Source organism: Epinephelus lanceolatus, chromosome 23 (genome assembly GCF_041903045.1).
Source record: "Epinephelus lanceolatus isolate andai-2023 chromosome 23, ASM4190304v1, whole genome shotgun sequence".
NCBI classification, from domain to species: Eukaryota; Metazoa; Chordata; class Actinopteri; order Perciformes; family Serranidae; genus Epinephelus; species Epinephelus lanceolatus.
The window spans coordinates 27,172,268-27,310,858 of record NC_135756.1 but is presented as its reverse complement, the minus strand read 5'-3'; the positions used below and the strand labels follow the sequence as shown (position 1 = coordinate 27,310,858).

At 40.5% G+C, this 138,591-nt stretch overlaps 2 protein-coding genes across 2 annotated transcripts; both read right to left on the bottom strand.

The window, feature by feature from the left end:
* Positions 1-17,030: 17,030 nt before the first annotated feature.
* Positions 17,031-29,574, bottom strand: LOC117248915 (uncharacterized). Its single transcript, XM_033614139.2, has 6 exons — positions 29,136-29,574; positions 27,934-27,993; positions 24,709-24,834; positions 24,537-24,605; positions 17,785-17,880; positions 17,031-17,203 (listed from the first exon to the last, which is right to left on the bottom strand). The coding sequence occupies exons 2-6, from the start codon at positions 27,973-27,975 to the stop codon at positions 17,114-17,116; spliced, it is 423 nt and encodes a 140-aa protein (XP_033470030.1). The 5' UTR covers positions 27,976-27,993; positions 29,136-29,574; the 3' UTR covers positions 17,031-17,113.
* Positions 29,575-60,112: 30,538 nt separating this feature from the next.
* Positions 60,113-110,694, bottom strand: ntf3 (neurotrophin 3). Its single transcript, XM_033615064.2, has 2 exons — positions 110,537-110,694; positions 60,113-61,247 (listed from the first exon to the last, which is right to left on the bottom strand). Exons 1-2 carry the CDS (start codon positions 110,552-110,554, stop codon positions 60,360-60,362), a joined length of 906 nt encoding a protein of 301 aa, XP_033470955.2. The 5' UTR covers positions 110,555-110,694; the 3' UTR covers positions 60,113-60,359.
* Between the last annotated feature and the right edge of the window lie 27,897 nt (positions 110,695-138,591).

The following is a 138,591-nucleotide window of genomic DNA, read 5'->3' as shown; positions in this document are numbered from 1 at the left end:
GTTATTCTTGTCCTATTACTTTTACTATTATTTCAGTCACTGTGTCTGTTCACGTGCCAGCCGAAATGTTGTTGTAGTCACCTAAAAAGCGCCAGCAGATGGCAGGAGCTACATTTGAAGCACCGTATGTAAACTATCAAGTTACTGTATCTTCCACAACCAAGTTCTTACAAATGTTTCACAATAAAAGCCTATTTAGAAAAATAGAGGGATTCTCGGCCGTTATAAGGGGCTTTTAATTTGAAGGAAAATCAGGAAGTATTGAGTTTGAAATGACGACGCAATATGTTAACTTTATGAAGACAACGGGAGCGGATAAAAAGTAAATATATAAACACACAGAGGGATTAATAAATAACGGACCGTCTATAATGTAGTCTGTTTCAAATGAAGCTGGTAGCCTCTGCAGTTGTGGTGAGTAAAAGCCCCGCCACTATTTGTTAATGTTATTACTTTATGTCCGGGCATGAGGATGTAACATTGTTTGCTAGCTTGATGCTAATGACAGTAACGTTAACTCAGCGGGTTGACAAAGTGCCTCTGCTGTTTCACACCATCATTTTCCCCTTTTAGTCTGTGTGGTAACATCCCTAGAGGAAATATTAAAAACGCTGGGGTGTTGTTGTCTTACAGTTGTCTATGGCAGCATGTCTACTGGTCAAAGTGACGGCTGTGATGGGAGAATTGGATCTCAGTGAAGGGCAAGTGGTCCATAACTTTAATTTTGGAGACAAAAAATGTAGGCTTAGCGCCCTGTGGTCCATTGCCCAATAGGAAATGTAGAATACTCAAAAGTACTTTAAAAGTGCTTGAGTTACAGGGAGTAACGCAGTAAAGTAACTGGTTACTTTTTTAAAAAAGTAATGCAGTAAAGTACTTTGATTACTCTTATCTGCTGATAAGATAGCAATGCTTTAAGTGAAAAAAAGTAGCAGGATTATGTATCATGACTTTTTTGTCATATGATATACTGTGAAAATCCCTAATCTCTTGAAGTAAATGAGTGTATGTCATATTGTAATGGAGCTGTGTGGTTTTTATGTTTATGCCAGCAATGCATTGAATAAGGTCCAGAGTTTTCTGGGGTCTGCTGGCCACACAGGGGCAAGTTTCCTTAATTTCCCTGAATGCAACATTGACATCATTTCCTGTTTGAAGATACAAATTTTGGAGCTGTCTTCCATTTTGTTTTGGAGGTGGAAATGTTTGCAGAAAAATGTAACTGAATTCATAATATAATGGCTTTCATCAATGACAGTGGAGCCTTTATTTCACAACCTGATTTGCATCAATTTGAACAGGTATGTAGCTAATGGTTGCTGATTAGCAACAGTGGATAATTACTGAATTCTGCATGTTTAGATCAGTAAATATTTCTATGAATTTGAATCATTTTCAGTACACTACAGGTGGTATCCAGTAGATGACAGAACCATTTTTTCATGTTTTCTTCTATTTGGTAATAGTCTTTTAACGGTTTTGGTGTCACAAGAGCTAGCATCTTTGGTACTAACTTTGTTACTGGTGGCAGAGGCTAGATGTTGCAACCAGTTATCCATGACTTTTAGCTAACTGTTTCAAGCGTTTATCTATTAGCCCACTCTTAACTGACTGTTTCAACAGTTTATCCATTACTTTGAGCAAACTATTTCAACCATTTATTCATAAAGTTAGCCTACTTTTGAATGACTACTCTACCGTTTATCCATTACTTTTTGCTATCTGCAGGTATTTCAACCCGTTTATCCATTAGCCTACTTTATAAGTATTTGAATAATTTACCAATTAACATTAGACTGCTGTTAGCTAACTGTTTGAACTGTTTTACTTTTAGTTAGGTTAGGCTACGTTTGGATGAATGTTGTGACTGTTCCTCCATTACTGTACTATTTCAACCATTTATCCATTAACATTATCCCATTTTTAGCCGACTGTTTCAATCATCTCCCCGTTACTTTGAGCTAACGCAGGTAGGTCTATTTCAATCATTTATCCATTAGCCCAATTTTAGCAATATATTTTTACCGTTTATCCATTATTGTTAACTAACTAACTACTACAGGTATTTTAGTTATTTATTCATTGCCTACTTTTAGCTAATTACCTCAGTCATTTAAATGCGTTGCCTACTTTTAGCTAACTACATCAGCTGTTTACTCTTTTCTTTTAGCTGACCATTTCAACCATTCATCCATTGCTTTAGCCAAATAGTTTGACCGTTTGTCCATTAGTTTTAGCTAACCACAGATATTTCAGCCATTTATCTGTTGCCTACTTTTAGTTATCTGTTTCAGCTGTTTATCCTTTACTTTAAGATGACTATTTTAACCATTTATCCATTTCTTACTTTTAACTATTTCAGCGATTTATCCATTGCCTACTTTAACCTAACTATTTAGATTATTTATGCATTGCCTACTTTAAGCTATTTCAACTGTTTAATATCTATTAAGTCTACTTTTAGCTGACTGTTTAAACTATTTTCCATTATTTATTGCTAGGTATTTCAGCTGTTTATCCATTAACCTTCTTTTAACTAAATATTTCTTCCATTTAGCAATTTGTTTCAGCTGACTATTTCAACGAATTCTCCATTAGCCTACTTTTAGCTGTTTCAGCTGTGTATCCATTAGTTTTGGCTAAGTGTTTGAATCATTTATCCATTACTATAATGCTTTTAACTATTTTAAATGTTAAGTCATTACGTTTATCTATTTCAACCATTTACCGGTATTTGTACTTGGCTCTATTTGGATTTCTTTGCTCGCTGCTCACTATACTATTTGAGTCAATTACGACGCATGTTAAAGTGTAGCTGTCTCAGCAGGTCATCCAGTTTTTAGTTTTAATGAAATAATAATTTCTACTTTGTCACGTTCGTTGAGCAAAAATCTTTCCATGTGCCCCCTGGGCTACAAGTATCCCCGGTTGGGAATCACTGATCTACACTACTGTTGGTGACTTTGTGCTTTCATGTGTCTGGCTGTAATGGAACATCAGGTAGCTTTCCTTTCTGTAGTATGAGGCCAAATTGGCATGCAACCACAAGATAATTTAGCTAAACCTCACTGCAAAAAAATGAGCTGTGGTTAGCACCTACACACAGTGGGAGTTGGAGACTGCAGCACATTTGTATATATAAATCTAACAACCTCTTGCAATTGCAAACTCATTTGAGGCCAATTTGTCTGTCCTGTCTTCTGGTATGTGCCCATCCTATCAGAAAACATGTTTACCCATTGTGCTAAAGATAATCAAGCATAGATTGTAAGGTCTGAAACCCAATATTGTCAGAATCCATTGTAAGGCTTCAAGATTCTTCACCCTCTGTCAGCAAGTTGAAACAGCAGCAGTAGATGTACATTTTCAGACTACAGTCAATGGTTAACATGGATGCTGTAAAAAAAAACCCACATGGAATCAGCAGCAACTGTGTCCAATCACAAGCTGCTTACATGATGGTTACATTAAGTTCATGATCAACACCAGCTGTTCAGTTGTGGGTGGTAATGATGGACACATTCATACAGCATCCTGAGTGTAACTTTATGGGATTCACATTCCCAGCATTTAACAGCGATTGAACTAACTGCTCTACAGTTTTTGATAAAATGTGTTGGTCTCAAAGTGGAACCACAAAGCAGCCTTAACGCTGGACCTTTTGAGCTAAATGCATATTGAGAACAGCCCTTAGTCCAGTTAACTGCTCTCCAAGAAACACTGCTGTGTGCTGATGATGATGTCATAACCCGCAACTTAGCCAAATCTGGATGTGCAGCAGATTTGAACCATTCTATATTCATAAATCTGATCTGGCTGTCTGATCTGAGTGTGTGCGTATGACTGTGTACATTTGCAAAGAGGATTATGTAAGTTGAAAGCATAACCATAGTCTATAGTCTGGTCATTTGACAAACCCTGCTCTCAGTGACCAGAAGCACGTAAATATTTGGGTTTTTATAGGCTTAGCTTGAGCATGAGACACAGGCAGAACATAAGCTGATAGCTGGTCACACAGCAGCATGTGTGGAATCACATAAACCTGTTAGATTCTCTTTTTCCTATGAAGGCAAAACCAAGATAACATGTAAGAAAAGTGAATCAATAGAGTGAACTAATGGATATTTTCAGGATGGGACAATCAAGAAGGCCTTAGGTTCAGGGATGAACTGATTACATTTTGGTTTTTGAAGGCCAAAGGTCAAGGTCAATGTGACCTTGTGTCTTTCTCGTTCTCATGAGCACGATTTCTCAAAAATACCTTGAGGACATTTCTTCCAGTTTGGCACAAACATCCACTTGGACACAACAATGAACTGCAGTGGTAGTCATAGGTCAAAGGCCAAGATTACTTTGACCTTGCCCATCATGTGAACGCAATATCTGTAGAACGCCTTGAGGGAATTTACTCAAATTTGGCACAAATATCCACTTGGACTCAGCAATAAATTGACATTTGGTGGTCGTGGGTCAAAGGTTAAGTTCACTGTGACTGCCACCTTGCATCTGTCTCATTCTCGTGATATCTCAAGGACACCTTGAGGGAATTTTCTCAAATTTGGCACAAATGTCCACTTTGACTAAAGGGTGAACTGAGTAGAATTTCGTAGTTGAAAGTCATAGGTCACTGTGGCCTCACGAAATATGTTTTTGGCCACTCAGAAATTCATGTGTTTCAGTCCTAGACTATCATCAGTGCTGACTGGCGGGCACTGATGATAGTCTAGGACTGAAACGTTTGCTTGCTGCCTCTTTTGCACTTTTTTGTTGAGCACTTTTTTGGTTTTTGCATTTATGTATTAATTAAAGTTTTGGACTTTTTTATATTGACCTCAGCCTGTGGACTCTTTATGTGGCTTTTTCCAGCCCAGTTCTTTGGTGTGCGGGTTACTCCTTTGTGGTTCCCAAGACATGGTACATTCTAGATTTTGAAAAAGGCAAATTTCCCTTTATTCCAAAAATAAAAGAAGCAAAAGTGAATACTGATCTGGAATCTAACAGTGGTCAACAGAAATGCTATAGATGTTTTTCAGAGCAGACATTTTGACCACTTCAGTTGATTACTGCATTTATTTTATAGTCTGGAATTAAACAATAACTGCTGATTTTCTTATGCAGTTGATTCTGAGGACTGCGTTTGTGTAGTGTGTACAAGCATACAGAGGGTTATAGGTAGAAACATGTGGGCCGGTGTGTGGGCAGGTGCGCCTGAATGTCCCGGGCTGAATTTGTGTCCCAGTCCGCCCCTGGTCTCGTCTCTTATACAACATATGTGAACTTGTAAAGATACTTTATTTGCACTTAATTATACATTCATACTTTTGTTTTTGTGCAATCTTGTAATTCTGCATGTGACCACCACTAGAGTAAATCTAAAAGAAATCAGATATGAGCATTTGGAAGCTCATTTTTTCACCAAAAAAAGATCAAGGAGCATAACCCCGGGACCACCTAGCAGGTGCGGGGTCTCATATCCTTCGCACCCTTTTCACCCCTGACCCATTTTCATGCCTGTATTAACATCATGACTATGGTGTTCAAACGTCAGCTGTTTATCACCAGTTTTCAAACACGACCTCCCTGTCATACATTCTCGTCTCAGCACAGTGGATGCGGATCCTCCAAGCATTCTTATGAGACAGCGCTGAGCAGTTTTTTTTAATGCAGCAAAGTGAGACGGTCATTGAATAAATGTGACAAAATCGTCACTTCCAGGGAGGCTCAGCTTCCCTGGGACCTAATGGAGCGGTAGGCGGGAGGGGACGCTCGGTGTATGCATGATGATTGGAGGAATTGTCTAAAAGGGTGAACCCCTTTGTGATTGACAGCGCTTCGCATTTCGAGCTCAGTCCCATGCAGATAATTGCAAGTGGAGTTTTCTGACAGAGTGCCGTCCGGAGTTGCATATTTCCATAAGCAATATAGCTCATTTTCACCATTTGAACAGTACAGTTCAGGTGCTTAAACCCATCTGAAAATGTTTGAGGTGTGTTTAGCTGTAGTGTGGTTGAAAAATGGCTTCAATTAAATGTTCCTTTAATAGGTTACTGCCTTGCTACAATATGACAAATTTTATGATGTAAACTTAAAGTGAGCTTTCCCTGTCTGAAAGACCAGCAGCCGCCACTGCTCTGTACCACGGTTAAATGCCTGCAGAGTGGTCTTACAGCTGAATCATCCAACAGTAGAGTCACCTCACAGATGACATCAGACCATGAGTCATATCAGGTGATGGATGTTATGCAGCAAGGTTCAGAGATGAGATCATTGCTGTCACATTTATGTGAACACACACAAGTTTGTTTTGGACCTAGAGGAGCTGATACTTCAGATTTATACTTTGAACTTTTGACAGTTTGTTCTTGCAGTCAATCACTGCAGCATGTCCTTACTTTGGTTTCTTTTCTACAGTTTCCTCTCCCCATGTGGGTGTGTAGGCCTCTAAAAGAACAACAGGACCAGGTATTCATATACATTAATTTTTCCCTTGTAATGAAACATGACCATCAGGTGCTGCTGAGTTATTGCTATATTATTATCAATGAACTTGGGTACAGTAGGACATACACTGAATGCAGCATCACATCTATTCAAAGCACTGCATGTCAGTGAGAAAGTATGTTATTATCCCATCACATGTACTATCACAAGGCATCAGCTTGCTTCAAAACAAAACTGACATAAAAATGATGGAAAGCAAATAATGGAAACAAAGTATTGTGGGTAATTTGGGCTCTTAGTTGATCAAAGGCTTTTGAATGTAGGCTAGGTGGTGTTTACTATGTTCACGAGTAGTCCATATGAAGGCAGCCGCCCTCCAGCTGTTGTATTCACAACCTTGTAAGTGGAAATTTTCTGAGAGCTCCAAGTTCATGTGATTTCCTATGTCATAAACACATGCTCACAACAAGTTCCATTTGAATGCAGCATTTTGCTAGAAATAACATTAAGGAGCAAGCAAGCTAAGTTAGCCAGCTAATTGTAATCAACCAATGCTTCATTTACATGTCATTGGTTGCTTCGTAACGTCAGCTGATAAAGTAATTCGTAAATGGCAAGTTAGCTAATTTAGTAGCCAGGTCAGCTCTGCAGTCTGGATAAACTAAATGGGAATTGGATATGCTAGCTAGCTACCAATTGATCCGTGTTAGCAAGCAAGCTAATGTTAGCTAACACTAGTCAGCTAAACCACATTATCGCAATATATTTCACGTCAGTGCTTCCTTTGCTGCTGACATTAGCGGACTCCATTTCTTAGCTAATGTTAGCTAGTTTTGCAGTTGTTACTGTTGTAGCAGAGCTGAAGAGAGGCAAGGTCATATCCTTTGGACTTTCCGGGAAAAATTGGTCCCGAGTCCGTAGAAGTTGGTCAACAGGTTGTTAAAGGCAACTGAGCAAGGTGAGGAAGGTCTCAGTTTTTCAGTAGCATTACAGCCTGTTCAACTATTGGCAATTAAAAACAGTTAATACATGTATAAAATTACATAGAGTACCTTTGACATTTAAACTTTTTATCCATATAACTTTATTTTAGAGTTGTTTTTATTCATGGATTTCTGAAGGTCCCTGTTTTCTGTAGTTGTCTGCAGCTGAAGCAGATATGCTGTAGGTAGAGCTGTTTCACATGGCGTCATTTGGTGCATTTCTATCCTACATGTCTTTGTGTGTTTGTGTGTGTTACCTGCCTCTGGCTAATTCCTGGCCTGCCCTGATTTGTCTCAACTCATCATTACTTTCCTGTTCCTACTTATTCTGCTCTTCCAGGAAAGTGCACAAACATTTTGAGAAATAGTTTAAATACCCGACCCCACACTGTTACTTATGTCAAAAATGTCATATCAGGTAAAAAAAAAAAAAAGAAAGAAAGAAATTATTTTACCAAGTATGCTACAGCATAGGCAATATTAGATTTCCATTGCAAACATCATTTTTTCCAGATTTTATGTTTATATGCAGACAAAATTACTTAATACTGAAAACAGTTAACCTATTATAAAGCTAAAGAAAATATGAACTCCGTATTTAAGTAAATGTGATGAAATCGGTGTCCATTGTGTTTGCATAGACATGAACACTACAGGGACTAACGCTTACAACACAGTGTCTATACAATCAAACAGTAACATGGCCTGTACACCATGTGCTAATTAAAGGCCCTGCACCAACACAGGTGTTCTCAGTTATCCAGGCTGATTAGACCTCTGCTTAGGTCACTACTGTCACTGCTCAGTGAGAATGTAAGGAAAGGACAGTTTTGGGATTGCCATCCATCATCATCAGGACCAACATTGGGAAATAATATTATACTGAATGATGTCAGATCAATTTGTGTTTTAATGCTTCTTTTCTGTAAAGCTGATTAAGAAACTATTATGAGCAAGGTGCAGCTTGTGAATAATGACTGACTGATACAAGATGGAAAAGAGGCATCAGCTACAGCATTAACTGAGGGTTAACTGTGGGATTTCTAAATTATGCACGTTTTAATGGACTTGATGAACTGCCAAGTGTACAGATTAGGATAAAAGCTCAACACACCTGTTTTTTGATTAAACAGTGAAACAGATTAGGTGTGAAAGCATCCCTTGAGTGAGTCATACCAACAAAACTACCAGGGGTGAGATGTCATTTAAACAGCCTGTACACACCCACACATTCTGAGGGGAGATCTAATCAGACATAGTCAAAACACCTGTCTAGATGAACTATTGAGAGTTATGAGAGATTGAACTGACCAATGAATAACAATTGGGAACAAAAGCAACGATGACACAATCACAGAATGATTACGAACAGCTTCTACTGTATTCGCACATAAGAAAAACGGTGGAGTTGCTTTTTATTTCTGTCACTGGAAACCAATGGATAAACAAATTTATGAAATTATTAAAAAAGTAACAGACATGGCAGGTGATCACATCATCACAAGTAGTGATGCACAATATTATCTGATATGCTGATATGTAACAACTAATTTAGCTGATAATTGATACCGATATCAATATATCCACTTTTTTCACCACCTAATTTTAGTGATCAGCAAGTCTCTTCTGCAGTGGATTTAACATCATATCATGCATGCATACTCTTATCATGATGGCCCACCAGGAGATAGAGACATGAAATACAATACTTTTAAATATGTATGTAATATTCATTCATTGTGCAAAATAAGAAAAAGCATGTTGGCTGAAACTGATAGTTCATTTTAATGAGGATCATAAAACAACAACACAGAGACTCCATAATCTGAACCAGGATGGCAAATTTTATTACTCCTTTCAACCTAAATCAGCGTAATCCAAGCCTTCCACTCATACCTTTCACAATAAAATCCCAAAACAGACCGCCAGAAGCAGCTCGGGGTCAATATGATCTCACTAGCTGTCGCAAATTGGCACTGCTACCAGCAAATCTATTTGTGTTTTAAGTGCTGTCGCTTTGCTTGCTTTTTTTTTTTCTTGTCATGACACTTCATGCGGAGGGTTTATGAAGTCATCTGACCCAGTAAAAATATTTTTTGACCACATCCTGACGGATTCTTATTAATGTGATGAATTATGAATTGAAGTTCAAAGAAATGCAGGTTTTGAAGAAAGTTCATGCAAACAACTCCTGGAATATTCATATCTGTGGTATCCACACTGTTAGAGTATCTGAGAATGGATTGTCCTTAGTTAGTGTCAGCTCTCAAGCCTGTTACTGACAGAAGGCAGCTGACTGCAATGACAGGAAGTGGAACCTTTCAGCATAACAGAAGTTACAGACAGGGTATAAACCTCTTCAAGTTTGATCGGGCAGACATTGAAAACTGGTACCCCTAAGACTTATCCTGTTCTGATACCAAGATCTTTTTAAGGAGCAGACCAAAATATATCACTTATTTATGGATCGTGCATAGCCTAGCTAAGAAAATGCTAAAAAGAAAGTGAGGAGAAAAGCAGGGAAAAATAAGTGCTGATTATGCTACAGAACCCCTTTAATGAAGTGGGGAAAAAAAAAGAAAATTAATGGTAAAACTACAGGGCTAAAATCTAAATTTCACTCGTTTTTTTAAACTAAATTCACACATCAAAAAACAAAAAATAATGAGCCTTTTTATGGGAAAAATATTAATCTGCACTGTTTATTTAAACTTTTCCACATTTTCATTGCTGCAGACACTGCACAGAATGAGCCACTCATGGATGTAAACACTGCAAAGGCAAAGTATCAGAGAGACAGCGGGAAGGAGGGAGAGAGGATGACGCGCTAGAAGAGGTCATGTTCCTGTATGTCTGTGTCCTCCGGCAATACTATACTTTGCATTGTAAGTCATATACTCCTCCTTTTTCTTCCTGTTTTTCTCCATCACACACACTGGAAACTCCTGTTCCTCCTCATCTCACCTTCCTCTCCCTCTACCTCTCTCTCTGTCTCTGTCAACAGCTTTTGTCTTTTTCCTCTTTTAAAAATACGGATGAAAGACTTCTATAGAACTCTGATGTGAATTCTTTCATGTGTCACTCTAGAAAATGCCCCAGGCCACACCTTATATGCACTCACACACATATACACCAGCAGGATCCATGTATTCGCACACACTGCAGGAGTCTACACACACACTGATATGTCTGCACACACACACAACTAAAACATGACTGAAAAAACATACATGTGTAAAACATTGTATGTGCATATTTGCAGATGTGTTCGCGCAGAGCTATGCAGGGACTTAAACACCCACCCACGCACATGCACACAAAACACACACACATCCACAGAGATCGTGGCCAGGACATGCCCTATTCTCTGTCCATCTGTATAAATACATTAACTTTGAAGTGTGAGAAGAGGGTGTGCATGTTTGTGTGTTAATGTGTGTGTGTATGAGTGCATTAAATCTTTCCTGAGTTCCCACTTCACAACTTAAATGGTGTTCTCTTATTACTCATTTGCAATAGCTAATAATAATAACACATTTTTGAGGAAGCGTCACTATGGATTATGTTTTCTTTTTTTGTTTATGTTTTTTGTCATATTGAACATGTCTTTAAAATGTTGACAGCGAATGTTTTTCCTGTCCTTTCATTGTCTTTTTTAAACAACAGAAGCATGATTAGCCATGTTAAGGCCAGTGAAAGCACTAAATTAAAGCTGCATTAAGGGCAGAAGAACTCTAAGCCTGTTTTGGTCTGACTCTTGTTGCCGGATAATTGACTTTAATCAAGGGCTGCCCCCTGAAAGTAGAAGATTCAAATTATCAATCTGGAACCCCTCAGTCACTTAAGATTCCTCAAGTTGGGCAGTTGGGGTTTTTTGTCTTTATTATTTTTTTGTCAGTCAGTGTACAGTGCATTTGTGGGGACCTATTGGTCTCCAAACGTAGCTGCAGAGTGAGTGCTTCTCGCTTTCATGCTGCTCTCCAGTACAGGCAGCTGCAGACCCCGACCCAGGGTGAGTCTGACTGAGACAGAGGCAGCTGTGCGGAGGAAGGGAGGCTTTGCTTGGACGGGCTCCGAAATAACCTTATCTTCTGCCTTTTGCTTAGAAGTGGTGAAATTACAGCACAGCAACTAAATACAATACTGTTACTGTTTTTCGTTTAATAACCTAGTGTCAACAAAAAATGCTTTTGCACATTTCTGATCCATCGTTAGCTTAGTTAGCATGCTTGCAGGGCTACCTTGGCTTATTTTACTGTATTACGGCAACTCCATTCTAAACATCCTGCTGAACCCCATTCTAAACCTCAAACTTTATATGAAAAAAAAAGAAGCAAAAAATAGTTGAATATTCATATTGAACAGCCAAATCCGATTCAACTGACTGAATTCTGAGTCCAGTACAACCCTGCTTTCTTCACCAGCTAATTGCTAACTAGCTGTTTAGTTCCAGGGAGATTATGGGCAGCGGGTTCATTAATGCCTGCTGCCTAAAAAGGGGGGTTGATGAGAGTGGTGAGAACGAACCACAGAGTAAATGTGCTTTGAAACCAAAGCAGTGAGCTAAAAGAGACTTAAAAAACTTCATAGAGCTGCAGGTGCAGTTAAAGCGTTAGTTGGTAAGTGTTTGTGTGAAACAGGGTTGAATAGTAGTTTATTTTCCCAAAGTAATGGTGAAAGATTCACTACAGAGAACTAACAAAAACTTGTGACTGGATGTTGAGTCCTCACTGCTGGACCATCTCTGGACATGTGAGCCTGGTTTCTTGTGTCTACCAGAGTGACCTTGAAGCTTCGGGCTTCATATTTATTAATGTCACCATCTATTTTCTGCTGTTTTCCTCCTCTTCTGCCTCCACATTTACCATACAAGGCCACAGTGAGCTGAAGTCTCAGGGCCTCTTAAATCTTGTTTAGATAGACAGATTTTCCTGCCATATGAATACACACATGCAGTTACATACATGCAAGCGCAAACACACAGCTACAATCACAAAAACAGGCACACACACACACTAACACACTGCCCACAGACGTATCCACTGAACATTTTACCGGAATGCATAAAAAAATGTATCAAAGCTCCCCCTCACACATGCCACACAGATTTATATATGGGTCAGATAAATCACTCAGAACCTGAACCCATAGCATTAAACACTGAGAGCAAAATTCCACAGAAAATGTTGTTTAAATTATGTTTTATGACCCAAAAATGACTTGCAGGCCTCATGATCTTCTCTTTGGTCAGTGCATGAAAACAGATAAAGAGAACTAAGGCTTTAAAATGCAGAAAAGGAATCAATCTTGGAGTGTTTTACTGTCTGATTTATGGGTGATTTTCATCCACCAAGCTGAGATGATCAAGAAACGATATTGGAGAGGATATGTAGCCTTATTTCTTTTTTTTTTGGTGGCTTTATTTTAGATACAGCTCTATTACATTGTGATAGGATCCAATGTTTTGCACAGTACCTTCAGCTGTACTTAGAGTTTCTTATGAGGTAACTAAGAAGTATTTTATGGTGTGTCTCTGGGAATTGGAATCATTTCTGACCTTAGAAACAATATCAAACAGCTTGGGGATATCTCTGCTTTCCATCAGCAATGTTTTCACTAAAGTTTAGGACACTTAGGCGATGTATGACATCACTACAGTTGTCTTTTTGGCTAACTGCTATTTAAGATGAGAGTCAGTGTATAAAACTCATAAAAAAGTTAATCCTCTAAATCAATAAAAACTGCTTTAACCACCCCCATTCTCCGTTTAAGTTTCAGCATCTGTGTGTCACTGTGAAAGTATCTCCAAATGCGAAAGTAGGAAGCAAAAATAGCTTAGTAGTTCCATAATCTCATTCATCTAACTAAAGAATATGTGAACTTGTAATTTTATGTTTAGTTGAGTTTTCACATTGGTCCCTACAAAGGAAATGGTTTCATATTTTGGGGAATATTTGTATTTGCAGATGAGAAGAAGATACAATACTACTACTAGTAATTAAATTAAGGTGACCATATTTTCAAACCTCCAAACTGCGAACCTTAAAAGTTCTGCACATTTGTGCACAGGCACATGTATGTAGATATTAACACACCAGAGGCATTTTCATCATGACTGAGGACATTTGGGCTCGATGTTGGCACCTAGCACACCCACCAAGCGCACGTTTCAACACCATGGACAGTGCCTCAGCAGAAGAGGAAAAACTATGCTTTGTATCCCAAAATTCGCCCTAAACGTAGTGTATTAGAAAACTACATGATAGCACTATAACACATCACCAGCTGTACCTGATTCAAAGCTCTGGTTTTGTTTCACAAGATGTTATGCAAAGGTCCCCCCTTAGCTGCCCATTTCAGATGGCCATCACCTGCATTTGCCCCGCTGAAGTAGGTTGTAATGCTGCCACTTCCTGCGTGTTAGACTCACAAGTCAGTCTTTGGATGCTTTGCTTAACTAAAGACTGATGACTTTCCCCCTGATTTTGTGTTTAGATGGGCGGATACAATTTCAGAGTTTAAAAAAACTCCCTACGTAGCAGAACCAATAGTAAATCCGCAGGGCAGTCCTTCGGTGGCTCGCTGAACTCTTGTGCTCGTAAACATAGTCCGACTAGAAACACGTGTAGCGGTACAAAATGGCTCAAGTCGCTGTAAGTCCTTCATTTCCACAATCTTGTGGACTGAGCACACGTTTGATAAAATGCAGTTAAATCCCTCGGCATCCATTTTCAAGCTCTCTGTGTGTTTGTTTCCTTGTGGACATTTCCAGGAGGGTGTGTCCTTTTCAAAAATGCAAGAGGCGTTGCTTTGTTGCCAGCTGTTTTTGCCGGTGTGTTAAACACACTTTAGAAAGGAGTGTCCCCAGACTATCAGAAGCCGGAGATCTCTGATTGTCTGGTGGCGAGACTACCTGCGTGTAGCCGCTGCTTCTATTTGGATGTCTTAATCTGGGGCCGTATTCACAAAGCTTCCTAGTGCTAAGAGTTGCTCCTAGTGACGAAATTCTAAGAAAATTCTCAGAACTGTGACGTTTTCCCCTTAAGGTTAAGACTAGGTCCTTGTAAAGATTAAAGTTATTCACAAAGCATCTTAGCCCTTAAAAGAGCTCCTAAGGTGAAAAACTTTTAGGAGCAGGGAGGAGGACTTTTAAGAGAAGAGAAGAAGGAGAAAATGGTGGAAACACAAAGAGGTCGACGGAACGGTCTCTAAACACAAAATGACAGTGAGTAATGCTACAGATGAGATTGTGCAGGGATAATGTTTGTGGCCAATGTCATTCTGGATATGCACACATTTCACACCTAACAAAATAATGCTATAATGCCAGAAATAAAAGTATCACAATACTAAGATATTTGAAAAACTGGAAAAATGCAGCAGTGCTGACTTTGGACTGTCTCAACCTTCCATCAGCAGAGTGATCACACTAATAATGACAACACTGTCAAACCCATATTGTGATGCAGTTCATTTAATTTCCACTCGGTGTCCACACCTTGCAGGCTCACAAAAGGGCGTGTCTGTGACAACCAGTTACATCTGTTAAAAGCAAGCATCACACCTAGCAACAGGGTCAACCACACCTCCTCAGTAAGATAAAAGTTTCTGTCCCTTCCTTGCTCAGAGTTGGTCTTAGAACTTTCCTAAATCACTCCTAAGCTAAGACTCCCTACTAAAAGTTTTTAGTCTAAGTTAGGGGGTCTCTTAGAGTACTCTCAGAACGTTTGTGAAAGAAAGCCACATTTTTGACTAAGCCTTTTTCTGGAGCAATGGCTGCTATCTCTATATGGCAGTGTGTGTGAATGCAGAGACAGAGCCAGGAGTAATGGCTTCACTGAAACGGATTTCATCACAAATTTACTATTGACTGCATTAAGCCTTGTTTCCACTAAGCAGTACACATTTTTTCTGTCTCCACTGTGAAAAGTTATGGATGGTAACAGTGGAACCCATCTGTTGGTGTACTCCGCACACTGATCCAGTACTTTTAAAGGATTTATATACATAAGTTAACTGTTACTATGAAATGAAAGAATGATATGCTGCCTCTAGCAGCAGCTGTAGACTGAGAAGAAAATTACTTAATTCACTGGGCTGACTGCTGACAACTTTTAAGGTGGAATGTTTACCCGTAAAGTTACTTAGTACACAAACTGACCACATGAATCCATCAACACCCCTTAATGGTGATGACCCAAGTTCAGTATGACAATTCTGACCATTCTGTTTGTTTTTCTTGTCTCTCATGGATGACATGCACTTTAAGAAATAAGTGGATCTTAAAGCTGCAGTAGGTAGAAAGCCTGAAAACGGTTGATTTTTGAGTCTCATCTGAGTTAGGTTTCATTCATCTCCGCCCTGAGCCCCTCCTACCAGACGAGCACGCGAGTATTTTATCCTACTTGGTTCTATTTCTCCCTCTCTGGGAGCCTCGGCTCTCCCTCACCACGCAGCAGCTCTCCCCATCCCTCCTTAGCGGACCCGCACATACTCCCGAGGCTCGGCTCTCACTCTCCCACGGCCGACCCTCGCGCACTCCGGCCAGGCCTGGCCCCACCTCACCCTTCCCCTCCCTCCAGGGCTCCGGGGATCCGAGTCCTTTCTTCCTTTTTTTGGGTTTAGCCGTGTAGGCAGTTGCAGCCAATGCTGGAATAGTTATTTTACCTGGTGCACTGTTCACCATTGCTGCTTGCTCTCCCCTTCTGCCGGCAGCACGGGAACGCGCATATGCAGTAGTAGTAACAGCCTATAGGAACGCAGTGGTCTGAGCTGACCTTTGATTGGTTGATGCACATCGGCACTATACTGATTCTTTAGAGGCTGAACACAGAGCCATGGTGAGGTGCAGAAACCTATTGTTTGTCTCAGACCACTTGATTTACATTATGCTTAGAGGATATTATAAAATTTTTACTCAGTTATACCAAAACAATGTTGCCTACTGGAGCTTTAAAGTGTTTAAAAAAATATATATTAATCTGGACCGCATTATGTGGACTGAGCTTTGTTCTGGGTGGTCCGGCAAAATTAAACCCATGCTCTTGCCTGACAAGGACTCAGTGCACAAATCAGGTATTTTTAATGATCCCATAGAGAGACACTCTTACTTCAGCCTGTGTTTTGTTCTGAAAATGTAGGTGTGCAACCCCGTTCTGTGGACAATAAACGATGTGCAGACTTCCCTCTGTATCACTGGTGCACAGGAAATACAGTGAGTGCTGGACAGAGCAGTGAGTGACAACAACCCCGCCCACATTTAAGAGTACTGTCCATGAGATTGAAACGCTAAACCAATCTAGAGTCTAGGTACCATGTCTGTAGGGGATACTTTTGGTTCTACAGGTACAATGCCAAAAGTTTTTGGTGGAAACAGGGCTTTAGTTGTCAAGTCTCTTGTGGCAAGACTCAGTTTTTGGTGACCCATCTCCCTGAGAAAGCATGTAGGAGTTGGGTTGTACTGGCTGTCAGCAGGGGCCAAATATCAGACCTGATGTGACCTTAATGTGGAAATTCCTCATGCTGCAACTCCTATAGCTGCTGGCTCCTCAAAAAATCCCACATTCCATCATCATCTCATTCATTTGCATCGAACACGCTAACATCTCAGTTGACACAGTCATCATTTATTGAAGTTAAAGTGCAGCAAACAACCCATTTATCATGAGTCAGTCTCTCGTGCAGTGCATCTACATCCTGTTGAGCAGCTGGTTGACTGTAAGGCTGGCCCCGCCACCCTCCATTCCTGACTCCTCTACCAGCACTTTCCTCTGGAACTCCTGCAGGTGGAGAAAAGCATGAAGAGGAAGAGGGAGGACAATTAAGATAGAAGAGTTTTCATCTGTCATCTTTAGTCCCTCCCACAGTATTTGATTGATGGGAGGTCTCTGTGAAGTCTAATGCCAAATAAAATAGAAAGCATTGATTACTTGGTACCACAGGGGCATGCCAAAAAACTGCGTGATAACAGTGTTGAACTTTTCACTGTGCCAGGCAGCGATTTATTTGAGTAGCTACTGACAAGTCTCTTTACCAGCGCCTGATCAATGACCTTGAACTGCAACCACTCTGTAACTTGATCAACAAGCTCAGGAAGTAGCTGGTTTCAGATCTTTAAAAAAGCTTTTCTGTTCTGCAGGTGCTCTGAAACATTAGAAGTCTTGTGGCTGCTGAAATCAACACTCAGTGGTGTTGACTGTTACAGTAAGCTGCAGCATGTCAAACATCAGCACCTGGTTTGTCAGTTGTGTATTGGACATCAACAGTTGGTCCGCTGCTAAGTTTCAGATTATGGTGTGTGTGTGTGTGTGTGTGTGTGTGTGTGTGTGTGTGTGTGTGTGTGTGTGTGTGAGAATCTCACCCTGAATCTCCTGAGTCTTGCCAGTCTGTCTTGCAGAGTCTTCTCCTGGCTGGAGGTCAGCTTTTCTATATGAGTCCGCCACTGCTGCTCTCTCTCCTGACACACACGGGACACATGCTGTTATGGGCACCTCCATTATACACAACAATACTGAACATCAAGATGTAGTTTTAAAGCTGCTCCAGTCCATAATGTTATTTTAAATATGGATCAAATGACTGTGTAATGTTGATTGAATCACTTTCAGTGATTTATCACCTGACTCTGCAGTTACCCACAAGTCTACACAGTGTTTTAGCACCTTTCAGACCATTGTTTTGATTGCCACAGAATTTAGCTGTTTTGGTTCAGTCTCACCGCTCTTATCAGCTCCATTTCCAGCCAGTGTTCAGCAAGAAAAATCTATAATTAACAAACCTACTTTACACTACATGTCCAGCACCAAGCAGACTTTCAGATAGTTTTCACATTTTAGTTTTTGTGTGTAAAATCACTGCAGTGACTGTCTCGCACACAGAGCACACTGGACACATCGCGCTGGCTGCCAAACACACTCTGCCCTAAATGCTGTGAACATACAAACACTGGTGACTCTTGTTGCCATGATTCACTGTAAAGAACCACTGATTAGCAGGCTCATTTTGATACACCAGTATTCATGAGGTGCTTTATGTTGACCATTTATGGTTGGTTGAGGATGTATAGAGGGTGGGATTTGTAGCTGATTCATGTGCAAACAATTCCAAAATGATTTGGGATTTATAAAGGGTAATAGTGCACTGGCAGCTGTATGCAGAGTTCTACAAATCAGAATATTTTTGAGGCAACCCATTTTCTGCTTTTGTCCGCATGCACACTTTTACTATGGATCCTAGACACTGTTTTATAAATAAGATCCCTGAGCCTGTCAGTGGCCAAAACGAGTATTTTTAATGGACGTACACTGATGATATGAAGATGCCCAGTTTTAAAAATTGTTGTTTCCATCACACAGGATCTAGGTTGAAAAAATACCAAATTTACCCTTGAAGCTAACAGGAAAAGGCAAAGTTTGAGCTGATTGCATTCTAATCATAATGTGTTCTGCGTGCATTTACACCTGGCATTAACATGCCTTTTCACTTACCTGGTTGTGATATCCAGTCACAGATTGATTGTTAATGCCAGGGGTAAATGGTGTAGTTGTACATATCAGAGGGACCCCTGCCTGCATACTGTGTGTCCATGCTCTTAAGTCTTTTTTATCACTTAGATGCAGCTGAAAAGGTGTTAGCAACTTTGTTGCGAGAACTTGCAAATGAGATTGAGAAGTAAGTAAGCAGTTTTAATGTGCTAGGGGGAAAGGCGGTGCTGTGGTGGTGCTTTGGCACATGCTCAGGTCATTTTTGTTTGATGGCAAGAAGATAAAAATCTTGTAGTCTTTCATTATCTTGTAAATTATCTGCAGTGGTTAAGGTTTCTGATGATGAAGAGTAAAGTGTTACAGGGACATTGTGTAACATTTTCAGTTGTTTATTGGCAAAAGTCGATGTCTACATTCATAAATATGTCATCATTGGTGTATTATTACCTCCACCAATAATCTGACTTATTCTCGTAAAAGGAGAATTTCGGATTTGTTTGTACATTGGGTGGGTAAGTCGTTTGGGGGGTTCTATAACATTTCACCATCTTGAAAATGCATCCGCCAGCAAGGGACATATAGCACTACCAGGGAATAGCCCCACCTTCAGCGTTTCCGTTGAGAGCCAGGCCAGCGCTGTGTGACTGAGAAGCCAAAGAAGAGGAGCAAGAGGTGCTTCGCTACTACCCCGGCACTACTGCAGCATAACAAAGTCCCACTCTTTGAGCATAATTCAGGATCATGCATATGTAGCATCACGGGAGACGGAATCCTCGTCGCCAAGAAAGCGCAAAAGGGAACAAAAAGGCAACGTGACCGGTGAATTCAAAAAACAAGGGTCAACATCAGAGTAGCCTTTCCCAGGTGGTAAGAGCTGCTGAAGGAGAAAGGTAATGCAATCACAGGCCATGACATGACGTGATGCTAGGAGAGGGATGAGGTGTGTGAGGTTGAGCCACTTGTCAGTTGTCAAAAGACAAGATGTGATTGGTTTGTTTCGATTTACACCCGCCCCAGCAGTTCTATGTTGTAAACACAGCCAGCGTGGTGAGGAGGGGGTTTGTCAACTTGCGTCATGTGTGTCTGTGTAGGAGCCTGAATGAATACTCCATGAAGTATCGGATGACATGATTTCATCAGTGTTATCATAGCTTTTTGGTACACAGTGGCTACCGTTGTTGCAATATGCCTTTGAAACAGTGAGGCGCTAGAGTGCGCTATCCATTTGAATATATGATTTCAATGTTAGATGGAAGAAATTCCTACACACGGTGGCTTTAATGATGCTTTGGGTAGGTTTAATTTATGATCTTTCCACCAGGCTGTAATGTGAGTGGTCTGTGTCTCAGCTGTACTATCAGCAGTACTATCTTAGATTAGAAAAGTTAGTCCTGAAGGTTCTTGGGTTGAGCTAAATGCTTCATTTACAGCAGGTGTCAATTACAAATCTCATCAAAAAAGTCACTATTTTACCATGTAACAAACTGATATAAAACTTTACTGATGGTGCATTGGATTTAAAGATGTCACAGTTTATAGCACAAATTATAAATTGCTCCATATAAACAAAGAACAAATATATGGACTCAATTTTGCAGCTGCACACCTGCTTTGGGTGGAAAAAAGCAAGCTGACAAAGACAGGAAATTGCAGGAAATCCACTCTAATATCGTAGAAATCTGTAGAAACATTTTGAAGGTCATAAAGGTCCCATGGTACAATGATATAACAGTACATACATTCTGTTAGGGCTGCTCCTCAGAGCCTCAAGTAGGCGTGCTCATGACATGTATGTCTGTGAGAGTGATGAAAAGTGCCTGCTGTGTATCCCTGACCTCAAATTGGGCTCAGTATTACTCTCTTGGATCCAGTTTCCTGCTGTGTGTTTGTATGTATAATTTTCACATATGTGAGAGAGAGAATGATAAATCCTTCAGGCTTGTGTATGTAAGACTTTAAACAGTTCAGATGGGATACATGTGAGATGGCCGAGGCCAGTGGTTCTCAATGGACCACGCCTGTCATCAATTAACATTTCCGTCATGCTGTGTGTGTGTGTGTGTGTGTGTGTGTGCGCGCGTGTGCGTGTGTGTGCGTGTCGGGGGAGCAGAAATGTTCAGAGGAAGTTAATGTGAGCAAGGGAGGCATTAAGTTTAACATCAGTTTAAAGACGAAGACATGCTGACACATATGGAGTGAAGGTGAAAGCAGTTAAGCCGTTACCTCCCCAGTTACATGCGGCACACACACACAGTCATTTCAGGCAAACAACCAGGACATTCTTTCCAAGAAGGCCTTGAGTTGAAAATGAGCATTTGGACATTTGAATGATTACTTCATTCATGTTCTATACACACTTGTTCCGCTTCGTGGTGTGTGAAGAGGGGGTAGCACACTCTGAACAAATTGCCTTAAATTGGCAATCACTGACAAAATGACAAATTGCGTTAATACTCTTTTTCTGATCCAAACACAACATCATGGTGGCAATTTGCCATCTGGCCAGTGGTGTTGGTTGTAGAGTAGAGTGACAGTGTGCAGAGCAGTTGGAAGGGCTTAAGGCCCAAAAGTGCAAACTGTCTGCAGAGTTGTGAAAGCGTCCCTCTGGAGCCCTGCACACAAGATAATATTTGCTCTATGAATTCATTGTTATATATTGGATACATTCTTAAACTTTAAAGGCACCGTATGTAAGAATGTGGCCAAAACGGTTACTGCACTCAAAATCAAAATACTGCCGAGAGTTGTGTCCGCCCCCCTCCCCTACAGATTCGAGGCTGCTGGACAGCGGCATGCTGGAGACTGATTTGTTTGCCCACAGGCGGCTGCCGTGGCAGGGCCGCGTCGCTGCATCCTTGATCTTCGGTTTTCCAGCGGGCCATTCGAGCAAGTCCGGCTTCTCTGCTGCTAACGCTGCTGCTGGGATACAGCTGAGGAGAAGCTGGCTGCTAATGCCATGTACCGGGACACTGCTAATGCTGCTTGACAATTTGTATTTTTGCACAAACTTTATATTTTGAATTTTGTTGACTCAACTCGCTACAAGCCTGCGTTGGTTTGCTGTGCTATTTTAGTGGGAGGAGAGCTTCAGTCTCGTTGCACTACACTGGGCCTGTAGAGAGGCATTCAGAGTCAGAAAATACAGTCTCAAGCAGGAGGCTGGGAAAACTGGTGGAAAAAATGTTAAGAATCAGTGCAGTGCAAAGTGAAGTTAGGACACAATACATATGGAATGAGCCCAAACAAGCAAGTTTTAGTGGCGGTTTACTAGTGCAAAATCTTGGTGTGCCCCTGTAGTAAATATGAAGAAACAATTTAAGAAAGGGCTATCATTTTATCCCACTGTGTGTGCTTATGCAGCATGAGTCCTGTCAGACCAAAACCTCATCTCCAACTTGAACTTTGAGATGCAAGGAAAGCTTCATTTTCAGACTGACATCCGGGCAGTTTGAGGTTTTCAGTGACGAAAACACACACATTTGTTTTCAGAATTCCAAATTTTTCAGAAAATTCTTGTGGATTTCAGCCCACTGCTTTAAACTGGGGTGAATATATATATACAACATGCCAACTGGTCTTTAAATGGAATTACATGTAATTACTGTTACTGAAATTAAACGTACTAAAACTCAAGACAAGAAATTATGCAAAGAATTCAGAGATGCAGTTATGGAGTCTGGTGTAAAAGTATACCCAGAAGGCTTTAAGCATTCTTTGGAGCTCACCTCCAATGCCACTGGGATCCCGCTGGGATTGGAGGCACTAAAGGTATCACTTGTACTGTTATCACGCTGCACTCCCTGAATTTAGCTGGCAGATTAGCAAAGAAAAAAAACCTGGTTGGCTGGAATCCCTCACATATATAAGACTTTAACCATAGTAGTTACGCAAAAATGCTTTTCTTGCCTTCTTTAAAAAAAAAAAAAAATAATAATCATGTTTCAAATTATATAACAAAATTCAACCAGCATGGGGAGGTTAGTTTCAAGACAACATTTTGGGAAACCAACCATGAAATTTAATATATTTTGCCACCCTTGTCTTTCTTCCTAAGAATTACATTTGAAATTGCATTGAAATGTACCCTTGTTAAAAAATAGGTTGTTGTTTTCTGGGTAGTTTGGTCTCATTTATTATAATCTGGGAAAGCAGTTGTTTTTTTACAGTGTATTTATGGAATCCCTTTGGCTTGACTGTGGCATTCCAGCGGCATGCGTGCGTGTGTGTGTGCGTGTGTGTGTGTGTGTGTGTGTGTGTGTGTGTGTGTGTGTGTGCATGTGCGTGCGTGCGTGCATGTGTGTCTGAGGTTAAGTTAGGATTCAGCGGAAAGTACATTCCATACAGAGGTGAGAGTGACTGTCCTCTTTATCAGGGTAAATGTTGTCATCAGCTTCCTGCCTGTGTGTGTGTGTGTGTGTGTGTGTGTGTGTGTGTGTCTGTGTGCACATGAAACGGAAACACTGACGACAACAATAACAGCGCATGTCCCTTGCTGACCTCACACACTCTTGTCAGAAACGGGGCGGCTGCTCAAAGCACCCACAGCTGCTTTGTTTGTGTGTGTGTGTGTGTGTGTGTGTGTGTATGTGTGTGTGCGCAGTCCATGAGGATGTCCGTCTGTTTTGACAACTGTGTGTGGTGTTTTTAAATGAATATACAGTGTGAACTCACTCCAGCTCTTTAAAATGCCAAATATGTGTTGTTGCTGCTGTCAAATATGCTCCAACATGTGTGTGTGTGTGTGTGTGTGTGTGTGTGTGTGTGTGTGTGTGTCTATGTTTAGCGCTGTGAAGTGTGAGTGAGGTTTGAAGCGACTGATAAGCCCGGCAGTCTTGACAGAGGGCCAGAGATGTGTTTCCCGCTCTGACGTTTCCATGGAAGTGAATCTGATTTTGCCTTGAGCAGTGAAGTGAACCTCTGAGGTAAATTAACACTCATCGATCAGGAGTCACACTGCCTCATGGCTGATTGTTCAGACCACCGTTTCCATTAGGCTGATTATAACAGCATGGTCTCATGAAACTTTAAGCACAGCGTCTTTAATGTGAATAACGAGCTCCGTTCACAGAGAGGATTAACCGGAGGAAACACAAACAGAAAGAAAACTGTTTGACAGTGGCTAAGAGAAATTATTCGGGGTGTTGCTGGCTGAGGTTAGGCACCAAATCTTTGGATCACAACAGGCATCAAACAAAAACATAGCAAGGAGAACTTACGGGCTAAAATCCAAAATCTCTTTCATATTATCAGAGGTTGGCTTAGCAATAAATGTTGCTGACAGCCAGGATGATCTGTCATTACATAAGTCAACTCATTTTACTATAGCTTGGCTGCCAGGTGCAACCTGTGTATGTGTGTGTGTGTGTTCGTGTGGTGTGGTGTGTGTGGGTGGGTGAAAATTAAAATGTACAAGCAGGCATTGGCAAGAGTGTATCCTGAGGAGATTAAAGCAGCAGCAGTTGAGGCTGAACCAGTGTCGTTCAGCAGGAAACTTGCAGTGCAAGTGCTGAGAGTAAAGAGACTGTTTGATTTCACAAATGTACAGACTTGTAGAGTGTGTCTTCCGTGTGTGTGTGGGTGTGTGTGTGTGTGTGTGTGTGTGTGTGTGTGTGTGTGTGTGTTTGTTTACCTTCTTGCTCTCCTCTATTTCTTGGAGTCTCTGTTTTTCCAGCTGCTCCCTCTCCAGCCGCCGACGGACCTGAAACACACACACACATACTATGCTTGTTTGTGTTTTAAAGGGAAGTGTTACAATAATGGACTTTGTGGTGTTAAGAAACTAAATTTTCTTTATCTCTTACCCTTTCCTCCTTTTTGTCTCTCCAGTCATCCTCAAAAGCTCCAGCTCCTGCTGCCGTTACTTTTGTCGTCCTCTCTGACACTCCCAGAAAAACATAGTCTTCTTCTTTACACAAACCTCTCATTGACTAGAACCAGAAAAACAGCCATTCGTCAAATGTGAAACTTGTATACTTCCGTCTGGATTCAAATTGCCCTGACTTAGCTTGTTCTCATTCCCAGGTCATCAAATATAGATGTTTTGTCAGGTCCCTCAGCATGTGATATCAACGCCAAAGCTACCATTTTGCGTCTTTCTGAGACGAACAGGGCTTTTAATAACTCCAAAAAAGAGAGAGAAAGTTCGCATCAGGCAGGAGGGAGGGGAGGTGGATGGGTCGAACAAAACAAGACTTTCACCCAGGAGATGACAGCCCACGTCCTGTGTGAAACCAAAAGTCAGCAATGTTTTAATGTTCCGTTATGTAACTAATTTACAATCATTGTGCACTGACGTCAGTCACGTGACCTATTTACGTCACGTTACATTATTCCTACCTCACAAACTTAGTTATTTTAACCAAAAACATGATGTTTTTTTTCAAGACCTAACCAAGTACTTTTGTTGCCTAAACCTAACCGACTGTTTAACAATGTGTAACCATGTGTTACAATGTGTTTCAGCTGTGTGACACGCTAAGGGATGTCCTATGCCTTGCTATGAGATGCCGATGGGCAGGCCAGCCAAGCAAGGGGGGACAACATTTTGAAAAGTGGGGGAATGGCTGAAAAAATGACCAGGAAATGACTATCAAATCAGCAGTGAGCAATTTTTTTTTCTTCATTTCTTCATTCAATCTTGAGGGCTACTTTAATTATTGGTCAAATTGTCTGCATAACTGAAATAGCATAAAGTGTACATGGCTGTGAACTCACAGTTTTCCAGTTATACCCAATTTATCCAATTCAAGACTGCTCAGGTACCCCAGTATGTGGAAATATTTAAATACACTATTTTGAAAAATGGCAAGGTTCCTTTTCCCCTTGCTAAAATGTAGTGTAATTTTGGAGTTATTTGCCCCCCTCTCTCTGACAGAATAGTACAAAATGGTTAGTACTAGTGGATGCCTTAGGTCCTTGAATTTAATATGATACCTATGTCTTCTCTGTAGCTTTAAAAATATGCCCGATACAGAGAGTTTTTTATTGCTAAAAATAACTTGTACTTAATCCAGTACCCATAATATGAATGGGGTGGTATGTTGTAGATTTATACTTTCGAATGTTGTGGTGACATCTCTGCATGCCAAACTGCCAAGTCTGTCAATATATGCTAAACTTCACTACACCATAGACTGCAGCTCCTGCTGAGCTCTGCACCAGGGACAGTTGGTGATTTTTGTGTTAATGTGAGTTTGTTGGGACAGTTTAACGACTCAGTGTTTTCTCAGACATCAGTGCTGTTGCTAGAAGAGAGCAGCTCCAGAGACTGCAGCAACAGAAAGTTGACCCACTGATCTGATGGGTGTCAGGACGGTCCACAATCAAACCCCCAGTGCAAAAAGGATCAAATACAGGTATCGTTTGACTGGAGATGTTTCATTGCTACAGGTGCTTTTTTTATTGATACCTTAAAGGTAGCAAGTTCAGGTACCTAGTCCTAGTTCTAAGCTGCACAGGCTGAGATTGGAGAGACAGTGGCAACAGGTGGCCTGAGGCAAAGAAACAGCCACTCTTAAAAAACATAATAACATCTCAACTAGAGTGTGCCAGAACCCATCTTGGAGACTCTTAAGTAAGGATAGACCGATACATCGGCCGGCCGATATATCGGGCCGATATTTGAGTTTTTTACTTGTATCGGCATCGGCCGATACGCGCGTGGGTTCGCAGATTTATTTTTCCCTGGCACTTTTTTTCATTTGAAAGTATGTGATTAATTTGAACAAAGCTGTTGAATCCTACTGTGTACAGTAGTTGTTGTTTTATTTATGCTTCAGCTTAAATATTTGTTTATTTTTATAAAGACATTACTGGAAGATTTAAGAGCACTGAACTCTTTTTTTTTATTTGAATGTATAATAATAATAATAATAATATTCTACCTGTTCTACCTCAACTTTCCATCTTGTTTTAGTATTTTTTACTGTTCAATAAATGTTTCTTATTTTAAACTTGAGACCTGTAATATTTGTTATCATTGTGTCATTTTTTTTGATGTAAATTGAGGGAGCAAAAGCAGTATTGGCCCCAAATATCGGCTCAAGAAAATCGGCAGTCCATAATCGGTAATCGGCTAAGGGTGATGGAAAAAAATCGGTATCGGCATCGGCCCTAAAAAATCCATATCGGTCTATCCTTACTCTTAAGTCAGCTGGAAGAAACTTCTACTGTCTGATAAGGAAATCGTTCTTTTGTCAATCAGACCAAAGCCGTATTTGGTGCAAGCCAACCACTGAACATCATCATAGACATACTGAAGCATTAGCGTGTTGACAGTATCATGATGTGTGGATGCTTCCATGCAGCGTACCCAGGATGACTTGTGAGGGAGTCCAGATCTCGATCCAATCTAGTATTTGTGGCTGGAAAAGGATTTTAACTCACAATCCCCACACAACCTGACAGAGCCTGCACAAAGAAGAATGAATGAAAACTTGCTGTGTCCAGATGTGCAAAGATGATGGAGACTTATCCACACAGATGTGCAAGATGCATCTGCTTGACAGACTTTTGGAGTGTGACTACTTTTGCAAACAAGTATGCTGTATTTTATCTTTTTAATTTATTTAGACCACTTTGTAGACTTCTGAAAACATCAAAAAACATCTGAGCAGGGTGATTCATTTTTATAGGCTTTATAGACTGTTAAGCAACACCCTCATTTGCAGGTCACAAGAGGTCAGTGAATAGTAGAGTTTGAAAATGATGCAAATTGGGCCTTCAGTCACCAGATATCAACCAAAGTATCAAAATACAAATGTAGAACAAATTTAATGTGGGACTCAAAGTTGTTTACTGCTGGTCTGTTATCAGCTTTTCTCAGGTTTGGTTCCACTGAAATATATTTGCGTAAGAGTCATCTGCCAGGTTGATGTGGGATCGATAAGGAATGAATACATGAGGGAACTTGCTAAACCGCTGCGACTGTATGCTTGAGCGGTTTTAATAACTGCAGTCCTATCCCTGTGTAGCCTATTGTCTATATAATCAAGTTGTTGCCATGGTTCCAACAGTACCTGACGTACCTTGGACATTGGAATACCTTGGAACCTTTTCATGTGAGTCATCTCGATCCAGGACAGGTGCTGCTCATGAGACACAGATAATCATAGTTTAATTTAAGAAATTTAAGGCATTTACATCAAAAGTTCCATAAATATGTCAGTGAGGTATTTACTTTAGCTCTGTTACAGATTATTTTGCAGTGTTTCTGCTACATTCTGCTAAATTATTGCCGTCGCTGCTGCTCCTTCAAAACATTTATTTTGCAAATGCACCACCACCGCTCTGAGACATCTGTGCACTTGCACAGCACAGCAGCCAGTATAGTGAGGAGAGCAGCGGTGAAGGGAGGGGGGAGGGGGGGGTGGGGGAAGGCTCATATTTAGGGATGCACCGATTGGCCGAATATTGCAAAAACCACATATTCGGTATTCGGTGGAATAAGTGAAAAGCAAGGCCAAATAATAGCGGCGTGTTTTGATAACGCAATCAAACAGCATGCGGCGACGAACGGAGTAAAATGTCGGCAGTGTGGCGATATTTTACTCTGTCCGTCACCACACTCGCATTTGCGACTAAAAATAGTTTTGTACGGGCAAAATAAATCATTCAGCACGCTGTGCGAGTACAGATTTCAACCAGCAGCAGAAATGAAACGGCGAATCCCGCCGGTTGTGGGTTGAACAGGGGTCACAGACACGGACAGGATGTATTCCTGTCAAATACGGCGGCGCATGATAACGGCTTACTGGCGATGGAGAAGTCCGGCTCCAGGTGAATAACTTGTTGTCATGACTGCCGAGCCATGGCGGCACACAGTATGTGGCATATCAGAGGAGAAACGAGCCGTTCACATTTCTCTCTCTGTGGCAGGTAACGGTCCACAAACCTCACCGCACTTAGGGACTGTTCTTTACTTATGAAGGGACTTGTCAGGGGAGGAGGGTGGCTGGTTGATTTTTGGTTGATTTTTATTTCATTTATTTATTTTATTTTGATCCCCCCTATGTTAATCACTTATTGATGCTGTTTTTGAAGTATGATTAAGTCAGTAAGTATGGATGGAGGGATGTCTCTCACCCCTCCCCCCGCCACCCCCGCTGCTGAAAAAAATCCTAGAGGAAACACTGTTTTGTTTAAAAAATAGGATCAAATATTAGCAGTTGGGAGGAAATAAGATCAAATAAAGCCAGAGTAGTCATTAAAAAATCAATCAGGCACTCACCTGTGGGTCAACACCAGCTGTGTTCTCTCAAACCAGTCAAACCAGTATCCACTGTGCTGATCAATACCTGTTGTTTCCCTCTGATTATACCCTCTCTCTTTGATGCCTCATAATAACCATAGATCCTTTTTGCTTCCTTCTCTAGCTTGAAGTCCCAACAGGAAGTTTCAGATCAGTTATAAAGGGTTTTATACAGTGACGGCGTGCAGCCTACATGCTAGTTATTTCCACAGTACAGTGACAGAAGTGCCACTGTCCCACTAATAGAATCGAGAAGCCAGAGGAGCATAATGGATAGTTCGGAAGCTTTTCAGGTGAGATCAGTATGAGGCCTCAGGTCAGTGTATCAACCTTTACCAACCAAAAGGCCACATGGGAGTTAACTTACAACTTAAAATAATCAGTGTTAGTGTAAAGTTATATTCTAGAAGCAGTTTTCCATCCAACCAAAGAACAAAACTTACTGGAAAATGAAAAAATAAAAATAATGGTTTCATGTTTTGTGAAACACCTGTACTAGCTTTCTCTCTGAGACCTGGATGAGAGGATTGATGCCGTTCATGTCCTTATACTAAATATGAAGTTACTCCTGCTCATCTTACCTTAGCCTCAATACTGGAAACAGTGGGGGAACACTAGCCTGGCTTTTGTCCAAAGGTAAGAAATTCTACCTAACCTCACCTTTAAGTGCTTGCTAATAAACATGCCATCTTTTGTTTGTTTAATTTGTACAAAAACTAAGTATAAAAAGCACCAAGATGTATTTTAAGGGGGGTTTGGGCCAATGACAACAAGACTCCCAAAAGTCACTGCTGTCAGTTCAATGAGGAGAGACAGGTGAATGAGGTAAAGATAATTGTTAATACAGATTACAGATGATGTATGGTTGAGATTTGGAACTCCAGAGCGAGATTTATAATCGAGGGGCATCTGAGCAGCACACACTGATGGTGGTAGTGGCCGATGAGTCTAAAACTGATGGCTGATGAGGCTGATTAATCTGCAAAGACTAGATGGTGATAAGGAGATGGAGGGTGTGCACAACTATTGCTAGAGCTGTTATTATGCAAATGCAATGAGATATTACATGTTTATTAGTGAACTTTAAAGATGCTGGGTGGTGTAATTTGTTAGCTTTGTTTTATGACACAGCAACAGGCTACAAGTTATAGCCCGTGACATGAACCTACAAACTGACCCCTGACACTTGTTGTTGTGGATGGGTGTGACACGCTACAAATGAAATTCAAATGTTTTTATTTCTAGATGTATTTTCTAGCGTAATTAGCTAGCACTATGCTAGCTTTATGTGCATTGTGGTGCACACGAGGATGCAACAGGGCTACAAAATGTGATGTTAAAATTGAGCTCAGACATTAATCAAAAGCATTGATTTTTTTTTTTTTTTTTTTTAACCAAAAAGTACCTTAAGATTACATTTAGTCGAGGTGCGAAAGTGGCAGACACACAAGCCCATGGTGACATAACTGTTAACAAGAGCTTGAGCAATAATTCAATGGCAACTCAGGAATAACGTAGCCATTGCATTGTCAAGGCATTACAGCTAAGCTAGCTTTTTCCCCGTTTCCAGCTTGTATGCAAATATAAGCTAACCAGCCATTGGTTTTACCTTCATACTTAGCATGAAGACATGAGTGGTATCAGTTTCCACATCAAACTGTCAGCATGTAATGAGGGTAATATACAAAGTTTGGGTTTTGTTTGAAAGCCGTCATTTTATTTGCTGTTGTATCTTTAGCACATGTCAACACAGCTCCCTGAGCAGAGTTGCATCAGTCCTAGTAAGCATTGTGAAAATGCAGCTTCAGTTTTATTTACAGCTAGCTTTCTGCTGCTGTATTTCTCCTCTAGAATCAATATGGTTCATCATGTCCTCTTTTCCTAATTAATAGCCTTTTCAGCAGGCTGCTAATAAGGAGCCTGGCAGACTGTGGTGATGGATACGGTGGATGCTCAGAGTGTTTCCAGTGAACTCACTCTGTCACAGCGTTGACACATTTATGTAAAACACATCTGGGGGCTGTTATAGTGCTGCTGGATCAGATCAGCTTGCCAGGCCTGACTGAGGCATCACAGCAACAAGTATCTTTTGACAGTTTCCTTTCTCTGTCAGATTCTATACAGTCTCACAGCACACTCATGAAGATGAGCAGACCTGTTCAACTTAACTTGATTACATCATAAAAGAATATATACCATGGCAAGCTTGCAGATACACAAAATACAAAATGAATATGAAACATTCAAACATGAACCACAATACAGACATTATGTATAGAATTAATCATTACACAGGATTAAAACTCAGCATTACTTATTTCTATAATAAGAATCATTTAATAAAAAAGATTTGAATTATCTTTATATCAAATGAAGTTTAGTGCACAGTTTAGTGATATCAAGTTATATACTGCAGAGTGCCTGTGCAATGTGCTTTCTTGTACACACGCAGCTATATACAGCATATTGTCTTTAATTAACATTCAGCTTGATATGTTCTAATTAATGGACAAAAAAACTGTAAAATTTCTCATGTTACCTTGGGCGAATTATGAGACAATGTCCCCCTGGGCACAGATATGCAAAGGGCCCCATCACTTCTCCTGCATAGGACCAAGAAATAGACTTTGGTGTGGTTTCGCATCTCTTTGTGGTCGTTTTGTGTCTTTTTTTGGTAATTTCTTGTCACTTCATAGTCATTTTGTGTATGTCTGTAGTTGTTTTGTGTCTCTTTGTTGATGCTTTGAGTTTCTTTGTGGTCTTTCCGAGTCTCTTCTTGGTCAGTGCTAATTTGAGTGGCATTTTGTAGGTGACATTCAGGGTGGCCCCTGACACCTGGGGCCCTGGGCCTGTGCCCAGTAGGCCCATTCAGTAATCCATCCATGCATTTAACAGTTTGCCACAGTTCAATACAACTTTTATTTACATCAGACTGTTACTTACATTTTATCACACTGATAATCATTTTGCAAAAATGTTACCACAGTGTTGCATTAGTCCCTCATGAGAAAGCAATTAAAAAATAACAATAAAAATAAGAAAAAAGTGCATGGATTACAGGTTTGTTTTTTTATTCATAATTCCTGTGGAGCACAATGAAAAACGGTTCATGTTTTTCATAGAATTAATCATAAAAAAATACTGGCATGTAAATGCGGCGTTATGCAACCTGCTGAGACATTATATGAAAAGGAGTTAGTTCATGAGCCACGGAGTTCCAGGAGTTCAGCTCCAGACCTGAGGCAGTGGTGAGGTTAACAACTGTTGTTGTTGTTGTTGTTGTTGTTGCTGGAAGTGAGAGCAGAGTGTGAATGAGAAAACCCAGTGTAAAGTAGAACTGTGAAGGTGCATGTTATGTCCACGTTTTGTTCTTCATAAGGTGCAACATTTTCATCCTCCCACTTTAGAATGATGTATGTTAATCTCACTGAAGCTGTAAATAGGCTTTTATAGGCTGTTAATCTCAGAACAAACTCATAATGAGAGATGATAGAACTCTGGCAGGCCTGGAAACCATATCAATAATGTGTTAAGTGTTGGCAGGTGTGTGAATGTGTGAGCTTTATACACAAGATGCCTAAATTAAAGTCATATTTTGACTTGCAAAAAATTTGGTTAGTAAACCAATAAATGGTGTTGCACTGTCAAACGTGTGATGATCTGAATTAGATTGAACAGCTCATTATTTAGAAATCTACCACTCTCTAAACATTTTGACTGCATGAAGTTTGATCACAATAAGCAGGAAATCATAATTGTTGCAGTACATCTTAGAATGTAGTTTCACTCAAGGTCTAAAACCCCAAAGAGCACTTATGGTGTCCATATGTTCTCAAAAACACAGACAGCAACACACAACCTACAATCCCACATCACTTCACACAACCTCTGCACATTCTGCACCCTCAGAGCGAGTAACAAGCTGTGATCTTTGACCTTTGGTCCCTGAACATCCCTGACGCCTTGACATCACTCATCAGCCTGCTCACAACAGGAAACAGCTCTGGTCTGTAAATACTTTCCCTCAGCAAAATACATGAATTAGTATGTATGTATGCTGTGAGCTTCTTCTCTCCCAGGAAGTTGGCAGTTGGCATGTCCAATAAACGTCTAAAGAAAGTCATCTAAGGAAAGCTCCTTACCCAGTCTCTGAGGGTGATGGCCACCATCCAGCAAAGGATACTCATTTGGGTTGCTTGCATCTGCATACTCATTCTTTGGAGCAATACCCAAAGCTTATGATCATAGCTGAGGGTTGGAACATAGATTGACTGGTAAATCAAAAGCTTAGCCCTCAGGCTCAGCTCCCTCCTCACAAATCTGTTGAATCCAGTCAGACATTTTTTTTCACTGTGGATGACTTAAAAAATGCAAGACAGGACTGTCATTTACTGATGGGTTTGGAAAGACAAATTTAGACATTTACTGTTGCTCCTACCTGTGAGGGCAGGGGATCTCCTGGATTGCTTTGGCAAAAGGCCACAGCCACCAAAATCAACTGTGTTGAAATGAACAGGACTTTGTTCTTAAAGCCAAACTCTGCCTAGGTTCTGATATGTTTTCAACTTGTTCTTTTGTCCAGTATGCTCTTACCCCTCCTGGCTCATCCACATCTTATGATCTAGGCAGGCAAAAGAATAAAGGGCTAAAGAAAGTCAATATGAAGTTATGTCATTTCCTTTGCGATGGCTCTCACAGCTGCAAGCAAACTTTGACAGCTGTGATATAGATCAGACGAAGAGTGCTGCAAAGGCTTACTAAGTGCAGAGTTTGACTAAAGTGACCCAAGAGCAAAGTGCATCACAGCTGTGGCACCGTGCCTGCGTGACAACATATCCTTTTTACACTCCAAATTTCCAATTTTTTTTTTTGCCTGAAATCAGATGTGAGCGGGCTGCTGTGTGGTGACCTGGAGTGACTCTGTGAAAGCTCTTGTCATGAAGGATTCCTAACACGCCTTGTGTCTTAATGCCTGATCCCTTGGCCGCTAAGTCGTACACCCAAAGAGGCTTAACTCCTCCTCAGTACCCATTGTCCAGAACGGTTCCATACCTCGGGGGACTCAGCTCCACCCGCGGGACACTTATTGTAGTGCAAGTGTACATATGTGTTTGGGTGTGTGAGCCTACAGATGGGGACCGTAGGGGTCTGCACCTTCCTTCTTTGTCTTTTTAAGGCATGTGCATGAATGTGTGTGTACACGTGTGTTTGTGAGTTCAGATCCAGTTATATTAATGGAGACAGAGTAGTGTTGTGAATGTTGTTGGCAGTGAAACTGTTTGGACTGTCCCCTGACCTCAATCTCGCTTAAGGCATGAGTGAGTATGCGTATTTGGATGTAGTTGTACGTATGCTGTGTGCACAAGACTGTTTTTAACATCATCCTAATCTCTGCAGAAAAACTGGGTTTGCACCATACATGCATGTGCATGGTCTTATTTTTGGTTCTTGACATTTCATTACATTTAGGGTGTATGATTTTTGAGCCCCAAGAGTCCTTTATGGCTACACAAACTAAAATATTCCAGCTTGAGGTGGAACACAAGACTAAACACACCTGAACATGTCTAATGTGACTGCCAGCTAAATCATTTCCTCAGGTTATGATCTTATATCAGAAGGGCATGGCTTATTTGGCAAAGTTTTATGAGGAATACCTCCAGCAGCAACAACAGTTTAGGTAAATGGAATTCTGTTTATTGTGCTCACAGAATTGATGAATTATATTTTAGTCTAGAGCCATGCTCGCTGCTGTGTGGGGGCTATGCTTAGGCACAGCTGTGACTGGAGCTGTATGCTAACATCAACATGCTAACATCACAATAACAATTCAAATGTGGTAATGTTTAGCAGGAATAATGTTTAGTCAGGGCTCAACAATAAGGATTGCCCGATGGCCCGGGGCAAGTAAAACTCACGGTCGGGCATGTAAACTAACAACTCACTTGCCCGATCAGGCAATTTGCTAAAAATAGTAAAAGTTAATAACTAATTGATAAAATAAATGTATTTTAAAACGTGCTCTTCTGCTCTGATGCAGCGGTCTCTCTGCCTGAAGTCACAGGCACAGCTGTGTAACAATGTCCTGCCCACAGCCCCAATTGATATTATTTTGCACGACGGACGCTTCATATAATAACATAACAATATACTATTTATGGTGTTATGCCATCGTGTCATTTCTGTCTCTGCATGGTCACGCGTTAAGAATTCTCCTCTGCTCTCTGTATCGCGCACGGCGGAGTTCCGCCACACACACAGGTGAGCACGCTAGAGCAGCTCGGGCCGCATTTTCCTGACCAAACCCGACCCCGAGCCCGGTGCAGTTTGTCAACTGACAAAGTTATTGAAATGGACAGTGTGTAAATAACCACCAACAGACTGCTGTTACGCACAGACAGACACGCTGCTCGCACAGTAGCTCAGCATGGCACTCATGCTGAACTTGTGTTGCGTTTAGGTGTTGTCACGTAAATAACAACTTCCAACACTTAAATAGGTCATAGCACAAAACAGCAGCATGTCATGTGACTTTTTACTTTTATTATATTCAATAAAATTGTATGTTCCTAAATCTTGAGACACCTCATATGTAAGCTAGACAGACATTTTACCTGCTCATTACTGTGCACACATGTACTGTATGTACAGTACAGGCCAAAAGTTTGGACACACCTTCTCATTCAATGCGTTTTCTTTATTTTCATGACTATTTACATTGTAGATACTCACTGAAGGCATCAAAACTATGAATGAACACATGTGGAGTTATGTACTTAACAAAAAAAGGTGAAATAACTGAAAACATGTTTTATATTCTAGTTTCTTCAAAATAGCCACCCTTTGCTCTGATTACTGCTTTGCACACTCTTGGCATTCTCTCGATGAGCTTCAAGAGGTAGTCACCTGAAATGGTTTCCACTTCACAGGTGTGCCTTATCAGGGTTAATTAGTGGAATTTCTTGCTTTATCAATGGGATTGGGACCATCAGTTGTGTTGTGCAGAAGTCAGGTTAATACACAGCCGACAGCCCTATTGGACAACTGTTAAAATTCATATTATGGCAAGAACCAATCAGCTAACTAAAGAAAAACGAGTGGCCATCATTACTTTAAGAAATGAAGGTCAGTCAGTCCGGAAAATTGCAAAAACTTTAAATGTGTCCCCAAGTGGAGTCGCAAAAACCATCAAGCACTACAACGAAACTGGCACACATGAGGACCGACCCAGGAAAGGAAGACCAAGAGTCACCTCTGCTTCTGAGGATAAGTTCATCCGAGTCACCAGCCTCAGAAATCGCAAGTTAACAGCAGCTCAGATCAGAGACCAGATGAATGCCACACAGAGTTCTAGCAGCAGACCCATCTCTAGAACAACTGTTAAGAGGAGACTGCGCCAATCAGGCCTTCATGGTCAAATAGCTGCTAGGAAACCACTGCTAAGGAGAGGCAACAAGCAGAAGAGATTTGTTTGGGCCAAGAAACACAAGGAATGGACATTAGACCAGTGGAAATCTGTGCTTTGGTCTGATGAGTCCAAATTTGAGATCTTTGGTTCCAACCGCCGTGTCTTTGTGAGATGCAGAAAAGGTGAACGGATGGATTCCACATGCCTGGTTCCCACTGTGAAGCATGGAGGAGGAGGTGTGATGGTGTGGGGGTGTTTTGCTGGTGACACTGTTGGCGATTTATTCAAAATTGAAGGCACACTGAACCAGCATGGCTACCACAGCATCCTGCAGCGACATGCCATCCCATCCGGTTTGCGTTTAGTTGGACGATCATTTATTTTTCAACAGGGCAATGACCCCAAACACACCTCCAGGCTGTGTAAGGGCTATTTGACCAAGAAGGAGAGTGATGGAGTGCTGCGGCAGATGACCTGGCCTCCACAGTCACCGGACCTGAACCCAATCGAGATGGTTTGGGGTGAGCTGGACCGCAGAGTGAAGGCAAAGGGGCCAACAAGTGCTAAACACCTCTGGGAACTCCTTCAAGACTGTTGGAAAACCATTTCAGGTGACTACCTTTGAAGCTCATCGAGAGAATGCCAAGAGTGTGCAAAGCAGTAATCAGAGCAAAGGGTGGCTATTTTGAAGAAACTAGAATATAAAACATGTTTTCAGTTATTTCACCTTTTTTTGTTAAGTACATAACTCCACATGTGTTCATTCATAGTTTTGATGCCTTCAGTGAGAATCTACAATGTAAATAGTCATGAAAATAAAGAAAACGCATTGAATGAGAAGGTGTGTCCAAACTTTTGGCCTGTACTGTACTTAGTCCTAAAGAGCCCTTCTGGTGCCAGTAGATACATAGAAACATCCCAGCAGGCTGTGCTTTGCAAGCATACAAAAAAGATTCATGCATGTGAAAATTATGTTTCATGCGTGTGCTTCACCTCCGCTGCTACAACTCCATCCTAGGGGAAACACTGCTGTGTGCGTTTTGTGCAACAGGTGGATGTGGTAGTCTACTGGTAGAGTAGAGAGAGAGCTAAGTAGTGTTGAAGTCGAGTAGAGCAGGGCAGAGAGATGGAAGCAAAATATATTAAACCCGGTGTTAATACAGCAGAACTGGAGAGAGGGGTGAAAAATAAATAGAGGTGGGCATGGCTCAAGTAGGGAGCAAAATTATAGACGGAGAATGATTGACAAATTTTTCACTTTAAGCCCTGACACTGTCATTTTTGTGTAGGAATTAAGCTACAATACATGATATATATATATTTGATAGCCGCTTAAATTAAACAATTTTTATAGGGCAAGTAAAAACTGACTTCGGGCAAGTAGATCTCTGACCAACTTGCCCGACCGGGCAAGTGAAAAAAAACCCTTAGCGTTGAACCCTGTTAGTTGTCTCTTGTATATGTCTTGTATTTATAGTATAGCTTTATTACAGTGCTGACAATAGATAGAGAACAGGAAATGATGGGAGTAAGATGGGAAAAGATAAGTAATACAAGTCCAGGGCCAAACTCATACTGTTGAGTTGTTGCAGTTGATAGTTAGTGATAAACCCTAGGTCTTCAGGGCACCCATTTGCTCTGCTCACACTATGAGTGACACAGAAACAGGCTACAATTAATTTACAATGGTAGCTGGTGACATGAAGCTACAAACTGACACCCAACTCTTGACGCTGAAGACGGGTGTGACACGCTACAAACAAAAGTTGAGCTGTCCTCACTTATTTTTCAGTGCTCCATTGACGCAGTGAAATGTCATCTAATCGGATGTTTTTGTTTCTAGCTGTGGTTCTGTGTTATTTAGCTTAGTTAGCTGATGCTGTGATAGCTGTCTGTGTACTGCAGTGTACAAAGGGATACAGTGGGTTACCGAAATATGATAAACTAGGGCACACAAGCCTGTGCCCACATAACAATGTTAACAAGCACTTGAGCAGCACTTCAATAGTGACTTAGCATTACTGGAGCTGGTCATCCCGTTGTGTTGTTGCTCGTAGTGTGAACAAAGCATTAGTGTAGTGTGTACTCATGCTAAGATGTGCCAATTAGCACTAAACACAAACTTACAAAGAGGCTGACGGTAGCTTTTGGGGACGCATAATGCATTTACTTTTTCTGAATTTACAAAATTATTATGTCAGGATTTTGAAAAAAATGTTCATGAATAAAAAAAAAAGAGTCCCCACCTTGCTCACTATTTTCACACCTTTCTCACTCCTTTCCTGTTGTTGCTATAAACATTTTTCAGCTTTCATCTCTCTCTCTCAAAACCACAAATGTCAACCTCATGGTGGTGCTAAAGGAAAAGTAAGGGGATCATCATAGTCGATAGGATGTATCCTATTGACTGTGATGATAGGATGTATCCTCTGGTAACCATGAATGTCTGTACCAAATTTCATTCCAATCCATCTGATAATTGATGAGATATTTCAGTCATGACCAGGACCTGCAACCGATATCACCATTCCTTGAGCCACGCCACTGGCATGGATACAAATTAAACTGTGACGTGTTTTCCAACAGTGCCCTGGTCACCCTGGCTAATCCTCAGACCTTACCATAAACAGGTTTTACTGGAGCTACTTTCTTCAAAGAAATAGTCCCCATAAAAACTGACAATATGTTCCATGGAATATCAAGAGTTACAGGGACTGTAAAAACATCTTGTTGATAAGATGTAGCTTAACCAATGTAGTTAGTGTGTTTATGTCTTCCAGAAAACTGTTTGACCAAAATACAAATCTTGCACTTGTATGTGAGAGGAAGAATATACATTTTCAGTCAGATTTGTCTGGTAGCCAGACTCGGTGATTAATGACACCATCCCTCTGTGAACCACAGTAAAATTAATGATATTTCTTGTGGTCATCCATCAGCTTTAGAGACCCCGGTTGCCATTTTTTGTTACTTAGAAAGATAAACATGAGGTTTTATGACCAAAACTGGGGCACTCAAGCTGTGAGAGAAACAGGCGAGGTATTATTTAGAGTGACCGGGTTATGACTGTACTTTAAAAGGGACTAAAATAACATTATGTCAGAGAGTTATGGGAACAGGAGTGCTGTGGAGAGGATCTCTGTCTCTCCGTTGAAGCTGTGAACTCACATTTCCGTCTTACACCCTTGTCTTCTCTTAGACATGGGAAACGGACCGGTCATGTAGGACACACTGCAAAAATACTTCAAAGTTTTTATTTTTAAAATCCTTATACCAAGCTGTAAAGATTTTAAAAATAACAAGCACACAATAGAACTGTTCCGTAGGGGGCAGAATTTGTCATAACAAGCTTAAGAAATGGAGGAAAGATTCCTGTAAAAACAATTTACAGTATTTAATGCAATTTTTCAAGGCAATCTGAGACATTGGAGTAGTCAGTGCTTTGGCTTTTACACATATTACGAAAAAGAATGTTAGCTGTTGAATTCCCTAAGCACAGTAAAGTAGCAGCTATCACGGAAGTCCACCTTGATGTATTAGCCTGCAATAGTGCTGTTAAAAGTCTGTGAGACGGTCCTCTCATTTAAGGGGGACAGTTCACCCCAAATTCAAAAATGCTTATTTTTTCCTGTTAACAGTAGTGCTGTTTATTAGCTTAGATTGTTTTGGATTGAGTTACTGAATGTTTAAGATATCAGCCAATTAGAAGGAAAAGTGCATCTACTCATGTTGCCATGTCAGCCTCAGCCTGTTATATGCATAGTGTGTTTTTAGAATACATTTCGGTTTTGACTGGAAATGTACAATTTGTATATAGTCTCTTTTAAAACAAATGCCTTACGTCGGTACAACACCGCAAATAGACCTTTTTTTCCTTCAACAACAAATGCATATGTTTGTTTGGCTAACAAACACACTTGGTTGGGTTAAGGTAACAAAAGGACATGGTTAGGTTAGGAAAAAAGAACGGGGTTTGGCTTTACAATTATATGGGAAGTGAACACTGGCCTCCTGGGTAAAAGTTGGTGGTTGATGGACCCAGCCACCACCCCTCCTACCCAGGCTTCTCAGACTCTTGCCCCCTTAACATGCGTTGTTGTCCCACAGTGTCTCCCCCTGGCGCTGCCAGGCACCGTTACACAATAGAGGTGACTTGGAATGACGGCTTTTTTTGTTGGTGTCTGACACCAGAACTCACTGCCCAAGCGCTCATATTTGACGATTTCGGAGTGAGACCAGGTTGAATGTAAACATTAATGGTGTCCTCCTCGAATGAGCTGTAACATTAGGTAGCTCAGTGGTGCTAGCTACCAGTACTGTAGACGCATGCTTCCTTCTTCCCGGTGATGTGGTTGGTGGGTGTCGTTCGGTAGAAAGACAATAGTTCTGACATGAAACTGCTCACAACAAGGTCTGTGGATTATCTTGAGTAACTGGGTCATGATTTCTGGAAAGAGACATTGCTGTTAAGTTTTTCAATTTATTTGATTATTTATTTTTTCAGCACTTTGAGCACCACAAGCTGAGTGCCATCTAGTTCCATTATATTTGAGACAAGGTAGACATCTTTACGGCTGATATCGCCAACACTCAGCAACTCATACCAAAACAATTGAGATTGATTAATAGCACTGCAGGTAAGAGGGAAAAATATGCATTTTTGATTTTAGAGTGAACTTTCCCTTTAAAATTATTGCTTTACTTAAATGTGGTCAGAAAACTTGCCCACATGGCTCAAAGTTAATATCATTTGCTGTCATGCAGTTTGCCAGCAGCCTCATTTTCACTCAGGCAAAGTATCAACATTGTCTTGTTAGATATCATCAAATCTTTTTTTTCCACACATGGTCCTGTTCTGAAGGAGTTTGTACAGTGGGCAAGGACTCTCACATAATCTACACACTAGCAACGGTAGCAAAACAAAAGAAATGCAGTAGTACAAAGTACAACTGATGCCGATGTGAATGGCATTGGTTTTCTATTGGGATTTTATATTTGGTCATTTGGATTAAAATTTGATTAGATTAAAATTTTGACCTGATGATGGTGCCAGATGAAAAGTATTGTCTCTGCTGTATTTATGCTGATTAGTTTTTCTATCTATCGTACTTGTATGAGCACTCCTGGTTGGTGTAGCATAATATTGCAGTTTCTGTGTTATCTTCAGTACATGCGGTGTGGTATCATGTGAGCTGTCACCACTACTTAGTCATGTGTGGACTAATATCTGTGACTTGTTTTTATTTTTTGTTTATCTTTGTGAATGATAAACTCAGTCAACTTCGATTATGACAATATCGGAAGTGGTTATTTTTCTCCATCAAAAGAGAAAATTGCCTTGAATCTAGAAATGATTGAGTGTCCTTGTACATCAACTCCTTCTAAATTAATAAAATGGCAGAATAGTTGCATGCAATAAAAACTTATGGTAACACTTCATTTAGTTCGTCCGCCTGCAGATACTTTATAAAGTACTTGTAACATTTCTGCAGCTTATTAGTTGAGATTCAACAATTCAACAGTTTTATTTTGTCAGTAGATGTTTAGACTATTTAATTAAATTTAAATTACTCACTCAACCTTTGCTGCAAATATTAGATTAATAGTTCAAGTTCAACAAAATTATTCTGAGAATATGTAGTTACATTAATGAATTGTCATATATGAATGCTCAATAGATAATATGTTAAACATCTGAAGACAAGGCAAAACAGTTGGATTGTTGAATTTCAATTGATAAGCTGTTGAAATGTTACAAACATGAATGAACAGTAGATGAACTGTCCAGACTGTTATGAAACTTATAACTGCGTCACTGAAACCTGTGATTAAGTTACAATAACAATCAAAAGTTTTGAAAAACGTTTATGGAGATAATAACAAAATGTATAAGGGATGGGGAAAAATTAATTCACAAAAGAATCTCAGTTTTTTGATATTCTGAACTGGTAATAAAAATCAATTTTTAAGGTATAGCATGCAGTGTGGCTACTGGTTAGTGTGTGTCTGCTTTGAGGGAAAATGAGTTGATTGCTGCTGGAGAGAAGCGTTATTTTAAGTTTCAGTTGTTGCGTGATTCACCAGAAAAAGGACATTCTACTCCGAAAACTTTGCGGCTGCATGTTTGTATTCAGAATGGGGATTTTACTGGCATCCATTCTCTGTATTCCTCCTGTGGAGTTTAGAGTAATGGATATAATAAATCAAAGCTCGGTATTGCACGCACGTACTCCATCAGACATGGGTCACTTTACATTGGGTCACTTTACATTTTAAAATGTTGATTCAACCATTATATCGTGGTCCAGCCCAGCAGTTTGAACTCACCCCACATTGAAGTCTTTGCCAGAGGAAAACAAAAGCGCACAATCTGTATGCTCAGAGGATTTCAAACCATAACATGACCCTGGACATTCAACACAAACAAGGATTTGGATAGGTGTGAATTACCAGCTAACAGAGTAGTCTAGCAGACTAGGGTCAGCTTCACTGAACAACATCTTTTATTAAAATAGAAATCTGTCACATCAATTTCATACGCGGGAAACTGTAAATGTCTTGGGGGGTGAGAGGAGAGTGGTGAGGAGAGGAGAACACAAAGACTCTTTTGATTAGTTTTTTACTTTTGGCACATTCCTCTGATACTGAGTGTCGGAGAGACACGTTTGGTTAGATGAGGCAGTAGACATCCATTCATTGCTCTGGAGTCAGATCTGGTGGCGTGACTGATCACTTGTTTATAGGCGCACAACAGTGCTGGGGTAACTGTTTAGCTGCAGGGCATAACGAAACGTCCAGTGGCTGAGCAGGGGGGTGGCTTTTTGGGCCCCAGCTCGGAATGTTTTCTCAAAAGCTCTGAATGCTTTGGGTTTTTCAGATACCTTCCATTTTTTGGTCATTTCCCCTACGTCTCTCTGAATGAACTGGCAAATGGGTGGAGCAAAAGTTCTATTACTTCTTTATTAGTAATGTTGTTTATGCCAAACTCCTACCCTACCTATGTTATGTAACTTTATTGAATTTCTCCTCGGGGATTAATAAAGTATATAAAATAAAATAAAAAAAATAAAAAAATTAACTTGACAACAGAAACATCAGACAATTCTGACCCTTTTTTATGTGTAGTTTCTACAGGATGATCTTTCCCCCTGGGAACAGTCTTTCCCCCTGGGAACAGTCATGTTTTTTAAGACGTTCTATTATTGCAAATGGCAACTTGGTCTCACTCTGAAGTCATCAAAATCTGGCGTTTGGGCAATCTAAAAAAAAAGACATCCTTTAACATTTGCATGATAAATGGCCGGTCGCTGTTATAGTTTAATAGCGCCAAAAAGTTAAGGCAGCATAAGTCTGAGTGGGCCGGGTGGGAGGGGTGTTGGATGGGTCCAAGAACCACAGACTTTCACTCAAGAGAGCAGTGTTAGCGTCACATAAGATTCTAAAGCTAAACCTGTTCTTTTTTCCTAAACCTAACCTTGTACTTTTGTTGCCTAAACCCAGCCACATGCATTTGTTGATCAATTCGCAGTGTTCTACCAACGTAGTGCGTTTATTTTGACGGAGACTGTAAAGAAGCCAGTGAATGTAACAGGCCGAACTTGACACCGTTTCCCAGAATGTCAACAACCAACGCACCCAGGGTACCTTGCACATCATATCTGGATGCAGAAAGTCCATGATCAAATGTCAGTATGTGACAAGGTTGGAGTGAGAATGTGTTGGCTTGAAAAATAGTGTCCTCAGTGGGAAAAAAAATCACCACGGGGGAACATGCTCTAAGACCCTCCCTTGGTTTGGGTTGAGCCCTGAATGGTTAAACCCTTGGAAATGATCAACAATTGTGGTGACCTTGGTGACCTTGTGCATTAACCTGTCATTGAGAACTGGTAGTAAGTGGTTCATTTAAGTCCACTGAATGGATTCTCTGGGGGGAAAAAAGAATTGTAAAAGAATTAAGAATTAAAAAGCAGCACAGTGCAGGCAAGAGGCAAAGCTTAGGCTCCCCATTCACACAGAATCTGGCAAACAAAAGAGGCTTTGTGGGTTCTGATCAGTGATGATAATTTTGATAAAATCAAATTGGGGTTCTTTGAATATACTGTAGCTGTTGGGTCAAAGGAAACTATCCAAATTGCTATAATTTGAGAAATGTTTGTAGTCTGACCACCACCCTTCCTTTCTTTTTTTTAAAGGGCTTTCATTATGAGAAGAGTGTTAGTAAACACACAATAATTCTTTGGTCAAGTAAACACAGGAAAATCCCACCCCAGTTATTTTTTTTATCACAGTTACAGTCACTCAGGGGGTTATAGTTGATAAATGTGTTTGCACCTTGCATTTACCATCCGACTGATTCCATTGTCCCGTTGTGTTGTTTTACTGTTAAGCTTTTGATTGCTGGTCTGTAAATTTAAATTAGACTTGACAGTTTAAAATTACAACATATAGGCGTACATTGTGAAGGAGACCTCAGGGGCTGCTTATGTGTCCGTGTGTTCTCCCCTCCTTTAATGAGAGACCATAACAGAGGGAAAAAAATACTCCTTATGGATTCCGTGCTCTAAAAGAGCCCTATACATCGCTGTACAAAGCAATGCTTATCGCCCCCGTGGTCTCTGTCTCTGTCTCTGTCTCTCTCTGTCTCTCTCTCACACACACACACACACACACACACATGGACGCAGTGGGTGGTCAATACAGCGTTTAACACCAGATGTTCACACTGAAGGCCAGCTTAGAGATGGCCTCACATCTTGAAGTTTTACCTGTCAGTCATCTCACAAAAAAGCACTGTCTCATTTCCTCCATTTCCTCTTTTATAATCCCCTGATGTGTGTGTGTGTGTGTGTGTGTGCATGCACTCACCAATATGGACTCACCCTCTGCAGTGTACACAGGCCTCCCATTGTCACCCAATTAAATGTCTCCATGTGGGACAGTTTCTCTCAACTTTTGCCAGTGTCAACACTAAATGTACTGTAGCTTAAAAATCCCTTAAGACTTTGACAGTTTTTTTCCCTTTTTGATCAAGCATTTGGCAACGCCTCTGTTTTTCTTTTGCCTTCCAATGTCAAGGACCTCTGCCAGCACAAACGCTGTGTGACATGCTGATCGAGAGAAAAGCACATTACAGGATCATTACTGTGTACAATTCAGTTTCAGTAACAAGTTTTGTTTGACACTATAAACACTACTGTGTGGTAGCTTCAGTTTTCTGATCCAGGGATGACAATAGATATCAATCACTGACTAATTCTTGGTTTAATAGGTCAAAATAAACCGTTCTAAGCATGGAGGGAAAATAAATCAGAGGCAGGACCGGTAACTCCCACAGGAAATGTCACTGAAAACCTGTTGCTGTACAGTACAGCTCTATAAACTCAATTTGTAAATTAAATTGTATCCTGGACTTTAAACATGTCTGCAGCCTTCAAATGACCTTAAACCAAATTTAATAAACTTGCTCCTGTTTTGCAGCATGATGGGTGACTTCTCTCAGCATTAACAGGCATTTGAAGAATGGCTAAGCATACATAGATTTAAAATGTATTGCAGAGCATACCTATTTAAGGCAATACTGTGAGTTGGCCCCCCTAAGGACCATATTAGGACTTGTGTCTTGCAATACTAGGAGTTTAAAAACGTGGTATTAGTGGATCCCTCAAAGCCGTGTTTTGGAATGTCTGATGTTGAACGAAGCACTTGTTCTGGGTACGACCTGGTCCTGTAAAGTCCCGTTTAATCCTCTGATATTCAGAGCTTCTGGCATGAGAGGTAGGCGAAATATATGTTTGACAGGGCTCCCACACGCAATGAAAATCCTTGAGTGTTTGAAGGTTTGAAAACTGTGCAATGCAAGTGTTTGATAAATAGATGGCCTATTTTATTATCCTGAGACCCAAATTCATTCACTGTGTAAACCATCATGTCTTATCCATGGCCAGAACAAACTACAATGGAAATATATAGTATATACCATCTTTGACACAGGGCCAGTCTACAAGACAGGCAATAACGCAAAAGTTGACAGCCGTGCAAGAATCTCTGTGAGGCTGAGCGTATGCAAAGTTGTGAGGTAAATGTTCCCATGAGTGAGCCAACATGCTCACACAGCCTGGTCTCATAGAAATACATAACAAACAACAACCTCTTAACACAGCATTACGTGGTGGGGATGTTAAAGTAACATGCTTACACAATGAAAACAATGCCAGTCCAGTCAATTAATTCAATTCAATTCAATTCAATTTTATTTATAAAGCCCAATATCACAAATCACAATTTACCTCACAGGGCTTTACAGCATACGACATCCCTCTGTCCTTAAGACCCTCACAGCGGATAAGGAAAAACTCCCCCAAAAAAAAACCCCTTTAACGGGGAAAAAAAACGGTAGAAACCTCAGGAAGAGCAACTGAGGAGGGATCCCTCTTCCAGGACGGACAGACGTGCAATAGATGTCGTACAGAACAGATCAGCATAATAAATTAACAGTAATCCATATGACACAATGAGACAGAGAGAGAGAGAGAGAGAGAGAGAGAGAGAGAGAGAGAGAGAGAGAGAGAGATGCAGGTAATGACAGTAGCTTACAACAACATTAATGAAAGTAATAATATTATAGTTATAGTTCTGGCTACTGTGGTACAATATGTTGAAAGTATGTATTAATATCTGACAGTATACTTGTGTGACAATAGTCATATGTGTATAATAACAGTAGAAATATGACTAATGACTAATGATGGCAGCAGCAGCAGGAGGCATCTGGCAGGACCACGGCAGCAGCACAACCACACACGTCACACTGTCCAGGCACCGCTGCGGTATGAGTTAACCTGAGAGACAGTGGAGCACAAAGGCTCCGGAGAAGAAGCCGAGTTAGTGACATCCAGAATGGCCGAGTTAGCAAGATGCAGTAATAGGATGAGAGTGAGAGAGAGAGAGAGAGAGAGAGAGGGAGGGAGAGAGGGAGGGAGAGAGAGGGAGCCCGGTGTATTATAGGGGGTCCTCCGGCAGACTAGGCCTAAGTCAGCCTAACTAGGGGCTGGTACAGGGCAAGCCTGAGCCAGCCCTAACTATAAGCTTTATCAAAGAGGAAAGTCTTAAGTCTAGTCTTAAATGTGGAGACGGTGTCTGCCTCCCGGACCGTAACAGGAAGATGATTCCACAGGAGAGGAGCCTGATAGCTGAAGGCTCTGGCTCCTGATCTGCTTTTGGAGATTTTAGGGACCACGAGTAACCCTGCGTTCTCAGAGTGCAGTGTTCTGGTGGGATAATATGGCACTATGAGCTCTCTAAGATATGACGGAGCTTGACCATTTAGAGCTTTATAAGTTAACAGTAGGATTTTAAATTCAATTCTGGATTTTACAGGGAGCCAGTGCAGAGAAGCTAAAACAGGAGAAATATGATCTCGTTTCTTAGTTCCTGTTAGTACACGAGCTGCTGCATTCTGAATTAGCTGGAGAGTTTTTAAGGACTTACTAGAGCTACCTGATAATAGAGAGTTACAGTAATCCAGCCTTGAGGTAACAAAAGCGTGGACCAATTTTTCTGCATCTTTTCGGGTCAGGATAGGCCTAATTTTCGCAATATTACGCAGATGAAAAAATGCAGTCCGTGAGGTTTGCTTTAAATGAGAATTAAAAGACAAATCTTGATCAAATATTACTCCGAGGTTTCTTACGGTAGTGCTAGAGGCCAGAGCAATGCCATCTGGAGAAACTATGTCATCAGATAAAGAGTCTCTGAGTTGTTTGGGGCCAAGAACAATAACTTCAGTTTTGTCTGAATTTAACATCAGGAAATTGGTGCTCATCCAATTTTTTATGTCTTTAAGGCAGTTATGGAGTTTAGTTAATTGATTACTTTCTTCTGGCTTCATCGATAAATACAACTGTGTATCATCCGTATAACAACGGAAATTTATAGAGTGATTTCTAATGATGTTACCTAAAGGAAGCATATATAGAGTAAATAGGATTGGTCCGAGCACAGAACCTTGCGGAACTCCAAAACAAACTTTGGTACGTAAGGATGATTCATTACGAACGTCAACAAATTGAAAACGATCAGATAAATAAGATTTAAACCAGCTTAGCGCTGAACCTTTTAGGCCAATTAAGTGATCCAGTCTCTGCAGTAGAATTTGATGGTCAATTGTGTCAAACGCCGCACTAAGATCTAATAAAACAAGAACAGAGACGAGTCCTTTGTCTGAAGCAATCAGAAGGTCATTTGTAATTTTAACTAGAGCTGTCTCAGTGCTATGATGCACTCTAAATCCTGACTGAAATTCCTCAAATAAATTATTATCCTGGAGAAAATCACACAGCTGGTCTGCGACTACTTTCTCAAGGATCTTTGACATAAAGGGAAGATTAGATATTGGTCTATAGTTGGCTAACACCTCTGGATCCAGGGTGGGCTTTTTTAGGAGAGGTTTAATTACAGCTACCTTAAAAGACTGTGGTACATAGCCTGTTAATAGGGATATATTGATCATATCTAATATATGAGTGTTAACTAAAGGAAAGACCTCCTTAAGTAGCCTAGTTGGGATGGGGTCTAAGAGACACGTTGATGAATTAGATGAAGAAATCACTGCGGTCAATTCTTGAAGAGAAATTGGGGAGAAGCAATCTAAATATATATTAGATTCTACAGCTGTGTTTGAGGTTAGATAGGTAGGCCTACCATCTGAGGGCAGGAGGTCATGAATTTTGCCTCTAATAGTTAGAATTTTGTCATTAAAAAAGCTCATAAAATCATTACTGCTAAGGGCTAAAGGAATACAAGGCTCAATAGAGCTTTGACTCTCAGTCAGCCTGGCTACAGTGCTGAAAAGAAACCTGGGGTTGTTCTTGTTTTCTTCTATTAATGCTGAGTAATAGTTTGCTCTGGCATTGCGGAGGCCCCTCTTATAAGTTTTGAGACTGTCTGTCCAGATTAAACGAGATTCTTCCAGTTTGGTTAATCGCCAATTCCTTTCAAATTTTCGCGATATTTGTTTTAACCTACGGGTTTGAGAGTTATACCAAGGAGCAAACTTTCTTTGCTTTGTTAACTTCTTTTTAAGAGGAGCTACAGAGTCGAGCGTTGTTCGCAGCGAGCCTACGGCGCTATCAACAAAATGATCAATTTGGGAGAGGTTAAAGTCGGCACGGGAAACCTCTGTTACTGAAGGTATTGGTATTGAATTTAACGACGAAGTAATCTTTTCCTTAAATTTTGTGACAGCACTATCTGATAAACATCTAGTATAGTAACTGTTGCTGAGTGGCGTGTAATCGAGTAAAAAGAAATCAAAAGTAATTAGGATCCCATTTCATATTAGACACACAAATTTCCTGGACAATTCTGCAATAGGTAGTTTAAACTGACTCGAGCAGCGCGTAGAAGGGATGCGGTGTGAATGCTCAAACCTTATAACATGCTCTCCGAAATGAAAACACGAGTAAACAGTGACCATTCGCAAGCGCTATGCGAACACATTGCTTGCAGTGTAAATGAGGCCTGAGTCTGTGTAGCGTGTGAGGGTGGGGCAGTCTCGGAACCTATTTATTGTTTAACAACAATAAAGCCTTTTAGGGCAACAGCCAATATTTTGGGAGATCTGGAGTAGCCAGCATTATCCAGGTCAAGACTTCCTCATCCATGCACCGGTCATTATTAACAATTTGATTAGCAACTCAAGACAGGTCCAGACACCATTTTGGCTTTGCTCTATAAACAGATAAACAGATATCTGAACATGTATACAGATATTGTTTCTGTGGTGCCGGCAGGTAATTTTAACACTGCAAGTGGCACCACCATGTAATACGGTGCAAAGAGGTTATGGTCATTTTGCATATTTCTGTGAGATGGGGTTGGCTCAAAATATTAATGTTAGAATGTTGATGTTATAAAGATTTCATTTTAAGCATTGTTGTCAGGCGTGTTAGCATGCTAACATTTGCTTATTAGCATTAACGACAATCCACAGCTGAAGCTGATGGGAAGGTCATTAGTTTTGTAGGTATTTGGTCATAAACCAAAGACATTTCTTGTATTTACTCTCTATATAAATCATTAAGCCTCGTCAGAGACTCCCCAAATCCACTATCCCTTCTTATGCACAGTCATTAATCTTTAAAATGAGCCTGAAACTTTTCGTAACTCAGTTATACTCAGGAGAGCACAAATGTCCTCCTTTGTTGAAAAGTTCTGACAGACCTTAAGTTTTCATAGTGGTTCATGTTTGTTTGTTAATCTTTGATTTTTCTGATAAAATAACCCAACAATCAACACTTGGTTTGCAACAATCACATCACCACAAAACTTAATAATGCAGCCAGGAAGAAATATGTGTTTTGTTTTGGATATCACCAACATCTTATCACCAATGCACCAAATTCCATCCATATCACTTCAGATGTTTTTCAGATCTTTAGAACAAACAGATAAATATGAGTGAGAACAGCAACTTCTTTTGAACTTTGTTGGCAGAGTTCTTCAAAGCTTTAAGATTGTTGGCTTAGAAGCCGTTTACTATTCTTTAGACCTAGTGGACTGCAGTCAGAAATACACTACCAGCAATGAGCTTGATTGACAGTTTCCAAATCTTGTCTACACCTCTTATCCTTGTTGTGATCCTGCCATCTGTAAACACTTGTGACCTGTGACCTCCTGGCTGTCAGCAGGCTCTAGGACTGCATGAAAACACCCAAATGGCTTTCAGTGCCTTAGTTTAAGACAGGGATCTCACGCAGTGCTCCGCACGAACAGCCCGATCCAGGACACAGAATTCCCTTCTCTACAAATCCCCCCTACAGGTACCAACACAGGATTGAGAGGAAAAACCCTCTTGAAGTTCAGCAAGCTCTTTTTACGGCTATGTCTGTCAAGTTGGTTTTGTCATGTACTTAAAAAATCCTTTTTCCCAATCATAATAACATGCAACAGGGATATAGGTTAAGGCCCTTATACCCAGGCCAAGCAACATTTTGTACGCATATTAGTAATAGCTGGGGGAAATGCGTACAAAAGCTTCAAATCTACTGTACTTGCAACAGATCTTTTCCTTGTAAGGTCTGATGACTTAGCTGTTTTTTGTTGGGAAGGAATGCCACTAAATGCAAGAAAATGTTGGCGAATTAATTAATAAATTACTTCTTTTAAAGGTAGAAAACCATTAAAGGGCTCCTATCAGGCCCATTTTCAGGTTCATACTTGTATTTTAGGTTCCTACTAGAGCATGTTTCCATTTTAATGTTAACATAACACTTAATTTTTTACATTCTTTTATACATTCTCTGCTAAAACACCTGTACTCTGGCTCTGTCTGACATATTTCATTTTATCACCTTTTAAACCCCCTCCTGAAAAAGAGCAGTCTGCTCTAGTTGGCCATTTTTTTATGGGTCTTCCGTATCTCGGCGTCTCCAAATGACTGTAACAGAGAATTGCAGCATTTTTCCATGACTAATCAGCAATTAAAGCTTCTAAAGTCCTCACAATCTTACATGTTCTTGCAGGAATATGACCTTAAATCAGGGAGAAATTAATAACATCAGCAACCAAGATTTTACCTTTCCCAATCTCGGAACCTATCAATTATTTTCAGATAAAGATAAAGCCTCTGGGGCTGTGGACCAATATTTCGGGCTGATCCGGTTTAGCCAAGAGATTTCCGGGGCATAGACTTCCTCTTCCATGCACTGGCAATTTCGGCTTTTATACATGTATAAAAGCAATTTTAAAAAGGCTAATATAAAGCTTCCATCAGAAGATAGCCAGTGAGTTCCAATATAGCATTTTAGTCAAAGTGTTTCACCTCTTCACACGGACTGTTTACCTGCTGCTCAAACATGATTGCAGAATCTGTATATAGAGATAGCACGTTTCTCTGATGTTAGCATATGGCTACATGTAGCAGTGTAGGCTATATAGGCTCTACAGTATTCCGAATGGTCTGAAGCCTGTGAGTTTTACTTACAAGGATTACTTTTACATATGGTTACCTCATTTTTTGGAATTTTGGCCATGTTTAATATGAATATCCAACATTGTAAAATTATGTATTCAAAATACAGGAAAAGGCATTATAGGTTCCCTTTAAGAGAGCTAGTCTAGGATGTTTATTTAAGCTTTTACCCTCAAATGATCCTCATATTAAAAAAGATTCTTTCAATCAGAACATGTAACAAAAAGGTAACAAAGTGATTCTCTCAGGTTTTTTGAGATATTCTTTCAGCTATGTCTCCCCTTGCAACTACGTAATCATTCTGGCTGCTCTTACAATCACCTTTGCCATGTTCCCCCACTAATACTGTCTGGAGCTGTACGTTGGTGTGACATCACAGATTAGACGAGTTGGCCATGTGTGCGCCTTCAGTCCTGGCTGTAAGAGAGCTGAAAGAGCCAACTGGAGACACGAGGGCATAGGAAGAAATGCAGATTTTTAGAGGGTATTGATGAATGACATCAAGTTTGCCTACTTGAACAGTAATATTTGCTAGCTTAAACTCTCTCAGCTGCTTCATCCTCAAATAGTCATAGACCATGTGGATAATTAAAATTTATGAAGGGCAAAATTAATAATGACATCTAAACTGTGTTCTTCAGTACTTTCTGTTAGTAATTACAGAGATGTTTACTGCTGCTCAGCCCTACCCCAAGAGCACCAATCTACCCAAGGATTAAGTTTCTTTCACTCACTGAAATTTGCCCTTTACACCTAAAGCACTTTAAATATGAGTGCACATTCAGTCAGCACATTGAAGGCATTGCTGATCTGCTCTCCTCTGCAGCCTGACAAGTGGTAAGCTTCTCTTAGAATAGGAGATTACTGCCTCAAATCCCAGCTCTGCATGTATGTACATCTCCTTAAGTCAGCTTTACCCTTCTGTAAAACCCCTGGGTCATTAGAGACGGCACATTCTGCTGTTCCCCTCCTACCGCTTTCTTCACCAGCCTCAAATTAATAACAAATCAAACACCCCTGTAGGTTCGCATGAATAGGCTTCAGAAGGGGTGCATGTCTGATCACACCTCCAGGTGGGGGGAAAACAATGGGGAGAAACTGTCTCTTGCCTGAGGACATTGGGGTTAGTGGGAGGCAGAGAGGGGTGATGGATAATCATGGGAGGTCTAATTGATGTTGTCACATTTTGTGACAAGCTCTGGTGAGAGATAATTAGCAGCGGATGACCTCATGACATGGCTGACATCACTGCCAAGCTTTGTGCCTGTTATCATTCCCATCAAAGTCAGTTGGCAACAAAATATGCCACAGTAAGAACTTCAAAAGGCGATAATCTTGTGTGCGAACACAACTGTCTCATCTGCGTAAAGCATTAACGGAAGTATAAGAGAAACTGTTGGGTTCTGATGGGTTGTGTACAGCATCCTCTGGTATGTTGTACTGTGGTACCAAAAAGATGTAGTTCTAGTGTCAGTCAGGGTACAACATCTACTTTTGAGTTCATCAGCATGAAAAAGTAAAGCAAGGGTAGTCACATTTTTTTCCACATCCTTAACAGCTCTTAAAGCATTGAACTACATAACACCTGACACACTTTGCCTTCATATCATGACAAACTTTAGGTGGAGATTGAGAGAAAAGTCATACTTTTTTTCTGTTCTAGAAGTTTTGCACAACATGTAAGAATCAACCCTATCACCAAGCCAGAGTGTCAATATTGAATGATTCTTTAGAATTCTGGATTACTTTCAGTTGTGTGTGTACAGTATGTTTTTTTTTTTAATATCAAATGCCAATGTTTTCAAATTTCTTCATTCTAACACCTGCACATGACAACTATGAAATGTTTCAGGAAAAATGTGTTTGTGGCAGATAAGCTATGGTTAAGGTGTCAGTAATAAGATAAGACTTAATAAGAACTGCTTGCTGGCTGGTCAGATTGCTTCAGAAACCTCCTCCCTCCACACTTTTCTGGTGTTAGAATAAGGGAGGCTTTGTGCTTCATGGCTACCCACCACCACAAACTCAATACCCTCACTTTCTACCTTGCTACTTAAGGAGCACGCTATGCATTGGCACTGAACATTTGCTTTGGGCATGAGATGCAAAATCATCCAATATAGACACACTTCCTAGGGATACTGGACTTGTAGAAACTGACACTTTGCAGTACACAATAACTACTGAAGCAGTAATGTCTGGTCAAAACATTCACACTTGTTCACAACTCAGCCCTGAATGTCCAAAAAAGAGATGTCACACTCTCATTCAGTGTTTTTAATCAATAAATATGGAAAATCAGTGCTTTGAAATGACTGAAACCAGTGCTCTAGTCTGTTTCACAACCAGCTGCAGAAAATATGTCTATCTACTTTCAGTTCACAAAGTTCTGTGTCATAATAACCAAAGGCCTAGAGCCTTATAGAACTTAATTAAAATTGCATAAGGCCTTTATATAGACTGTACAGAATCTGTATGTTATGGCACAGACTTTCATAGTCCAACTGAGAGATGCAACTGTCCGGCCAATGACAGAAGCTGTTGTGGGTGGGTGTAATGGAATAGAATAATGTGGGTTAGGAAGGTGAAGTAAGGCACTTAAAGGAAAATTAACTTTCAGATGTTAAGTGTGTTGTTCACTCCATTAAGGGCTTCTTTGTCATTCTCCCATCACTTTCAAAATCCATCAGTAGGTTCTCTCAAATATTTAATGTCATCAGTTCTGTCATTCATCCATTTTCTGTTAGCATTACCCCTCAATTGCTTATGCGCTGCTACTAGCCACCGGTTATTTAACTTTTAGTGGATCAACAGAATGTTTGGCAGCAATACTAGCTCACAGTCACTTGCCAGCAAACATTTGGACAAAAGTTCTATAGTGTTAATTTTTAGTTAAAAGACTGACGAGGGCGGCTATCATGAGTAGTAGTGTGTCATTGTTGAGATAACAATGGTGATGGTAATGTTTTGTTGTTTTTCATTGAGATAACGTATTATTTTTGATACAAATTCAAAGAAAAGGCCTTATTAAAATTACCTGGATATATTGATCACCACAGCCTCAGTATGTGAGTCAGTTCCCTCTGGTAAGTAGTGATGCAGTGTATATATCCAGGGCTTTTATTTTGAAAGGAAAAGAATTGGAAGCAGTGTAGCTGTAATGCGCTGCTCCGGACAAGGAAATAAAAGGTTTGCTGTCTTGGTTCAGACTATGGAGCCTCTATGTTATTATTTTATTGCTGTCATAAGTATGGGTGCAACACATAACCATATATTAAGATTAACAGCAACGTACTTTAACAAAAGTGTAATAATTCGCTCAATAATAACTGTCAAGGTTCATTGACAAAATAATTGCTTTTTGCTAGTTGCCTATTATTAGCTTAAGCAGGGTGAACGTGACATTGTATAAATTAGCCTAGCAGTTAGTAGAATTTTCCTTTAGTCATAGCTTAAGAAATTACATGTCTTATTTATATTGTTTCTTACTCACCATTGGTTTAAGTCACTGCACCTCCCAACAGAACAGCACAGTTGCACAGCTTGCATGCACTTTTTTTTAGCCTAACTTTCTTGGAACAGAGCAGTTAATTTTACTGTCATGATAAGCTAGCAGAGTGAGATGCAAGGCCAGGCAGGTACAGGATGTGCCTATCTTACCTGTATTTGCTGCGTGGTATGTGTTTATTTCAGATTCTGTCCCAGTGTGATTGATTGTTAACTACTGATGCATGTTGGCAGCTTTAGAAAGAAGCCCTTAATTTTAGATTTTGTTTGTTAGACACCAAAACTTCATTGCAGTGCATTGAAATATCTTAACATGATGACATATATTTGTCTAATGGTCTAATGGTTTCGGTGTGTTTAAGGGTGGATTTTTCCTTTAAAACCCAAAGATACATTGACAAAGATCACATGCATGCCTTGCTAATCCTCCCAAGGTAATAGTATGAATGCAAACGTGTGCAGTATTCCCTCTTCAACCCAGCAGCAGTCCCCTGACCCTTCAAGGAATTGTTTGATACCACAAACACCATATATCCATTTTAAAAAACTTTATTCCTGAAAATCCATCCATTTTTAAACAACACAGTGGAATATGTTCTTAAAAGTGATACTTATTGCTTTGACTGACACTCATACCTCATGGTAACCCAGGACATGTGTTTATATCACGCTAGCAGTCATCTCCTTCTTGGTATCCTCTTATTGGCTAAGTCCTCCTGTCTCTTCACATACCATCTAATGCATAACATACCTTTTACTCTTAAAACACACAGTCTGTGATCTGCAGCAACCTCTGAGGAATTCGATAATGACTGAGTCATATCTCTGTCAATCACATTGCCTCTGGTCTGTTTCTGTCTCACTGCACTTTTAGGGATTTGCTTAATTCGATCTTTCAGTTTCTGTTTTTTTTTTTTCTCAGCTGTTCTTTCTGATGTGTCTCTTTACATTTATGTCGTTCTGTCTTTTTTGATCTCCTGCTTTGCTCTCAGATGGTTGTACCGTTTCATCTCAGATATGAGGACGTTTTTATGGAGACCGCAGGTTGTTGGCATGAAATCAGATTTGTTTCTCAGCTTTGCAAAATGTCACATAAATTGCCCTATTTTTACAGGTTCTTTTTCACTCCTTAGGATGTGTCTGAAACTATTTCTGAGGCAAGACGTGTTCTTTTTTCTATGACTTGGTCTTGATTGGGACCTATTTTTATATATTAGCAAATAAACAATAAGGAACATTATGACTCTGGCTGCTTTGCTCTTGGCATCTGGGTTTTCAAAACTGTAAGTACTGTGACTAATATCAGATAACAAGGATGCCGCGATGATAACCATCACTGAAGTTTGACTTTGAGTTCATTCTGCATATACTGTGGGTTAGCACCACACACAATGGGAGCCATTGTAGAAGTCCCTCTAGAGCAATACTTTATGCAATGTGAGTGAAATGATGTGAGGCAGCTTGCAATTTCTGACTCTTAAGCATCACTGTTTTGGACACGTATACACACACCGAAACACACTTTTCCATCATTTTCTACATCATCAGCTGCGCGTCTTTTAACCACTGACCCCATGCCATAAAGTTCCATCTGTATGTCTGTTCTCTCTCTATGCTATGACTGGTGAAAAAAAGTGTTAAACATCTGATGGTATAAATGACTACTGATCACACCTCTGATCAACAAACACTGATTATGTTGACATGCACACTAATATTCCACTATTATTCCATATATGATAATAGTCTGTATTTGATATGAGTCATGTAAAAAGCAAATTTTGAATAGGTGGCAGTTGGGGTTTTTACAACAGTTTGGGACATATGGCTCTTGTCTGCTTACGGTCAGTTCTGCGCATATCCATGATGTAATATACACAAACCAACTAACATGCACAGCTGCATGTAAACAGAAGTATTAGTGGAACATTAATTTTCATTAGCAGTGTAAACAGCTTAGTAGTAAAAATGTCTTTTTTGAATAAGGGCAAAAAACAGAATATTTTGTGCATGTAAACGTAGTCACTCTTTCTCCCTGGCTGAACTCCTTGGAAGTCCCTAAACACACAACTTGGGGACACCACCAGTCAATAGTTGGGTTTCCATCCAAATGCTGCACAAATTTTGAACTGAATTTTCAGAAAATCAGCAAAAGAAAATGAAAATTCATGCACTTTTCCATCAACTACTGTACTATATTGACAGTTCGTTCATTTAAATAAGCAGTAGGTGGCGCTAATTCTCCAGTCAGCAAGATGACATAATTAAAAGACTTGACGTAAAATGTAGAAGCCATCAAACTAAAAACAATAGCAAAGCTTTTCCTCAGAAGTGGCAATTTGAGAGATTTAACTACACACACTTGCAGCATAAACCCAACTCCATTTTATAACAGGACAGTAACAGAGTGAGGGACTTCTGTAATGGCTGCTGCTTTACAATAACTAATAACTGACCTTGTTAGGAATTTGCCAGCTTTTACCCCATGTACTCCATCTTGGAGTTGGTAACAAGTAGAGGTGAGACCAAGTCATTGATTTGCAAGTCACAAGTCAGTCTCAGCTCTTTGCAATCAAGTGCCCAGTCAGGTCCAAAGTCAACACAGACAAGTCTCACATAAAGTCCAAAGTTAAGACAAGTCCCAGGTCAGGTACTAAGTCCTAACCTTTGAGTTTTGAGTCCTAAACAAGCCATAATGTGCTCTTCACCAAATGTGGCATTTAACAAAGAGTAACACATTTACAAAAATCACGACTGCTTTTTAAAATTTGTACCTGTTTGTTACAACACGTTTATTGGAAGTTGTTGCATCTTCATCTTAATTCTTTGTTGACCACCACATAGATTTTGTAAAAGAACAAAGTTATCTTTGGTATCCAATCGGCATTCAGTAATGTGACATAAGTTCTGTATGACAGCATCTGGTCAACTTGACTGGATGCTGTTGGATTGGGTCAAATAAATAGGATCATCTGGGGAATTACATGTCGACTTGCTGGGAATGAATAGTGTTAATGTTAGTTGATTCAGGAATTGATTCGTGGCACACTTTTGAAATAACATACTTTTGAAGTCCTTGGGATTGGGGAAAGGTATAAAATATTTTCAAGTCAAAAGGCTAAGGTCCAAGTGGAGTCATGAGTTGCCGGTGTTTAAGTCCAGGTGCAGTTGCAAGTCTTTTTTCATTTTGTTAACTCAAGTCTGAAGTCATCAAATAATGTCATGTGACTCAAGTTCACACCTCTGATCATAAGTAAAGCAGGTGGTCAAAATATAACTTTAAGGAGGATTGTATTATTTGTCTTAATATAATAAAGTATCACTGAAGTAATGTACTATTTGTCACAATTTTTCAAAATTTGTAAAGGAAATTTGTTAATGAGATGTTTCCAACTGTAAGAAATATAGCTTTTTTATTAATGGAAAGAAACAAAAACAGCTTATGATTATCAGTTGAGAGTAAAACATGGTGAACAGAGTCAAGGTGGTTTGATGACTGTCAGTCACTGCCAGCAGATTCCACAAGAGGAATTCCTATTTTTTATTTGGTCAAAACTGTCTCCCAGAGGAATGAATGGATGTAAGTGGTGTATTACAACATACATTAAGAATATGGTCAGTTGTGGGCGCAGTGTAAAATCTGAAATCAGTGTTTCGGTCATAAGATTCTTAGCGTTACCTCATTACGGGGCAACGCTAAGAATTTGGGCTGTAGGACAGAACAGGCCCCAGTCACTTTTTAGGTTTGCCCGCAGAACATATGCAGCAACCGCTGCCTGTGAGTTACCATGTCCTATCTCTCTGCTCTGCAGCCACACTGGTCAAGGCACATGTAAAGTCTTACTGTGGAGCACCTTTGCAGCCCAGCTTTGTATTATAGTCTCAAAATGAGTTGTTTCATTCCTTTTTTTATAGACATTTTCTTCCTTTTGAAGAAGACTTCTTTCAATAAATAACACAATATATTCATACATCATATATAGATAGATAAACATGTATAAACTACATGCATTTTATATAATTTAAATAATTTATATGTACAGTTCCCCCTCCCTCCCCAGCCCCTCTCAAACGAGTTCTTCTGTAACAGCAGCACTGCACCGGCTTGTGGATTTGCAGCACAACAATGTGAAATATCATTTAAGTGGACCCAAGATTTCTTCAGTAGAAGCATCATTTTATTTTATAGCAGAGTGTTGCTCTTCACCACCATGACGCATACTCCTGTGGTGGAGAGCACTGTCATCAGGAAATAAAATCCTATACAGGAAGTAGAATTCCAAACATGTAGTCCCCAGCAGGGCTGGTATTGTTTTGTTTACGTCCTATGACGTTTCCTTGACAAAGCGCAGACACAGGAAGTGTCTATACGTATCCACCTCCAGCTCACTAAATTGCGAACCTGCGTCAGTGCTCGAACATAAGTCTGGGTAGTCTTGCACTGCGAGTTCCAGTTCTTGTCATCGATGCCCCTGCAGCCACCTTTGAAAGGCCTGGGGGTCCGACAGCGTGTCTCATAAAAGTACTGTTTGATGTCCTTTGTGGCACTGGTTCTAATTTTGCCCAGAACAGTGACGGGCTCCCCCCTGGTGTCCACTGCTTGGGTTTTATCCGTCACCCACTGACTCTCGCTGTCACACACAGAATATTCCCCACGATAGCTCCTGTGTTCAGCATGACGCTTCTTTCTTGTCTTGTTTCCAGCTGCCCCGCCATCCAGTCCATCGGTCACGTAATCATCTGAGAGGTACAGTGGCGGCGGCTGCAGTGGTGGCCGATCGCTCAGCAACACCCGAGGTGAGTTGTACCGCTTATGCTGCCTTAGAAGGTCTGAGTTTAGCAGCATCACCTGCCGGTCAACCACACCGTCGCTGCTCCCGCCGCTGCGACCCCCCGTCCCCCACTGCTCTGCATCACCCTCCTCCTCTAAAGGAAAGTTTGCACTGAGGAGAGGAGGCAGCGTGTCCTGGGGCTCAGTGTCCCTGCTTTTCCCCTGTTGGCTCTGGTTCCCCCGGGTCTTCCCCCTCGTCAGGTCAGCCTGAAGCAGCTGGATGATAAGGGAGTTTAAGGGGTCGGGACTTGGCTGCTGCTGCTGCTGCTGTTGTCCCTGGCGACTGCTGTCCATGTTGGTTGCCTGGATACCATAGAGGTACACGAGGACCATCACATACAACAGGATGGACATCACTAGATTCACCTGTAAGATCTGCAGAAAGAAAGAGAAAAAAAATTAAGAGATGTGCTTTACAGGAGTTAGAACATTAGTCCCTTTCCTCCAATCGAATCTGTGAGGTGCACTCTCCCAAGTGGGCACAGGAGTGTTACAGGGTGGAGGGAGAGAGGTGAGGCAAAGATAAAGTATGAGGTAAAATTCGAAAGGTTGCATGCCGTTTTTCTGAAAACCCCAGGAAGTTGATTACTGTATTTTGGCCCACTGATTTGGCCCACTTGTCAACACGGTCAGCAGTTGCAACAGCAGCAGCAACTGTAATAAATTCAGTATAACTTACTTCCTAATGATATAATGATCTCAAAAGTCATAACTTAAGAATTTGCTTGAGAATCCTCACTTTCAAAGTTTTTATTGGCATCAAAGTAATCCACTGACAGCGATCTGTACATCTATGTTTACATTGCACTCACAAACCTCTAAGAGCTAGTTCAGCATATACATTTGTGGCTTTGTGGAAATGTTTGGCTTGAACTCAGTTACCACACTGTAAATAACAGCAGCAGTGTGTGTGTGTGTGTGTGTGTGTGTCTTGGTAGAACACACCGTTATGGGAACTAACATGCTGCAACATGTACAACATACCATGTGGCCATAAAACACCCATAATTCTGTTCAGAGTATTCCAGGAAAACGCCTGGCACAAGCATCTTAAAGGCACACACGCACTTTGTCGCATTGTCATAGCGTGTCTGTCTCTTTTTAAAAGCATTAGTTACCTATAGTGATTGTTTTTAAAATGTATTTGTAGTTTACTTTTTGGAGCAGCAGTTTTATGATGGAAAGGTTGCTGGTTGAAATCCTCGGACCAGCAGGATGATTCTGAAAGGTTACGCCCTGCTTCATATTGAACAGCGATACCAGTACCAATACCTGTATCCTTAAAATGATACAGATACCTATAGAGTACTTCATGTAATACCCATAATGTGAATGAGGTGGGAAACACTTTGATGGCATCTTGGCAGGCCGAACTGCCAACCCTGTCAGTCATACCATGCTCGACTTCACCACACCTCAGTATAGGTGTAGGAGTGTGAGCTCTGCACGAAATTTGGCCGATACCTTAAAGGTATCCGGCATCATATTCAGCCCTGTCTTTTAGCAAAAAAAAACAGAAAATGTACATTGTAATTTTTCTATTGTTAAGATATGAAACACTGAACACTCATCATTCTTAGTCTAAACAAATTCATATAGCCTACTTATAACACTTAGCTTGTCATACCTTGACAGTTTTGATGACTGCATCTGTCATCATCATCAGAAGCGTCACATGATGTTGCGGTGACGTGTCCTGTAGATGTTTTATCCAGGTTGTCGGACACGTCACCACATCACGTGACGTTTCTGATGATTACAACAGGCACAGTCATCGAAACTGTCAAGGTATGACAAAACAACACTCAAGCCTGTAATAAGAACCATATCAAGCTAACTCATCATAGAAAAATATGAAAAATACACTTTTTTCTGTAGTAGTTTTGGAAATGTTGATCGGAGATTGCATTACCCCAAGCCATGGCTCTTTTCTTACTTCCTCCAGCCAAAACCAAAAATGTTACCGAAACAAGCCCTACCTGAAGTGTCGATTCTTACTACAGTACATCTTGGCTCAGGTTATGCTCTCAGCCTCGGCGCCCTGAATGGTGACATATACTCAGTAATCTGCTCAAACCTGAATGAGTTCCAGCTTTCTCAGTTTGTTTGTCTCTTTCACAGAATTTCACTCCCAGGAGAGTTAAAAAACCCCAGTGGTGATCAGTAGGAGATCTGCAAGCATTTCTCTAATGTTTGTGTATGTCAGGTGCACAAAAGCAGATGTTTCAGCACCACATGCTTGTTTCCAATCAGCATGGGTCAGGATATACATGTGGTGTGAACCTCAGGGAAGATACATGGTCACTCCTCAGGTCTCGGAAAAGCTGTTTGTTGCTGTTGCTGTTGCTTTGTTTTTCACTAAAGCTCATTCATAAACTTCCACATATAAGCACCCCCAAGTGCAGGCACTGTCTTCTACTGTCGGCCATCAGATAGTTTGATAGAAAGACACTTGTTAATCCCACTATTAAACCTGCAATTACTGATATTTCAGCCACTTGGGGCAGCAGAAACAAACTGTACACATAGCTCTGATATATAATCACCTTAAAGGTCAGCAAGTTCCCTCACTTGCACATCAGGCAGACACAGAGCAACATTAGCAGTGTTTATGGCCACCTGATAAATATAAATCCAGTATTCTCTCTAACTTTAGCTCTGTTTTGGTCTCCACCATTTCCTGAGGGAAATATCAGGTTCTTTAGCTGCTAAATGCTTCACCAGCGAGGTACTTACTTCATGTGACTGCCATTTGGTGCTGGACAGGGCAGCATACAATAAGTTTAACGGAGCTTTTTAACTGAAAACCTCTGTCTGCTGTGGATGAAAATGATACTGATAGGAGCTGTGAGACTGAACCGATGCAGTAAAGCTGTGGACCAGAAACAAAAAGCTAAAAGATGATGTTGTGGATTTGTCACTTTGAGCAACCCCCGTTGAAAGCAAGTAGTTTGCACATTTTCCATTGTTAAGATAAAAATATCGATCACAGCTGCATGAAAAAGATACTGCCTGCTGCAATACTAAGGAACAATAAACACGTTTGGTAACTTTCAGACGTCACCCTAGTGTTTGTGGTTTGTGAGAACTATTTCGGTCATGTTGAATGAAGTGAAGCACACTTGCCTATGTGCAATATATTGACAGCTGTTGTACGTCAACCTGGTCTCACTTCCAGGGCGTCAAAAAATGCCACATGGGCAGTGGTCCCTCATGTCAGATACTGTACAGACACACAATGCACCCTTTAGTGTCTGTAATGTAAACTCCTCTGTCATTATTAGATGTTTAGAGCAATGGACACAGTATAAAGGGTAAGAAAGTCTGCTTAAGGTGGGCGGTAGGGGAGGTGAATGGTCCAACGTGCACAGGGCATTGACCCAGGAGACTAGGAGACCACTGTCCTGTGTGGAACTACAAGTCAAAGTTGAGTTTTTTTGTAATTTTGAGTCATTAGTCAGTCGTTAGTTCCGTTATGTTTTTCTAACCCTTACCAATTAGGCTAGGTTTGTTGCCTAAACCTCACCGTCAATCACCTGTGTCAAGGTACAACACATCAGGCTGCCCTCTGGTGTCACTGTATGCTGGGGGCAGCCTTTTGCATTGTATCTTGATTTCAACCCAAGCGTCAAAATATGATGAGTAGGGATGAGATCATGTTCAGATACAAGTAAAGTATTTCTCAACTTCTCTGCTGCTCTTCTTTCAACTCTTCTATCCATTTTCCAGCTGCTTTACGATCCTCAAAGATGAGTCGTTCTCATGTTGTATTGTGGCCAAAATGACTAGCTGGGTTGACGCACTACATGGTTCTGTAACCACAGAGGTTTCCCACAGCTGTTTAGAGCAGGAGTGGGCCACCTCTGCTAAATTAACAACTGCCTCAAACTTTTTCACTTCTTTTTAACGTTAACTACCACGAAAAGGACAGAGGCTTCTTTGTGCTCACAGGTCATGTGAGGCAGTCATGTGGGAAAAAAGTGATCACAAAAGATAAAACTTTAACCACCTCTGCTAATCCTAATTCACAAACAACAAGGTGTGCTCAGTGATTGTCTAATGGAACTGTGTAGTGAATGTAGTAAATGTGTTTGTGTAAATATCAGTATAATTATTGAGTATAATTCTGGAAAAACAAGGATAATAAAAGGATACCGTATTAGCTTGAATACAAGTTTACATGACATATCTCTTATCAGTATGTTTTAATATAGTTCTTTTGTTATAGGCTGTCAATCCTAGCTGATGTTTCCCAGCATCCTGACTAAGTAACACTAGTATTCCCTTGAAGAAAAATGTATACAATCCATGACAAAGTCAAAGAACAAAATGACGTATCGGCATACTTTTCCCCGGTGTCATATGTAATTATAGTATTCCTATAAATAAGCATGCTTTATGTTTTGGGGAAGTTGTCGCCTATGTTGCAATCTAGTGCACATAAACATGTTCACTAAACCCTCTCTGGACAAGTTAAGGTTCAAATGTCTTTCAGACAGAGGACAAACAGACGGCTGCAAACAAAAAGAGGTGATTTGTTCCCATCAGCGATGTTATAGCTGGATGGTACAGCTGTTGGACAGAGGGAGAAAGGGAGGGGCATCTGTTCAGCAGCAATGTCACCTTACAATCAATGGCTCAGAAAAGGCACAAACACACAAACATAAGCGCACACACACAGATACGCAGCACATTTCTCTCTGTTTCTGTCCAAAGAGAAGTTTTAATGGAATTAATTGGAAACTCTGCACAAAGTCATGCACTTGCACAAACACACTTGTCCTTTTGCACTCTCAGGATTCTCACTGACATAATGCATGCATGCACACATACTTTAACCTTGACAGTAAGTCTTAACCTTAAAACAATCCCTTCTCCTCAGTGTCATAAAGCAGTCACATATGAACACACAGGCATAACACGCACACTGCTGGAATGTTCATCAGTTCAACGCCCATAAATGTACTCTCTGACTCACAATGGAAAACAACAAGGATATATAGGATATATATATATATATGTGTGTGTGTATATATTTATGTATTATTTATTTATTTTTTTTCATTGTCAAAAGCTGGCACCTACATTACCCACAATGCAACATGACTGCCAACTGAACATATTAAGGATAAATTCATTATTAGTGAGCTATTAATTTATTCGTAGATGGCAGTGAACAAACACATAAAACTGTGCAGCCCAGACACAGACACTGGCACAAAAGCATTACCTACATGCTAAATCAACAGAGTTTTCATTAGTTTATAAAATGTGAATTTAACAAAAAAAAAATAATAAAAAAAAGCATCTGCATCTAAAGGAACACTTCCCAACAAAATGACAATTTGCAAATCAATTTTGAACGAAGAATCCAAAAAAAAAGAGAGAAAATCCTTGATTAATTGAAAGAAAAGGGGGTTGTATTTAACATCAGCAAAACTATATTAAAACAGCTGTTTACAAACTCTCAAACAACTTGTGCAGTAAAATGATGTTTTGATCTAGATTTTCTGTTGTAAAACGCGGCTCCCTTTTACTCCAATTCACATTGAATTTTCTCTGTTTTTGGATTCTTCGTTCACTATGCACCCATGTGAGAAAAACAGTTTTCTTCACAAATTCAAAGTAACACCGGGTGAGTACAAATGGTCATTTTATGGGTGAAACATTCCTTTAAAAACTCATCTTGATGCTGTGAACTTTATTAATATTTGGTGTGCTTTATGTTTGTCCCTTGCAACTCTGCTCCTCAGCCTGAAGCAACCTGCAGCTAAGAGAAGCAGATGTGACATTTGCCACTTAATGTGACATGGACACAACATTTGAGTTTTCACTTAATTTCTTTGCCTTTGCTTTGGTGATTAAATCCAAATGTATGAATAAAGATCTCTTTGTAAATCAGGCGCCTGCCCCGTGAAAACTGCATCCAGTGAGACAAATTAATTTTTCTTCCTGCTGCCATAATCACTGCCATAAAAACCCTGACTGTAGTTTATGATGTTGACATTCAGGCTTCTGAAGGCTAACGGAGCACAGACAGTGGGTGAGCGATAACTGCCTCAGTGGGCAGGGTGACAATGACACTGTGTGTGTGCGTGTGTGCTGTGTGCATTTCTATGCTTATTGTAGGAACAAATATCAGCACAAGGACAGGGAAATAAGGAAACACCCTCCCAGTGAGGACACTTTGCCCGTCCTCACCTCTGCAAGAAGTTATTTTAGGACAAGGACTAGAGTTTAGGGTTGGGCTTATAATTAGGTGTTAGTTTGAGGTAAATGAAAGTCAAACTGTATGTATGAGAGAGATAAAGGAAGAAAGAAAAAGGCTGACAGATGGTTATGCTCCCGAAAGATAAAATGCAATAAAATATATTGGTGTGCAGCCACGGATTGTCAGGATATTATGAGTCCACCTGTTTCAAAGGCATCAAGGTGAAACTCAGTTTAGTTTTGTCCCTTTCTTTCAGATGACCTTTGCATGAAACTCAGATCTGGAGGCAGCATGAATATGGAGACACGTCGATGGAAATACAAACAAGGTATGTGTATGTACAGTAAAGGAATCCGTATGCTTCATATGCTTTCATACTCACTGTAACTGTTGACCCTGCTGTCAGTTGAAACTGATATGTGATGAGGTTACAACTTGGCTGACAACTTTGTGACTCTAAAATGTCACATTCCCTGGAATTACTAAAAGCAGTGGTGCCTCAAGCTTGAGGTTTGAGCAAGTTCAAGATTTTCTGGTGGGTTGAAATTGTTCCAAAAAGGTCAGAACCTTTTCTCAGCCCACAGATGTCCACGTCACTCAAAGCTGTGGCAATCACCAAAACATTGCTTCCGCTGAATCTGATTCAGTGCGTGTTGGTCTGTGTGCAAACTGTAAATGACGACAGGAGCAGGTTTAGGCAAGAAGCATCCAAAGCCTCGGGTATCTCAGGATTCCTCACATTCATCTACAAGTCATCTGAGATTCTGTGTTTCAGGGTTTGGGACAGGAAATTCATAACCCATGACAAACCTGTTTTAGGAAGAGGTAACCATCAACAATCTCTTTTCCTTAAACTGACTTTTCTCCTCGAACAAGAGGGGAGTCATCACAGTAAGCGTGTTTAAAAGAAAAAAAATCACTGCGTGCCTCTGAGCATTGTGCTTCGCACTTAAATGGGTAATTGCTCAAGGAAAATATATTTTTCATGTGACATTCAGATGGTACTGTAGCCTGAAAATAGTCACAGATCTGGGTGAAACTGGAATGCAGGGTTTTGGATCTTTGTCGCCTTGCACCACCACAGCGCCCCATGTGACTCCTGTTAATTTAACTTGAATATTGCCTAAATGCTCTGGCTTATTCTGTTGCCAGTAAACCAGACCACTAATTTTAACCTAACCACTTCTTTTAGAATATGAGAACTCTAGGGCAGCTCTCCAGCCAGAAATCTGTCATAATGATAAATGGCACAATAAGAAGACAAGAGGACAAGAGGAGAGAATTTTTCCTCTACTAGATTTGTTCCTACATGACATGACTTGTGACATAGAGGTGGGTGATATGGCCAAAATCTTGGTATATGTTTTATATCAGGGTAACAGTATTTATAATGATACAGTAATTGCTCTGCAAATTCAATTGATATATTGTTAAAATGAACCATACCATACTTCATTATATTTGACTATTTTTACTGGCTGTGACAACGTCACCACAGCTGGTATTGTTTTCAGTCTCTGTGTGTGTGTCATTATGGGAAATGTGGTCCTGGTGGCACCAATTGCAGCCGGAGCTGCCACAGACGGCAGTAGAATACACAGTATTTGCTTGGTGTTTATATGTCTGTCTGTCTGTGGACAGATTTTAACAATGCAATAACTGCATCCATGCAAAATGCAGTCATGAAACTTTACAGGTGAATAGTTGAGATCAAAATAAAGGTTGAGTTTGATGATGGGTGTGGTCCGAGCAAAAGGTTAGGAAGTACAGGGGGTAGGAGGTAGAGTAGGCCATTGGACCCCCACTTTATGCCCCTGCCTGACATTCGTTTTAAGGCGTGGATCGCTGTATTGTGGCTGAAGTGATCCAACCGCAAGATGGTCTCCAGCCTTCTTTTATTTATAACTTTCATACAAACAAAAACAACTGCTCACACGAGACAACAAAGACTCACCAAAGACTCAAAACAGTTCAACTAAAATTCTTTCAAAGCGGAAGTTTTAAGTTTCATGAGAAAGATAATTCCATGTGTTACAGGTTTCTATATACAAATTCACGCTCACCCTCTATGTCTGCCCAAGTCACGTTACTTTGTGAGGCAGCTGAATTCAAGAGATCACAAAGTATAACAAGAATTACATGATCACGTGAGAATCCAGCCCGAATTTGCAACATAGCCTGCCAGGAACAGCTTTTATGTTGTCATGTTGACCTGATGCCCTAAACCAAAATGTTGAACATGATAAACATTACCTGTAAAACATCAGAGTGTTAGCATTGTTATTCTGAGCGCATTATGTTAGCATGCGGGTGTTAGCATTTAGCCCAAAGCACCTAATGCTTCACAGCTAGTGTGGCTGTAGGCTCTGAGGCTGTGTCTACACAGGCAAATTTTTCAGTCGGCCATCTCATGCATGTCTGGCAGAATAGATCTGCATCTCTTTTAACCAGTCCAGCTGTCTGCAGAGGTCATATAAAGGCTAACACGTCACTAGTGCTGTAAGCTTTTCACTATAATCATGTATCATGTACATGTATCCTGATAGCCAGTGATAATGTATCATTTTCAGTCATGGCTGTCTTTGCATCACATGCCACCCAAAACCTGCATGTGAGAGCACTTGTAACACATTTTTATTTCATAAAAAATTCAACCCCAATCACATTCAAGTTAACTGCACCTTGGGAGTTCAAGTTAAGTGGCCTTGGCAGACAAAACAGAAAGAAAAAAAGCAACTTTCAAATATATCAATAGCTAAACATGGAAAAGAGGACACGAAGATAACTTCTTTCAGGCACTTGTATCTGCTATCTCATTCTCTCAGTGACTACTCAGAGCTCTTGAACATAGATGAGGGTTTGAACGTAATTGACCAGCAAATTGAAAGATTAGCCTTAAGTCTCAGCTTAGTCTTCAACATAACAGTCCGAATAAGGCTGAAACACTGTGGTAGCTGTAGCACCCCACCTCACCCTACATTACCCCTACAGTGCCTTACCACCTTACCCTCACCATGACACTTGCCCTAATATTTGGACCCGTATCTCAGCCACCATGAGACAGAGATGCATACCCGAAACTTTCATGTTGTGACAGCTCATTAGCTACCACGTGACTAAGGATGAAGTGTTTGTTCTGCTTGGGTGACTGTCGCTGACACACGAGACAGACATCTGAGGACAGGTCAGAGCATGTACCTGTACTTAGAATGTCAGCTTCATCATCCTATATTATACAAAGAGGGGGCTTTTATCTTTATTCAAATGTCAGAATCATTTGGATCATTGTTCACCTCAGGTGGTGGCAAGGGACAGAGAAGATGATTGGTTGGTAGTTGGGACAAAAGAGGAAGGGAAGTAAGGTGTGAAGAAATGGATGAAAGGAGGGGAAGAAACCATGATGAGGATAAAAGGGAGAGGTCTGAATGATGCATCATGAGGACAATTATTCGGTTCGCTGGTTTGTCATTAGGTGTGACTAGTTGTTCTTTGTTCTTTTGTTCTTTCTACAAATGAGTCAAATCAAAGTGAGTCATGTCCTGCAAGCACACGTCCAACTTTCACAAAATCCCAACTTCCAGCCCCTCTAACGCTTACCAATTAACACATTTGTTTGATGAGATACAATGTGTGTATGTAGGTTTTGTGCCTAACTACTTCTTGGCTTCAACGAGTACCCTCATGGAGTCTCAGCTGGTTGACTGGCAACTGCTTCGAGAACCTTTGGTAAAATGGCACTCGTTTTTGTACGTGTTAAATAAACAAGATGTAACACAGGGCTAGGTAATAAAACATAATGATAATTACAGCATAATTATCTACAATAGAAATACACACTACACACTAGTTGCTACCTACCGTTAAACAGAAAAATAACTCAACGACGAGACCAACCACCAAGCTAACGTGTACGGTACCGTTAAAATGTTACAACATTCAACCAATGGTTGTCTGTCTCTATGTGTTAGCCCTGTGATAGCCTGGCGACCTGTCCAGGGTGTACTGTACCTTGCATCTCGCCCAATGTTAGCTGGGAAAATGAGTGAACAGCTGTTATCACTTTTTCAGTCTTTATGCTTCACTAAGCTAACTGACTGCTTACAGTGGCTTCAATGCAGACGTAAGTGCAATCAATCTTACCACCTAACTGTGTGTGAGAAAGTGAATAAGTGCATCTCACAAAATGCTGATAATTTCCTTTGAATTAAAAGGAAATTTGTTGTCATTGATGCCTTGCGAGATCCAAAGATGCACATTGTATTGGTAAGTATTAGTTGCTATACTGTACTGAGTACTAAACACCTGAAAGGCTGCAGATCCATATCGATGATCTTGGCATACAAAATGTTACACAAAACGAGAATTTAATTGTCCATATTAAACATAGTGGCTTTTTTGGGTTTGTTTTTCATAAAACAACAAGATGTAAATAAATTAAAAGCAGCCACTATTAACAAAGGAAAGAGTTGCCGTGGCTAATTCCACTGAGTAGAAATCGCTATAGGACTATGTAATGCCACAATGATCTGATGTAACTGCACTCTTTGCATTTTAGGATGAGCACTTCCTAGAAACCAGACTTGGACAAAAGAGGATACACCCCAAGCTAAAGCCCTGCTGCCAAGGTTACCAGAACTTACTTTGTTCACTTAGTTAATATAGTACACTAACAGATGTTGTGTATGTGCAACGTAAAAAGTGCAGACTGGGCAAATACTTTTCCTGCCAGTGCACACACCTGGAGCGGGAAGGGTGATTGTCAGCTGTCACAAATTACTGTATGACAAGTACAACACCAGACATGAACTGTGTGTGTACTGTTCTTTTTCAGCCTGTTTCCTCTCTACTTTTTCCTTTATTACTCTAATCATTACATCCTCATGTCTCTTTTTTACTACAATATCTAAATTCTGTCAAGTTTTTCCCCCTATCAGTCACCATTATTCAGTAACCTCAGTCAGACATGCAGAAACGACCTGCTACATACACAAAGAAAACTCAAATTTGTGTTGTATTTAACGGATTCATCAGAAGCTTTTCAGAAAGATCACATCTGTTGGGACTTTATGTTCAAATGAAGCCTCAGTGCTAAAATTGAAATACGAATGTTCATGGTGAAAACCAGATTTTATTTTTTTCAAAGTTAGCAGTGTTGTCTCACCCCCTTTTGCTCCCTTCATACTGTATGTTCAGCTTAGGAGGCTCAAGTCCCATTAGGTCAGTGTCCAGCCCCCCCCCCCCCGAGCTAACATTATCCCTTCCTCATCTGCTCATCATCTCACATGTGTATCTGTCCATATTCATCCTCACTTCACCTCTTTTCTTTCTCTATCCGCTCGTCCTTTCATCCTCCTTGTCTTATTCATAAACAAGAAGCATGTTATGTAATTCAGAACCCCCCCCCCCCCCCCCCCCCTAATAACGTCCTTGTTTTTGCAGAATCAATACATTGCTCAGCACTGAAAGCCCCCAAATCATTAGTCCAGTGTGCACAGAGTTTATAAAGGTACAAGTGTGCATGTTTGTAACTTCCTAAGCTCTTACTCCATCAGTCTTTTTTCCCATTTCCCTCTCGTGTCCAAAATACCTGCGCTAATCACTCCCAAGCAAACAGAGCTGGGTAAATTGCCAAGATCCTTGGCTCACCTGCTCTCCACGCTCACTGAAGCTGTTAATCTGGTGCAAGCCTGTGCTGAAGCTTAGAGCTGCAGCACAGAAAAATGCACATCATGTAAATATACAGTGAGTAGACACAAATGTGAGAGGACAGCAGGTCCATGAGGTTGCATTTGCAAAATGGCATCTCTTGCATGCGGTTAGAGCTGCAGGTAGAAGCCGCAGGCTCACGTCCTCTGAGCTTTTAACTCCTGACAGATTGATGCAGATAATCAGCCTCAGTGTGGCTGCGTCTTAGCAGCGGCACAGACGGGTTTCCTCAGCATTGACGTACTGGACGGCGGCACACACTCTGTCTTTTTCAGTGGGTATTTTGTCTCCGCATGTTAACGTGGCTAGCCAGCTGGCTAACAGCAAAGCCAGCAGAAAATAAAATAAAAGGGAAGACGCTTACATTATTGAAGATTAAAAATTCACCACCTCTAAATTAATAGCGCTTTGAAATATGATGCTAAAGCTCAGGCCTCTTGTATTTTCTTTATTTTTTACTTCCACAGTTAGGTACCGGTTACTGGGTGTTGAGCTAGCGGAAGCAAATTTAATTAAAATCTGACAATCCTTATACAGAAGTAATCCCTCTCAATTATCACTTACGACCCACTAGAAGTGTGTGGTGCTGTATTTAGCAAACAGGTAAGCAGCATGCATCCAAGAGGAAGCTACAAAATTTGCTGACACAGCACCAAAAATATGCATGTTTAGCAACACAAAACACTAAGCAAACAAAGCTCCTTCCAAAACGAGTTAATCACTTTCACTTTCACTGGTGGTACTGTTTACAAACATTAGCCTACAATTCCTGCATAATGTGCCTTTAAACAGTGGAATTGTGTAGATGCAGGTATACAGGGTATACCCAACTTTTTTGTCTTGCTGTTTACACTATACCCACCTATCAGAGGTCGTGCAATATGTGTACAGTGCACATAAAGAGGTGGCGGATCTGTGCTTTGAGTGGACCATGCGGATCACTTAACAGTTTCAGATGCTGTGTGGACGGTTTTTGACTTTACACAACTATTTCTGTCAAAGCTATGTCTTTTGAAGTCAGGTTGACTTAGATATTTTGGCCCCTTTCCACTTCCTAAGATTTACTTGATCATCCAGTATTGCCCAATACTGTATTTGCTCTTAACCCCATCTTCAAGCTTACTTTCGTTATCCAATGTAGTTCTATCGTCTGCCTCCTTCAGTATTTCACCATCAGCTGCCTTGTCCTACCAATCCACCCTCCTGCTCTCTGCTCTCTCTTTCCTTATTCTCTCTCTCCATCATCAAGATGTTTTGCAGGAACCTTTTTCCTCTGTTTTAATCTTTCACTTGGGCTTATTTCAAATTTGAATATACAGAGGTAACAGTGCAGTAGCAGTGCAGGCAGCATGGCTTTACCACATGTTTGTATTCCAGTTTGTTGTGATGTTTTGTAAATGAAACATCTTAGCATAAACCAAGAAAAACTAGAATTACCACCTTGTGGATGTACGCCTCCGGGAACCAGTCAAGTTGCAAGTACCGTTTCTGTCCATATCTGTCTAGACTCATATGAAGCCATGAAAGAATACAAGGCTTCAAATATGGATGTTGCTGCAAAGAAGATACAAATTCTAAAATATGGATGCTCCACACACATCGTAAACCTGGCATCACAGAGGATTTATACAGTCAGCGCAGTTTCAAGGTGGACAACCAAGATTAGTGTCACCAATTCAGTATCTGACCAAATGTCTCCCCGTCTGCTCCTGAGACATAATATTTAGTAATGGCAGATCATTATGATGTCACATTAAAGCTGACCTTTGACCTTTTGGATATGAAATGTCATCACTTGATCATTTTATTCTTTTAGACATTTGTGCTAAATTTTGTCATAATTAGTGAATGAATTCGTGATGTTGGCCAGAAATATGTTTTGTGAGGTCACAATAACCTTTGACCATAAAAATCTAATCAGTGCATCTTTCAATAAGTGGACATCTGTGCCAAATTTGAGAAAATTCCCTCAAGGCCTTCTTGAAATATCACGTTCATCACATTAAGAGGGACGCAAGGTCACAGTGACCTTGACCACCAAAATCTAATCAGTTCATCGTTGAGTCCAAGTGGACGTTTGTGCCAAATTTTAAGATTTTTAGATATGGCATTCCAAGAATGGGATGTACAGACCTATGGACGTGCAATAACGAAACATAACGCGTTCAGTCACAGTTATCACATCACTTAAACAACCTCCTACAACAACACACCATTACATGCAGTGAGAAAGAAAAAGTGTGTGTTGCATGTGTTATTGTCAGTGACGCCTGTGGCAATGTAAGCCAGATCATGTCGGCGTATGTTAAGTCTGTGTGTGTATCTGAACATTTGAGTGATGTGACCCACCACAAGGAATGTAAACCTGACGACATGAAAGAGCAGCCATAACGCGTGTAACTCTTTTGAGCAAGTGCATGCACATCATCTCTCTGGATCCACTGTTTATCAGACCTGGAGCCAAGATCACCATAGCATATGGTGCAATAAATGAATCAGAACAGCAGGTGTATGTGTGTGTGTGCACCTCCCAGTGAACCTAAAAAAAACCAACACTCCAGGCTGTGTGCGTATATCTGACTATCCGTTCTTGTGTTAGTCTATGTGTGTTTGTTTTTTGTGTGCATGGTGGATCATGATAGACACAGACAGTACAGAACTGCAGGCCAATTCAAACAAACACCATACCAGCCTTATTGCTTTAAGACAAATACAGACATTTGATATTTCTGCAATCAGATCACTGAAAATATTTAGAATATGACTAATTAGAGTTTACATGTTAATACCAGGAACATCCTGAGTCGGTTTTTGAACGTTTACTGTAGTAAGGCAGTGCCATTAATCCTCCTTTATTTTAAACACTTCAGTGTAGTACATTTTAAAGGTACTCCACCCCATCTCTGCTTTGAATACACATAACTTATAAAGAAGATGTTTGTGTAACATTTAAAGTTCCCATATTATGCTCTTTTTAAGGTTCATACTTATGCTTTGAGTTTCTACTGGAACATGTTTACATGCTTTAATATTAAAAAAACACATTTTTTCTCATACTGTCTGCCTGAATATACCTGTATTTACCCTCTGTCTAAAATGCTCTGTTTTCGCACCTGTCACTTAAGTTCAGTCAGCAGGTCTTCCACATCTGTGCTGAGGAAAATTACTATAATAGCACTGTAGCAGTAGCTTTTTATTGTAAAGCCCAGTTCAGACCAAAGATTCCTGGTGGTAAGAATTGAAATAGGCAACTACTTGCAATGCACCATTCTGCAGTGTTCTAAAAACCCGCCAGTTCACACTAGTGCAACTAGATGAGACGGTATATCATCTCTATGCAACAACTCTGCCCTTCTGATCTGATTTCCAGGCTGATTTTGTGTTTGAAATAAATTGGAGCTTATTAAAACATGAATGACATAGAGGGCTCGGTGGGGAGGAGCATCTGACGCAGCAAGCGAACAAACTGTCTGCGGTCATTTTGACTTGACCAGCAGACTTCACTACAAGCCGATTCGCTGTAGGAACAGGTGACATGCTTCATGTTCTAAAGCCAGCTGCCGGCGATTTGACCAGCAGAGTTGCAGGTGACACCATGAGCTGGTTTGAGTCAAGCTCAGACTCAGTGTTGTTGTTGTATGCTACTATATTATGTGTTAACAATACTGACTAGATATTAGTGCCTGCAAAGTGCTGATAGGATGTTTTCCCCCCACTTTTCCTGGATCATTTTGCAGGTAGGAGGTTTTTGTGCTTTGGCCATGTGACTGTGTGTGTGTGTGACTGACAGTTTATAGTGCAGATGTTAACATCACTGGGGTGTGGTGGTGATAACATGCCCTTGATTGGCGAAAGTCATTGAGCACACCCCCCTTAGCTACATCCTGGTGTAAAGGGCATAAAAGGATAAGTGGTGGTTACCGGCAGTAGAGGAGTAGCATGTTAGAGCAAGACAGACACCATCCCATCTGTCTGATTAATGGGAAGTAGAAGCAGCCCGGTTGATGTCTGGCAGCGAGGCAGCAGACAGGCAGCCAACCAGTGGAGATATGCCAAGATGGAGAGTAGAAGGATAAGAGGGAAGAAAAGGAGGGAAAAAATACAGCTGCATTTTAGCATCTTTTAGTTCATTGTTTTGTTTTGTTTTTCCAGTTCCCAAACTCAGCTTTCATCAACCTCAGTCTAAGCAGTAGCAGGTAAAGATGGCTGTAGCTGTAAACCTACTACCTGATCATCACCAAAGAGCAGACAGACACAGTTAGAAAGCCTTGGAACACAGTGGAGCATTTAGCCCAGGTATACACAAACTTATCCATATATCAACTTCACATGAGGTCCAAGACAATGTCTTCAAAATGCACCAATCTAAATATTAAGGTTAAAGTTAACTTGTAACTGGTGTTTTGTCCCTCAGAAAAGAGATTTCCATCTCAAGGGACCTCCAGGTTAATTAAAATAAATACAATAAATAACATGCAGGATTTTTTTTTTCAGAAACAAAGTAAAGACATTACACATGACACACTAGAACTGTGAGGTGGTGTATTTACCTGTAGAGACTCTGCCCTCTGCATTTTTTTCCTAATTTTTCTATTGTTTTGCTGTGTTGATTATCATAACAGCATTCATGTGAGGGGGGGAATTGCCAGTAATAAAAAGGGGAAGCTACAAAAATCTTGGACACGGCGCCAAAAAAAAAAAAACAAGAAAGAAAAAAAAAACAAATGTAGCAAGACAAAACTTGCTCCAAAATGAGAGAGAAACTGTGGTTGACTTTCACTTTTGCTGGCGAGCACTGAAGGAGAGGATGGGGATGAAGAACGATGCAGTGTTGGCCTGTTTTCTGTTTGACGTGTCGGTGCCAATGGTTAGCTTAGTTAGCTTGCTGAAGTATCTGCTTTTATAAAACAACACGTTATGTTTCTACAACAGTAGCTTGCAGTGTACGTACAAGCGGTGTATGGGGGAGGGGCCAAGTTTAAACGTGTTTAAAAACAGTAACCAACAATTCCTGTATAGTATACCTTTACCTAGGACTGGGTATTGGCACTGATTTCCTGAGTAGAGTCGATTCCAATTAACAAGGTCTCTATTCGTTTCCAATTCAATTCTATCCTCTGCAAAAATCGTTTTGATTACGGAAATTCCAGTTGCAATGCCAGTTTTGCTTGAATATGAAAGAGATTCTCAGAGATCAAATGCATAAATGCAGAACAGGATTAGCATTGAATATTTTAAATATAACTAAATGTTGTTAGAGCAGCAACAATAATGTTTATAACAGCAAGTCACTATATAAACGTAGTATCTCACTGGAAACAATCTCTCCCCAATACATAAATAAAAATTATCTATCTATAAACAATGGTTACACTATGACAAGCAACCACGCACCACCATCCAAAATAAAGCAAACGTAATCACCATTATAAATAAACTGTATAAATTGCCATTACTGTATCAAATGCCATAAATGGTAAATTTGGCTGTTAAGTTTCAAAAACTTTCCATTGGAGGGAATCTCCCTCAGACCACGCTGGAGGGTTGGATCTCAGAAGGTATAGATTGAAAACCGTCCCCACCAACATTAAATAGGTGACTACGGCCCTGCAAAAAGTACTGTAATATGTGTGCTGTGAAGCATCCAGAGAATAGGGAGGAATAACAGGGAGAAAATAATGATGAGAATAAGAAACATGAAGAAGAGGAAGAAAAGAAAGCACCTCACGGTTCATGAACATACTGGAATTTACTAGGACAATCAGGAGAGGTGGTAGGAAGAGGAGACATTTGAATTTTAAATATGGTAAAGAGGCACAATGAGGCTGAGGGGGAAATAAAGGTGAGAGCAGATTAAAGTATTTTAAGAAGTTGGGATGAAAATAACAGTGACCAGCAAATCACTGTCTAGCGTCTGGACTGATTGTAACTGGGACGCCAGCCTGGTAATCTACTGGCAGTAATGCTTAATAAGGCAAGCCAACTGCTGCCAAATACCACAGAAGGAAAGGAAGAAAATACACTCAGATTTGTGTACATCTGACCTTCTATTTTAGTCTCTCAGACAACAATCTTAAAGTCCAGAAGGAAATAAATAAGGAGCCATAAAGACAGACATGAGCGGTCAAATTACATCCATTTATCTTGGCACCAAATTAGTATCTTGTGATATCGTACAGCAGTGCAGAGATCTCCCAAATCCCAACAGTGGAAACAAACATTGAATTCTGCATGACTTAACTTTTTGCTTGTCCTGCTTTGATACAAAATACCTCCCAAGCCTGTGTTCACTGCATGTTTTCAGGTGGATTTTGATGGCTCTCAGTGTCTTCAGGTGTTCTATTGACTCAGTTACACAACAGACACTTTCAGCAACGCAATCGGATTAGTCAAACAGGTTCCCACTAATTGAAGCACAGCTATATGTGTTTCACAGTGGCTCTGCCAACTGCTGTGGTACTTGCTAGAATATCACTGCCTGTTTATTTTTATGGACGCTATCCTGGGGCTGATTTTGCATCCCGTGCACGATGCTATTTCTTTTTTGTATTAAATATTACACCGTACACCTGTAGCTGCTTATAGTCAGCTGCTTGTAACAAACAAGTAGCAACCGTAAACATTTAACTGTATGAGCAGCGGTAAAAACATTATATATTATCAACCTATGTCCCTTCAATAAAGGTTTAACAATCATACCTGTCATGTTAACGCTGTGGAGAGGGGGTGCACGTACCATTTGCACTTCCGAATACTTACTGTGTTACAAGTGTGTTTAAGAAGGGCAAAGTGGTTCAAATTGGTATGGATTCATGTCAAATATGCAAAAAGTAAATGAAAGTGTAAATTTTAGGCTAGATGAAGCAAAGCTAAAAACAAACAAACATAGAGCTCCCGTAAAAACCACAGAAACAAAAAACGATCAAATCAAAGCAGCAGTGTGATTGAGGAAATTCACACTTAGTCCCATCTGCGTTTATGCACAGATCGGCCTCAACCACCATAAGAAAACAGCTCCACTGTAAAAACATTATTCTTTAGCATAAAATATTTGCAACAAATAGTTGTTCAGTTGAGAAATACAAATTATCAGCATCTAAAGTTTTTACTCTAAGTGCTGAGTGTCTCACTTTAGCAAAAGTAAATGACTGTCCTCTTCTGACTGCTCCCCACACTCCTTCATAAAATAACAGATTTCAAACCATGATCCACTTATCCATGTTTAGCTTGGGCTGATGAGGCAGTGTGGTGCATGGTGGAGTCAAAAAACTGCTTAAACGCCAAAACACACCAGTACAGACTACCACAGAAGGCCCACCTCTCAGTTCATTTGATCGTAAAAGGGGGAAAAAGCCTTAATGATGTTGGGTGCTTTTCCACTCTGAGTTGATTTCCTTTCAGCTCAAGGCGTTTAAGGGTGCTTTCACACCTGCCCTGTTTGGTTCGGTTCAATCGAACTCAAGTTTGTTTGCCCCCAAAGTGTGGTTCTTTTGGGCAGGTGTGAACACAGCAATCACGCTCAAGTGTGCACCAAAACAACTGGACCAAGACCTTCTCGAAGAGGTGGTCTGGGTCCTGTTACGAACTAACTCTGGTGCAGTTTGTTTGTTGTGAGAACATGTTCCAACCTCGATCCGAACCAGCTGCAGACGCATTATGCATTGTTAGGGTTAAACAAGCATGAGCATGTTACAGTCCTGGAGGATTATTAATGTGCACCTCCTCCTGTACTGCCTTAATATGTGCATTTAGCACATCCAATGCATCAAAACATTGTTTTCTAGTTGGAGCTGTGCCTCGTTTTCAAACTGTTTGGTTTGACTAAAATGAACAATGACAGCAATATAGTACACGATGACCAGCGCTAAAATCAACCTGCGTAGTTCTCCCTCCATTGTTACATTAGAAAGTATGGAAATTCTGACCAAGGCATTTGATCTGGTCCCCTTGTAAATGCTGCCGTGAGAACACGAACCAATTCTAGGAAATTATGCAACTTTTTAACAAATTAGTCCCTGATTGGGACCAAAGCAAGAAAACTCTAGGTCTGAAAGCACCCTGAAGCGCTCCTGCAAAAATTTGAGGCGCATAGAGCCAAAGAAAGCGAGGCAGTCAGCAACACGACAGCAGCAAACAAACCGCCTCAGTTTCACCTGGAACAAATACATCAAGCCACGTCAGGATGCTAAAACATTCTCTGTCTGTTCAGGGTCTTACTGGTGAAAAATAAAAAATATCTAGAAATCTAGCCTCACAACTCTTGGTCATACAATTGAATAGTTGTTGGCGCAACTTAATTTCTTAAGTTTGTCTACTACAAAAATTTTGACACTACTAAGATTAAGTTTAATGACCCCAACATAGAACACTATATCTTCTTAAAGTAAACAGTAAATAACTGGTTGTCTTATTTCTTTGAGTTTTCTCCACTTCTATATTTTTACAATGTACAGTCAATAAAACACAAGTCAGCAGCCATCTTTCATTTTGCATACTGAGCCAGCAAATAGTCAGGGTGTTTGAACAGCAGAGAATGCTGAGGATAAACAACAACAACTAAACTCTCACTACAATCACTGCTGATGAAGTCTTGACAACAACTTGAATACAAAAACACATACAAAAACGAGACAGAAGCCAAAATGCAGCAAACACAAGGGTTAGTAAAGAAAAAATAAGAGGAGAATAAGGACTGTAGAAAGAATATTATGTGATTATCTGTCAAAAAGTGAATACATTAAATACTAATTATAGCTAAGTTTTAGGAGATCACAAAATAAAGCTATCATTAAAAAATGCCCCGTGTCTTCTTTATAAATATTGATTCTGACCCCAATGACATGCGTCACTGCCCGAGGTTCCCTTAACCCGACTTTGATAAACACATACTGGAGCTAAAAGACAAAACTGTTGTCCAGTCTGGACCACCAGCAGTGTGTGGCCTGTTTCCCTGAAAGGCTGTAAACTGCTTTAGTCCAAACATAGTGGGGCTTCAGTTACAATAATGTGGCAATAGGGATTAAAGGGTCTTTCATATCCGTATTACATCAGGTAATATACGTCAAACCCTGACTCAAAACCTACCAGCTGCACTAATAATCAATATCACGCAAGATTATCTAAAACTAAGAATACACCCCTGACGTATTTGTTAAGACCTTCTGGTTCCAACCTGGAACCTGCCGGCTTAGGAAACCACAACTGTGTCAAATTTGAGAAGGTGGCAATGGACGGTGTGTGCCATAGTTACCGTGGAGACCCCGGTGATGATGCAGTCAGGGCGCTTAGTGATGGGGCTTAGCGAGCAGTGTGCCAAACCAGCAAATCCTCCAGAGGGATTTTCACCCGACGATGTCTGAGCCCTAATACTGTCCAATTGACTCCAGATGTTACGGCACGGACAGGGAGAGAGTGAAAATGACGGATAGTGAGATCCGGTCTGCGGCTCAGTTTCCAGGCAAGAATTTGTACTGGAAATTCTAATTCATCAACACAGAAAAACTGAACAGATATGTCAACACTTAAGAGGATATCATGAGTGGCCAAAGAGATTTGCAGGAGGTGTCAACACAAACAGAAATAACGTGAGTAACACTGCTAGGCACATCTGTTGGATCGGTGTAGATATGCTTGGAATCAATGGTATGCTGTTTGGTTCCTTTTAATTAAACAACTATTTACAATTGGCTTCTGTGGTCCTGAACTGACTGCTAAATGGTGGAAGGCCAAGGTGTCTTTATGCAGCTCAAGTCAAAGTGATGTTTATGCATCATTTACAAAACTCATGTAAAATTAACTCATTAAGAGTTGAATGAAAACATTTCTAATGTTCAGCATGTGTAAACGAGACAATACAATAGGAATAGGCAGTTGATTGCAACTGATCCATCTGGATATTTAATCTCAGCTCCCTACCATCTGGTCCCAGAGAGGGAGCGAGGGAATCAGGAAAAAACAGATGAGTTAGGTTTTCCACTGATCATGGAATTCCTAAAACACCCAGGAATTTTCACACATTGGATTCCACACAAGGGAAACTTGTGGTGCAAGTCAAGAGATTATCAAGGAGTTTAAAAAATGACACACTATTTTGTTACGTTAGACACCTGAATGGAAAATAATATTCAGAAAGCCAATACATATACAGCTCAAACTAATGGAAGGCTTTTAATGTGCTATAAATAATGGAAAGGTGTGGCAAGGTCATGGTGTGGAACTCTTTCAGCATGACAGTTTTACATTTTAAAAGACTGACTTTTGGATATACACCCGCTGTCTGCAATTAAATCTCTTATTACTTCTCCTACTGTCTTTCTCCTGGGTACCATGCCATTGTTTCGACAGCCCAAAATTCTCAAGCCCCATTTGTATGAAAAATGTCTCACTAAACCAAAACCCCATTTCTCTAATGGCCCTTGTCCCATACACAAATGCGCAATGCTCCGAGGTCCTGTTTTGGAGAAAATGGGACCTTCGTGGTGTTTGCAAGTGTCATTCGAGCCACCCAACTTGGTTGTTCTTCACGGACCCATCCCTGCCTCTCTGGTGGGTTTTATGCAACCAAATGTGATGTTATAAGCCAAAACATGATCTTTTGCCAACCTTAAAAAAGTAGGGGTTTTTTGGCTAAACCTAACCACACGCTAACACAGTGTTGTCAAGAAATGAAAAGTTTTCATGTATCGGCTATGAAATTTATGCTGCGTTCAAATGGAACTTCTGAGCTTGTTTTTATATGGCAAGTTGTGTATGTGGATTCGTGAACTCAGAGCGCTCAAAAAATTTCCACTTATTAGATCATGACTGCCACAATGGGGAGGCATTCATGTGGACTCCTCTCGTGAACATGAACATGACTGCACTACAGTTGTTTGAAGGCAGGGAGTATTTTTTTTAGAGAAACAGGATTTTGGAGTATTGACCGATTAACGGGTGTTTGGTTTAAGGGGCCATTGGAATAATGGGCTTTCGGTTCAGTGGGACATCTTTTGGACCAGTGGGGTTTCTGAATTTTTGGCCGTCAAAACAATGGGCAGTCCCCTTCTCTTGTAGCCTACCTCTCATTAACCCCATCATCATCTTGCTAAACATTACAGTTCCCTTTTCTACAGTGTCAAACTAATGCTTCAGCATTTTAGGAATTATGGTCATAACCTTTCTTGCCGAGAGCTGGATTTGGAAATTGACATGACTTTCATACAAAGCTATACCCAGAAGCCTCTTAGCTTAGCTTAGCATTTAAACTGTGCAAAAAACATATTATAAAAGCACGATGTTATGGTTTTATGGTGAGTTATGTGCCTATCTCTTGGCCAGTCACTTCTACTGGTTGCCTGGCAACCATTATAACCATTATAACAAGACTCCAGGAAGGTATTGCTCCTAGCTAAGAAGTAACCACCTGTAAAACCACAACACATCAATTTTACACATGAGTTTTTGTACAAACTAAACATACAAGATGTAACATGTTAATTACAGGTGCTGGTTTGGTTAAACGTTTCCCTTTGTTTCCTGTCTTTGTGCTAAGTTAAGCTAACTGGCTGCTGGCTGTAGCTTCATATTTAGGGACTGTACAGACATGAGAGAAGTATTGATCTCATCTGACCCTCTGCAAGAGGACAAGTGTTTTTCCTAAAATGCTAACTGGTACTGCTAACACTTTTTTGAACAGAGTAAATTTGAAACCCCACTTTGTGATTAAGTCTGTAAAGACAGGCGGCTTATCCTCCTTGTCTTCCTCAACCTCCCACCTTGCTCTCTTTTCAGCCCCGGGGTGTAAAGGTAAGTGAAGGGAAGGGCAGAATTCCAATCATAACACTGAATTACCCTCTAAATGTTTTGCTGTCTCCAGCCAGGTGAGTCATCAGCATTATCCCTCCAGCAAACTAGTTTGTGTACATGTGTGGTTGCAAAAGCAAGCGTCTTTGGTGTGGTGTGCGTTTGTGAGTATGTTTTAAGAGAATGAAAGTGGTGTTAAAGTGTTGAGCTGTGTGGGTTAAAAGCTGGCGTTGGAAGGGAAAGATGACATGTTAACATCAAAGCGCACATGCGTGTGTGTGTGTGTGTGTGTGTGTGTGTGTGTGTGTGTGTGTGTGTGTGTGTGTACACACAGTACAGGCGTTAAGTTCTAACACAGAGTACATGTACATACATATGTACATACCTACAGGTACACATTCCTTTACCTGACATAGAAACAAACAAGAACACACACCTTGCTGCGAGTCTGACTGCATAACCATGGAGAGAGATGAAAGAGAGAATATTCCTGTTGGTTCTCTAAAGATATGATCACTATTACTAGTGCACATATCAAATCAGAGGGTTTTTAGTGCTTGCAGAATTTTTTTTTCCAATAGGTGTCTATACTTGTGACTGCAACAGATGTTGAAAAGTTAAAGAGTTAGTGTTTACAAATGTGATCCCCCTTTGATCCGTAAAGTTGAATGTGACTGGGTGCAGTAATGGGCAATTGCATGGAGTGGAGCAAATGAAATGTATCATCAATCATGGGTATCACTTTCTGTTGTGAAATTAAAGTTCTGTTCCTTATTGTCTTGGTGAGCCAACAAGAGGTCCCGGCAGGACAAGAGGCTTGCTGGTTCAGTCTGTCAGCGAGTCCATCCGTTAGCTAAAACCCACAATAACAAGTATCAAACAAACTTGATTTGTCCTGCAGGACTGGCCCCCTCATAAATCATGCTTTCACCCATGATAGGTCTCAAATGAACCAAGGTAAAACAGTGGTACAATACAAGACTAACATTTTAGAATTGCCAGTCAAATTCATTTGTGAGATTTCGCCTCACAACTCAGGGAAAATAAACCTAGTTGCTCCAAATGGCAACAATTTGTAACTGAGAGATTTGAACTTACACACTTGAACTTTAGCACCAGTAAACTGAGCACAAAACCTGCTGGTCCGTGAGGGGAGAAACATCTGAAGTCCACCACAGAGGTAACTTAAAGGCACCCTGGAGAGTTTTTTACCTCTAGTAGCGCCATGGAGCAATGTTTTTACCTGTTTGATCTTGTGCATGGGGGCCCACATGCACACCGATGCATTAACATTACTTAACTGATCTACAACATGCCAAGAGATGCAATGACAGGAAGGACAGGCAGGAAAGAAGAAGACTGCAGGCAAATAAACATTGACACAGGTTTCAAAATTCAGATGAAATTTGGGAGCGCCACTGAGACATCGCCTGCAAACCGCAGTCTCCAGTCTGAGTCAAGTCATTCCCTCTCTCCCTCTCATTTGTCGTCAGCTCAGATAAAGCTATAAAAATGAAGGCCAAAAAAATTTTAAAATGCCTTTGCAAATGTTTAATGAGGAAGGAAATTAATTCAACACGTGTCAGGCCTGAGGATGCACACAGTGTGTTTTCGTGAGTAATACTGAATGTGATTGAGAAACTCCACGAGGCATCTTCAATTCTGTTTGAAAGAATTGAATTTCCTCTTAGCTATGGTTTATTTAGCTTTTTCTGTGGAAAGAAAAGTGACACAACACAGACTGAAAATGAGTGCAAAGTAGGGATGTTGTGATCCACTCTATTGCAATCCTAATTTATGTTTTAGGTCAGAGGTCCAATGTGTAGGATTTAGGAGCTTCTATTGGCAGAATAGAATACAATATTCTTAACTGTGTTTTCATTAGTGTAAATTACCTGAAAATAAGAATTGTGCTTTCATTACCTTAGAATGAGCCGTTTATATCTACATACACAGTGGGTTCTCTCACACAGAGTCCAACATGTTGCCTCTACAGTAGCCCAGAACAGACAGTTCAAACACTGGCTCTGGATAGGGCCATCCACATTTTGGCATTTTCGTGTCACCCACCATAGTTGGTGGCACACGTTAGAAGTTTCAGGTCTGCAACCTCACCACTAGATGCCACTAAATCCTACACACTGGACCTGGACCAGCAGGGGCCAAGATATCCTGACCTTTAGTCCCAGTCTTAAACCTACATTTCCCATAATGCAACTAAATACTGGGCAGCAGTAGCTCAATCTGTATGGACTTGGCTTGGGAACCAGAGGGTTACTGGTTCAAGTCCCCAAATGGACCAAGTAGCTGGAGACATGCCAGTTTACTCTCATGGGCACTACCGCGGTGCCCTTGAGCAGTGACCAGTGGAGTCATACTATGGCCAACCCTGGGCTACCCCCCTTAATTGCATGTGTGTGGCGTGGAAAAAAAGAGGCTGCATTTCAACTGCCAGTCTGAGAATTGTTGGGCTTTACAAATAAAGAATCAGGTTAAAAAATAAATGAACAAAATTATAATTCTGTGAGACTATGTTTGACAGGTGAACACAAACTCTAGTCTTTCGTCACTTGACAAATCCATTCATAGTCTGAATAGTGTAGTGTTTGTGAGCTGTACATTGACTTTAACATGTAAACTTAGTGGAGTATCCCTTTAAGGTTTTGCCAAGTGTAGCTTTAAGTCTGGATTAAATGTACAGATAAAGTGCAATGCTGATCCATGGCTGGGTTGCCATGTCCCACTGAGAGGCAACAGTATGCAGGTAACATCATACCGAGCACCATGTCACTGAAACACACCTTTGTTTATTCTAGCCTTTCACGCTTCAAACACAGCAGATGAGTTAAACCAGCTGCTGAAGTGTTTGGGTGGTAAGGCAAACCTGCAGACTCCTCACTCTCGGTGGCACATGTTTGTCCCTGCCCGGTCTATTGGATAAATGAGTGCGGCAGTGCTGACACGCTTGTTTAGCCCTCATGTGAAAGAGAGAGGAAGAAATAGAGCAAAGAAGCCTCTATCAATGTCCTTCTTAAAAACAGGTCAGACAGACACAGCAGGACTGACCGCAGTGATAGATTTCAGCGATTTGCTCAGAGGGTGAAGGAAAAAAAATGCTTTATTTCTTAGATGTGGTTTTCATTATGCCCTACATCTGAAAAGGTCCACTCTGGCAAACACAAACACACACTCACATGGAGCAGAGTGTTTGTGCTCTTTCATCCAATTCCTGCATCTTTTGTTGCACTTTTGTTTCAACATTTGTGTGTTGAAATCACTTTGAAGTTACACACAAATATAGCATCATATCACACCAACACTGAAATCCACAACTTCTCCACAGAGCGCGAACAAAGGCGGGACACAGCAGCAGGTTGACAAATGAGAAGTGTGTGATCCGAACACTGTGTGAGAGATGTGCTAGATGTGTGTAAGAGTAAGAGAGACAGAGCAGTAATGGGTCATAATAACCAACCCAAATGAGCCGCAGAGATCAGGGAAGCTAATCCGGTGCCTAGCCTAATAGAATCACAGACACAGGAATAGACTGTAGGGCTCAACAGTGGCTTTGACCTTGCTTCAGTGTGTGTGTGTAAGCGTGTGTATGTGTGTGTGTATGATGGTAGTACTTCCTGGATTAATGATCCAAGGGTCTGGGCTGGATTACCAGACGGGCAAAGTGGGCAATTGCCGCTGAGCTCCAGAGCTTCAAAGACCCCCAAAAAGCTCCTGGCTGAATGTATTTTAGCATATTGCAGAGAACAGTATGGTACATAAACTCAGAGACACTTTAACTATGAAGAAGGTGCAAAATAATTTATCAGGGAAGGTTCTGACAGACTCTGTGGACCCTTGTGGGCTAAGACTGGAGCAGATCTTGATAGTTTGCATGATAGGTCTTCATGGGTACAAAATGACGGACCTGAACCCTAATGGACACGGGAAGTTTGATTTGAGATCCAATTGATGACTAATAATTGATAGAAAATATATATACCCAACCTGTTTTTGCCAGATAGACCCAACCCTGTGCATGTTTGAGAGGAGAGATTTCCGAGTCTCGGGTCTATAAAATAGACCGGACAAACCTCTGAATTTAAACTGCTGCTAAAAATGCTGTTCAACTGATCAACACATTTATCATGTTGGATGTAACATACTGTTACTACCAATTTTGCTATATATAATTATTACTAAAATTTAATAATTTTTCAAATGTCTATTTTTATTTTATTCTGTTGTCATTTATTTGTTTTTGTTTTGCTGTGAGCCGCTGTAACGTCTTATTTGCCAAGGAAACTATCCATCTTTTCTCCGTTCTGCCTCCTACTTGCTGGCGCTGCTGCTCAACGTTTTTGTATTTTTCCACTTCTCTTTTGCCCTTGAAATGTACTCCTAAATTAGCCTAATCATCACACAAATTACACGCACTGCACTTAAGCGTTTTCTCGTGATCATCACGAGTCGTCACAGATCCACTCGGGTATTACACATAATGACAAACAGACCCAGAAACCAAGCTAATGGAATGGGACCCGACCTGGACCTGACCGAACATAAAAAAAAACGTGGACCTAGGGTCTGGGTAGACTTGTGAAGATCTCTAATGTGCATTGCCAGAGGCTATCTCAGCCCGACAAAGCTTCCGGACTTAACCATTGTAAGCCCTGCATTTAGCTGGGTTGTACTGCCATTTGTTCAGATGCACATGTCTGTAGGTCTAGTTTAGGTGCAAATTTCAAGTTGCATTCTGCTTTATTGCCGGATCTTGCAGAATGTCCCTATGCCAGAAATAATGTTTTTAACTATATTAACACTGTAATGCAATTCTAGTGAAACAGTCTATTTTTGCATTTTTTTCGGTGTGGTGTCAGTCATTTTTGTAGTTTCACCTCAGATGCGTTCTGCTTGTAGTCTGGCACCTGGTCACTACCTTTTTATAAAGTCTTGACCTCACTTGCATGTTTTGCCCAGGAATGTCCCAAAAATACGTAGAAAATAAGAAAAAACAGGCAGAGGGCAAGGTCTCTGCAGATTAATATACCGCCACACAATTTTAGCGGTTCATAAATGACGAGGCGCATTTCCTTTGTACGAGTCTATACATTGTTTTTCAGGGAAACAGCACACTTTTAAACTCTTGACATCAGTGTTTGCGTTAGCACAGAGCATGATGTTCTTGATAACGAGGGAGAAAGCCAAATTAAATCTGCATATCTCCATCTTGTTATTACCATTAATTAGCTCTCAAAGCATGGTAGATTAGATGCGGATCACGAGTCATTAACACATTGTGTCACATGCAGCGCTCATGACCAAAAATCGCCTGAGTAAGTTCCTACGAGGGTGTAAACAACAACAACAGCAGACAATTACTGAGCTTCCGGAGCAAATGTCATGATGAATTTCTTTACGATAGGATCTGTTCAGCTGTTTTGTTCTCCCAGGCACAATTTGTCATCTGACAAAAGTCCTAAAAGGTTTTATCGCCCGAGTTTCTCATGGTTAGCAAAGTTGGTCAGATGGCAGAAATTAAGTGATTACCATGTTTCACACTTTGTGTTCTGTTTGTTTGAGAGAATGTAAAGGTTTGGGTGAAGATGCTGCTACTGTAGGTCGTCATAAGTCGCTCAAACATATGTACATGTGTTCCATCGGGGCTGCTAGTTCTAAAAACACCTGCACTAACTGTGCTGTCGGGCACTTTGGATAAAAGCGTTCCTGAGTTAATATGTTATATGTCCCCATACATGTATGTGTTTACAGTGTAAAACATTTACTGCCTGAAATTCATCAATATTTCAAGATGTTTCAGGTTCCCAAAACGGCTATTTCAGAGTCAAAGGTCTTCCAATGAATCATAACTTTAATGGTAGCATCTACTTTGTTTTACCTTCTTGCCAGTATAGAAAGCAGTATGAGCTCACATGTTGGGCCTTCTGTCCCACTCCATGTGTCATTCCTGATTGCTCAAGTAAGATTTCAGCATTTTGGCTCCTGTTTAAAAAAAAAAACTTTTTCACACAATGAGATGCAGAGTGTTCATTCAGCAGGGACCGCCCATTGTTCCGACAGTCCACAAGTCCAAAATCTCATTAGTCCCATCTTGAGCCTCCTACAGACTGTGAGATTTTAGCAATCTTATGTTTAGTGCAGCTGCAATATGCCTAAACTTTGGTACAGCATCAAATTTGATGTATGCAGACTGCACAATGACAGCACCTACTGTAGGCTATCATTTACATCCATCATCATCAAAATGCAAGAACAAAAGGTCATCAGTATGCATCATGCATCTACACCACTGTAGTGGTAAGAGAAAAATTTAAACAAACCTGAATGGAGCCCTTGATATAGTGGCATTTATGGGTGTCGTAAAAGTGAGAAGGAGAATGTGGAGGTGGTCATGGCATAGGAAAAGAGGCCAACTTGGCATGCCAATTTTTCACCAAGAGCTCTAAGTGTATAAATTAGCATCTACTAGCATTTAGCAATATGGCGCTGATCAGTTCGTCATTTCATGCTGCATTTCTATTGGTTTTTTTGTAGATGTAGATCCATACAACTGTCACACAGTGAGATGGCCATCCCAAATTTCTGACACTGTCAGAATTTTATCCCAGGCTGTCTTTAATCGCAAGACCACAACAACGGCCATCCTTGAACCTCTTTCACTGTGTAATAGAGGACCCCCGTTTTAGTGCCACGACCACAGATGTCGCAACTTTTCTTTCACGTTGGTCAACTTTTGTCTGGGACAGCCCAAAATCACAGTGTATACCAGGTTTTAGTTAGTCCTGTTAGTCCTAAAAATGTCCCATTGGACTGGAAGCCAATTTCTCCAACAGTTTGTTATCCCAAAAACAACAACCATTGCTCTGAGGTCCCATTTCTTTGAGAACACACTCCCTGTGGTTAGATTACCTAGTCACCAGAAAAACTACTTGCATTTACCGTTCCTATAAATCACGGATACGTTACATTTGACAACAGTGTTATAGTGAATGCGTGGTTAGGTTTAGGCACAAAAACCACTTGGCTATGGTTAGGAAAAGATCGTGTTTTTGGATTAAAACACCCACGTTTGGTGGCACAAAATTTGCTGGAAAAGCAGGGACAGGGTGGTGAAACATACCTGGGATCAGTGTGTCAAACGTCACTGACAAACACCACAGAGTATCTGTAAAAACAGCAGGGATGGGTGGCTTTAACGCCACTGGAAAACTCAAACTAATGGGAGGGACTGTGCATTTTTGGAGAAATGAGATTTCAGAGTAATGTACATTTGTATTTCAGATAACAGGCTGTTGGAGAAAAATGGGCTTTGGCTCCAGTGGAACATATTTTGGAATTTTGGGCTGTCGGAACAATGGCATGGCACCCAAACAGAACCAGGTGAAAACTTAGTGTATGATGAAAGGCTATAAAACCTTTGATCTCTTATTAATCCAGGAGACAAATCCTGATCTAAATCTCATCATACAATGAGTCAGTGCCTGAGAATACCCATTACCCTTTCAAGACAATATGTTTCAGCCTTGTTTATTCCATCACTGTCAGAGTAAACTTTTGCTAAACAACAGGCACTTTCAGCTTTTTGATCTCTGAGGGCAGAGAGCATCACAAGCTCGATGACTGATGGCCTATCAATGTTTTGGCTGTAGATTATATTGGTTTGGCAAATGGAAGGTTTTCTAAAGTTTTTCTTTGTACCACAAATTGCTGTGTGCTGGCAAGGTGTTTAAAGACATGAAGGGTTGCCTGTATGACTTTAAATAACACTACCTGACACTGTTTTCAGTATGTCAGATCAGATGTTTTACTATTCAAAAATAAAACTATGAAAAGGTGTTTAAAATAAACCTGTCTTCACTTACAAGATACCTAAGATGCAGGATTTATGAATGTTTTGGCAGCAAGACGACTGCCCACAGCGGAAAATGATGTCTTCTTCAACTCCGATCTTCTAGCACCTATTTTCCCTGATGTTAAAGTGAATTATCGCTTCACAAGAGCTGATATCTGTTTTCAGATGGATCCAAACTGTCTTGGAATGTTTTTTTTTTCCATACATACATACATACATAATACATAACATACATAAAATACTGCAAACGTTCTTAGTCCAAACCAGCACTTCGGCACTTTCAAAATAAAACTATCACACGGACTGGCTTTTATCATCTGTCCACCTCCCGTCAAAGCAGTTTGAATAATGGCAAGATTAAGTTCAGAGAAATTTGAGAACCCACATCCATTTCTGTTTAGAACCACTGTGTTTACAATACACCCATTCAGACTGAAGTGAGGAGTCTGTCCAAAAACAAGCTGTTATTTGACTTTTTATTACTCTGTCCTCTCCTCTGTGCTAACACTGGCCATTCAAGCTGCTAAAACTATGACACATCTGCTCAGTTGAATTGAAGTTCACTTAGTTCAGGTTTCACTTTATCCGACTAGCATTTTGCTTTGTCACGCAGTCACATACAGCCACGATGTCCTAAGTGAAATACAAAGTACAGTTTCATTTCTGTTCACACCAAGCTCTGAGTCACATGCAGGGCAGAGTGAACATGGACCAAAGTGAACTGTCTGCATGTGCAAACTTTTTTTTGAAGCCATGCTAGTGGCATATCTAGAGGGATGGAAATGTCTGTTTGTTAGTCCACCACTACGGTCCAAACTTAAATACCTCAACAATTATTGGATGCATTGCCATGAACATTTGTACAGACTTGCATGGTACCCATTGGAGGAATCCTACTTGGATGATCCTCTGACTTGTGTCTAGTGCCACCATGAGGTTGACATTTGTGGTTTACTGTGAAATACTTAACAACCGTTGGATGGACTGCCATGGATTTTTTACAAACATTCATGCCTCCCTCGTAGTGAATCTTTTGACCTTGGTGATCCCTAGACTCTTACTGTAGTTGCACCATAACATATTTTCTGATTAAAATATCTTGAGATCTATGAGACGGATTGTTAGAAACTTTACTCCCCTGACCTTTCGTGGAGCGCCATCAGGTCAAACTTTAAATTTATCTTACTATTTTACAATGGTGTAGTGGTTAGCAATGTCACCTCACAGCTTGAGGGTACCTGGTTCAGACCCAGGGTTGGGGGTTCGAACCAAGGGTGGGGGAGCCCTTCTGTGCGGAGTTTGCATGTTCTCCCCTTGTCAGCGTGGATTTTCTGCGGGTACTCCGGCTTCCTCCCACAACCCAAAGACAAGCAAGTTAGGTTTATTGGTAACTCTAAATTGGCCATACGTGTGAATGTGAGCGTGAATGGTCATCTGCCTCTATGTGTCAGCCCTGCGATAGTCTGGCGACCTGTCCAGGGTGTACCCCGACTCTTGCCCAATGTCAGCTGGGATAGGCTCCAGCACACCTGCAAGCCTCAACAGAATAAGCGGTTATGGAAAATGAAAGAATGAATGAGTGTTTTACGACTAAATTTTGCAAAACTAACAACATTTCCATCAGCTTCTGCTGTGCATTGTATTTAGTGCCAATTAGCACATGATAGCATGCTAACAGGCTAAACTAAGATGGTAAACATTATACCTGCTAAGCAGTGTTTAGCATGTTGGTTTTCAAGAAACATCAACATGCTAGCATTATCATTGTGAGTGGCTTCCATGACTGGAGACTCTGATGTCCACCATTTACTAAAAGATTTTGTAAAGAGTTTTAAAAGACTAAAGTCTGACACTTTCTCACATCTAAAGAACATGTGAGTTTGTAGTCACACTCTGTAAGATTATGCAAAGACTGGGGATCTTGAAGGGTCACTGCAAAAATGTTTGCAAGACTACAACTAGATTCCTTTAGAATTTTTTTTCCGCCTTCTGCTCCTGGTGGAAAATATTACACCACACTCCATTTAAGAAATTTTACATATTAACAATTCCATACATGTTTGCAAAAACACATAACTCTAGAAACACAAGATAAAATTGGTAATATGTCAACAGTCAATTCAGCTTTAATATCATCCATAGATAAACTGTATTTGTGTACGAACTTTACATTTTGAATTTTGTCGCCTAGACTTGCTACCAGCCTCTTTACTGTCTACCCAGTTTGCTGCCATCTGTTTGGTGCTGGAAAGAGCACAGCTATTGGTTGTTGACTATGTTCACATCATTAAACCTCAGTATTTGCATGAGCCAAGATTAAAAACTTATGATAATATTAAGTATCATTATAATATTAAACATGTTTGATCTTGTTGAGATGTCAAGATGAGAAGTAGGCTGACTTAAGACAGCTCAGACTGAGTCTGATGACGACGTTACACCAAATAAGCAAGATCATGAGAGCCTAGACCAACTAAGGGTAAATCTCTCACGGTTTTATCCCAACATTAGAAATTTTTCTGCAACAGCGAAATCACTTGAAATATTGTTCGGTGTAAGGCCGCCATCACTGTGCTTTAATTCTCCAGTTTGAACATGTGTTCGGAAATTATTGGGAAACACAAAGGCAGATGACAAAAGAGGACAAAAGCTGACACCTAACAGCCAAACATAAATGAATGCCGTAGACTGAGTGTGTAAGTGTACACATACAAAAAAATATTGTCATTGTTTATCAGATACTGTCTCCACCATCAGAAATACATTTTTGCATCCTACCAAGTTAGACATGTTCTATCACAGAAGTTATCACATTTCATGCAAATAACAGAAACCAGTAGGTGCGCCCGTAGGCCGAGGGACTGAAATGTGCTCCACGTCAGCACAAATACATTAGTAATAATATTAGAGTATCATCAGGGAATGTTTGATGCCAAGTAGCACTCATTTACCCCAATCATTTTCCTGCTGAAAAAACTCTTTCCAAAATAAAAGCTATCTCTTTAATCATTTGACTGCTATAAATCTGTATCTTAAGGATCATAAATAGAAAAGTGCATATTTTTAAGAATCATTCAAGTGTAACACTCAGATGTTTTAAAATCCAGTGGTTATTAGCTACACTACTCATGAGTTCTTTTATCGTGGAGGCAATAAAAAGAGCTCATAAGCTTATCTTTTTTTTTTACATTGACCTACTGTGAGTTTTAATTATTTTTACTTGTACATATTATCTTAAGAGCATGACAGAATTTGAAAAATGTAGTATGGTTTCTTTCAATATAAAAATATACCTGACAAAAACATTATTCTAATACTGTCATGTTGTAATTTTAACAGTATTGTTTTTATTTTTTTATTTGTATTACAGTTTTCCCTTGTTTAAACCACAGTAATCCAATAAATTCTACCAACAAATATTTTTTATGTCATGATATTACAGCTTATCACTGACAATTTTACGGATATTTTTCATGGGAAAGCACCGACACGCACCGGAAGGAGCTAACTAATCAGGCTGTTTCATTGGACACCTACCGTCCATGACACTGTTTACCGTACATTACCTACATACCCTACATTTGAATAAATGCTGCTATTTGAATTTACAGTGAAGGCTTCATTTGCATCCACATAATGTTACAGTAACAGCTCTGTTAAGCTCTATGTGCCGCATGCAATGAACTTTTAGTACAAAGGAAGTCGTGCTTTTCCCACATCTAATCCCTTTTTTTCCCTTTGTGTTTTGCAATGCTTATTAGATGTAAACCAGCTAACCAATTTGTCCTGCCACATGCACTGTGGTCAAGAGTCGTGCCATTCAATATCACGGCGATATTATGCGGTTTTCTTTCCCTCTGGTTTCACTAATTGTTTTAACATAAGGTTCTTGTCAGTTTAGCGCCACGTTGCGACAGTAAAGTCCAACTAGTTCTAAAATTAGTCTCCATTTCGGCATTTATTGCTCATTGTTTGAGTTAACAAGAAACAAAATAATACTTGAAAATCTGGTTTATATTGTGGTTCCGAATAAAATGATCTGTACTTAAGTAGAGGAGCTTGTAAAACCACAAATGGCCATATTAAGATGAAAGGAAGATTGCTGAAACAGACACGTCAAACACAGTGAAAGAAGTAAAAATGCACAAAAATAGCTCTCGAGTCAAGCCCCATTAGCACTTCTGTGGTAAGGAGTTGCACCATACTTACAATGGCTACATGCATAGGCTCTGAATACACCTTAAACTACCTATCAAGGTTATGGCAGCGACTGAGATACCTCAAGATGGACTACTTGTGTTTCTTCTGATGCCAGTGGAGCGTGTTGAGAGTACAGATAATGTTAAGGAAATATATATACTCAGTAGGAACATCATGCAGGCACAGCATTGCAGCATTTCAACTTTTGACTTGATGAAGATCCATGAAAGATCGAAACATCTCCATAAAACTTGTGGCATGGAGTACATGTGCAGCCGTTGCTGTTCCTTCATGTATGCTGGATTTTGAAAGCTTTGCACCTACATGATGTGTGTATAATTTTTCTCCCTCAACCTGTGTTGCCTTAACAATAAAGAGAGATAAGATTTGTTTTTTTGGAAATCAACTTACATACCTCTGTGGCCCATCCACCGCCCCACAAACTCTCACAACTTGTAGTCTCAGATTTCACAGCCTCCAGCCAGCACATGAACGCACTGCACAGCACACTTTGCTTTCAAGTGCATCATTAACAAGCATTTTTTCCAGTTACATAAAGGTCTGAAGGCAACACGATGTGATACTGTGACACATTAATAATGTAATTATGTATACACTGCCTGTCAGGACTGTATCTGATGGTTAAGCAATTTGCAAGCTCAACAATGTGACTTATCACACCAGAGTTCCCTGCACATTCATTTATTTGTGGCGGCCCACTACGATTAAAACACCTGCCGCCACGTTTTGATTTTCTAGTTTTGGAACTGGACCGTTAATTAGTTATGCTATTTCATATTTGGTTATTAATTCCCCCACACTCTTGGAGCTCAGAGTGTGTGGGCACAGATGGATCAGCAGAGTGTAAGTGAAAGTGAAACTTAACGTTTTGTGGCGCGGGGTTTAAAAGTTTGCTTTCTTTCACAAACAGCTGCCTCTCTTATCCATCAATCTGATCTGATCAGCTCTGATCGGATTGACTGAATGTTTATCCACCTGTTGCATTCACGGACCCACAAAAACCCTGTGCATGTAGAGAGGGGACACAGACTGAAACACAAGGACATAGGGGCAAGAAAATAACAAAACAAAGCAATTGAAAACTAAGCAAGCAAACTAAAGGATTAAGTGTCCCTTTATGTTTTAGAAAATACTCATACTCGAGCAAAAGACCCCATTTAAAACCGATACATGTTTTTTATAGGTATATGTGTTTTGGGATGCCTGAGGATATCTTTCAACTGCAATCCTCATTTCCTCAAGGGCCACGTTTAGGGTTAGAATTTTGGTTTAAGGGTAGAGATTAAAGTTAGGATTAGTCTCATGTTAGGGTTAAAGTTTAACCAAATGATGGGACAAGTTGAGATTGGGTTTGTGTGTGTTGTTTAAACTCTAAGGAGCAAGTTTCACCCTCAGGCAGTCTGAACATCTGTCAGCTCAAATATCAAAGGTGGCCACTAGCCTGACACATCAGTCCACACAGGTGTCACCTATAGGCATCTTTTTCTATAAGGGGAACATGAAGATGGCCGCTCTTGAATATTCGAGCTGTGATTATACAACAGGTGGTTGCAGATGAGCCATGTGGGACACAGTAAGTCATTACAGACTGTTATCAAAGAGGGGATCCACGCTCTCTGCCTCTGTGGTATTACAACTGTGAAGGAATCATCAGTGTGAGATAAGAAGGAAACAAGAGTCATTTAAGAACAAGCTGGGTTTCCCCTCTTTTTCATGGAAGTGATGTAAGAGAAGTGGAAGACAGTAAAAATAGTTGGTCAAAACAGAATAAATCCACGTCTCAGCCAATTATGCAATGGTCTTTTATTTTGCAGATTTGGAAAGCATTGCAGATTAACAGGACATCAATCAGATTTAGTAAATCTCGGCTGAAACTGACAAATCTTAAATAAATCTGACTTGACTTTTGTCATAGTTTCATAGTTATAAGTACAAAATGGTAATCGCCTTACTGGCATAAAGGCCCAGATCTAAATCTGATATAATCCAGTAGCACTTTGGATAGACTGACTCAGCTAACTTGTTTAGACATCCATCTGACAGACAGACTTATCAACAGGAGCACAAGTAGCCAAAGCACATTTACTAAAGTACTGTATTACAGTTAAATTTTACTTCACTTTATTAGTTTTCCTGTTTTATGTTGATTTACACTTCTATATACCTCCACTTCATTTCAATGGAAAAAAAACACTTTTTATTGCATTGCATTTATCTGACATCTGTAGTCATAAGTTACTTTTCAGATTAAGAATGTATAACAGTGTATTTGCAACTTTTACACTGCCTGCTCAAGACAGGAATATCGCACCGTTATACTGCCTCACTATTCTGTCTACAAGGTATGATCGCGGAGAGGGGGAAAGACTTGTCTCGCCTCTGAGCCAGGAATGGAGGTAGTAAAAGCCCCGAAACAAGGTGTGTGTAAAACGTAATGCTGCAAAGATGTGACCATAGATGGAACAGGTTCGTTTGATTACGAATTATGTTGGCGACCCACTGTGAGAGATTTAAGAAGCAGCTGCTAGCAGTTAGAAGCTAACTCAAAGAAGAAGTATGCCGGCCGTAAATGTCCACAAATCAGGAAAACTGTGAAATTCAGGAGCTCCTTGCCCTTCCGAGCAGGGGATGAGATCAGCCGCCATATAACAGAAGGTAAATGACTGTAATCGACATGTTATGCCCTTGTTGTTGTCTCGAAAGTGCTCCCAACGCATATGTCACACGAGAGGCCCATGCTCTTGTATTACAAGTCATGCCCATCACGCCTTTTTTGACTGGGGGATGCTGGGATGTAGTAAATTACAACACACTGGAGTGGAATGATGGCACTGTTGTGTGGCTCTGTGTAAAAATGCAAAGGAGGCATAATGAAGGGACTCTGTAGCTCCCATATAGCATGATCTCTGTGTAAAAGGGCCATTGTAAACATTTGGGGCTCAGCCCACATCTAGGGGGGGGTCCAGGGTTATGCTCCCCTAGGGAGATTTTTTCCTGTTAACTGCAGATACAGTATGTTCTATTTCACAATAACAGACTTACTTTAAATCTATACCACATTTGAGAAAAACACGATACTTGCCAAGAAAAAACCTCATCTTGTAGAGTCTGTATTTTGTATCTGTTCTCCAGCTGTTCATCATTCTGAAACCATGACACAACAAATATTTAGGATGACTAATTTTCACTCCTGCCACCTACAGAAGCAAAACGTGTACATTTGCCGTCATATAACATATACCCTCAACAAATTTAAGGAAGGTATGAAATAATAGATACTGCTCAATCAATCTTTCTATCACTAAATTGTAAACTACATAAATATATGTAAATATATGAAGATTTAGATGATAGATACCAAATCTATAGAGGCATATACGTAAACGACTGACAGGCTGGTACGGTAATTAATCCCAGTTGTCACTATCAGTCATCAGCTGTATCAGAAGGTCACTGAGTCTACCTCTTAGAAGAAGACCACACTGGGAGGGGGGGTCAGGGATACGATGTAAAGACAGAGGAGAAAACTGAGGGACATAAAGATCCAGACAGTGAATGTGAGGGAGATAAAGAAAATCGTTGAGACAGAGAGGCAGATTACCGTGTCAGATCGGAGAGAAAGAGGAGGGCTGAACTGTCATATGACTGAACTGCTGGGAAGGCCCAGCCTCACCTTGAAAGCCACATGATCTCTTATCTGCTGTGTCTCAGGGAATTGTGGGAAAGACAACATGGGACATGTTTGTTTCTGTGCTAGATTTTCAGTTAAGATTTAAACTTGTTTACATCACGGTTAAGTGTTTAGGTTACAGGTTAAAGGAATGAATTCCCTTAATTAATGCCCTGTCATGTGTAAGTGTGTTTCTGCACAGAGCTGCTCTGCACTGTGCTGTTTCTGTTTCCACAGAGCACTGAGTGCCGTCTAATCCAAATCCTTACGGTGTGTTTTGCTCTAACTAGCCATAAGAATGTGCAGTGTATAAACACTCAGCTAAATGTGTAAACCATCCCGGAGCAGGCAGGCCTGTGAAAGTGCGACCATATAGAATGGAGGGAACAGCTTGACCCGCACAGAAGAGTGAAAGAAGTACAAAAAGAAATCCAAACTTTCTTCCTAAACACAAGCTGAATATCTTTAGCCTCTCTCATCCTTTTGGAATGAAGCCTCACAGACGTGCAGTTTACTCACAGAACATCTTCATGTTTAGCTTTTAAATTCACATTTAAAGGCCTTCAGTGCCCAGAATTTTTGTAAATGTTACTTATGTTCACTATCCTGCTGGAAGAAAGGCCATACGATACAAACCCTTAAGGTGCTTGACCCCAGTAGTCTTGCAAACACCACATTTGACACAAATCTATTCGAAAAGTACTTGAGCTCCACTTGACTTTAATTACAAAACCCTTCAGTGTCTTGAAAGGCAGAAACAACCTGCAATAAATGTTTGGAGTTGCGGAGTGATGGGCGGAAATGGGTGGACCGCAGGGATGTAAAAAAGTTACTGTCAAGGTGTCATAGGTTTAACTGTACAAAACATCTGTGGCAGTTTGAGGTAATTTCATAATCCCAGTGTTTTATTCACTCTCAACCACCAAGGTTTTCCCCTGCCAGTGTTTCTATTTAAAATGCTTTGTAGAAACATCTGATCCAGAGCTCATGACCAGATGATTTGGGCTTGTCAGATTTTCTCAACCCAGCACGGCTGTTACATGGCTAGAAGATAAAATTGCCTAATAATCAATGTGGATCTGGATCAATCCATCAGATGAACCTAGGGTCACGGGAGTGTGGTTATAGAATTCTGCTAAATGTTCACAATTTCCTTCATTTTCTGTCTTAGTCAAGTGCAGTTTTGCTTGCTGTAATTATTCATGTTCATAATGTACTGGCCATTAAGATATCTTTTTCCAGTGTGCTTCTAAAGTAAGTGGTGCGGGACAAAAATCACAGCTCTCTTTGAGTGCATTGTAAAGTTTATCTGAAGTTAATGTGAGGTTTCAGAAGCCTAAGTTATACAAACCAGGTAATTATCTTCCAAAGTTACTGTCATGTCAGAACTCCCTCGCTCTGTTGCCATCCCTTGCACTAAAACACTATCTAGTGTAAAATAGGGAGAAAATTCTGTACCAAAGAGACTATTTTTGTGAGATATCCACTTCATTTGATTCTCTCAGACTGCTAAAACATTAGCCTGGTAAAACCATCCTGATCTCGCGAGCTCATTCTATTCCGCTCCGCAGATCAGTCTGGCCATGGAATCATAAACGCACATTCTGGCATCAGTTTTGGCTTACCGGGCCAATCACAACCATTTATTACTTTGGGGCAGGTTATTTGAAATCACGTCATCAGAATAGGAGGGACAAGGAGCAAAGTGAGTTTGTACACCTTTTACTAACATATTTTTTTTGGCAAAGACAGCAACACTCTTTCGCAGACATCATCACGGCTCATCTCCACTGCACTTGCTTGCTGGTCCGTTTAAAGTGGCATTGTGCTAGCCTACGTCACACGTTTCGTTTACTCTGATTGGTTTTCCGTCTTTCTAATTGCATGAAGGGGCACTTTGAGTGACAGCCATTGATACCGCCCCTCTGGAATAGAGGAAATGTACATGATGTACAATGTAGATTGTACATCATGTACAGACATAAAGACAAACAGATAGGCAGACAGGCAGACAAACTGATGGATAAACAGAGAAACAAAATTCATTGATGTATTATTAAATTAGACAGGGATAGAATGGTGCATGGATGATGTTTTTTTGTGGGCCAACATTGAAGTAAGCATCACACTGGTTCCCTCGTCAAAAAGCCTACGGGATTTTTCCATTGGATTTTGGATTAGTGCAAAAAATAAGCTCAAACGTTTATGATACTTTCATGTTTTGTTCAGCAAGGTAATCTTAAAAAAACTTTTAAGATTTTTTTTTTTTAGGTGTAAATGCAATCACTAGAAGTAACATGACAACATTAACCTATAAATAAACTAGACTATGGTCACATGACTTCAACATCACCACCATAACAACGTAGCCATAAAGCCACGTTCAGCGTGATGACATTCTGTAGTCTCATTTAGTAACTTGTAAGCAACGGGCTTTTGAAAGACACATAAGAGCTTTAAAATTTACGCGTAGGATATTTAAACACATATTTTATGTTGTAAAACAAAACGTTGAAGTCTCTTCAGCTTGTGTGAACCACAGACCTTATTTCAGGCATCTCACCAAAAGACCATTCAAAAAAAAAAAAAAACACTGACTTTAAGACGGGGGGAACAGTGAGTGCTAAAATGCTAACTCAGCTCCGGGTTTTAGGACTTCTTTCTGCACCACTCTATTGATATACTATATATATGGAGAAAAGTAAAGAAAGAAAAATAAAGGGAGTTGAGGTTGTAGTTCACTGGCCAATTGAGAGCTTTGAGAATGTGGGCTCAATGTCATAAAAATTAGCTGTTTGGTTTTTGTTGAATGCTGTGATTTGTTCCGTTGACGGGTCCATGTCATTGGTCCGACATCCCATTGGTCCGACGGTCTGCAGTGCTGAACGGCTCCCGGCGGGCATATTTCTACTTTGATGGTGCGCCGCGACCGGCTCTGGGTCAGCTAGGAAAGGCTTGAGGCGGAGCAGGCTCACAGCTTATGTGTTTGTCACTTTCTTTTTCATTTTAACCCACACCATGATCTTTTCCTGACCCTAACCAAGTGGTTTTTGTGCCTAAACCTAACCAGACCTTAACCACAGGGCATCATGATGATTTCAGAACAACGGGACTTCGGAACAATGGGTTTAATGTGGTCGGAACAATGGGCTGTCGGACCAATGGGCAGTTCCCCCGTTGCACTGAACAGCACCTGACTCAGAATGATGTCAGCCGAATCAGATTTGGCTGTTCAGTATGAATATGTAATGTTTAATTTTTTACCATATACATTTTTTTAACGTGCTTAGCGGGATGTTTAATGTGATGGAGGCATTTGCGTGATATAGTCAACTAGCTAACTGTGCTAACAATGGATCAGAAATGTGTAACATTTTTTGCCGACACTAGATGTCAAACAAAAGCCAGAGAAGGTGTCGTATTTAGTCACTGTGAGCTGTAAATTCACAACTTCTAAGCAGAAGAGCGAAGAGCACTCACTCTGCAGCAAAATCTGGGGATCAAAATGCCCCCTGGGGAAAAAAAACAAAAAACAAAAAAAAACATGTGTTGCTTCTTCATCGCTTAACATTAGGGTTCTGTGGGAAAGTACAAAAACAAGAGTCAAAAAAAAAAAAAGGGTTAACATGCGAATTAATTGCTTGAGAAAAAGATAAATAAAAACACCTTCAATAAGTAAAGGTCTTTAGTTTGTGGTCATCTGATTAAACGCAACTTTATTTAGTAATATGCACCATGTTAGCACAATATAAACAAAAGTAATGCATGTATTGTCATAAATAAAAAAAAAATACTCAGCCACTCAAATGCTTTTGTTATGTTGACATGGTTTTTTGTTGTTGTTTTTTTGTTAATTGGTCCAGCCGGTTCAGATTCCAACTCATTCTGCAGCACACTTTTCAAATATTAACCGTCTTCTCCTGGCCAAACTGTCGCATTGTGTTTTCAGTGACATTATCAAACTGGATTTACTGTTTTAGGGAAGATTTAATTGTAAAAAAAATAATTACTCAGAATGAGCAAATGTCAAGTGTAAATTGAATTACACGTAATGATACAGCATGAGGAGAGGTGAGGAGATGTAAAACATCACATGTTGAGTGAACAGATTTCTGAAACAGGGAGGTTCAAAGACACTACAAGTTCCAGTCAGCACCTCTGAAGGTGTCATGAACCCAAATTAATGAAAGACCACAGTTTCCTCAGAAAGTGTTCTTCATACGCGCCACGATTGTAATTTTAGGTGCAAGGACACTTGGCCTGTGTGTGTAGCAATTTTTTGGGGAATCAAGGCCATAAGTTAAAAAAAAACCCAAAAAAAAACATGATTTTGATTTCACCTAAACAGACCAACTAAATAGACCATTTCTAAACGCATCAATGTCTTTTTAATAAACTCTAACACTTCTAGAGAAAGAAGTTTTAACATCTTCTGGACGCCGTCTGATGAGTTATATAAGTATATATGGTGACTTCTATTTACAAAACATCTATAAGCATGTATGTGTGACAAAGACATATGGTTTCTACCTTTTTTTTTCCTGTTCGAGTTTTTCCTTATCCACTGTGAGGGTCCAAGGATAGAGGGATGTCGTTTGCTGTATTGTGATTTGTGATATTGGGCTTTTTAACTAAAATTGAATTGAATAAACACTGTATGTAGTTTACATATTTTGTCATATACAGTACAGGCCAAAAGTTTGGACACACCTTCTCATTCAATGCGTTTTCTTTATTTTCATGACTATTTACATTGTAGATTCTCACTGAAGGCATCAAAACTATGAATGAACACATGTGGAGTTATGTACTTAACAAAAAAAGGTGAAATAACTGAAAACATGTTTTATATTCTAGTTTCTTCAAAATAGCCACCCTTTGCTCTGATTACTGCTTTGCACACTCTTGGCATTCTCTCCATGAGCTTCAAGAGGTAGTCACCTGAAATGGTTTCCACTTCACAGGTGTGCCTTATCAGGGTTAATTAGTGGAATTTCTTGCTTTATCAATGGGGTTGGGACCATCAGTTGTGTTGTGCAGAAGTCAGGTTAATACACAGCCGACAGCCCTATTGGACAACTGTTAAAATTCATATTATGGCAAGAACCAATCAGCTAACTAAAGAAAAACGAGTGGCCATCATTACTTTAAGAAATGAAGGTCAGTCAGTCCGGAAAATTGCAAAAACTTTAAATGTGTCCCCAAGTGGAGTCGCAAAAACCATCAAGCGCTACAACGAAACTGGCACACATGAGGACCGACCCAGGAAAGGAAGACCAAGAGTCACCTCTGCTTCTGAGGATAAGTTCATCCGAGTCACCAGCCTCAGAAATCGCAAGTTAACAGCAGCTCAGATCAGAGACCAGATGAATGCCACACAGAGTTCTAGCAGCAGACCCATCTCTAGAACAACTGTTAAGAGGAGACTGCGCCAATCAGGCCTTCATGGTCAAATAGCTTCTAGGAAACCACTGCTAGGGAGAGGCAACAAGCAGAAGAGATTTGTTTGGGCCAAGAAACACAAGGAATGGACATTAGACCAGTGGAAATCTGTGCTTTGGTCTGATGAGTCCAAATTTGAGATCTTTGGTTCCAACCGCCATGTCTTTGTGAGACGCAGAAAAGGTGAACGGATGGATTCCACATGCCTGGTTCCCACTGTGAAGCATGGAGGAGGAGGTGTGATGGTGTGGGGGTGTTTTGCTGGTGACACTGTTGGGGATTTATTCAAAATTGAAGGCACACTGAACCAGCATGGCTACCACAGCATCCTGCAGCGACATGCCATCCCATCCGGTTTGCGTTTAGTTGGACCATCATTTATTTTTCAACAGGACAATGACCCCAAACACACCTCCAGGCTGTGTAAGAGCTATTTGACCAAGAAGGAGAGTGATGGAGTGCTGCGGCAGATGACCTGGCCTCCACAGTCACCGGACCTGAACCCAATCGAGATGGTTTGGGGTGAGCTGGACCGCAGAGTGAAGGCAAAGGGGCCAACAAGTGCTAAACACCTCTGGGAACTCCTTCAAGACTGTTGGAAAACCATTTCAGGTGACTACCTCTTGAAGCTCATGGAGAGAATGCCAAGAGTGTGCAAAGCAGTAATCAGAGCAAAGGGTGGCTATTTTGAAGAAACTAGAATATAAAACATGTTTTCAGTTATTTCACCTTTTTTTGTTAAGTACATAACTCCACATGTGTTCATTCATAGTTTTGATGCCTTCAGTGAGAATCTACAATGTAAATAGTCATGAAAATAAAGAAAACGCATTGAATGAGAAGGTGTGTCCAAACTTTTGGCCTGTACTGTGTATATATATATATATATATATATATATATAGATGATAGATGATAGATGTATATGTATATATAGATATATATATATATATGTATGTATATGTATGTGTATATATATATATATATATATATACTTTCTGAGCAGCAGTGCTCACTCTGTTCACGCTGTCTCAGGAGACGCAACGTTTGGTGCTCTGCTGCTCTGTCTCCTGAGACAGCGTGAACAGAGTGAGCACTGCTGCTCAGAAAGTACGGTGCTCTGAATAACGGGGTGGCTGTAGATCAGAGGTAGAGCGGGACAACCCGGCTCCTCCTGTCCGCATGTTGTATCCTTGGGCAAGATATTGAACCCCAAATTGCTCCTGATGGCTGTACCATTGGTGTGTGAGTGTATGTGAATGCTTACTGAGTAGCACGTGGCACCATGTATGGTAGCCTTGGTCACCAGTGTGTGAATGTGTATTGGAATGGGTGAATGTGACATAGCGTGAAAGCGCTTTGACTGGTCGAAAGACCAGAAACGGAAACTAGTACCATCCATTTACCATAACCATTGGTATATTCCAGGCATGTCCAAAGTTTGGCCCGGGGGCCAATTGTGGCCAGCAGGCCAGCAATTTTAATCGGCTCTCAGCTTGACTTTCAGAATATACCATATGTGGCCCTTTACACAATAATGGTTAATCGAGCAAGATCACTTCACATTTTTACCCTTCACCTCACAATAATAGGATTATCATACAATTTGTAGACAGGCATCAAGTAGCATTTGTCTCACTTTTTTTTTTTTAATCCCACTTGATGCGAGAATCAGTTGGCCCCCAGGTATTTTCATGATGTTTTATATGGCCCCCGTTCAAAAAAGTTTGGACACCCCTGGTATATTCCAACAGCACTCTGGATTTACAAACGGTCCAGTTTGTGTCAGAGTGTGTTCTGGTGCGTGGAGTGACTGAACATTACCCTACTGTTGATTAATTGAGTACACATTTGGCCGATTTGAGAGGAAGGGCTGGGGGGGACAGGCAGAGAGCATGGCACCAAGGTCACAGTGGCTGATAGCATTCGTCTTTCAGAAGGGCATCGAGGCCAGATCGAGGGGCAACAACAGCCGGTGAAGTTCCTTTCGTGGCCTGGTTGATGCTCTAACCAGTGACCAACATTACAAGTTAAACAGGACAAAGAAAAAGGAAACATAACCTCACACACTGTAAGAAGAAACAATTTGTTTTAATTTAAAAAAGTTAGTGTCCGGGCTGCCTTAAAGTTTTAAGTTGACTGGATTTGAGAAGACAAGTTGAGGTAATTTTGCAATGATTCAACATGTCTTTTTAAATTCATTCAACTCAAAGATTTAAGGCAGCCCATGCACTTTTTTTTTTTTTTTACGTTAAAACAAGTTGTTTCTTTTTACAATGCATCATTCTATCTGTTTGTTTCTTTAAACCTCTGGGAAAGTGTATTTTCCCACAATCCCCTCATGACAGGTCCACATTTTTACACCACCAGGCTTCCACACAATCACAGTCAGTTTTAACACCAAAAACCGTAGCGTTCAATCGCCAGACAGAGTGAACATTAACCAGATTCCTTATTTGTTTCCCAAGATACAGGGTGTATCATTTAATACATATTTTAGTCTCTGACTTGTCTCTGACTTTTGGCAATTCTCACAACTTCAATAGTTACTTGTTTGTCTTTTCCGCACACATTTCCCCTTTTTGTCTGGGAATTTAAACCAGCAACCATAGTTCTAAACTGCTTTGTAAACCTTGAGGCTAAGATTGATGTTGTTTATTTCTGTAATCTGGTGTTGCCAGACAAGTCCAGCAATATGAGTAAAATAAATTTGAGCAACAAATGAAACAGGTATGAAACAGGTATACAGAGAAAGTGCAAAGCAGATAGAGGTGGGGAGAGTTGGATGCACACAAAGGCACGAAAAAGGTTGGAATGCCGGGCCGAAAGGGACTACAGGAACTCTCCATAGTAACATTATCAGTTTATTGAACCACCTGGGAGCTGTTTTGGCCCCTTTTGACGCTTATCTGCTTTATGTTCTTCCCACGAGCTCGGCCCCTAATCTGTTCACACCCCTCGCTCCTAATTTTCCTCTTCTCTCCTGCAGTAAAACACAAAATGAACTCTAACAAACCGAGTCCTTGCAGCTGCACTGCACTGAGAGCACTAACATGCACGCAACAGCCCACAGCTGTAGAAGAAAGCTTTTCTCAGGGTGCCTGGGAGGCCATTTTTGACTCAAGTGCCCATAAAGGGAGTTGCAGAATGGAACTCTCCTCTCTCGTCTCCTTCCTTGCGTCCTAATTTCCTTGTGCTGCATGTCAGGAGGGGCTCTGCGTCAAATCCACCGCTGCAACAGCTGCTCCAGCGGCTTCTGCGCGCATGCACATGCTCCAACTCACGCACACGCACACACATAAGCGGACTCCCACAGCAGCAGGAAAGCATCCACCAAAGGCTCAAGACGCCCACTGATGCGCGCCATTACGCAAAGCTGCAAAGACCACATGTCATGTCAGACAGCCAACTGCACCGCAGCACTTTTAAGGCCATTACGCAGAATTGACTAAGTGTTATGTTATCAGACTGAACACACACGGGCGGGCACGCACGCACGCACGCACGCACGCAGCATGAGTATTTTGGGTTACTGGGCTATTTGGCTCTAATCCCATTACCAGCTCCAAACATTCAAATTCTGGTGTCTGGCGTGGAGACTTAACCCTGCGCGTTTTGGGGTTTCCACACATGCACTCAGCTTAATGCAAAACACACTTTAACCCAAAGTCCCCACAGAAAATTTCAGCCCCATAAAGTGAAGATTCTTCACATCTTATTTGGCATAACCTTAAAAGTTTGCCCAAGCGGATAAGTATTTAACTTGAGCCTACATTCCCGTGACACTCACTTATCCCAAACCATGATAATGTACTTAATTACATTTGTCCAAAAAGACAGCATAGGACTGCAAGAGAGGTTGAATAGGACCACTGCGCGCACAGGGGCCGTTCACTCTCTCCACCTCATGCGCATGCAGGCTATAGCTTACATGCATACACAAACAAATGTGCACGCATGCACACGGGGCAAGGAGAAGGGGGGGGGAAGAAGGCCGATTTAATGCATAGTCCGCCTTTGTGTTCGGAGTCAACTGTGACATATCAGCTTTCACTCCCACTAACAGCGAGCCGAGGCTCAATTAGCGCATCGGTAATCCAAAGATACAAGCTGAACCACATCTGAACCGTTCCCGTGCGCATTGAGCCAGTTCCGCTCCCTCCAACGCGCCGCACACGCCTTTGAAAAGCGCAAGGCTCCCGGGTGCATGTGAAAACAGCAGGAGTCTTTAATGTTTGTGTGCGTAAACGAGCTTGGGAGAGACCCAACCCTTTTGTCTACCTGTGCACAGAGGGAGAGAGACGGGTAGGAGAAGTGAGTTTGTCCGCGCTGGTTTGCCTTGAGACAGCGCACGGCGCGTTGCGTCTCACATTCTACTTATGTTTTACCTGACAAAGCTCAAGCTTAGAGGAAGAAATAAGTCCCTGAACACGTCATGCAACTCCTCGGTTGTACGAAAAGTGTACATTTAATTTGGATCACTTAATTCAGACGCGTCTGTGGTGCCAAATTTAGTTATTTCCAAAACTTCTGAAAGCGGTTTATGCAAGTTGTAACTCCAGCAGCTCCTGTTCATCGCACAGTTCGATGCATTTAAAGTACAACTTTGTGAGTCCCTGTCATCTTTTAAAGTCAATTGAACATACTGAACACTTTGGGTCAGTCATTGTCACTCCACTTGTGTCAGATTCGTCAAGAACCACAGAGTTCTTAAGCGACAAAAATGCTTCACGAAGTACCAAATAAAAATGAATAGAACAGTTCCTACCGTAATAAAGGTAACCATAGCATCGGCGGGTTAGTATCCAACAGAGTCGACATGAAGGTGATTAATTTTTTGACAGAATCCTTTGGCGAAAACTTCTCACTTTGTGAGGGCTGCCGCCTGTCTGTGCGCCACACTGGTTCTGTGTGGAGAGGATCGGGGTGTGCGTAATGCGCTATCCCTCTCTCTCTCTCTCGCTCTCTCTCTAACACACACACACGTAGACACACACACACAGACACACACACACACACACACACAGACACACACACACACACACACCCTCTCTCACACTCTGTCTCCCTCTCTCTCTCTCTCTCTCTCTCTCTCTCTGGACAACATAATCTACGCCGCTCTTTCTGTAACAGGACAGATGGCTCTTGGCGCATGTTGCTGCAGACCTGCATGCATGCTGCCACTGTCTGTCAGCGGAGCGAGCCTGCTGACATGAATTAGGACACCGAATTAGAAGCGTGTGCGTGTGTGTGCGTGACCAAAGCAACCTTTATATCTTTATGTAGTGCTGGCTGACATTTTACAGGTTCCACAAGACTCAAAGTTTCATGTCAAACACAGCTATATGCCTGTAAGAATAATAAGAAAAAATCCTCAAGAACTACAGAAGCACTAAAGTAAAATTAAAAAATAAACAATTTGCTCCATTGGAATATGGACAGAAATTAGTTTATACTTACTACTGATTAAACATGTGCACTAAATTTCATGTATATTTAGGTTATCATTGGCAAAGCAAAGCAAAAGCTGCACAGTAAAGTCGCTATAAAATTTAGGTTAACTGTTAAGTGGTTAACCACTGAGAATTTCTTTTTCCAGTTGGGCATGTCAAATTAATTTCGCTACTCTTCAGGTTAGTGCTCTGTGCACCACCTGGGTCAGGTGCGAGCTAGCTAGCAGCACTGTTCATCCAGCAATTACTGCCAGTTACGGCCATAGACTGTATAAATACCAGACATGGCCACCGTGATGTCACCAACTGGGCTGTTGACTCCTGGTTTTTCAACCAGGTCTCACTCCGAAGTTGTCGAAATCAGGCACTTGGGCAGTGACTTGCGGTGTCACACACAGACGAAAAAAGCCGTCCTTTAACATCGACATGATATGCAGCCGGTCGCCTGCAGTGTCAGGGGGATGCGCAGCAGGAAGAGAACAAAAGTTAAAGCGGTGAAAGTCCGAGGAGGGTGGGTGGAGGGGGTGGTGGATCGGTCCAACAACACTGACTTTGACCTGGAGAGAGCAGGGTTCATGTCCCGCAAGATTATAAAGCCAAAAATGTGTTTTTGTCGTCAAATGTAATCACATGCATTTTTTTGTCAAAGGGAGAGTTGTACAGACATAGTGAGTCTATTTTGAAAGAGACTGTAGGTAAACGCTAAATTTCCTGTGAAAACAGAAGTATATTTTGAAAGAAGACAATCCATGTAACAGGCAGAATTTGACACTGTGCCCCAGAACATCAACAACCAACTCTCCAAAGGTACCTTGCACGTCATCTCTGGATGTGGAAAGTCCATGACCAAACGTCGATATGTGACAATGTTGGTGGGAAAATGTGTTGGGTTTTTGGCCTTGAGTTCGGCCCTTTGGATGTTGCCATTTTGTTTTTTGGAGCCACAAGTGACCATATTTGGATTAGAGGCTGGTGCTGTCAAGGAGTGAGGGGTAGATCTGACTGACAAGCCAAGGGCACTATCGGTAGATGGCCTGTCACTCAAAGCAGCCCGCCTTTAAATATGTGTAACTTCAAGCCTTAATGAAATGTGAACAGGTGAGTTATAGACAAAAGTTCACCCCTGTACAGTTGTCACGAAGACATAATTAACTACAGAGACCAAAACTTCTATTTATTTTTATTCTTTTTGTACCAGGCTGTAAACATGTTTATTTCTGCTGTAAAGTTAAGCATTTTAACATGACGGTCTTCTGGAGCCAGTCTCAAGTGGTCAGTGTCTTCTTTATAGTTTTACTGCAGCAGCTGGAGGCTCAGCTTGCTCAAATGCACTTAGTATCTTGAGGACCTGTAATTTTATTCACACCTATCCATGGCATAAATATACACTAAAAAGTGTCATGTTTCCAACTGAACTGATCATTTCATCACTGACCAGAATAACAGCATCAAACAAAGAGGCAGACTTTGACACTGAGTACCGTGGTCTCCCATCTCATACCAACACACAACACTGGTTTATAAACCATGACCATGAACTTTCTCTAACCTTAACCAAACAGTTTTCGTTGTCTAACTTTAACCAAAGCTCGACCACAGAGATGGCAGATAAGAAAACACTAATGTGACTAATTTATTTGTAACAGTCAATACTATAAAGCACTAACAAATGACCGATTCTGTCTTTAGTGTATCTGCTCACTGGACGTCACTGTGTTGTGAACACAGCGGATTCTCCAGTAGACACACATGGTTTAATTCCATAGATGCGTATTTGTGCATTCAGCTTATGAATCCTTTTGGACAAACTCTCGTCTTTCTGTGTCTGAGCGGATTTTAAAACCCAAGACATCAAAACACACTTGGCAACGTTCTGTTAGCTGCACATCTGGTCTTCCTCCTCCATCTCCTGTCAATCTCAATGGCACATCTGGTATAACTATGAATGCTTTCTTATTGGCCAGCACACACAGGCAAGCTCTGACCTGACTGATAATTGGACAGGTGGGCAGTGGATGGCGGGTGGACTGATACTATTAAACTTGAACAAAAGCAGTAGATTAAATGGCGGTGGGCACACCCTCATCTCAGGCTGTGTACTAATGCTCTGCAAATCAAATAGTTGTGGTTGGATTTAGTCTATGTTGGCGGAGATTATAGTTTTTACTATAATGGGGTTTGAGCCTGCCAAACCGCAACCACGAAGGCAGATTTGTACTGTACCCAGTTTGAGGGAAGATTTGTGTGAAAGGCTAAACCGAGGGCAGGAAAAGCCTCCCTGACAAATTAAAAAAAAAAAAAAAGTTAAAGAGACCCTGTGAAGGTTTTGACCACTGGGAGCACTATGGAGCCAAAAATCGTAATAATAATGAAATAATGTTTTGGCTCATGCAATATGTATTTTGGGGCATTCTGCTTCAGATGTGCAAAATATGGGAGAAGGGAATGGAAATGAAAACAAATAGCAGCTGATATATCCCCACAGACTGACCACTGCAGCAGAGCGCTATTTTATTGGACACATCTGGAGGATGACAGAGTAGAAACAGCAAACAGAAACACAAAGAGAGAGGCACCAATTAAAAGATGGATCTTAACGTTATTTGCCAGAGCTCTCAGCCGAGTGGCAATAAGAAAATGTAGGTATTTTACATTTTTGGAACCACAAATACGTCACATTTGTATATTTTATATGTTTCATAACCACATTTGTAAAGTGACATAATATATAAGCTGATATTCTCATCAAGAGGATGGTCAATGGTGTGTCACCTAGGCGAGATGCCTGCCAAGCTGCAGACCTCTGTAGATCACTGCTCAGGACCAACAACAAAAAAAACGAACAGTTGTGATTCAGCAAGTTATTGTTGTGTTTTCATTGGCTTTTTAGGCATCAAATGTGGACATTTTGTAGCAATCCTTCACTGTTTTTCCAACAGCTTTAAGGCATGAATTACAGACATTACTGCTTTGCCTCCCGGGAGAGTGGCCCAAAAGGATTTGTTTATGACAGAGATATGGCTGCTTTTCCTCCTGGGATAGTGGCCCAAAAAATGATTATTTTTTTACAGAGAGATCGCTGCTTTCTTGTCAGAATTGCACCCCCCAAATGGGGTATTTTAAGCAAAAACATTAACTTGGTTTTAGTGCCTAAAGTTCAATGAAATAATCAAGTCAAAGACACTAAGGTAATTTTTCATGACTCATTCAATCAATGATGTTTTTTAGCTGACAATGTTGGGCTAACAAACTATTATTTCCTCACACATACTGCAGCCTTGCTCTAGCAAGATAAATACATGCTTCTATTCTTGCTTCAAACATCACCTTGCAGCAAATCTAGCATCTCTTTGGACAGACCTTGAAACTCTATGTTGCAAAGAGTTGCTATTAAAATATAAAAATATTATGATATTTTTCAGTGAATGTGCTCTCATGTGGCTCTGGCTCTCTGGCCCTGACTGTGTTTACTAAGTGGAAGAGAGCAGCAGCATGTTGAGACAGACAACTGTGAATGTATGAGAACTAAACTGATTCCCATTGTTTGTTCGAGGGAACTCTTTGTTTCTGTTTTGAATGATTTAACTTGTGTGATTTTTTTAAATCTCAAAATACAGTTTACAAGGATGAGTTTATTCCAGTGGCTGGAACCTCTCTAAAAATATTTTTCACATTTCTGCAATTTCAACAGACTTGGAAGAGGATGTGTTGTGGAACTTCCAGGTAATGCATGTGGTGTACCTGAATACTATTGTTTCAGTCAAAAACAACTGCATCCGTCCTTCTATTTAGTTCCGAGGGACCTATAACTTCAAAGAATACATCATCCAAGTCTCGAGGAAAACTTGTTTCTTCTTGCATACCTCCAGGGTGAACGGAGAATCCAAAAAAGGTGGATCCTCTTCATGTATTAAAGTCATTGGAGGGGATTTTTATCAACAGCGAAGCAGTATAATCCAGGTCTCATTTATCCAGTCGTACGCTCAAAAGCATGCCCTGAGCATGCATGTGCGTATGAGCTCCGCTTTAGCAGAGTTCAAACACACCTGTGCCCAAGCATGCTACCCGGCCTACATGACGTGCTGTGTTTTAAATCAAGATGTTTGTACTGAGTATACAACTGGATAATGAGACTTGGATTATACTGACAAGTTATGTGAGAGTTTGTAAACTGATGTTTTGATATACGTAGTTTTGCTGCTGTTAAGTGCGGCCTTCATGTACTTTAATTCATGAAGAATGTCTGTCTTTTTCAGATTCTCCGTTCACTGTGGAGGCATGCAAGAAAAAGTTTTCTTCACAATTTCAAGGTAACACACGGTAAGTAATATATGATATACAAAGGGTCATTTTGTGGTTGAAATATTCCTTTAAAAAGACGGGTGCAGGCGGTTATACGTGACAAAGGAATGTGTTTTAGGGTTCAAAGATGCAGCACCAACATGTGCAGTCACCAAGGAGTATGTTGAGCCACAGAGCATCTCAAACATGAAGTGGTCCCAAGCCATTTGCATTTTGCAGCATCATAGAACAGGGAGAGTGTATGAAAGGGTGAATGAGCATCTAGATATGTAAGCAGTTTCCCTCTTGGCATCTGGTAGCACTTTTTGCAATAAAGCTTTGCATTTTACATTTTATGTTTGTTGTTAAACAGAAGAAAAACATGGTAGTTGGCAAAGAGAAAAAAAAAGTACAGCCAATAATCCTTGATGATGATGCTTCCAAAACTAAATCATGTTCAGAGTAATCCTTAAAGGCAGTTCTGCATCACTTTATGGTATGACGAATGCTGAAACACTCAAACATTTGGTTTGAAACAGGAGACGTCAGTGCATCTGTGGCTTCAGGTGACTCATAACTTTAATAATTACCTGTTTAACTTTCATGCCTGTAATCTGCTCTGCACAGTGGCACCAACACAGGCGTCTGCAAGTTTAACAATAGTCAGTTTACCAACTTATGGTGAAATTCATGCTTTCTTTTTCACTTTTCATTTTTAAAGGAATACTTCACCCACAAAATGATCACTTGTAAAGCAATTACTCACGCCATGTTACGTTTAATCCCTGCTGAAAACTTCAGGTTTTTTTGCATGTCTTCACAGTGAACGAAGAATCCAAAAACTGTGAAAGTTCTTGATGAACATCAAAACTATATTGAAAAATCCATCCACATATTATCACACAACTCTTGCAGTATAATGAAAGTCTCATTTATTCAACTGTATGCTCAGTACTTCCCCAACACATGCATTTTCGCTAAACGTTTACTATTTAAAACACTACAGGGTTCAACACTAAGGTTTTTTTTCACTTGCCTGGTCGGGCAAGTTGGTCAGAGATCTACTTGCCCGAAGTCAGTTTTTACTTGCCCTATAAAAATTGTTTAATTTAAGCGGCTATCAAATAACAAAGACTGCAGTTATTTTTATGTTATGTAATCTTTATTCACACTGTATTTATTAATTAAAACAACATATGTCATGTATTGTAGCTTAATTCCTACACAAAAATGACAGTGTCAGGGCTTAAAGTGAAAAATTTGTCAATCGTTCTCCGTCTATAATTTTGCGCCCTACTTGAGCCATGCCCACCTCTATTTATTTTTCACCCCTCTCTCCAGTTCTGCTGTATTAACACCGGGTTTAATATATTTTGCTTCCATCTCTCTGCCCTGCTCTACTCGACTTCAACACTACTTAGCTCTCTCTCTACTCTACCAGTAGACGCACAGCAGTGTTTCCCCTAGGATGGAGTTGTAGCAGTGGAGGTGAAGCACACGCATGAAAAATAATTTTCACATGCGTGAAACTTTTTTGTATGCTTGCAAAGCACAGCCTGCTGGGATGTTTCTATTATCTACTGGCACCAGAAGGGCTCTTTAGGACTAAGTACATACAGTACATGTGTGCACAGTAATGAGCAGGTGAAATGTCTGTCTAGCTTACATATGAGGTGTCTCAAGATTTAGGAACATACACTTTTATTGAATATAATAAAAGTAAAAAGTCACTTGACATGCTGCTGTTTTGTGCTATGACCTATTTAAGTGTTGGAAGTTGTTATTTACGTGACAACGCCTGAACGCAACACAAGCTCAGCACGAATGCCGTGCTGCGCTGCTGTGCGAGCAGCTGTTTGTCTGTGCGTAACAGCAGTCTGTTGGTTATTTACACAGTGTCCATAACAATAACTTTGTCAGCTGACAAACTGCACCGGGCTCGGGGTCAGGTTTGGTCAGGAAAATGCGTCCCGAGCCGCTCTAGTGTGCTCACCTGTGTGTGTGGCGGAACTCCGCCGTGCGCGATACAGAGAGCAGACAAGAATTGTTAACGCGTGACCATGTAGAGACAGAAATGACACGATGACATAACATCATAAATAGTGTATTGTTATGTTATTATATGAAGCGTCCGTCGCACAAAATAATATCAATGGGGGCTGTGGGCAGGACATTGTTACACAGCTGTGCCTGTGACTTCAGGCAGAGAGACCGCTGCATCAGAGCAGAAGAGCACGTTTTAAAATACATTTATTTTATCAATGAGTTATTAACTTTTACTATTTTTAGCAACTTGCCCGATCGGGCAAGTGAGTTGTTAGTTTACATGCCCAACCTTGAGTTTTACTTGCCAATTGCCTTGGCAATCGGACAATCGTTATTGTTGAGCCCTGCACTATTACATAAATAGTCTCACGCACATTCAAGTACGCTTGGGCATGCGTCTGGTTTGAACCTTGCTCATGCATTCCAAGCTTGCCCAGGCATACTACTCTACCATGGAAATGTTTGGATCATACTGTGTGAGTTGTGTGAGAGTTTGGAAACGATTGTTTCTTTACTGCTGTTTAACGTGGCCCCCTTTTTACTCCAATTTATTCCATTCATTTCCCTGTTTTTGGATTCTTCGTTCACCATTGAAGCATATGAGAACGACAAAGTTTTCTTCACGAATTTGATGTAACATGGGGTTAGTAATTGCTACACAGATGATCATTTTGTGGGTGATGTATTCCTTTAAGTTCCCATGTGAACTTGATTTGAGTAACTGACGTTAGCTTGGAAATGTGAACTTTCAAACTGTTACGGTACCTGTAAGATATTTCGTTTGGAGTTATCTCCTGAACAGGCAGCAAAATGTGAATTTTTAGAACAAATTCCGACAGAGCTCAAGCAAAGACACATTTGCACTGCACGTTGTTTTTCTCTTACCTTTATATGTTATAAAATGAAGAACATACTGTATATTGTTTTATAAGTTGTTTCCCCTCAGTGACTAAGCATTAGTCATACATCATAAGAGGTCCCTTAATACCAACCTTTGGTTCAGCATCATCACTGTAAAGGACGTGTTCAATTTTTAACGAGCACAATGGCAACGCACATCTCCAGCAGGTCCCTCGGGCTCCCCACGTGATCATGACAACTGTGTAATTATTATCCTGGACGGCAGTGAAATCATCAAATATGAAAGGAGCGGGGGAGGGGGGGGGGGGGGTTTAGTGGAGAAAGCGGGGATGAAGATGCAGAGGACGAGAAAATAAGAGAACCTGAGAGAGGGGAAGATAACTAAGAAGAGTAGCTTAGAAAGATGGAGAAGACAAAGATGATTATAGGATGAAAAAAAGGAGAGACTGAAAAGGATTTTAGTTACAATAAGAATACGTACAGTATACTACTTTCATTTTCAACCTTTTTGTTTTTTGGTCACTAATTGTGGTTCGTCAGTGATATCTGTTCTGATTGGCAGTAAGAAAAAAAGAGAGGACAGGAACACACAAAGTCACTGAAAGAGAAATCCAGCAGAATTTCTGAGTAGGCAAAAGAAAAAAGTTCCATCACTATGCACACATCTCAACTGAATGCCAGTGAATTAGGCTGCAAGTGAGAGCAGGAGTATCTATACAGTATCAACTTACTCAACATGTGTTTATTAACCACTAAGCCATTGGGAATACATGATGCTAACTGCTTATCTAGGCTGATAGTTAAATGTATGTAGCAACTGCTAGCACTAGTTTCTTGAAGTTGGCTTTTGTGACTAGCACCAGTGTACTGCAACTTGGACAATATATGAGATGCCTGTGAGAAAAAAGAAAACTCCCAACCCCTTGATCACATTATTTTCCAGATCAGTGCTGCCATGGCTCCCTCTCGTGCACCAGCCAAATATTAGGAATGCTCCAAAAGACATTGGCAAACCACAAAACCATTCCACAGATACACAGCACACGTGTATCAATTATTCATTGTCCAAAGAAAGTAGATAAACCATTTTAAAAATGGAAATACTGTTAACAAGCACTGTGAAGTCACTTTACTTGTACTACGTGTTCAACAGTGGTACTACCTGGTTTACTTTTTTAAACATACATATATATATATATATATATATATATATATATATATAAAGGGGTATCCTTAAATTGCATGTAGTAGAATGTTCTTTAAACTGTAGAGGCAATGGGAGTAACTGATAAAGCCAGACGAATGATTTCTGAGATGTAATGTTGGAGGATACATATAAAAATACTGAAAACGCTGTGGCTTTGTTCTTTTAAAATGATGTCCATTCGGTTCCAGGGAGGTTTGCAGGACTTGCAGAACGACAATTAATTCCAAAAGCTTTATTCGTCTGCTTGGCATCCATGTCGAGTTTTGTACTACTCTGTCAGGAAAAGACGTTTGAATCATTAAACCTACAGTAAATCAACAGGGAAGTAATAACACACTTACCTTTTACTATTAGCTGGATTCTCAGCATGCCATTTCCTTTATTAGCTGTGTTTTTTCTTGGGCCTCCGGTGTATTTCCACTGACTGCAGGAATCTGGTCCTCAGCTGTCAGAGCTGCTTGAATCTGATTGACTCCCCATCAATGGTCCTGGAGCCCTTGGCATGACAGGCTGTGAGGCACTTCATATGTGGGTCCTTTTTGGCAATTTCCCAATCAGTTGGGCTTGTTTGTCCACTGATTGCAAACCTGGCCATACCTCCTTCTCCTTTATAATACTAAAAGAGAGAATACTTGCCTGTTAGGGTTATCTGTTATCCCAACTACATTTAAGAAAGCTGCCTCCAGCTACCTGCGGCTTTATAGACACAGAACCAGTGAAGCAGGTAAATGAGCCAGAGGACTGTCATATCAGTGACATCTTTGTTGTGTTTCGGTTGTCAAGAAAGTAAAGTATAAAATAGTGATTTGATAGTAATGCATGTCCTCTTAACCAAGATAAACAATAAATCTTTAAGTGTTTTACTGAAACTATCAGTCAGTTGGAACAAAGGCTGCAAGCTAGTTCGGGGATATAACTCAAGTTTACTGCTACTCTTACCTGGCATACTTCTCTTGTTGCAACACATATCCAGCGCACCCTTTTTTAGTATGGCAGTATTCTGTTTGCTCTTTTGCTGTGGCCATGTCTGCTGCCACACTCTTCACCTCATCACTTAAATTAATCCCATGTCACCCCCCCCCAGTACTGTTGAATCCATTTGGGGAGTGACCGAGTCATTCAAAAATTGTATGTTGTGCAGAATTTCTTTATTTATAAAGACATGTCACCAAAAACAGCCTGCCAGTGGCAAAATAAATATAGAGCATAGGGGGGTATTGTGGGATTATGGGGTACCGGGATCGTTGAGATGAGCCATTCGGTCCCTTTGTGACGAAAGTGAGAATTGCGTCCGCATACTCGGCGTAAAGTCAAACACGTTCTCAGTGGGTCCCATGATGTGGTTCTGTTGGCTTCATCACACCATACAGACATCTGAAGGGAGTAGAGCTGCTGCTCCTTCACATCCAAAGGGGTCAGTTGAGGTCGTTCTGGCATCTGATTAGGATGGCCCCTACGTGCCTCCTGTTAGAGGTGTTCTGGGCACGTCTTACTGGTCGGAGGTCCCAGGGCAAACCCAGAACATGCTGGAGGGATTACATATCTCGTCTGGCCTGGGAATGCTTTGGGGTCCCCCAGGAGGAGCTGGAAAGCACCGCTGGGGAGGGGGACATTTGGGGGGGCTTTGCTTGGTCTGCCGCCCCTGCAAACTGGTCCTGGATAAGTGGATAAAGATGGATGGATGGAACATTGTTTTGGAAATAAAAACAATGGTTTCATTGATTTATAAGGGAGCGTGTCATGATACTGCAGCCCCGACCGCATTTCAGAGAGAAAGAGAGATGAAGCCCATCTTATGCTCAATGTTAAATTTGCTGCTAAAGCAGTCCACTGTAAAATGCCTTGTCTGTAATCTGTCACAGATACCACTTTACTCAGGTGAATAAATTCAAGTGTGCTGCGATGGCCTGTAACCACAGTATTTTGGGGGAACTGAAGGCACCCTGACAAAGCATGCTGTTGTTAGCTAGCTAACTTAATCATAGCTTTGTGCTGCTAAAAGTTGCAGACTGATTGATGGCTGGATGTTGTGATATTATTGGTTGAAACTGGTTGGTGCTAGTTTACGTTAGCAAATGTCATATTTTGTCTTACAGAAAGAAAACATGATTGGATTTTGCTATAGGAATATTTTTGGGCATATATTCTTAAATATATAAATAAAGATGCACAAAATGTCTGAAAAGGTTAAAGAGGCATTTTTCATTTCATTTAGGTTACACTTGTCCAGACTGACTGTAATAAAAGCAGCATGTTCACAGAGTAGCAGCAATTTTGTCCATCACTGGATGTGTTAAGACAGTACTTATTGCAGGTCACTTGCGTTTTCTGAACGCTTGGAAATTTTGCGTGTGACACATGAGCCATTACACGGCCTGTATAGACAGCTGTATTGATTAAAATAAAGACGCCCATGAGAAGGTTGAGACGACTGAAATGCTTCCTGTGTAGGCAAGCCTTAAGGCAAGAAAATCACTTGTTTAAGGTGAGGAAAAGTTTGTGGTTACAGTTAATTGCAGGTGCATTAAAGTCTAAAAATGTTACACATCCATCCTGGTGCATTTTTAGGTTAACACTGAAATCGCTTAGGAGACAAACTAGCTTCCCGTGGGAATTACTCGCCTACTCTGCTCTTCCTGCTGTTGTTGATCTTATTTTGTGTCCTTTTGCTTATATTTTGTCTGTCCTCATGTTTGTTTAAACCTCCTCATAAGTAAATATGACTCCTATTAACTTGACTGAATCCCAGATTTATAGTGTGGAGTTGGGCCATAGAGCCTGAAACATGATGCCATGTTGTAATACCCCAGATAACCTTAAACAAGGAGACAGAGTCTTTTCTGACAGACTAAATCCTGGCAAGATCACAAGCAACATGCTAAATTACATGAACCGGATTAGATTTGTTTGCACAGTAAATTCCATGTGATTCATACTGAGATCCGAGCACAGCTGTTCAAAAGCGCCACGTGCTTGTGTCTTTGTTTGCACCATGATAGGCATCAGCGAACAATCCCAACCACCAACAGCAAACACTGTTCCTGTTGCAAATATCAACACGGAGTAATTGATGGGACAGTGTTTTTATCACGGCATCTGCATATCGTGCGACTCTGTTCCATGGAAAATTAAACAGCAGTGCTGATGGACACATGCATATTAAAAAGAGATGAATGCGGCACACGCATGGTTATTCAAACGCCAATGGGAACACAAATGCAAACACACACACATAGTCATAATTAATAGAGACAGATGTGTGCTGGCACACAAAACAAACACACCTGAAAGAGAAATGAAAATGAGTGAGGGGGTGAGAGGAGGGAATGTTAAACAGAAGTGAAAATAAAGAGGAAGACATGATGGAAAGCAGGTTGTGGAGAAAGAGGGCAGGCAAAAGGAGCAAAGAGCAGGGTAGAGAAGGTGAAGAGGGCTTTGACACTCTGCTCTACTGCCTCCCAGACATTTAGACAAATAAACAGAGGAAAAAGAGAGTGGGGCCGGTGAATTACACACAGCGGATGTGTGTGTGTGTGTGTGTGTGTGTGTGTGTGTATGTGTGCTAATTAATCCTGCAACCTGTAGCTTTGATGGAGTGGAAGCCTCCCTACACGCTGGTGAACACCTCCGAACAAACATAGACCTCACAGGGAGAGCATGTACTTGTGTTGACACAGGCACGACGTCGGTGCTGATTATAGACTAGCCTACTGCTCCTGAGGGACTAGTGTGACGATAGTATGTGTTTAGTGTGTGAGAAATTATGTGTGTACGTGTGTGTACATGTCTGTGTTACAACATTTTTTCTTGTTAGAATGTGTGCCTTTTTCACCAGTGTGTGTGCTGGTGTGTACGCTTAGGATTTAGTGGTCGGAGTTTGTGCATAAATGTAAGACTCTGTATTTGTATTACATGAATGCACAGTCATACAAATATGTGAATGTGTTTACAGCATGTGTCTTACATTTAAGATAGATATATAGTATACATGTCAATATATGTCTGTCACCAATATAGCTGATATGTTTTATATGTATAGACCCTCTTCATATCAGGTTAGGAAGAAAGTATTTACTGTTGTAGGGATGAGTCACGTTACGTGTATTAAGGGTTATCATGTCTATCTAATTAGAAATTGGGGAGGTATTAAGAGAAATATTGGACTTCTCTGTAACGCTAACTTTTTAATGTATTAGCTAACATTAGCTTCAATAGCAAAAAGGAACTGGAGGAAACCGTTCAAGTGTCGTCCTCCTTTGTAAGATTGGCATAGTAATCGAACACAAAGCCGGCCATCCCACCTTCAGCAAACCCATCATATCATCCATCCACAGAGTGAGAGCATACAGGTTGTAAATCCTGGTAGTAAAACAAGTCATTTTGCGAGGGTTGTGACACTCATCCATCATCCAAAAGTCCATACACTGATTTACAGATGCCTCTTTCACAAAGTAAGTCTATGGGAAAGAGTCTTTTTGAGCCCAATGGCATCACGTGATGGACCTGAAATTTGTATTTCACAGTTTGGCCTCTATTAAATTTGGCTTCAAAGCCCGGTGCTGTTCCTGGGGGCTTGGTATCTATCCAATCAGATGGTTTTGGCTTTATTTCTAAATGTCACTTTGATTTTTAAACATAAAAGACTAAATCTAAACTTGAGGAATCTAAACTAAGAATGAATAATCCCAACTCACAGCCCTTGCCTTCACCTTTACAGCATCAAGACACAACACCATCTCTCTCTTTTGGCAACTTTAGACTGAATTAGTTTCACATTTATTTACTTTGCCAGAAAGTCACAACCGTCTCTAGTGGCTATACAGTATGTACATCTGCAACATATGACATGTTCCCTGACCTCCAATACAGACAGGAAATAAACTGGAGAAACAAGGAGATTTATTACGGTATTTTATGATTGATTTGACATAAGCAAAGCTGTGCTCGTCAGAAGTCTTTTTTTGTTGACGAGCAGGGTCAAAGGGAGAAAGAAAGAGAAGAAGAAAGAAAAAAGAGCAATCAGAGGAAAGACCAATGATGATGATGATGATTATCAGAGCAGAACACTGCATTATTCATCCCGCTCTCTGGGAAGAGACAGGAACAGGAGTGATGGAGTGAGAGAAGGTAGAAAAGTAGGTGAGAGAGGAAAGGAGGAGAAATGAGCAAAGAGCACGAAGAGGAGAGCGGAAGGGGGGAAGAAGTGGAGAGAGGATAACAGGAGATGAGACGGGGGGAGGTTTAAAGAAAAGAGGGGTACTGGAGAACAGAGGAGGAAGGACGAACACAAGTTGAGGAGGTGAATGAAGATGGAGAGGAGGCTAAAATGGTGGGAGAAAGAGTTGCATCGATTCAAAGACACGGGAAATCCCTACAGGCATCCTGTCTCTTAGCTACAGTTAATGTTGGTTCCTTTCAACCTTATAGTTCTGATAGAGCCCTATTTAAACTGCTCTGGCCTGCCTACTGTTGCTGCTTCCTCTGCAAGCTACTTTGCAACCTGCCTCCACCCCAGCTCCTCCTTTTTTATGCTACGTCTGACTTATCAATGTCACCTCTGTTTGTCATTGATGCTGGCTCTGTTCTGTTCCGGGGAGTCTTTGCTACTGCTTTCCCTGCTGTAAGCTTTCCATGCAGGCGCATGGAAGGGCTGGGGGGTTTGCTCTCTCTGCATCAGAGCACCCATTTTTTATAGCATCAAATAACAAATTAAAACCAAACTTATCTGAAAAATAAACATTTGAACATACAGCAGTGTGGTAAGAACTATACAAAATGACAGAAACCATATCTGAGAAAAAATGTATTTGATGTGTACTTTGAGTTTTTATTTGGATCTATGTCACCAAGGGGCAATCAAAATGTTTTGGCTCCACTTTTGGCTCCACTTTCTGTCAAGTCATCTATATTTTTATACAGTCTGTGGTCAGCACTGTCAAGACAATTTGCCATTGATGTAAATTTTGGGGTAGTAGCCTAGTCAATTAAACTTTACCCCCATGAGTAAATGTGCCACCTGCAGCAAGTTCATTGGAGTTACACTTGCAATTACTGAAATCCATCCTGACTTTATCACCTGATGTTCAGATTTCAGATTTATTTATTTTCAAAAAATGGGACAATATATATTAATAAACAATTACTTGTAAATACATGAGATTATAGCCAGGCGGCTAATTTCCATCTCCAGTCCCATGGCAGGTTGATGTTAAACACATAAAAGGCAACAATGCCAACAAAAAGAAAAAAAGATAAATGAAACAGAGTAAGACAAGCAAAACAACATACACAGAAACATAGTAGGCAAGAGCTGGGAGACCATAGGAATTTTTAGATATCAAGTTATAAAGTGCTTGAGTGCTAGTTAAAGTGCTAAAGTGTCGAGTACAAAAGTGCCAAGTGCTAAAGTGTCTGCTTGTTTAAGTACTTGTTATATTGCACATTGCTCAAAATTGCACCAAATAGTAAAGTGCTAGATTGAATTGCATGATGCCCATAGCACACGCATGCAGGTGTGCGTCTAAATATTGCACAAAACTAGCATACATAGTGTAAAGTTTCACCTGTAACAAAAAAAAGGCGTTTCTCAATCAGTGTTCTTGCCTGTACTTGTGTTCTTGGGGATTTGTGAAACGTCATCAGTCGCAGCCCAAGTGCTGTTCCAATTCAAAGTCTGCATCCAGCCAAGTACAGTCCAAATGCCTATATGTGAACTTGCTCTACCCGTTCCATCTGGGATGCATCGGGGGGTGACTTGTGTGGACTTTTGACAGCCAGGTATCCCAGGATGCATTTCTCACAGACCAGCGGCAATGGCAGCCGTCCTTGGGAGTTTGTACTCCCGAGTGGAACTTGTCAACTCCGAACTCTGAAGTGCACATGTCCGAACTTGGCGTACTTGGTAGTGAGAAACACCTTTAGAGTTCAAGATGGACTACATTACAGCAGGAAAGCTTTCTCTTAAAGAAAACACAGCAGGTTAACCTTTATCAGTCATCATGGAGGCTCTTTGGAGGTGTATACAAAGAATGGGTCTGTACTTTTGTGCAGTACAAGTCGGTACAGGAATAACTGGAGGTGTGATAGGTATGACAGTTGTCTTATTATAAAGTGATGTTTGAAAGACAGTGAAGAGGGGGGAAAGCAGTGTAACGACTGATTGAATGTTACTGTCTTTTAAGTAAAGTTCATCCCTGAGTTTCTGCTTATTTCCGAGATTCCCGCATTGTTTTAATCCATTGCAGATGGTTCTCAAGCTTTTCATCACACATGGAGATACTTATCATCTTTATTTTGTTTCATTTTGCAAAAAACATCTACTAAATAGGCTATTTCAAGAATACTCTAAGTGGATAACCATGTGTTTCAAGCAGTGTTTAGGTAACATACTTACGTAACAACAGAGCTATTTTAACTGAAAACACAATCTTTTTTAAAGCCTAACTAAGTCCTTTTGGTGCCTAAACCCAACTGTGCCACCACCACATAATACAACATATTACATGTAATGCAATGTTACAGGTTTCACATATTTCTGTGAGATCACATTGGCAAAAAAATGGCACAATTTATTGAGAGATGGGATTCCAAAAATACTTGTTGGACATAAATTACAATGTCTGGTGACAGTTTTGGGAATTGCATGTTCATTATGTCTCTTCATTTTGCAATTTGAAGAATGTAGGCCTACCTAAAGCACCTTCAAGTAAAGTGCCATAGGGATGACTATGGTGTGGACTTACTCTGTCCTTATTTAGACATCAGGAATTCTAGTATCCAGAGGCAGAGATGGTGTTAAATATTTTTTGCACTCTCCTAAAAGCTCTACTCTCTGATCAAGATTGTTAAAAGAGATCCCACACATTTTAAGAATTTCCCATCTTATCTTACGACCTTAGGCAGCAACTGGTAGGGGATTGTAAGTAACTGTGGCAGAGACAAGAGAGTTAATGTTTAAGTTTTATATCCAAGCTTTTCCAGGGATTTTTTCTCATGTAATTGATTTAAGATGTAGTATTATCATTTTGAAGAGTAATAAAAGTATTTTCAGATCTATGAGTTTTTCCTAGAGATGTCCTGAGCCAATGCTAAGGATTGTATTAGAGCCTATCTGAAAATATCTTAATGGATCATATCAGCTAAAACACAGCCAGTCAAATCTGGATCGTTTCTTTACTGTACTCTGCTGTGCTTATTCCACCTCACTCCTCAGCCTGCGGGTTTGCACTGACTGCTTACCACTTCACAAACGTTGCCAGCAGCACGTCATATCAGCTTCCGCTAATTAACTTTTATTCTGTGAGTAACTAAATTGCAGGCCTGGTTCAAGTACTCTCTGCAGCCAGTGTCTGTACTCAGCCAAAGATCGTTTGTAAAAGAGAAAGCTGTATACCACTGTACAAGTAGATGTTCTGTTCTAACAATTCCAAGTATTTCACATTCTCCCAGATAAAGGTATACTATGCAGGCATTGTCGGCTGCTGTTTGGAAACTTCTAGTGGGTCATAAGTGATGATTGCTCCCACTTCTGTATGAGTCTATGTATATTATATATTTTTTTTTTTTTTTAAGAAAATCCTGCATGTTTTACCTTTAAACTTTCTCTCTCAGCATACCGATAATTTAATCTTGTTAACTTAATTGTACTTCAGTGTCTTATGAAGAGTAAGAAATTTAGTGGCTACAGCTGTTATTGAAGTGTGTCACATACATTTTTTTATCATATATGTATCAAATCGGAGCTGGTGTCAGCAGATACTCAATATTGAAGACCTTGGATCAGGATTGTGGCCAAAAAACCTGATCAGGACATCGCCAGTAGGTGATTTAAAAAAATAATGCCAGTAGATTGAGCCAAGATTAATTTCCTTTAAAAAAAAAAAAAAAAAAACCCTTCCTGACATCCTGTAGACACTACACAGACACAATCCTCAGCCAGCCTTAGTTAGAAACAAAGTTAAAGACCTGTTTCTGCCCAAAACATTCTGAAGACTATGCTTTTATATTTTAGGCCTCAGCTGCTGAGATCTTCCAGATACTATGCTATACACTGCAATAGATTTGCATATAGGGGCAGCCTGTTTGTTGACTCACTGAAAGCCATTTGTCAGACTTTGACTGTAATGACAGTTTCAATGGACGGCAGAGAAAACATCACAGAGAAGGAACGTACAGTGACTACAGGGAGGAAGAGTAATGATGTGACAAAACCGATGTTTAAGTGCTACATGGAGCTCCCTCCAAAGGGAATTTCTTCTTTTGAAATATGAGTATTTATGAACATGTCTCTCGTTTCTTTTTCTTTTTTTTTTTAACTTGACAAAGTCATATCAATTGAAACCAGCTAGTAAGCTAACAGGCAAAACTCCAAGTAAATAGAATACTTGTGTGCAGAAATGCACCTTTTGGGATGAATGAGCTGCTGAGTCTAGCAGTCTATTTGCCCTAATGTGAATGCTCCCGCACTAATCGCACTCAGATCACTGAGAACATACAGATGTAGATGTGAGCTTTCACTTTGTATTGCAATTCTATTGAACTGTGCTGATTCATTTCTAAGCAGACCTTTTCTGTGTAATCAAGTGTGGTAGCAGTATATAATAAGGGTTCATATGTATTTGAACAGAATCTTTAGTATTTTTCAACCTGGACCATATTTTCACATGTTTTTGTGTCTACGTGACTAATGGGAACAACAGTTTTTGAAATTGGTCCAGTATTAAACAAGCGGCCTGCAGTTGACAGTGGCAGAACACGCTGCAATGTAACTACTCTGGGCATGTTCACACCGTCTATTTACGTCCACTAAAAGTACCTGTTTTTGCTACTGACAGACCCATATTGTTATCATAGTGGGGCGGCATAGCTATAAAATAGTTCAATTTTGTGATAAAAGCACCAAATTTGGCAGATGTGTTGACAAATATATTTAGAACAAATCTGGGTATTGGGGCATCAGAAACTTGCCCCCTGGTGGCCAGAGCAGGCAATTGAATCCTACCTGTCCGTGGACCCGTCCCGTTAATTGGATCCACTCCAAAATGTAATGGCTTCTAAGTTGGACCATGCTACATGCCTCCACCAAGTTTTGTGCAAATCAGTTGGACAGTTTTCACATAATCCTCATCCAAAAAATGAATGGAAGTGAATGGGCAGACACGTGTGGGCGGCCGGTGGACACGCCCCCTGAGTTGGATCAACACCAAAATTTAATGTATTCTAAGTTGGCATGTGTTACATCCCTCCACCGAATTTTGTGAAAATCGGTCAGACAGTTTTTGTATAATTCTGCTAATAAACTAAAAAATTGGGCGACATAGCTAAAAAATTGTTCATTTTTGCAATAAAAGCGCCAAATTTGGTACATTTATAGCTTAATGTACTGGAATAGAACACTTTGGTCACCCCCCAAGCTGCTGTCACCGTATTTTCAGCACCACAAATATAATATAGAGACCAGTTAAAGTGAAAAATATGTTTCATTCTCATGTAGGCCCACACGTGGCCACCCATTCACTTCCATTCATGTTTTGGATGAGGATTACGTGAAAACTGTCCAACCGATTTTCACAAAACTTGGTGGAGGCATGTAGCATGGTCCAACTTAGAAGTCATTACATTTTGGAGTGGATCCAATTAACGGGATGGGACCATGGGCAGGTAGGATTCAATTGCCTGCTCTGGCCACCAGGGGGCAAGTTTCTGATGTCCCAATATCCAGATTTGTTCTAAATATATTTGTCAACACATCTGCCAAATTTGGTGCTTTTATCACAAAATTGAACGATTCTAGAAAAATACTGAGCTATGCTGCCCCACTATCATAATTTTCCAACACTATTATGGGAAGGATTCCTACAGAGATAGACCTTTTTTGTTAAACCAGAAACAGGCCTGAAATCGCCTTTGCCAAACTCAACGATATTATTTAGATAAACTATAATTTTAGCATGGAAAGAGCCAGCATAGTTTCACATCTAACTGGGTGATTAAAGGTTTATTCAAGCCAATCCAGAGTTGTTGATTGTTGGAACAGCAGAAAGACGGCTTTTCTGAATTTTGTTTTCTTACTGTCGACTCTGATTGAAGTGTGTTTTCTGTTGATAAAATTACTGTTTATTGAAATGTAGACTGGTGAGTTTGGTTATTGCCATTTTGAGGCAGTTTCTAGTTCAACAAAAACAGCAGAAAAAAGTTCTCTTTGTGGACCTACTTGACAGAGCATAATTCCCCCCAGTGGTTGCATTTCAGCCTCTGCAGCCTGCAGGCGTCTCACTTGGTACTAAACCAATTTAAAAAATATATTGTTCCCATTAGTCACTTAGACACAAAAACAATGGGAAAATCAGGTCAAGTTGAAAAATATCAAAGTAAAAAAAAATCTAATATTAAAGTTTCCCTTTAAGTAACACTTAACTAAAGCATGACTTACGATGATTTAAATGAATGCAGGATATATCATAAATTCCTGTTGCTCACCATTAACACATAATAAAGTCACTATGACTTCATGTGATCATCTCACAACAGTATTGGAATAGTAATTTACAGTTACTTCATACATTGATATACATCCAAATAGCTGGATTCCATTAACGTAAAAGTTCATCGGCCGCTCTGACTGCAGAACAACACATATTCTCATAGAAATATGATCCTATTTTTGCAGTCCATTCTCTAATTGGTCAGTTGGCATATGCTAGACGAGTTTGGTTTTAGTGTATTTTTCTTTACTGTGCTACAATCTACTTATTCAACATCAAACAGACAGTATGAGAAGACGAAATATCAACATGTGTTTTACGTGGTACCATTAGGTCATGCAGCAACATGCTGCATCTGACAACCAGTTTGATTAAAAAATAGCTTCAGGTGTTTTTGTTATTTAGCAAACCCTCACTGACATAAATAGATTTATTGCATGGCTTGTGTTAGACTGCACTGTTTTTTACTACCTAATAAGCTTCAAAGGGCTACATTAAAAAAAAAACCTGACTTGTCTTGACCTATATCAAGCGGTCTTGACTAATGACTAATAATAACCCCTCCCTCAATGCTGAGATTGGGGTTCCCATGAGCAAGGCACTAAACCTCCAACTGCCTCAAGGAAGCAGCTCCAGTTGCATCAGAGTGTGGGCATACTGAGCTGCAGCCTGTATGTGTGAGGGTGAAATAGGGCGTAGCTAAAGGAGCATTTGTGCTAAGCAAACCTTCCCTGTGTAAATAAAGGTTAATTTAATTTAATAAGACATGCAAACACACACGCACTGTACACAAAGGGTGAATCAGAGATCAAAAGAAAGATGTTGCCTGTAAAAACGTGATACTACTTGGCTCCCTGAAAACCACCATGAAAGCCAATATTTACAGCTATGTGTATATTGTGGTGGACAGACATGGTTCGCATTTTGTGTGTCTAATTGATTATTTGGTCAAATTAAACACACTCGTTTGATATTGACATATATATTGTACAGTATGTTCTGTACACTGGTGTCCTGCCAAAGGTGTTTCCCTGCCTTTCACCCAGTTCATACTGGGAGAGGCTGAAGCATAAATTTTCCAGTGTCCAAAGTGTAAAGATGGTACAAAAGTCCCAACACATACAAAAAACAACCTATTAATTAAATTAATTCATTTAATTCAGAAAAAAAACAATGTTAAGCTGTTCAGCTAAAACATTTTCCCCCAAATTTTTTTTCTTACCAAAGATAAAAAGGCCGTGCCTTTTTTAATCTTGAAAAAATAAAATAAAGCCTGTCTTTGAACTAAAGGGAATTATGTTACTATTATTAAGTTATTTTTTCATTCAAATATTTATTCATCCATACTGTATGTCTCTGTGAAAACAATAAGGCCTGATTTATGGTTGGGCGCTTGATACTTCTGAAGAGTGACACTCGACAGAAATTAAAGAGTAGCACGACATTTTCAATTTATGCTTCGCCGTTGGTTTTATTTGTTTCCTTGGTAACCAGAGACCCCCTTTACTGTCCGAGTTGATTTCTATCACTTTTAGTGTAGTGTAATCTGCACAGACAGCTGGTTAAAACAAATAAATATGTCGCTTTATTTGTGTTTTTAACTCAACCATGTGTTCATTAATTGATTAGCTTTCAGTCTGTCTGTGAGTGGCAGATTCCCCTCACTCACTAGGATGGGCTGGAAAAATTAAATTGATGAATCAGTAAATACAAACACTGTTGATTTCCTCCTGTGGCGCTGACTGTAAATTTTGGTTCAGTAAATGTCTGCTGTCAGTCAGCCTGGTTGAGGCAGTTTGGCCGGTCGCTGTCCTCTCAGCTCTGCAGGAGCTGCTGCTGACAGACGGCTGCTTCTGTAGACAGAGGTGCTGAATGCAGGTTGGGGTTGGTGTGAATTGAAAAGTACTATCTCCAACAATAGTTACACTACCAATTGCACTGCTTGACAAAATACGATGTTGTCTGCAACATAAAGTTTGAGCGACACTCCTCAAAAGTATCAAGACCTCCATCATAAACTAGGCTCAACACTTCACATTCTGAATACCTATGATTTCCTTCTATGTGCCATGCCTGTCCAAGTCCTTGAATTCCCCCAACCAAGACCTTGGAAGTATTTGAAAAGTTCTTGAAATTGATGTCTGTGTGCTTTATTTTGAAAGGACCTTATATGCATTTTTAAAACACAGAACTTGATGATAAAAGGGTTACTGTAAAGATAAACAATATGGTGAGACGCAAAGACAGATAACCAATAAAGGCTGAACGAATTGGGGTTTATTCTTATGCATTTGTTACCCAACTGAGTGTTGTTATTAGCCGATTAATGTAATGCAACTACGGTCCAATGGAGTTATAATTTATTGTCTTGCCTGTGTTTACTTCTTGTTCAGCCTTTACATTGGTTTTATGTGGTGGTTGTTACGAGGTGTACTGACAACAGACAAGTCAAAACAGTCAGCCAAGGCTTCATTTATTTGACTGGGACACACGTCTATAACTCGGCATTTCAGAGGCAACAAAAGATGAGCAGAAAGTGAAAAGGGCTTTCCTCCTGCCCCACCTCTGTTTGTCCTGTCAGACAAGCTTCTTCAGAGATTAGACGGGACTCCAGTGGGCTTTGTGGTGTGGCAATATCTGTTTACTTACTGTACAAATGAATGTGTGTGAGAGCTGAAAGTATGTTTGTGTGTGTTCATGTGCATGCACTGCTATGTGTGCCTGTGTGTTTCCAGTATGTCAACATTCCCATTTTGTGAGTTGTTTTGCTGAATGGCAGTGAGATAATAGTGTTGTGTTCTGCATAAGCTGGTCTGTATCCTGTCTGACAGACACTGACAGAGAATTAAATGTGATTATAAACAGCAGTTATGGTTGGTGGAAAGGTAATAGTACAGCACGTTCCCTAATGTGTGTTTTAGTGGAGGCACCCTGCCTCACCTGAAATAAAGAGCACCTCTGCTAACACCACCTACATTTTTATAAAATGTAATATTAGCTGTGTTAAGCTCCAGGAATAGCAAGCAGTGATCCTACATCACATAGAAAAGAAGGAAACCCAGTGAAACAGATACCTTTTAAATGCCAAGTTTTATCAAAATATTTATTTATTTATTTATTTTTTACCTGCCTGGTCTACTTCTTATTTTTAATTCTATTTTTTAAAGACATTTTTGGGGGCATTTTTAACTTTATTTGATAGGACAGACAAGTGTGAAAGGGGGAGAGAGAGAGGGAGTGACATGTAGCAAAGGGCCACAGGCTGGAGTCAAACCCGGGCCGCTGCAGCAACAGCCTTGTATATGGGGCGCCTGCTCTACCACTAAGCCACCAACGCCCCAAGGGAATTTGTAATTCTGTTTTTAACAGACAATTAAAAACATTAACAAATTACATGTGCACAGCTTACAGCATGACATTAGTTCCCAATTATATCCTTTTTATTGGTTTCAAATACAAATACACAAAAACATAATCAACGTACTGACATGCACACACATACAAAATCTCAATTTGCTGAACGCGGCAAAACTTTATTGCTTTTCTATTATATATAATAGAAAAAATAGTGTGTAAATAGTGTATGAAAACACAAGACAATTAACCTACTGTATGTGCCCATATACTGTACATATACAGACCATTTTCTTCCAGGAAAACATGTGACACAAAGCCAGGAGATTATTTTTGACAGAGGTTAGTTAACTTGAGTGACACTTCGGTAACACCTATAAGCAGTTTTTTTTAAATTTATTTTTTATACAAATAAGAGCTTAATTTCTCTTTGACAGGTGAGTCAGATCTCAAGCTCTAAGATACTGAGTAGAATTTCCATTATAAAATGTATACAAAGATTGTCACAGTGATACTTTATTATTTGAAGTGTTGTTCATACAGGTTCTTATGCATTAAAAAAAAATTGATTTCCCTCAGCAGAACCTACAAATTGTTAACCAGCTTTTTCAAAATCCCACACCAAACTTACATACAGAAACCAGGTTTATTATTTAGGTGATGATTATGAAATCAAATTACCACTGAAAGCCAACAATAGCCCAGATACTTAATCACATGTTGGCATAGCTGATTTAAACTGAGACAAGTCTCTTTTATCCACTCACATGCTCAGACCTTCCCAGACACATGCATTTTCACTTAAACCTTTCTATTTAAAACACTCCCACATACAAGTAATGCACACAAAGACAAAACAGAGTTCAGGCACACATTCTTGCCCATGGGCCCTACTCTAGCCCATTCTCATTCCGATGGCATTAAATACCACAGCTCTGTCACGCCTCCTGGTGTGTGATATCGACGCCAAAGACACCCTTGTCGCATCTTTATGAGAAGCATTAAGCTTATAACTAACTTTAATGTAAACCCATCTATGGCACAACTTGATGCGATGAGCAACTGATGAAGTATAAAGAGTCAGAATGTCCATGTATGGCAGGAGGGAGGGGAAGTGGATGGGTCAAACAAAACTGGACTTTCACCCAGGAGACCACTGTTTGTGTCCTGTGTGAAACAAAAGGTCAATGTTGTTTTAACAAGACGTTGAGCAACTTATGTACCTACGTAGCACGTAAAGCCCAAAAGTCGATGTTAATACGCAATTTACGAACAGTCATTACTGTACAGTACACTGCGAAACATACTTATTTAAACCCAAAACATGATGCTGTTTTTCTAAACCTGATTAGCCACGTGTTTTAGTTTCAGCTGTGTGTCACATAGATATGCTAAAGGGTGCCCTGTGCTACACTATGAGACACAGAGGGGCATGACAAAATGTCAGTATTTGACGACCTGGGTAAGAGAAAAAATAAAGACAGTGCATTAAGACAAGGAAGCCATCTGTGACCGGACAAACCCACTTCACATCTATTTAGACAGTGAGCTGATGGTAATGTTTAGTTTTAGCTGGCATGCCCTGTTCGAGTTCTTCCCTCAGTGACAGCATGTATCACACAGAAACAGAGCGCTGTGCCCTGCACTGCAGGTTCTGATTGTGCTCGGATTTTATGTAAATAGAGCCTTTCAAATGAATGTGGAACAGATAATAAATGTAGATTGAAACAGTATGCTGTCATTATTGATTGCACTGGTGATCGATTTCCATGCTTACAGTTTTTATTTGTTTGTGTTGGTGTTGTTTAATAAAGCTATGGGAACGTAACCGTGTTCTGCACACAACTCTAATTCTTAATTCTTTCTCAGAAAAAAATATTTTCAATAGCTTGTTTGAATGGAGAAGTGTTGGAGTGCACTTTGGATAGAAGGGTATCTCTTTGGAACAACCATCTCTTTGCATTGTGTATTGACGTGGAAATGCATCATAAGACTGAGGCATGGTGCACTTTGTGATAATTCAAATCACAAAGTTGGACGTAGCCAAGATGGGTGTTAGAGTGAAGACCCACTTTTGTTATGCCCAACTGGTGCACTTGCCTCCAGGTCTGTGCTTTGACAAGAAAGGATTTGTTCTGTGTGCTGGCGGGGTCTCACAGGGTTTTAATCAATGTGTAACAGATCTCTTATGAATCAGTGATATTGCCACTTCTGTCAGGCCATAATTCAACTAGGTGTGAAGTGGAATAAGGTCAAAACTGATCTCAACAGCTTTGTTGTCTTTTTGAACATTTTCAGTTATGACGGCATGTAGAGTCTGAATTCTTTTGATTTTTATTGTTTTCTCACTGACACAGTTCTTTGATCTTCGAAAGTCTGCTCTGTATTTCACAAGCTGACCTGTTAACAACCAACCAATAAGACAATAAGCTTGCAGCTTTTGTCCCCACTTGAATGTCAATCCCATGAACAAAATTCCCCAAGAAAATAAGCTCCATAATACAAAAGAAATAGAAAGAAACTCTAGGATCTTGTGTGACTGACTAGCACTAGTGTTTTCCTCACTGGCTAACGAGTTAGCAGTTAACTGGCCAACCACTGCAGTTCATCAACTAACACTGTAAATAGTCACTACATCACCAAGTTTATCAATAAATAAAACCCTGTCAGTGGATATCATGGCCTTTTCACAGCCCTTGAGATGCATGGTGTCTTTTGAGGACTCAGAATGTTTGTGTGAACTTAAAAAAGTAGAAAAACAGTGTTGTCCAAGAAGCCTTATTTTTTCAATAAATATCAAGTGAGCTTTGAAATCAGAAAGATGTTGTTGGACTCATTGACAAGATAATACACTGAGATGGTCTAGTAATGGAATTATGAAGTGGTTTGAACTCTCATCCAGATTAACCCTTGTCAAAACATCTCTTCTGATTTAATAAATGGCCTGACTGTTTGGGTTAGATGGGTTTCAGTTTGCTTGCAATTTTGTGTTAATAACAGCCAAGAGGACAGTCTTTTGTGCTCTGCCCAACCTGCTTTTAATATCTGTGTAGGTGTTTTCCTTCTTGTGCTTTGGAGATAATGGTAGATGTTCCATGTCAGTCAGCATCTGTAGCCAATTAAGGCAGTAAAAGCAGACCATTTTCAGTGGACAGATATCCATCTGTTAGGGTGTTGTGGAATTTGAATGTGGTGGGTGGACAAGAGCTACAGGAAGACGAGGACACTGGGTGTGGTTACATGATGGCTTCTCATTCGGAATGAAATAAAACTGAATGAAATCATTCGGAATTAAAGTTTTTTCAGGTAGTTTACATAGGAAATATTCATTCCGAATGAGGGTTTACACGGGTCAGTTAAATCAGTTTAATCACCTTTTAATCGCCTTTATTCGGGTCCGTGCAAGGTTTGGGGCAGGGAAGGCTTTGGATAGGATAGATGGCAGAGCGGATGTTACGTGTTTACGTTTACCGGAAGAAAACACTGTAGTCCTCATTCCGGATAACAAGATGCTTGACGCCGTCATTCTTAGTGCCTTTTTCGGGCTTGTTTTGCTTATATTCTTGAAGCAGCAGTATGACAGTATGACAGCAGTATGTTCTGCTAATGCTTCGTTTGTTGAGGAGGAGAAGGGAGGTAGAAGGTCGAAGAAGGGAGATAGAAGACCGTGCTACCATCTTGTCGCACACGTGCTATATACGTCGTCGCGCCAGAAGGGCAAGGAAATGAGCATGCGCAGAAAGACCGGAATGAACTTAAAGAGGAATGAGTGTATACAAGTGCGAGAAATTCTTTCATTCGGAATTAGAAACAGAATATTCCAGTCCCTTACATTGGATTGAATTTCCAATGGCCAGTTTCATTCTGAATTACATGTTTACAAGATCACTTTTAATAGGAATGAACTTTAATTCCGAATGAAAGGGGAATTAAACTGTATAAACGCACTCAGTGAACATGTTTTTGCACAGAGTAGAAGAAAGACTGCTGCACAGACCAGGGTAATGGTTTAAAGTAGATTAAACTGTGGTTGCAGAGGTATATCAACAAGTCCTTCCCACTAAAGCCTCCTAAAACCACCCATGTTTCCTGATCTGTCACGACTATCAGCAGGGTGCCATCATTCGTCAGTGCCTTC

Coding starts and splice junctions, on each gene's coding strand:
- LOC117248915 (XM_033614139.2), bottom strand. CDS start 27,975: ATGACTCACATGAAAAGGTTCCAAGGTATTCCAATGTCCAAG. Junction 17,881..24,536: donor AAATAGAGGAGAGCAAGAAG/GTAAACAAACAC, acceptor CGTGTGTGTCAG/GAGAGAGAGCAGCAGTGGCG. Junction 17,204..17,784: donor CAAGACTCAGGAGATTCAGG/GTGAGATTCTCA, acceptor CTCCACCTGCAG/GAGTTCCAGAGGAAAGTGCT.